The sequence below is a fragment of the Nuphar pumila genome, chromosome 8, assembly GCF_984573655.1.
Source record: "Nuphar pumila chromosome 8, dmNupPumi1.hap1.1, whole genome shotgun sequence".
NCBI lineage: Eukaryota > Viridiplantae > Streptophyta > Magnoliopsida > Nymphaeales > Nymphaeaceae > Nuphar > Nuphar pumila.
In genome coordinates, this window is record NC_143256.1 from 115,610,368 (window position 1) to 115,754,546 (window position 144,179).

Below are 144,179 nucleotides of genomic sequence, written 5' to 3' on the forward strand. Positions count from 1 at the left end.
AAATTATTATTGTTGTGATATTTGATTATGCTAAGTTTATATGCTATGGCATGTTATACTTTATTTGCATTGGAAAATATGTATGTTTATGTACTTGTATGCTTTCCATGCCTAGTTGTAGGGTGTTTTCTTACTAGAGTTGTTGCTAATGTCCCTACATTTTAATATTTCAGGTAACGAATAAGCTAGAAGGCGATGACAAGAGACTCAGGGTGGCGTCAAAAGGGTCACATTCCTTTAGGCTTGTTGGAGGGATTAAATAATTTTATTTACTTTATCATTTTTCTTTAGTCCCATAAATTGAGATATTTGAAAGATTAATATTTGATTTACTGTAATTCAATTATTCTAGTCTTTCAAGTGTGTGTTGGTAATTGTAGCCCATCCAAGGTTTGAACCGAATAAAAAAAGAGTTTCCGTTGTATTCTTAAAAATCATATAAAGGGACTTAAAAAAAATCCCTAAAATTTTGGGTTTCAAAAATTGAAGCATTACATTTATGAATATCTGGTTTCTAATTTGCAGTTTGTGAGTGAAGGGTTGAGATTCATCCAAAGCATGTTGCCTAAGATAAAAAACTCATTTTTGTAATGAGGTTTTAGGCTGAAAATATTTCGTTCTCAGTTTGGAAGGAGGATATCATAGGATAATGGCAGGTGCTGACGACAATTCATGGGGGTGGCTCACTCATAATGACAAATGATTGTATCATTAAGAAATGCCAACATCACCTCTAGAAAAGGGGTTAACTCCTAACAACAATTTAAGGATAATGACAACAATTTAAGAAAATAATGATGACAATCAATATGTCGTTAGTAACATGAAGCTTGTTTTTGTTATAATTTTTTTTTCGATGTCGAATTGAATTGATTTTTAGCTTGTTGGAAAACTGAGAATATCCTCTTTAATTCTTCTTTTGGTCAACAAACCAAAAATAAGTCATTTTAAAAGCCAGCAATTAGATTGAAATCAACCTTGTTTTGGATTAAGCCGAAAGCATAGACTTTTGAGTGTGGAAAACATCTTGGTCAAAAATAGTGTGTCTATACCTTCGAATCTAGGGATAAACTTTGAGATGCATGTCTCAATCATACACAAACTCCTCATATGAGCAAGTCTCTTTCTTAATGAGCTCTATTCCGTCTTTGAGATATATAAGCACAAATCCATTTGAATTAGTTTTGGATCTAAGAAAATTTGTATCCTATCCAAAATTCCTATAAATATGGGTTAAACACTATAGCCTGAATCATTTGAAAATTCTGTCTAAGTGCTAGCTTTAGAGAGAATGAGTCATCGACCTTGCCCTCACTTTGTCCCTCTCTCGATCTGTAAACTACCGTACCCTACGCAGAGGTGCTGGTGACTGAGAAAAGCTAGCCATTTCGAGCTTGAAAGACAAGCAGACCTAGAGTCCGAAAAAGGTAATTTTCATATCAATTTGTTTGTTTATTCTTTTATTTTTAGTTTTTGTATTTATCTTCTTTTATTATTTCTTACGTAAATACTCATACACGTTTGATCTCAATTGCACATCACTTTGCGAAGAGTTGGAATCCCGAATCCGAACTTTTTCTATAGTGAGCTTCGAGTTGCTAAGGTCGAACCTATTTTTTCTTTACCTTCTCGTGGAGAAGGACTACCAATGCTTGAAACAAGTGTACGAATTTGAAAAAGGTTTTGCACAATCAAGGTGAGTAATATTTCTTTTATCACAAAATTTTTGTTAACATGATGACAAGGAATGGATCGGATGAACTGAACTTTTTGGGAAGATAGGTGGTAATCGAAACCGGTAGAACTAACCTCATGTGCAGTACAAGAAGAGCTCTTGAAGGAAGGGCCGGTCCAGATGAATGCCCCTACAACGTTTTGGAAATTTTGTATAGAATTCATGAAGTGCATATTTGTAAAGTTTTTTGTCGCATGAATTTTTTTAGCCAGAATCGGGGTTAGTAAATTTCTAAAGGCTGGGATTGCATTTTGGACACACTATGACATGTTGACACGATTCTGATATGCATGAACATTATTTTAATACTTTTAATTGTTTTTAATATTTCAACACAAAATACATTTAAATATATTAAAGTACTAAAAATAGTTGTTTGTTGATTACAAATAGATAATACACATCCTTATTCAGGGATGGCAGTGGACCTGGGCGGGCAGTGGCGTAGCTAGGATTCATGTGAAGGGGGGGCCAAACAGGGGCTTAGCAAAAAAAAAAAAGTTTGTGTGATAGTGGGGGGTTCGGGGGCAGCGGCCCCGAATTTTTTTTTTTTGAGATAAAATAAAAAATGGCTACAATTATTGAAAAAAATCTATTTCATATGGACGAATCAAACTATTTGCTGCAGTCAGGGCTGGGCTAGGACTGGGCTGGGCTACAAAAATGGATAAAAATCTATTTCATATGGAATCAGGGCTGGGCTACGACTGGGCTTTCAAAAAAAAAAAAATTTAAGCTGTTTCGGGAGGCAGGACTGGGCTACAGCCCAGTCCTGCCCAGCTACGCCTTTGTGGGCGGGGCCTCCATGCTTTTTCAGTTAAAAAAGGGCTAGGCTCTATTTCTTCCTCGTCCACTGCCATCCTTAAAGGTATTTTAGTTATTTTACTAACAGGGATCAGAGACTAGAACAGGACAAGGGCAGGGAAAAGCATAAGTCTATCCCCGCACGGGTTTTGATTTTAACCTTCATCTCCGCCTTCATTCCCGTTCATCCTCAATCCAAATGAGTCGAAGTGGGGCGAGGCTCCATTTTTCCTTGGTCAGCTGCCATCCCTATCCTTATATCTTATTTTTCAAAAAAAAAACTCACATATCAAACTCAAGTTGCGTGTCAAGTCATACCTGTGTATTTGTTACATGTCTTATTTTATTTTATATTTATTTATTATTGATTTTGTATAGTACATGAAAAAAAAACCCTCATCAGAGATCACATTGGATGGCCTAGGTTGGTAAAACTCTTTCCTCATTGGAAATGGTTTTGTATATTTCAAGAACAATGCCATGTGACATACTAAATTTACACCACCAGTTTCAATTAGGCAGCATGCTAACTACTGTCAACCAATGTTATCAATTGGATTACTCAGATTCGGTAATAATTGGATTTGATTTTGGATTTTAATGCTGGATCCGATGGATATCCGAATTGATTGTTTGTGGAAATCTGAATTCAGTACTTACCATTTGCATTTGAATCTGAATCCGACCCAGAATCCAAAAAACCAGTAATCTATTTTGTCCTCTGAACCGTTTACATCCCTGATACATGTGACCTGATTTAGGCCAGTAGTTTTCCATATCCCATACCTACTCTTCAAACTAAGCAGGCCAAAACTCTAGAGTGAGCATGCCAGTGGCCATAACAGGCTGGGTCTGACCTCCCCAACTCCTTTTCACCTGAGGGTTTGTTTGAGTTTGTGCAATTTGATTCTTTCATAACAAACAAGGGGATTTTTTGTTTTGATGGAATTGGATTCCAAGAGAGTGATTCTAAAAGAAGCAACCAAACATATCCTAAGTGTGCTTGGATTTGTGAAAATTTTGCAAAATTGGAATCCAATTCCATCAAAATTCTTTTTCCTTGTTTGTTGTGAAAAAATCAAATTGCACAAACACAAACAACCCCTCAGGTGAAAAGGAAATCTCATGTTCAACCGCCGTTCAAATCATTTTGATTCAAAATCACGACAACCCATGAGATTTGACCTAGGATTTTAAATTCTGATTTCGAATTAGAGTGCAAGTTGAGGGGCGGAAGGTAACCTTGGAGAAAATGACCAAACACATACAACAAAATGTAGTTGTAAAAATGAACCCAAATGAAAACTTAACATGTTAACACCGTGTTAACACCATGTAAACATGCCCTCCATTCTTTTCTTTTCTTTTCTTCTTTTCATGAGGAAAAACCATTATCATGGTTCGCGTTATAGGCGAGAGGTGCCACATTGACTGCATTGTTGTTTTGGTGTCTGCGGTGTAAAACTCTCTCTACCTAATAGGGATAGTTTTTTTATTGGCTTTGGTCTTTTTTTTTAAAGGTAAGCTGGGTTTAGGTAGACCCGGATAAGTTATACAACTATACCATTGGGTTTTGAACCTGCAACATCCCAACACAAGGTGATGTGCACTAGTTGCTCTTACCAGACAAACGGAGCCCCATTGGTTTTATTGGCTTTGGTCTTCTAGTAAAGGACACACCCTAAGTATTGAACTCACAATGTCCTTCTACTTGAACACCTTAAGCCGACCTACCTAGCCAAGTCTGCCGAGCCTTAGTCCTCTAATTCGTTGTATGAATTTAAGGGAAATTCAATAAGTTAGGTCACCCTCTTTATTGTCTTTAGTCCTCGACTACTTTTTCCGGCAGTTAAGGCCAGCCCTAAGCCCTAAGCCCCTAACCGATGCATTAACAATATAATGCCAAAAAATGTCAGAAAAAAATAGCGATAATTTAGTTAAAAATAATTAAAAAAATTAACATCAGGCCAATCAAAAGGTACGTTACCAAGATCAAGGGCTATCAAAACCTCCCCAGGATGACCTGTACTTTTTCATTAATCCCTAAAAGACCGAACTTAGAGTTCACCCTAGGGATGTCAATAGATCGGATTTTGCCTGATATATGAAAATAGATCGGACTTAGATCAAGGGCTACCAATTCCGATATAGTAAGATTTGGTGAGCCAAAAAAATTATCAGAAAATAATCGAATGTGAATATGGTTTTGATTTGTTGCTATAGATTCTGACAAATATTCAGATCTGATGAATATCCGAATTTGATTACATGTAAAAACTGGATATGGTTAGAGCTTTTCACCATCTTAATCCAAATCCAAATTCAAATTCATTTAGCAAACATCCTTAGCCAGGGGGAAACAGGAATGTAGAGTGGAGTGGGCACAAATGCATAGTAATCTTTGTGGCAAATGTGTGTGTGAATTCAAATTTGGTAGAGAAGCATCATATTAATAATATGATTGAGATTCAATTTGAGGTTTCACATCCGAATCCAAATATGGACAGAAACCTATCTGGTTAGCTATCTTATGCTAACCCGATCCAAATCCACAACTATCCTTTTTCCATTTCAATCTGAATGTGAATTCCAATTTGATTGGGCCAGATTCAATAAATGGTACATCCAAACTGAATATGTCACTTTTACATCTGTATGTGTGTAGATTGGTAGCGTAGGCTTGTAAACGAGCTGGGTTTGGCTTGATCCGGTGGTGACTTCAATTTTCAATAAGTGGATCTAATTTTGCATGTGGATCTTACTCTGAACACATGATAGAGTTATGGATCTAGATGTAATTCAACCCCCACTGACACTGGATTTGCAAAAAAAAATGGGTCTAGTTTTTCATTGAATATGTAAAATGGGTTGGATCAAGCTGAGTTCTAAACATATTTATCTCCCAGTCTCTAACTAAGATTTGAGTAAATCTCACACTACTCAATCTGAATCTGACCCATTTGATAAGTGAGCCCGATTTTAATAGACATCTATCCAAATTTCTTCACACTTTGGGTTTAATGGGCTCTGGATTGGGCTTGGGGATACATTTTGGATCAGGATGGGCACTGCCTGCCTTGCCCCAAACCCGCCCATTGGGGATTTTTGGGTCAGGCACGTGCCCACGCTGGCCTCTACTTGGCTCCGCCCCTGCCGTTAGCCGAACCCGGTATTAACCACGTCCCATCCGAATCCGAACCGTTTACATCTCTGCTTCACCCCAGTGCACCGGACCTCAAAAAAAAAAAAATAAAAGTATAAAAATATAAAACAAAAAGAAAAGAGCGGAAAATCCATCCGTGCTTTCTCTGTGGACCGGGATTCTGCGTCAGACCCAAGGCGTGAAAGAGGCTGTTCCGAACTCTCATAACGAAGCATGGGGCCCGCCCTCCCTTAAAATCAATCTCTCTCTCTCTCTCTACATTCTGCACTCCGAGCGTGGGGCGATGGCGTTACCGGTTGCAGGGGTCATTGTGCCGATTGGACTTGTCTTCTTCTTCTCCGGACTCGTCGCCAACCTCATCCAGGTACTCCCCATCTCGAAAATACAAGTTTTTTTCCTTCGAATTTGGTGGTTCGGAGGGAATTCAATGGTTTTGTTGCAATATGTTTTTGTTAGTGGTTGGGTTTTGGGGCTGTGATCGAGTTTTCTCAGTTGGGGTTCGCGGTTTTCTGGGGGATTTGGTGGGCGATTCGAGTGATTGGTGTGTTTTTTCTTGTGTGGGTTGAAGGTCGTTCTGTTCGTGTTGGTTCGCCCCGTTTCAAAGAGTTTGTTCAGGAGGTGCAACAGGTTCGTCGTGGAGCTCATGTGGCTGGAATTCATTTGGCTCGTCGATTGGTGGGCGGGTCTTAAGGTTCTCTCTCTCTCTCTATATATATATATCAATCTCTCTCTCTCTCTATATATATATATATCAATCTTTATCGTTGGTATTGTTGCTATCTCTGTAACCATTCAGTTTTAGTAAGAGTCCCTGCGTTACACAGACTGATTACAATCTGTTGTGCTTGATTATTGTGAGGTCTCTGATTGAGCTATGATCCTGTGTGTCAAATCTGAGAATGCAGTCTGGTTCCAGTTCAGTAAATCTGATTCCAGAAGACCACTATTGATTTCAGGATGGGAGTGCAGGTCTGGTTCTTAAATATTTGATAGGGATAGCAGGAAAGCGATGCACGAATATTCACTTGTTAGGAGTAGGATGTCGATGAATTTTATCTCCTCATTAAATCTTATAACCTGACAGATGATCGCCAGATTTATTTGTTACTTTGTAAATATCCTCTTCTCATGTCAATTATGCTTAGGGTCTGCAGCTGGTACTGAGTCATGTGAAAACATGGGCACACACATGGCCTGCTGCAACTTTCTTTTGGATAAGAAAGTTACCATACTGCTTGAACAGGGTAAAAGCTGGGGAGATTTGGCCATGGCCAAGAATGAGCTCTCTAGATGCATATCACAGTAGATGATATTTAAATTCTCCTCCCATGTTCATCTTGTTGGTCACACTTGTTTTCGAGGACCACCAATTCTTAAACTCGGTGTTTGACCTGTCTACATATCATTTATGTTAACAGGTTAGTACTTAAACTTGCAAAACTATATACCTATGGTTCTTAAGCGCCACTCAGATCCTAGTGAGTGCAGGTGACATGTCTGACTGGATGGCACCAGCACCAGTTATGCTGGTAGACGGCTTTGGATACATCCCAACCATATTTTATGCACCTTTTGTCTATGTTCAGTAAACTTGATATTTTATGGCCATTGCAGTCTAAAAAATGATGAGGAATTGTCCAACATCACTAAACGCCTTTTGTTTCTAGCATATCTGATGCTAGTAACTCGTAATATGCTTGAGCCTATAAGATGGTAACTAAGTTGCTTGATAGGACTCTCATAATGTCATCCATATTGTCTGATCTGCTTGACAATCTTCTGATTATTGGTTCACTCTTTGGATACCACATGTTTAGTACCATGACATATGGATGGCATTATTATTTAAAAGACTATCAGGGCATCCTAGTTGCTTGATCTAATGCATGACTTATGGTGAATGGATCACGATAAACACATCCATTTTGTTTATTCTGCTTGACAATCTTTTGAATGATGGCGTTGTACTCATTGAGCATGCATGCATGTGTCTGCACATGAGAACTTAAAATATCTTCTTTTTTTGGGAAATCCTGAAGCAATATCTACTATTTTTGAAGAAAATTTAGATTACATAAAAAAGGAAAAATATAATCATTGGTGTTTTTAATAATGCAAAAAACAGAAAGCATAAAACTATAATAAACAAATCAGAAAAACTATTTAGTGTCGATCAAAGACACTGTTAATTTTAGCCTGAGAATGCATGCCATCCATTGGGATTTACGCCTTGCAAGAATTCAAGAAGGAGAATAGAGATAGGAAAGAATGAGAGAGAATTAGTGATAGCAGTTTCTTGAAACCAGCCACAATAAGCATTAGGGCTGGAGGTCTTCTATTAACCCTTATATATTACAAACATTGGCCAAAATGCCTCTTTACATAGGCACTTGATACAACAATGACTCTTTTAACTTGAAGGACCATTATAACCTTATACTAAGTACTAACAACAATTAATACAACAATGTCTCTTTTAACTTGAAAGACCATTATACTAACAACACTAAATCATTACAATTGCACTAACCATCAGAAAATAATTTATATGTACATAACATAACCAAACTAGACATACAAAATACATAACACAAAATATATTGGACCTACTCTTAATGTGCCCCCTCAAACTGTACATGGCTAGGCATCATGGACAATTTGTGCTTCAATAATCAATGTCTAAAGACAGACAAGGGCTTGATGAAGATATTGACCACTTGATCTTTTCCTTGAATAAATTCGTATTTCTTGATCTTCATCCTTTTCCCTGATAAAGCATTGATCTAACTTGGCGTACTTCATCTTTCCATGTTGAAAGGGATTTGTAGCTATAGCAACAACACTTCGATTGTCACAGTAAAGGAGTGATCTTCCTAGGTAGAGAAGTAAGCAGGTGCTTAATCAAACTTTTGTTGTAACTTCAGCCATGGGCCCAGTACTCAGTCTCCGTGCTCAAGTGACTACAATCCTTTGCCTCTTGCTTGACCGTGAGACTAGATGTGGCTTCGGGTACACTACGTACCCCGTCATTGACCTCCTTGTATTTAGATTTCCTTTCCAATCAACATCTGAATATGCCATTATTGTAATTGGAGCTTTGTCTCACAATGTCTTAGTTTTCTATATACCAACCCATCTCCAAGATTTTCTTTGCAACTTCCAAGTGACTCGTGTTTCAATTCTGTATGAATTGAGATATCTAATTAACCGAACACACCAGACCTGACCCTGATTTTCGGGTATGGTATTGAGTTCGGACCCGGGTCTAATCGGCATAGTTGGCAAACCCGGCGAGTTGACTCGGGAATCGCCCGAGTCAACCCGGATCAGACCACAACTGGGTCACCAATTTAGGACCTATGTGTCTTTTGTCATGCATTTCATGGTTTTAATGCATAATGCTTATAAAAGGATAATTTTTGTAAAGAACCATCTATTTTTAAATCATAATATCAACAATTATGTATAGTTGAATACTTATATAGCTTAGCCATTGATGTCATGTACTAAATTTAGTGATTATACTGTTTGGAGTTTGATTTTTTCCATGTCTTAACACTAAAAAATTCATGTCCTAACTCGTCCGAGTTACCGAGTCAACCTGCTGACTCGCGAGTCAAGGTTTAGGCAATCCGGATCTGAGTCACGAGTTTGCCAACTATTCTAATTGGACCCACCATAAGAGAAACCATACCCGGACTCGATAAGAACTACATGAGGCAGACTCGGGCCATACCCGGTAAAACAGTATTTTTTAGCATTTTTACATTGAAAAATTGCGGGTCTTAATCGGAACTCGGGTCGGGCTGGGTCTGGTATAAAATTTCACAAAATATACATGGGTCTTCTTATTTATCACCATACCTAGACCCTATAGGGTTTGGTATGGGTCGGGTCCGGGTAAACCCGACCCGTTTGTTAAATTGTATCTCTTGGTATATATATATATATATATATAAATATATATTTCCCAACATGTAACCCGTAAGGGTATTTCAATATTTTCCCCTTTTGCGCATATTCACATTAGTGAATATGATTGTACTTTATTTTTTTATTTTTTCCTTTCTTTTTCTTTTCCTTTTCTTTTCTTTTCTTCTTTTTCTTTTTTCTTGTTGACTTAAGTCAACCTTGGAGGGGGTCCAACGATTAGATTTCTAACCGTTGGAGGGGCTCCAACGTCTAGTGGGAGCCCCTCCAAGGATCCCTCTGGTATAAATGGGGGTGAACCCCCCTCATAAATGTATTCAATGCTTGAAGCATTGTTCTCCAATTGTTCAATAAGATTCTTTATATTTTTGCATTTGTGTTCTTCATTTGTACCTTGAGTACATTTTGTTTTAAGTGTTCTTGTGCCTTTGTGCGCATATCCCTTTGTGGAGTTGGAGCTTGTTTTGCACACTATCTCCTTTTTGAGATATTTTCACATGGTATAAAAGCAAGGTTAGTGATAAAGGATCATGGGATTCTTCATTTTTTGAGTGCCTTGAAAAACGTGCCTTCGGTATTTTGAAGATTGAAGTGGTGGATCTTGCTTCTCCAATATTTTAGAAGAATCTTACGTCAAGTAAGATTTGAAAAACCTTTTGTGGTACGTATTTGTTCTCCACTCTCCTCTCTCTAATGGGTGAAAAAAAGTCGCATTTTTCACTTGGTTTTAAATTAAATGGCTCCAACTATCATGTTTGGGTTGGGAATATGGAGTCTCACATTAAAGGGAAAGGGCTTTGGGGATACGTCAAAAGAACCATTCCCGAACCCGAACCTAAGATCACCATTATGGAGAGAGGAGAAATCAAGGTTCTTGATGGTGAAGAGAGAGAAAAAGCCTTTGAAGAATACAACAAAAAGCATGAAGAATGAGAGATGAAGAACTACAAAATTCTTTCGTGGTTCTTTTCTTCCGTTGAAACAAAAATAAATGCCAATATCTTGAAATTCAAGAAAGTGTTTCAAGTATGGGAGTATCTTGAAAGAATGTATACTTCAAGAGACTTGTCTCAAAAATATTATCTCCAAAAGAAGGCTTTAACTCTTCAACAAGGTGAAATGATCGTTAGAGAATACTTTGCCGAGTTATTCACGGTTTGGGATGAACTTGCTCTCCAAGAACCTAAATGGAGTGGAGAGGCAATTGAGTTAAGAGCCAAACAATTAGAAGATGATCACTTCTTTAACTTTTTAAATGGGCTTAGACCCGAATTCAAACAAACTAGGTCCTCTCTTTTGTCTTCGTTTTCCTCTTATCCATTGGAAGATGTGCTTACCAAACTAAGTGGAGAAGAAACTAGATTGGAGATGAATAAAACCAATCAAAGTGTGTTAGCAGTTCCTTCGAAGGATGAGGATGAGGGTGCTTATGCCGTCTCAAGACTGGGAATAATGTCAAAACATATAAACCCCCTCACTTCAAGAAAGGTCAAGGAAGAATAGAAAATGGTGGGCATTATGGAAGAAGAGACTATAGCAAGATCATATGCCACTTTTGCAAAGAACCGGGACACATTAAACCGGTATGTCCTAAATGAAAAAAGATGGTGGCTATGTCTACAACTTTCTCACCAATCAAGGAGGAAGGACCTTCAACCTCCAACCATGGCACTTTATCTCTAAATTAAATCATGGAAGCTCTTCAACCTCTCCTCAAGGGATCCGTCTCTGGAGCCGCCATGACCACCTTCTCTTCTCCCGGTAAGACTCTTTGGCTCTTAGACTCGGGTGCATCCTTTCATATGACTCCAAATGTTTTTGCTCTTTTTAAATACACAAAGAGTTTTTCCCCTTTTTTTGTTTGTACCGCGGATGGGGCTTCTCTTGAAATAAAAGGAATTGGAGATATAGTTGGATTTATGATGTCTCTTTTAAATCGTTGTAATTTCAAAAAGATTTTTATATATAAAACATGTGAAAACCAGACATCAAATAATAAAAACCGGTTCTCACTAGTGGATGAGACCGGGTCGAACTCAGGGAACGGGAATATTTCGTATTCAAACACACAAATCTAAACTAACATTTATTGCCGAATTATTGAAATGTAAAAATGTTCAAGAAAAGTAAAAACAACTAACTATTACAACAAATGAATACCCTTCGCAGAGGGTGTAAAGTGCAATATTTACAAACCCAATTAAATTCCTAATTCTAAACTAAAAAGTAAAAAGAAGCTTTATTCTTCGTACTTCGTGTCACGTAATCGCTTCCGCTCTAGTCTTGTGCTATCCTGCACAATTCAAATGAACACGAGCAGTACAAGAGATCAAAATAGAAATTGTACTAAACAGCTTATTTAAATGCTAAAAATATTATGACTAAGCACTTTTACGAACTAAATTTAAAATCAAAACTAACTAGCAACTAACTCAATTAACTAACAAGACAATAAACTAACTATCAAAACAAAACAAGAAATCAATGAAGGAAACATGAATTGACTATAATAAAAGAACAAGAAATCAAGAATTTGAAAAACAACATTAACTCCAAGAATTAAAGAAAACAGGAAATTTAATGCATTAAAAAGGAAACTAACTGAAATGTAAAAACATGAATTTAAAGAATGAAACAAACAGAAAATTAGAATGAAAACAAGTGGAAAATTCAGTATTACAAAAACAGAAAATGACTTGAATAAAAAAAAAATCAGGAAATACGAAACTGGAAATGAAAAAATGAAAAACAGGGAATTGGAAATGGAAGAAACAGGAATTGAGCTAAAAAAACGGGAAAATGACAAGTAAAGATGAAAATTCAGATGCAAACGAATCCAAAGCAAATGCCTACAGAAAATTAAATGTAAAACAAACAAATGAACACAGAACAACAAAATCAATTAAATGAAAGAGAGTAAACATGAACACCATTAAGAAAAACAACAAATACATCAAATAGACAAAAACAAAAACTCAACGAATGTGAAACATTAGAATAACAGAACATGAAACAGGAAATTAGCAGAATATACAAACCGATGAATGCAAAACTAAAAAAAAAAAAAATTATGAAAACAGTAAACACGATATCAAATACTGCAAAAGAGGGAAATCAATGAATGCAAAAGAAACATTTAACTAACAGACATGAATTAATTTTTGAAATGAAAACAAACAAGATATTTGCTGAAAATAAAAAAATACAGGAAAACTAAAAAAAAATAGGAAATTAACTGATCAAATGTTATAGACAGAGACAGAAAATGAAGAACAAAACAGAAAAAAAAAACAGGAAATCACTTAACAAACAGGAAATTTCACAATACAGAGTTTAATCTATTTATTTTCCTTTTCCTTTTCGTTTTACAGTTTTTTTTTATTTTCATTTTACAGAAACAACAAGAACATAAAGAAGAAGCTGGAGAACAAGAAGAAGCTGAAGAAGAAGAAGAAATCAAAAGAAGAAGAAGAAGAAATCGGAAGAAGAAGAGGAAGAAGAAGAAGAAGAAGAAGATCTGAGATGCAGATTTACCGTGAAATGAAGAGAATTGGGGAAGAAGTGGCGACCTCCACCGTGCTGTCACCGGACTGAAGCTCCACCACCACCGGCTGCCGGATATTGACAGAGAAAGAGGGAGAAAGGGAAGGTAGGTCAAGAAGGAGCACCGTCGATGGTGGATGAGAGTGAGAAGAGAGGGAAGAGAGGGAAAGAGGGGAAAGAGGGAGGCTTCAGCCGTATGGGGGAGGCGCCTCTTTTTTCTTTGTTTTGGGGTTTTTAAAAACTTTCAAACCGGCTGGAACCGGTTTGAAACTGACTTTTTCAGTTTGAAAAAATGCAAACCGGTTCAAGCCGGTTTGCTTATTATTTTTTTTTAGTTTTTTTTCAAAGAACTCAAACCGTGTAAAACGGTTTGTTATTTTATATATATTTTTTCAGTTTTTTTTAAAATAAAAAACTATGTAAACCATTTTATTATAAAGTTTTCAAAAGTTAAAAACAAAACTTATTTATAAAGAAACTAAAAAACTATTCTAACTATTTACATTTGTATTTTTTCTTTTTTTCTAAAAAAAACAAACATTTAAAATGATTTTATTATCAATATAAAACTATTTTCTCTATTTTTTTTTTTTAATTTTAATTTTAATTGAAAACTAAAACTAAACTACTATGACTATAACAAAAACTAAAATATGTATAGAAATGTAAAATAAAACTATTTTTCGTGCATTTTCTATTTTTAAATCATTTTAGCACATTTAGTCGAAAACTAACATAAAATTTGGTTTTTGAAACATTATTTTATAAAATCATGCATATTTTAATGTTAATTAACCCTGAATTATATGCATGATCAAATACCCCCATGCTTATGTTTTGCTAGTTCTCGAGCAAACTAGAAAAATGCAAGAAATCAAACTATCACCTAACTCACTTTCGTAGGAATCACGATTGCATTTAGCTCATGCAACAAGCCCTTTCAACCCCTGGGTTACCCCAGTGGACGAGTAAGGTCTCGTGAGGGTTTGCAGTGATGCTACTCACAAACATCTCTGTCATGTATGCATAATATTACACATCCTCACAATCAGTAGGTAATCAAAGACTTTATTTTCACAAATATTTCCTGTTATTTCAAAATCAAAACATAATTAGAGTCTTTTATATACCACCACAGAAAAGAATTTCTTTCACTTTTCTAAATATCACAATTATTTATGTTTTATTCTTAGAAAATCCAATAAAAACATATTATTATTTACTTATCCTCACTCATATGTTTTCTACACAGGTTTTCTCAATCACACTTCTAAGCATTGAACTTTTCTTTCTTTTTCAGCTCTTTTCTTCTTTTTCTTTTCACGCTTTTTCTTTTTGCGCACTTATTCTTCTCTTATAGCTTGCGTGTGGTCTGCTTTTATGCCTTGTGCAATGTCAATATCTTCTATACTTTTTCATTGCATACCAAAATATATCAACTAAGACATAAAAGTGACTTCCTTCATTCACCCTTATAACATGAGAGTCAAACATTTCAACTTGTATCTGTTCTCAATTACTTAGGATCACGAAGTTTTCCACTCTCCTTTTCGAAAATGGAATTAAAAGTTTCAACTTACATCTAAGTTCCATCTACTAAGGATTGTGGAATTATCCAAACAACCTAACGCATGCTATTTTTTTTTCTTTTGAGCTCATTTTTTACGCTTTTGTTCATTTGTTTAGTTTTTCAAAAATAGAACTGTGCATATTCATATCTATGATTCAAAATAAATTCTAACATGTATCTATCATCATTTCTTCGAAATCCGCATAAACAACCATAATTTTTAGATCTATGTCAGAAAAATTTTTCGTGGGACTTAAAAATCCTCTAAAAACATCAGATTTGAAATAACATTCATATAAGTTCAAACTCTTTCTTTAAAAATCTACTTTTCATGAGAAATGTGTAAACATGTGCAAGAACGTAAACAGAAATGTCAAGGTGTGCAAACTACACCCTCCCCCATGCTTGAATGACACTGTCCCAGTGGCACTCCCCCATGCTTATATGAAACTACGTGAATGCACATGAGAGAAATAAATGAGGGAAAATAGTAGAATAACCTGACATGAATTAAAAATGCATGTTCTATGAAGGTAATGAATGCAATGTATACATGACAAAACATGAAACTCATGAATGAAACAAAAAGAACATGAAAAACTCATGAAGAAAACTAAAAAGTAAAAACAAAATAAAATCTATAAATTCTAAGCAAATCTAATAATATACAAGATATGGGTTGCCTCCCATAAAGCGCTAAGTTTCACGTCCCCAGCCAGACGGATCCCTGGAAAAACCTTCATCGTCCATGAGATCAATGGACATGAAGTCAGACTCAACCAGGCTCTATGAAGAAAAGAGTGTCATCTGTGACACTACGCACTGTGTTTCCATCCCGTCTACCTCTAACTGTAAGATCATAACTCTCTCGACGTGAAGAACAAAGATTAGTCTCATCTGAGAGACTGGTCAAGAAATGAGAGTCCAGGACCGACCGACTATCAATGAATGCAACTTCAGACAAGTGGTGAATATGATCATGCTTGACTTGGTCAAGCACCTTCTGCATTTGTACCTCTTGCTTACTAAAAATTGGTGATCCTAAAGGCTGAGAAAATGGGGCTCTATATGATGATAATGCATGCTGTGGGTCAGGCCCCTTTTTCTGAGGTATCATGGAGATCGACTCGTCAGTAGAAATGATATGAGGCTCATGAGTCGATTCCCGAGTGGAGTGACACGCCTTCCCATACTGAAGGGATGTAACAGATTTGACTTGCTCATGATGTGAATCAGTGGGTTGCAAGTCAAATGACATGGAATCCTCTCCCTTTGAGACAACAGACTGACTATGAAGGTTCCCCTGGCTTTGCCTACTCAATGTCTAAGCTAACTGTCCCATTTGAATCTCTAGCTTGGCTATTGACTGCGTATGGGAACAAAGAGTGGCCTTGATATCAGAAAAGACTTCTAACATCTTCTCTTGAAATGATGAACTTGGAATGGGCTCCTGAGGAGAAGGTAGACAATACTGGGGATGAACCTGTGGAAATATAGGATGCGAGTAACCTTGTGAAGGGTTACTGGGTCTATACTGTGTCTGGGAGGGCTGATGGAATGGGGAAATAAACTGGTTTCGCCAACCTGGGTTATATGAGGATGTAAATGAATCGGGCATGGGTTTAACGAAACCTTGGGCAGCATTCACCTGCTCCTGAACGAATTCAGGATATAATGGCGCTGCCGGACAATCTGAAACACAATGTGCAGGGCTAGCACATAGCTCGCACGCTCTTTCTACTGGACTTCTCGAAGAATTGGCTAGGAATTGATCTAACTTCCTAGTCAACTGATCAACCTTGGTACGCAATTCTAACTCGGACCCAACTTCGGAAATCCCAACTTTCCTAGGACCACTAGACACAGGTGTAGTCCTATCGAGCCGTGAAGACAAGGTATGATGCATCGTGTTTTCACTCAAGGTCTCAAATAAAGACCACGCCTCGTCCTCACTCTTGAGCATAAAAGTGCCCCCACAAGACGAATCAACCATTTGACGATGCTTCTCAGTAAGCCCGTCATAAAAATACTGCACCAACTGCCAACGAGGCACCTGGTGATGGGGACACTTGCGGAGAAGATCTTTCAATCTCTCCCAAGACTCGTGAAATTGTTCTCTCTCAATTTGAGAAAAACTGGTTATAGCTTTACGAAACTGGTTCGTCTTACCAATTGAAAAATATTTTTTTAAAAATTCTTTTTGCATTCCTTCCCAAGTAGTAATATGAACCGTCTCAAGAGATTTTAGTCAGTGCTTGGCTTTATCTTTGAGAGAGAACGGAAACAAAGTCAATCGCATAGCATCATCTCCAAAGTTATTGATTCGCATAGTCGAGCAAATCTCAAGGAATTCGTCGAGATGACGATATGGGTCCTCATTGCTAAGGCCATAAAACGAAGGTAACATTTGAATCACACTGGCCTTAATCTCAAAATGGCTCGCTCGTACATCAGGTCTCGTGATGCAGGAGGCGGGAGCATACGTATTTGGCATGAAGTACTCCCTCAAAGGACGGATCAATTGATGATCATCAGCCATTGCGTACACCTTTGAGTAGACCGGTGTAGCACACGTCCTAACTTTGGGTTTTCTACCTAACTAACGCACTAAGCGGCCAAACCACGCAAACCACAAAGCGAGTAAACTTAAAAACAACAAAAACTAAACAAACACCACGCAGTTACACATAACAGAGATTATGCATAAGAAATATGAAATCTATGTGTACGGTACCAATCGTACACAGTCACCTCTAAGGGGTCCTAGTAGGTGGGCTGTGCAGAAAAGTAAGCTCATCTCTAAGATATGCACATACGTGGTTCTAAACCTAAATGCAACACAAACACTAGGCAATAAAGTGAATACTAATATTATGCCGTTCCCCGGCAACGGCGCCAAAAATTTGATGTCTTCTTTTAAATCGTTGTAATTTCAAAAAGATTTTTATATATAAAACATGTGAAAACCAGACATCAAATAATAAAAAACGGTTCTCACTAGTGGATGAGACCGGGTTGAACTCAGGGAACGGGAATATTTCGTATTCAAACACACAAATCTAAACTAACCTTTATTGCCGAATTATTGAAATGTAAAAATGTTCAAGAAAAGTAAAAACAACTAACTATTACAACAAATGAATACCCTTCGCAGAGGGTGTAAAGTGCAATATTTACAAACTCAATTAAATTCCTAATTCTAAACTAAAAAGTAAAAAGAAGCTTTATTCTTCGTACTTCGTGTCACGTAATCGCTTCCGCTCCAGTCTTGTGCTATCCTGCACAATTCAAATGAACACGAGCAGTACAAGAGATCAAAATAGAAATTGTACTAAACAGCTTATTTAAATGCTAAAAATATTATGACTAAGCACTTTTACGAACTAAATTTAAAATCAAAACTAACTAGCAACTAACTCAATTAACTAACAAGACAATAAACTAACTATCAAAACAAAACAAGAAATCAATGAAGGAAACATGAATTGACTATAATAAAAGAACAAGAAATCAAGAATTTGAAAAACAACATTAACTCCAAGAATTAAAGAAAACAGGAAATTTAATGCATTAAAAAGGAAACTAACTGAAATGTAAAAACATGAATTTAAAGAATGAAACAAACAGAAAATTAGAATGAAAACAAGTGGAAAATTCAGTATTACAAAAACAGAAAATGACTTGAATAAAAAAAAAATCAGGAAATACGAAACTGGAAATGAAAAAATGAAAAACAGGGAATTGGAAATGGAAGAAACAGGAATTGAGCTAAAAAAACGGGAAAATGACAAGTAAAGATGAAAATTCAGATGCAAACGAATCCAAAGCAAATGCCTACAGAAAATTAAATGTAAAACAAACAAATGAACACAGAACAACAAAATCAATTAAATGAAAGAGAGTAAACATGAACACCATTAAGAAAAACAACAAATACATCAAATAGACAAAAACAAAAACTCAACGAATGTGAAACATTAGAATAACAGAACATGAAACAGGAAATTAGCAGAATATACAAACCGATGAATGCAAAACTAAAAAAAAAAAAAATTATGAAAACAGTAAACACGATATCAAATACTGCAAAAGAGGGAAATCAATGAATGCAAAAGAAACATTTAACTAACAGACATGAATTAATTTTTGAAATGAAAACAAACAAGATATTTGCTGAAAATAAAAAAATACAGGAAAACTAAAAAAAAATAGGAAATTAACTGATCAAATGTTATAGACAGAGACAGAAAATGAAGAACAAAACAGAAAAAAAAAAACAGGAAATCACTTAACAAACAGGAAATTTCACAATACAGAGTTTAATCTATTTATTTTCCTTTTCGTTTTACAATTTTTTTTTTATTTTCATTTTACAGAAACAGCAAGAACATAAAGAAGAAGCTGGAGAAGAAGAAGCGCAAGAAGAAGAAGAAATCGGAAGAAGAAGTGGAAGAAGAAGAAGAAGAAGAAGAAGAAATAAGAAGAAGAAGAAGAAGAAGAAGAAGAAGAAGAAGAAGAAGAAGAAGAAGATCTGAGATGCAAATTTACCGTGAAATGAAGAGAATTGGGGAAGAAGTGGCGACCTCCACCGTGCTGTCACCGGACTGAAGCTCCACCACCACCGGCTGCCGGATATTGACAGAGAAAGAGGGAGAAAGGGAAGGTAGGTCAAGAAGGAGCACCGACGATGGTGGATGAGAGTGAGAAGAGAGGGAAGAGAGGGAAAGAGGGGAAAGAGGGAGGCTTCAGCCGTATGGGGGAGGCGCCTCTTTTTTCTTTGTTTTGGGGTTTTTAAAAACTTTCAAACCGGCTGGAACCGGTTTGAAACTGACTTTTTCAGTTTGAAAAAATGCAAACCGGTTCAAGCCGGTTTGCTTATTATTTTTTTTAGTTTTTTTTCAAAGAACTCAAACCGTGTAAAACGGTTTGTTATTTTATATATTTTTTTTTCAGTTTTTTTTAAAATCAAAAACTATGTAAACCATTTTATTATAAAGTTTTCAAAAGTTAAAAACAAAACTTATTTATAAAGAAACTAAAAAACTATTCTAACTATTTACATTTGTATTTTTTCTTTTTTTCTAAAAAAAACAAACATTTAAAATGATTTTATTATCAATATAAAACTATTTTCTCTATTTTTTTATTTTTTTTAATTTTAATTTTAATTGAAAACTAAAACTAAACTACTATGACTATAACAAAAACTAAAATATGTATAGAAATGTAAAATAAAACTATTTTTCGTGCATTTTCTATTTTTAAATCATTTTAGCACATTTACTCGAAAACTAACATAAAATTGGGTTTTTGAAACATTATTTTATAAAATCATGCATATTTTAATGTTAATTAACCCTGAATTATATGCATGATCAATTTACTTCCTCAAGCATAAACATGAGGTTTTTGTACTTTTAAGGTTTTTCATATGATGATACAAAATCAATTCAATAGTAAATTACAAATATGTAGAACCGACTCTGGAGGAGAATACCTTTCAAATGAGTTCAAAACTTACATTGAAAATAATGGAATCGTTCATCAAAGGTCTTACCCCAAAACACCTCAACAAAATGGACTAGCCAAATGAAAATATAGACATATAATAGAAACTACAAGGACCTTACTCATTTCTTAAAAAATTCCAAAAAGATTTTGGGCCGAAGCAACTCTTACATCGGTTTATCTCATAAATCGACTTTCTTCAAAAAATTTAAATCAAATATCCCCTTTTGAAACCTTGTACAAAAAGGAACCATGACTACAATAGACTAAGAATTTTTTGTTGTAAATGTTTTGTCCTCACCGATAAGAATGATAAACTATCTCCAAAAGCTATCCCTTGTGCATTTTTGGGATATTCCGAAACACAAAAATGATTTAGGTATTACGATATTAAAAATGACAAACTATATGTCTCAAGAAATGTAACCTTTTTAGAAAACATGTGTGGTTTTGAAGAACATAAAACTCATGAAGATAATGCCGATTACTCTTTTTTGTTTGAGTTATTGTCTAGGAACGAAGACTTGTTTAGCGATGATGAATTAAATGAGGATGAGGACTTAAGTGAAAGTATTTCACAACTCATCCAACATGTAGAAGAAATAACAGTTGAACCAATTACCTATACAAATAGATATAAAAGTACTTTTAGAAGTGCAATAGAGAAGTATAGGGACCTTAGTGAATCTTCCAACCACTTTCGAAGAACAGAGAGACCTAGGAAAAATCCTTCTAGATTTATATCCTATGAATCTTTCTCCCCAAAACATAGGGCATGTCTTAGTGTCATTCACTCATATCAAGAGCCTAGGAACTTTGAAGTAGCTAATGAAATAATAGAATGGAAGGACGTCATGGATAATGAACTTAGAGTCCTCAACAAAGCTAAAACTTGGATCTTTCAATATCTTCCAAAAGGAAAGAAATCAATAGGATGTAGATGAGTTTTAAAGTCAAAACCAAGAGTGATGGCACTCTTGATAGATATAAAGTCCGCCTTGTCGCAAAAGGATATAGCCAAGAATAAAGAATTGATTACGAAGAAACCTTTGCTCCCGTTGCTCGGATGGTCACTGTAAGATGTTTGATCACCATTGCATCTATTAAAAAATGGAACATTTACCAAATGGATATTAAAAATGCTTTTTTAAATGACGATCTTAATGAAGAAGTTTACATGGATTCTCCTCTTGGCATGGACGTACCAAAGGGAAAAGTCCGTCGGTTGCAAAAAGCACTCTGTGGTTTAAAACAAGCTTCTAAGGCTTTGTATGATCGATTTAATGAAGTTATGATTCAAGAAGGTTTTGCTTCATGCTATACTGACACTGCTCTGTTTGTCAAAAGGTCTAATGCAGGAATTGTGATTTTATTATTGTATGTTGATGACATGTTGATAACAGGTAGCGACATAAAGGGCATCAAAAGTATTAAAACTACTTTAAAAGAAAGGTTTGAAATGTCAGATTTGGGGTATTTGACATACTTTCTTGGTATAGAGGTAGCCTACTCTAATAGAGGCTATTTCTTGTCTCAAACTAAACTTGCGTGTGAGATTCTTGACAGATCAGGTATTTCTGACGATAAAATCTGTGAGACTCCTGAATTTGTGGGATCAAAGATGAAGATTAATGATGGGATTCCTTTGGAGTATCCTACTCCGTACCAACAACTTATGGGATCTCTGATGTATCTTAGCATCACAAGGCCAGACATCTCGCATGCTATGCACACTTCAAGCCAATTCCAGCATACTCCTACCTCTGTCTATATGGGCGCAATTCTCCGAATTGTCAGATACATAAGGGGAACCTTAAATAAGGGAGTCTTTCTTTCCTCATCCTCTGAGTTAAACTTGATTGCATATACTGACTCTGAATTGAGGAGGTGACCCAAATAATCGTCACTTCACTACAGGTTATTGTATTTTTTCTAGGTGAATCTTTGATCTCATGGAGATGCAAGAAACAACAAATGTGTCTCTATCATCCACAGAAGCATAATATCGAGCCATGGCTTCTACAACCATGAAAATTGTGTGGATTCATCAACTGCTTCAAGACATGGGGATTCAGGTTCAAGGACCTACCAAGTTGTGTTGTGATAATAAAAGTGCAATCAACATTGCTAAAAATCACACGTTTCATGAACGTACACAGCATATTGAGATGGACTGCCACTACGTTAGAGAAGCATATTTGCAAGGAATTATAGATCTTCCCTACGTGACCTCAGAGTATCAGTTGACAGATTTATTCACCAAGGCGCTTTGCTCTACAAGATTCAATTTTCTTCTTGACAAACTTTCAGTCATTGCGCTCTAAGTTTGAGGGAGGGTGTTAAATTGTATCTCTATTTTTGTGTACATATATTTATATATATATATATATATAAATATATTTCCCAACATGTAATCCGTAAGGGTATTTCGGTATTTTCCCCTTTTGCGCATATTCACATTAGTGAATATGATTGTACTTTATTTTTTATTTTTTCCTTTCTTTTTCTTTTTCTTTTCTTTTCTTTTCTTCTTTTCCTTTTTTCTTGTTGACTTAAGTCAACCTTGGAGGGGGTCTAACACTAGAGGTTGGACCCCTCCAACGGTTAGATTTCTAACCGTTGGAGGGGCTCCAACGTCTAGTGGGAGCCCCTCCAAGGGTCCCTCTTGTGTATAAATGGGGGTGAACCCCCCTCATAAATGTATTCAATGCTTGAAGCATTGTTCTCCAATTGTTCAATAAGATTCTTTATATTTTTGCATTTATGTTCTTCATTTGTACCTTGAGTACATTTTGTTCTAAGTGTTCTTGTGCCTTTGTGCACATATCTCTTTGTGGAGTTGGAGCTTGGTTTGCACACTATCTCCTTTTTGAGATATTTTCACACCGGTGACACCCCTAGTAATATACCTGAGTTTCAAGATTGAAAGATCTATAGCCTTTGTGTTATTCATCCTAGCCAATGAACCTGCATACTTTCACCTTTGGAGAAAATTTGTTGTGTAGGGATCTATCCACATCAACAAAGCACTTGGAGCCAAAACTCACAACAAAGAGTAGTTTGGATGTTTACCAAAAAGTGTATAATAAAGTGGCTTGCCCTTCTGAAACTGACAAAGGCATTCTATTTATGAGATAACTTCTGTTTGGAATGCCTTTGTTCAAAGATCCTTAATCCAGAGTCCAGACATAAATATCATGGTTGAAGCTGTTTCTATCCTCTGTGTATGTTTTTTCCAGCCACATCATTTTGAGCTGGTGTCCTAGGGAAAGACAACTCATGCACAATTTCATTGTCACATAGGTAATCAATTAAGTCACTGGGGTGTATTCTTCACCACCATCATTGCGAAGAGCTAATGTTTTTCGAGAAATTTGTGTTTCAATGTAGGATTTAAACTTTTTGAAAGTAGGTAAAGCTTGATCTTTCCCTTTTAAGAAAAAGATCCAAGTGTGCCTACTGTAATCATCCACAAAAGTAGCATCAAGATTTAGACATTGACATCAATGGGTTGGATCCCAAAAAAGAATGCACAAGCTTAAATGGGAAATGTAGGTCGTTTATTAGAATTGACAAAAGAGAGTTCATGACTCTTACTTGCACGACGTTAAAGACAAGAAATGATAAACTGCATTGGACTTACTCCTTAAGGGAATAACCACTATACAGGATACACTATCCAACAAAGCAGAGTTTCAATGACTTAACCTACAATCCCAAAAATAAACTTTTCTTTTCGATACTTCTATTTTAGACATGAAAGTAAGACAGATTGACGACACATCAAGAGACTTGGGCCGAGGTTCATGAACTAGGTGGAAATCTCTACACCGTCTCCTTCAACAAGCATTAGCTTCGTGTGAAGTGTTGAAATGTAATATATATATATATATATATATATATATATATATATATATATATATATATATATATAATTCTTGTAATACCCACTAGGGGTAAACAATCTTTCTCTTATTTCACGCATATTCCTTTTGAATATGCTCTTTTCTTTTTTGTATTTCTTTATTTCTCTTCTTTTTATTTTTTATTTTTTTGTCTTTTAGGCTTTTAGCCATAGAGGCTCCTACATCATATAGATGTTGGGCCCCTCCAACAGTTAATAATATGACCGTTGGAGGGGTTCCAACGTCTATATGAGGGAGCCCCTCCAAGGGTCCTCATATAAATAGGGGATTCCCCCCTTTGTAAATGTAAGCTTTTGCAAAGCTCTCTCACTTATTGAATAAAAGTTCTCTTTATTTTATGCCTTTGTGCATTTGTATTCTTTTGTGAGTGTTCATCTTGTGCCTTTGTACACACATTTCATATTGAGAATTTAGTGCCTTTGTGCAAATAGCCTTTTTGAAGACATTTTCATATGGTATCAGAGTTTGGTCTTTAGAAGAATAGCTTGTGTATTGCGTCATCACGGTGGTCGCCTAAAAAATTATGCCCATTCTTCATTCTTGTATTTTGGCATGAAAAGCTCTTGCAATCTACTTATTGTGAGACACACTACATCAAGTAAGCTTAAAAAAGACCCGTTGTGGTAAGTTTTCCAATTAAGAAGACTCTTTTTCTCATAAAAGTCTCTCAATGGGGGAAAATGATTCTCATTTTTCCCTCGGATTCAAACTCAATGGGTCAAACTATTATGTTTAGGCTGGTAATATGGAAGCTCATATCAAAGGAAAAGGGCTTTGGGGCTACGCCAAAGGTACGATTCCAGAACCTGAACAAAAGATTACTATAGTTGAAAAAGGGAAAATTAAGGTTCTTGATGGAGAAGAAAGGGAGAAAACTTTTGAAGAATATAACAAAAAACATTTACAATGAGAAATGAAGAACTACAAAATCCTTTGATGGATTTTTTCTACTGTGAAGACTAAAATTAATGCCAATATTTTGAAATTCAAAAAGGCATTTCAAGTTTGGGAATATCTTGGGAGGATGTATACCTTGAGAGATTTATCCCACAAATATTATCTTCGAAAAAGGGCATTGAATCTTCAACAAGGGTTAATGTCTATTAGAGAATACTTTGCCGAATTATCATCCATTTGGGATGAACTTGCCCTTCGTGAACAAAAAAGGAGTGGAGAAGACATTGAGCTACGAAACAAGCAATTAGAAGAAGATCACTCCTTCAATTTTTTGAATGAACTTATACCCGAATTCGAGCAAACTAGATCTTCTCTTCTATCTTCTTTTACCTTTCCACCACTAGAAGATGTTCTTACTAAGCTAAGTGGAGAAGAAACTAGATTGAGAATGAACAAATCCAATCACAATGTGTTGACCGTGCCTTCAACCAAAGATGAAGATGAAGGAGCTTATGTCGTTTCTAGATCGGGGAATAATTTGAAAACCTATAAACCCCCTCACTTTAATAAATTTCAAAATTAAAATCAAGGAGCAAGAGAAGATGGTGGTCAAAATGGTGGCCAAAATGGAAGTTACCAAGGAAGAGATTATGATAAAATCATTTGTCATTTTTGCAAAAAACCGAGATATATTAAACCAGTTTGTCCAAAATGGAAGAAGAAGGTGGCTATGTCTACAACATTTCAACCACATAAGGAGGGGGATTCATCTACTTTTAACAATGGAGCGTTATCTCTAAGTCAAATTATGGAGGCACTTCAACCTCTTCTCAAGAGATCCATTTTCAGAGTCGCCATGTCAACCTACTTTGCTCCCGGTAAGACTTCTTTCCTTTTAGATTCATGTGCCTCTTTTCATATGACTTCAAATATTTTTGCTCTTTCCGAATGCAAAAAAAATATATCTCCTTTTGTTTCAACCGCAGATGGCGCTTCTCTTGAAATCAAAGGGATTGCAAATTTTGAAAATCAAGGAATTTTTGTTCTCAAAATTATTTTTATACCAAAATTAAATTTAAATTTGCTTTCGATCTCTCAACTCTCGGACCATGGGTGTGATGTCAAATTCTCATTAAATAAATGTTGGATACAGGATCGCCGGTTCAGAAAGTTGATTCGGGAAGACTCTAGGAAGGGAGATCTATACTACATGAAATTTCTTTAAATTTCAAAACACTCTTTTTATAACATTGCCCAACATAAAGATATAAATGTTTGACATAAACGTCTTGGGCATCCCAACATTATCAAGCTCTCTTATTTACATTTTGTTAAAATTTTTTGTAAAAGATATTTCACTAGTAATGATTGTATTCTTTGAAAACTGAGAAGCTTGCCTTTTGATCAAAGATCTATGTTCACAACCAAACCTTTTGAACTTGTGCATTTGGATGTGTGGGGACCGACACCTGCTATATCTAAAGGAGGATTATCTTATTATGTCATTTTTGTTGTCGACTACTCTAGATATTGTTAGATATACTTTCTTAAGCATAAACATGAGGTGTTTGCATTATTCAAGACATACCACATGATGATTAAAATTCAATTTAATGGTAACCTAAAGATTCTTAGAATCGACTCCGGAGGTGAATATCTTTCAAATGAATTTAAAATTATCTTGAATTCAATGAAATTGTTCATAAAAAATCGTGTCCTAAAATACCTCAACAAAATGGTTTAGCCGAAAGAGAACATAGACACATAGTTGAAACCACTAGCACCTTCATTATTTCTCAAAAAATTCCTAAAAGATTTTGGACCGAGGTGGCTCTTGCATCCGTTTATCTTATAAATCGTCTTCCTTCAAAAAATTTAAATAAAATCTCACCTTTTGAAATTGTATATAAAAAAGAACCCGACTACAATAGATTAAGAGTTTTTGGATGCAAATGTTTTGTTCTTACCGATAAAAATGATAAACTTTCACCAAAAGTTATTCCTTATGCATTTCTTAGATATTCCGAAACACAAAAAGGTTTTACATGTTATGATGTCAAAAATGATAAATTATATGTTTCTAGAAATGTAACCTTTTTAGAAAGTGTTAGTGGTTTTGAAGAATATGAACCTCATGGAGATAATATGGATTATTCTTTTTTTGTTTGAATTGTTATCAAGAAATGATGATGTATCTAGTGATGGTGAAATGATATATGATGCTCCTAGTAATGATGAAAATATACAAGAGCGCAATGATTCTTATTTTTAAACTCTTGAACAACATACCGAAATGAGAACATCCAATGAATCTATTACCTATACCCATAGAGATATAAACACTTTTAGAAGTACAATTAAAAAGTATAGTGAATCTAGTGAACCTATTTCCACAAATAATCTAAATCATCGTAGGACCGAAAGAGCTAGAAGAATTCCTTCTAGATTTATATCCTGCGAATCTTTTTCACCTAAACATAGAGCATGCCTTAGTGCTATTTATTCATATATGGAACCTAAATTTTTTGAAGAAGCCAAGAAAATTGTAGAATGTAGGGATGCAATGGAAAGTGAACTTAAAGCTCTTAGAAAAGCCAAAACTTGGGAATTTCAAGATCTACCTAAAGGTAAGAAGACAATAAGAATGTAGGTGGGTTTTTAAGGTCAAGACTAAGAGTGACAAGTCTCTTGAAAGATATAAAGCTTGTCTCGTTGCCAAAGGGTATAGTAAAAAATATGGAATAGATTATGATGAAACTTTTGCTTTCGTTACGCGTATGGTCACTGTTAGGTGTCTTATTACTATCACCTCCATTAAAAAATGGAACATATATCAAATGGACGTTAAAAATATATTTTTAAATAGAGACCTAAATGAAGAAGTCTATATGGATGTTCCTAAAAGAAAAGTTTTTCGTCTACGAAAAGCTCTCTATAGTTTGAAACAAGCTCTCAAGGCTTGGTATGATCGGTTTAATAATTTAATAATAGAAAATTGTTTTACTTCATGTTATACTAACACTGCCTTATTTGTCAAGAAATCTAATGCAAGAATTGTAATCTTGTTATTATATGTTGATGATATGCTAATCACAAGTGATGATACTAAAGGGATTAAGAGTATCAGGTCCACATTGACAAAAAATATTTGAAATATCAGACTTAGGTTTTCTGATATATTTTTTAGGCATTGAAGTTGCCTACTCTCACATGAGTTATTTTTTGTCTCAAACTAAACTTGTTCTTGAGATTATTGACAGGTCAGGAATTATAGATGATAAAATTTGTGAGATTCCTGAAGTAGTAGGAACAAAGATGAAAATTGATAATGGGGTTCCTCTAGAAGATCTCACCCCTTACAGGCAACTTGTTGGATCTTTGATGTATCTTAGCATCATTAGATCTGATATCTCTCATGTTGTACATGTTGCAAGTCAATTTCAGCACGCTTCTACATCCGTTCATATGAGTGTCATCCTTCGAATTATCAGATATACAAATGAGTTCATAAACAAGGGAGTATTTCTATCCTCATCTTCTGAATTAAATTTAATTGCTTATATTGACTTTGATTGGGGAGGTGATCCAAATAACCGTTACTCAACCACTGGTTTTTGTGTGTTCTTAAGTAAATCATTAATTTTTTGGAGATGCAGGAAACAATAAAAATTGTCTCTGTCATCTATTGAGGCCGAATACCGATCTATGACAACTATGATCATGAAGATTGTTTGAATTCGTCGGTTGCTGAAAGATATATGAGTTCATGTTTAAGGACCCACGAAGCTGTGTTGCGATAATAAGAGTGCAATATATATTGCCAAGAACCACACTTTTCATGATGAGCGCATGAAGCATATCGAGATGGACTGCCACTATGTTAGAGAAAAATATTTGAAGAAAGTCATAGATCTACCTTATGTAACATCATAATATCAACTGGAAAACTTTTTTACTAAGACACTCTGTTCTCCTAAATTCAATTTTCTTCTTGGCAAACTTTCGGTCATTACACCGTAAGTTTGAGGGGGGATGTTAAAATGTAATATATATATATATAATTCTTGTAATACCCACTAGGGGTAAAACATTCTTTTCTTTATTTCATGCATATTCTTTTGAATAAGCTCTTTTCTTTTTTGTATTTCTTTATTTCTCCTTTTTTATTTTTTGTATTTTAGCAATATGAATGCTTTGAACCTCACCGAGGACATGGCGTTGGATAGAAATGATTGGAGGAAAAGGATTCATGTGGAAGACCCAAAATGAATTTCTTTTTTGGTTCATATCGCTGACCCCAATTGTTTTGGGATGAAGGCGTAGTTGTTGTTGTTTGTTGTTGTATTTTAGCAATAGAGGGGCCCACATCATATAGATGTTGGGCCCCTCCAACGGTTAATAATATGACCGTTGGAGGGGCTCCCTTGTCTATACGAGGGAGCCCCTCCAAGGGTCCTCATGTGTATATAAATAGGGGAGTCCTCATGTGTATATAAATAGGGGATTCCCCCCTTTGTAAATGTAAGCTTTTGTAAAGCTCTCTCACTTATTCAATAAAAGTTCTTTTTATTTTATGCCTGTGTGCATTTGTATTCTTTTGTGAGTGTTCATCTTGTGCCTTTGTGCACACATTTCATATTGAGAATCTAGTGCCTTTGTGCACAGTCTTTTTTAAGACATTTTCAAATGATAAACTGCATTGTACTCCTTAAGGAAACAAGTGTAAAGAAGCGGCTTTGAATATATTGGGTTCAATAATGAACCAATACACATGCACATGAAGTGCGAATATACCCACTAAAGGGAAAACACAAGCACATAATGTGCTAACACATAAACCCACAAAGGGGCAAAAATGCCTATAAGGCATAAGTTAATATCATTGAAGAAAATAAGGGTGTAACACCCATTACATGGAGCAAAAGCTCCTTATTGGAGTAGTAAATACAAAGGGGAGAGCCCCTATTTCTACACTCTCAAAGGGACCACCTTGGGGGCTCCCAAAGGAGACGTTGGAGAGCCCCCAACGTCTCTATTGGGAGGCCCCCAATATGGTACGAAAAACAAAAAATAAAAAACAGAAAATAAAAGAAATATTACAATGCATATTCCAATTGGAATATGCGTAAAATGATAAATTACAAGAATACCCTTGAGGGTATTTTAGGAAGAGAAAATATATATATTTATATATATATAAATATATATATATATATATACATTTAAGGATTATATTTCAACATACATATATGTGTACGAGTACACATTTTAACAACCCCCCTCAATCTTTGCGGAAAAACAAAAAGATTGAAAAAAGTCGCAAGACTCCAAGAGGCTTCGGTAAGGATGCTATTGAATCTTGAAAATGCCTTCCTCCAATTGCCTTCTAATGGTGAACACATTTCCCGATCCATCCAGGGTACTTCTTTTTATCCTATCTCCAAGATCTTGTGGAATAATAACAAAGAACAAGTAAAAAATATCTTTGCACTTTACTCAAATGTAACATTCCTAAAAAGGTGCAAAATTATAACTTATGCATAGAAATTTGAAGCATATGATAGGATAACTACTTTAGCATGAAAAGAAAATTTAGAAAACCAAGGTTTCAAAATCATATATCATGTTAAATAGTGAGCGGAAACGAATTGCAAAAATGCATAATGCATTCATAAGGTCCAACATTGGACAAACACAACCCCATAATGAGGAATAACAAAATGGTCCACTAAGGGACACCACAATAAGCCTACGAAGAGGCATAAGCTACATATGCTTTATTAAATGAGGGCCTAAAAGGCCATAATGAGCATATGCATATACTATCATAAAATGAATTAACACTTAAAGAGATCATTAATGAACATGCTCCAAACATACTTTAGTCAAAACGAACACGGATATAAATGTCCTAAGGCATGACGAATATGAACTTCAATAAGAGAGGCTTTATAAATGTATATTTAACACACATAGATCAACAATAGAGTTTTTCACATCTTTAGGGAGAAGATCTTGAAATGAAGTGCCAAATGAAAAAGGGCAAAGCCTCCAAGCGAAAGCACGGAAGCACGCACATACACAAGAGGCCACAAAGGGGCAAAATAAACCACAAAAGTGGTCAAGCACAAAAAGAGGAAAAAAATATATCTCACTTCATAGAATGCTTCACAAGAAGCTTGGAAAATACATGGGGTTGTACCCCTTATTTATACACAACAAGGGACCCAAGGAGGGGCTCCCATAGAGTCGTTGGAGCCCCTCCAACGGTCATATTTATGACCGTTGGAGGGGTCCAACGACTCTATGTGGACCCCTCTCAAATGATTAAAAAGAAAAACTAAAAAAAATAAAAAAGGAAAAAGAATAAAGGAAAAAGAAAGAAAAGAAAAAGCATATCAATGATATGCGTGTACATGTGAAATGACAGAAATACCCCTGTCACAACAACAACAACAACAACTACGCCTTCATCCCAAAACAATTGGGGTCAGCGATATGAACCAAAAAAGAAATTCATTTTGGGTCTTCCACATGAATCCTTTTCCTCCAATCATTTCTATCCAACGCCATGTCCTCGGTGAGGTTCAAAGCATTCATATCCTTTCCTATCATCTCCATCCAAGTCTTCCTAGGCCTACCCCGACCTCTTTTAACTAATATATTTTCCCATTTCTCCAACCTTCTAACTGGAGCATCATTAGGCCTTCGCCGAATATGTCCAAACCACCGTAAACGATTCTCTCGCATCTTATTTTCAATGGGTGCAACACCTACCTTCTTACGTATCTCTTCGTTCCGAATCTTATCTTTTATTGTATTTCCACACATCCATCTAAGCATCCGCATCTCAGCTACACTCATTTTTTGAATATGATGTCTCTTGGCAGCCCAACATTCCGTACCATATAGTAAAGCGGGTCTAATAGTCGTCCTATAAAACTTTCCCTTCAACCGCAATGGCATTCTACGATCGCACAGCACTCCAGTAGCACTTTTCCATTTCATCCACCCAACCTTTATCCTATGATTTACATCTCCATCAATTTCTCCATACTTTTGAATGATGGATCCCAAATATTTGAAATAATCATTCACCGGTATATCTTGCTCACCAAGCTTCACTACACTCCCATCACTACTTCGTTGCTTACTAAACCGACATTCCATATATTCAGTCTTACTCTTACTCAACTTAAAACCTCTAGCTTCCAATGTCTGTCTCCATAATTCTAACTTAGCATTAACCCCAGCTCTAGACTCATCAATCAAAACAATATCATCAGCAAACAACATACACCACGGTACATTTTCTTGAATTGATCTCGTAAGCTCATCCATCACTATTGCAAATAGGAAAGGGCTTAAGGCAGATCCTTGATGTAACCCAACCGTTATCGGGAAATTGGTTGTCACCCCTCCACAAGTGCGGACATTGGTTACTACTCCTTCATACATATCTTTAATTATACTAATGTACTTGAGAGAAACACCTTTCTTCATCATTGTCCACCAGAGAACGTCCCTAGGTACTCTATCGTATGCCTTCTCTAAATCAATAAAAACCATATGCAAATCTTTGTTCCTCTCTCTATATCTTTCAATAAGTTGTCTAAGAAGATGTATAGCTTCCATAGTTGATCTTCCAAGCATAAAACCAAATTGATTCTCCGATATCATGACAACCTTCCTCAACCTAGACTCAATCACCCTCTCCCAAAGTTTCATAGTATGACTCATGAGTTTTATACCACGATAGTTTGTGCAATCTTGTATATCACCCTTATTCTTATATAAAGGCACCAAAGTACTCTTCCTCCACTCATTAGGCATCTTATTTGTTCGCCAAAACAAGTTAAAAAGATTTGTCAACCATTCTAAACCTTTCTCTCCCAAGCATTTCCAAGCCTCGATAGGTATACCATCTGGGCCAACTGCCCTTCTTGATTTCATTTTCTTCAAAGCCTCTGCAATTTCTTTCTTTTGAATCTTGCGCATGAAGTCACGATTTATCTCATGAAAAGGAATGTAGAAGTCTCCAAGATCTTGAGCATGACTATCATTAAATAGCTTATCAAAATAATCTTTCCATCTCTCCTTAATCTCCTCATCTTTGACTAAAACCCTTTGCGTTTCATCTTTGATACATCTAACCATACCCAAATCCTTCGATTTCCTATCTCTCATCTTTGCAAGCCTATAAATATCCTTCTCGCCTTCTTTGGTATCCAACTTGTCATAAACCTCCTTATATACCTTAGCCCTCGCGTTTCGAACAACTTTTTTAGCTTCCTTCTTTGCTATCATATACTTCTCCAAATTCTCATTATCACGACTCTTACTTAGATTTCTATAACACTCTCTTTTAACCTTAATAGCTAATTTGACATCCTCGTTCCACCATGATGTATCCTTACCTAGTGGTGCACCGCCTTTAGACTCACCCAATACCTCCTTAGCTACTTTTCTCATAACACCCGCTATCTTAGTCCACATTGATTCTGAATCCTCCTCGAGACACCAATCAACTTCCTTAACTACCTGCTCTACAAACATTCCTTGTTTAGCTCCTTTCAGTGCCTACCACTTAATTCTAGGATCTATCCTATGTCTATCCCTTTTGCGGCATTGTCTAATTCTAAGATCTAAAATTAAGACTCTATGTTGTGTAGCTACACTTTCTCCTGGTATAACCTTACAATCGATGCAACAACCCCTATCTCTCTTTCTAAGTAGGAAAAAATCTATCTGACTCGTATTAACCCCACTTTTAAATGTTACTAGGTGAGACTCCCTCTTCCTAAACCAAGTGTTTGCTAAGATCATATCATAGGACAAACAAAAATCTAAAATCCTTTCTCCACTTTCATTTCTTTCTCCTATACCATAGCCTCCATGGATATTCTCAAATCCATCCCTACTAATGCCTACATGTCCATTAAGGTCACCGCCGATGAAAAGCTTTTCTCCATAAGATGTCTCTTGTACTACTCCATCTAAATCTTCCCAAAATTGATGCTTAATGGAATCATCTAAACCTACTTGAGGTGCATAAACACTAATAATATTAATAATATCCGTACCTAATACTAATTTAATAAGTAAAATTCTATCACCCTTCCTACGGACCTCAACTACATTATCTATAAACTGACGACTCATAACAATCCCTACTCCATTCCTATTCCTATTTATTCCTGTATACCAAATCTTATATCCCCAAGGTTCTATCACTTTAGCTTTCTCACCTACCCATTTGGTCTCTTGAAGACATAAAATATCAATCTTTCTCCTACACATAACATCTACTAACTCTACCAACTTACCAGTTAAAGACCCTATGTTCCAAGTGGCTAACCTAATTTTATGGTCTTGGACTAACTTCTTTACCCCCACCCGTCCAACAAAGTGAGGGAACCCTTGCCTATTTGACACCACACCCGGGCGCCGGTGTGACACGTCGCTTCTGGGCGACGACCTAGCAACCCTTGCACATTTATCACTGCCTCCGGGCCTAGAGAGTACAGCGCGTCGCTCAGTAGGGAACGCCCCAACGAAATTCTCATATTGGTTCATTTTCATAGGATATGACAAAGTTTTTATGCTGGCTGTCACAGGCCTACCGCAACCCTCCTCCTTTATCCGGGCTTGGGACCGGCAGTGTATAACTACACAGGCGGAGTTAGAAATACCCCTGTCGGGTTTTACAATATATATATATATATATTTATATATATAGATAGACACGTAGACATATATATATCATATATATGTATATGTGTCGTAATCTATATATATATATATATATATAAATATACATCATATTTTAACACCCCCCCTCAAACACATGGTGAAATCACCGAGAGTTTGCTAAGGAGGAAGTAGAAGCGAGGCGAAGGCAGGGCTTTGGTGAAGAAGTCCGCCAACTGATATTCGGTAGGAACCAGTGTTGTTAAAAACGTGCCTCAAGGCGCAAAAAGCGCGCCTCACCTTGAGGCGCACTTAAAAAGCGCAACAACCTCAAAGCGTACGCCTCATGCGCCTTGAGGCGTACGCCTTGAGGCGAGGCGCGCCTCAAACTGAGGCGCGCATTAAGAAATCGGATGGCTCGAACCCGAGATCGACCCGGATCCGGGTCCGTATTCTCGAAAGATCGAGAACCTGTCTTTAAAAAAGACAGACGCTTCGGGGCGAGGGAAAGCCCTCTCCCCTTCTCTCTCCACTCCGTCCCCTCTCGTCCCCCGCCACTGCTCGCCGCTGGCCACCGCTCGCCGCCGGCCACCACTCGCCGCCGGCCACCACTCTTCCACCTTCTTCTTTCCTTTGCTGAGAAGCCACCACTCGCCGCCGGCCACCACTCACCGCCGGCCACCACTCTTCCACCTTCTTCTTTCCTCTGCTGAGAAGCCATCGGCGACCCACCGGCCACCACTCGCCGCCGGCCACCACTCGCCATCGGCCAGCGACTCACTGCCACCGCCACCGCCACCGCCGTCCATTCCGGCGACCTCTGCGCATTCCGGTGACAGGTAAGATCTGTGTGTTTTTCCCCAGCTTCTTCTTTTGTCATTTGTTCTTTGTGAAACCGTGTAACCTACGTTTATGGGGAACCCGGCTCCACTCATCCCTATATCATCCTCTGTGGTCATAACTCCCTCTGGGATCTCATTGGTACTAAGTTATTTTGATCAATCTGGCCCTATCGATGGGTTCAACACGGTTGATTTAATAGAAATCAATCTTTTGATAGTGTTCTTTAACAAAAAAAAACATGATTTTCAATTTATTTTGACAGTGTTCTTTAACAAAAAAACCATGTTTTTATTAATGGTTATTGATTTTTGAATCAGCAAAAAAGTCTTGCACATAAGTCGGATTCTATCTATTCAAATGCCGATCTTCACTAAATGGATGATGTAGATCACATACACAAGGTCCAATTTGATGAAAATAACTTGCATCAGTGAGGTCCTAATGACAGGAATGGCGATATGGATGACTGGAACCTAAATGTGGTTATGGGTGCCATGCAAAACACTATTGTTGCTTCACTAAATGGAGGAAAAGAGGGATTGAAAGTGTGTTGTTATAGCCTAGCCACGAGCAGGCTGATGCCATGAAGGCCCTCAGAATGATGAAACCACGAGCAGGCCGATGCCATCGGCTTTTTGGATGTTAAAGAAAAAAAGAATCTGTGTATGTTTTTGTCTGTGAATTAGTATAAGTCTGAATTCTCTCTTCATGATATGCATTTTCAGTTTGTAGCTAAAAATTTAGAAGTTTGTTTCTTTGATTATTGTATGACAAGCAATATACTTCTGCCATACTTCTTGTTATGAATTGGATGTCTCTGAACTTCCATGTGACAGATAATATTAGGGCCTTAGGGGATTTGAAGTTAAGTCGATTTTTCATCTGCTTAGCTTTTTGCTTTGTTTTACTGTTCCCATCTTCTTCTTCTTTCTTTTTTTCTTAAGAGATTATTTTACTCTTCCCATCACTCTTTGGTTCTCTACTATGAAAGGTTATCATGTCAACTATTTAGACCACTATTTTGCCATGCTGTCACTCGTGTTTTTCTTGTCACCTTTTAGCCTTGTTTGTATTTATGTATTAGTTTAGTAACTACGGATTCAAAATATTTTGGATGTTATTCCTTGCCTCTTCAAATATAGAAATACTCTAGTCTCTGGACATGCACAAGTAGCCATATTTTTTATTGAATGAATGCTCATATTTATGCAATTAGATACTTATATAGATCAAGTTGTTGCATTAATGCTACTTTTACATGTTAATCTCATGTTTTTTTCGTATTTATTTGAGATTTTTTATTTCGTGTTGGTTGGTGCTTCATCAATAAAGCATTTCTTATTTATTTATAATTTTAGATCATTTTTATAGTTTTTTTTAAGTTAAATTTTTTTTTTGAGGCTTACGCTTTGCGCCTCGAGGCTTACGCCTCGCCTCGGATTTTGGTGGAGCGCCTCGCTACGCCTCAATGCTTTTAACAACACTGGTAGGAACATATGGGAGTTGAATGGTGCCGCGTAGGAACTCATCTCGAACATAATGACAGTCCATCTCAATATGCTTCGTTCGTTCATGAAAGGTGTGATTGCTAGCAATATAGATGGAGCTCTTGTTGTCACAACACAACTTTGAAGGAGTTGAGAATGAGGCACCCATATCTTTAAGTAAGCTTCTTAACCATATAATCTCAGTTGTGGTAGTGGCCATCGCACGATATTCTGCTTCGGTAGACGAGAGAGAAACTTTACGCTGCTTCTTACACCTCCAGGAGATAAGTGACTCCCCAAGAAACACACAATAACCTGTGGTAGAAATACGATCATTGGGGTTACCCCCCCAATCAGAGTCAGTATACGCAAGTAAAGTGAGAGGTGAAGAAGAGGAGAAGAATACTCCCTTAGTTATGAAATTTTTTAAGTATCTGATGATCCTCATTATTGCTGCCATGTGAATAGTAGTAGGAGCAGTCTGAAATTGGCTTGCACTATGAACTGCATGTGAAATGTCAGGCCTGATGATAGATAAATATGTTAAGGATCCAATTAATTGACGATAAGGCGTGGGATCTGCTAAAGGAGTGCCATCATTGGCTCTCATCTTGGCATTGATCACTTCTGGAGTCTCCACCCTTTTGTCATCTGTCAACCCAGACTTAGCAATAATGTCAGAGGCAAGCTTCATTTGAGATAGGACATACCCCTTGGGGGAGTATGCAACTTCAATTCCTAAGAAATACCTTAGAAATCCCAGATCAGACATATCAAATTTTTTCTTAAGAATGTTTTTAATAAGATCAATACCTTTCTTATCATTACCTGTGATAATCATGTCATCAACATATAATAACAAAATTGTTATGTATTCATTAGAAGATTTAACAAACAAAGCAGTATCTGTGTAACATGAGGAGAAACCATTATCAAGAACTACTTTGCTAAAAAGATCATACCAAACTTTTGGTGCTTGTTTTAAACCATAGAGAGCTTTGTTTAATTTTAGAATATTACCTTTCCCAATTTCAAGACCCGACGGAGGGTCCATAAGAACTTCTTCACAAAGAGTTCCATTTAAAAACGCATTTTTAACATCAAGTTGATATATCGGCCATTGTTTGATGGATGCTAAAGCAATTAGGGTTCGAACACTAGTCATTCTGGCTACAGGAGCAAATGTTTCTTCATAATCAATCCCATATTCTTGGGCGTAGCCTTTTGCAACCAAACGAGCTTTGTATCTTTCAAGAGACCCATCACATTTGGTTTTGACCTTATATACCCATCTACACCCAATTGCTTTTTTCCCTAAAGGTTGAGGAATAATGCTCCAGGTTTGGGCCTTGTTAAGAGCCTCTAATTCGATTTTCATAGCTTCAATCCAATGTGGGTGATCTTTGGCTTCCTTGAATGAGGTAGGTTCATAATACGAATGTATTAACATGAGACAGGCCCTATAATTCGGCGAAAAAGATTCATAAGACACAAATTTTTGTGGTGGCCTACTAGTACGAGAAGATCTCCTAGGTGGATTGTTATCAATAGATTCTTCTAAAGAGAGGTCTTGAGAGTATCTGTCAATAGCAGGTTGATGTTCATTTCCAATACGCCGGGTATATACATTTATATCATTTTGGGAAGTATTCTCATGTTGTGGTATATCATTATAATGTGAAATTCCATCACAACTAGTATCACAAGTAATTGTCTCAGGAGACTCAATCCTAGGAGCTAAGTCGAATAGAAAAGAATAATCGATGTCTTCCTTAGATGTGTGGATATCAAAACCATTTTGATCTTCAATAAAGTTTATATTTCTCGACAGATATAATTTATTGTTTTGAATATCATAGCATCTATAGCCTTTTTTGATTCTCACCATAGCCAATGAACACACATTCAATAGCTTTATGTGACAACTTATCTTGTCCTAGATTAAGTACAAAACATTTGCATCCAAAGATTCTTAGTCTATTAAAATCAGGAGTAATTTTAAAAAGTTTTTCAAATGGTGAAACATTTTTTAAAGAAGAAGAGGGCATACGATTCACAAGATATGTTGCGGTAAGAAGAGCTTCGGCCCAAAAGTTTTTAGGAACATTTTTAGACACAAGAAGAGTTCTTGTGGTTTCGATTAAATGTCTATGTTTTTTTTCTGCAAGACCATTTTGTTGCGGAGTTTTAGGACAAGATCGTTGGTGCAAAATTCCATTTGTCTTAAAATAATTTTGAAAATCTTTAGACATGTACTCTCCTCCTGAGTCGGACCTAAAAGTGGCTATATTGTGTTGGAATTGATTTTGAACAAGAGCGTGAAACTCTTTAAAATTAATGAAGACATCGGATTTATTCTTGATAATGTAAACCCATGTATATCTAGTAAAATCATCAATAAAAGAAACATAATAAGAGAAGCCCCCTTTGGACATAACGGGTGCCGGTCCCCATACATCGGAATGCACAAGTTCAAAAGGCCTTTTTGACACAAAATTGCTATGAGAATATGGAAGAGAGTGAATTTTCCCAAGAATACAATCATTGCATGTAAATGTATTTGTATTACAAAATTTTTCCAAAAACGGAAAAAGGTACAACTTGGAAATACTAGGGTGTCCAAGTCTCTTATGCCAAGTCTCAATATCTTTGGATTGAACGTGATTACAAAATGATTTGGATGGCAAAGACAAAAAATCCATATAGTAAAGGTCCCCTTTTCTATGGCCTCGCCCAATCTGCTTCCCGGACCGGAGATCCTGCACATAGCAATGGGTTGGTGAAAATGAGACATTACATTCAAAATCGGTAATTTGAGAGACGGAAAAAAGATTTAGATTAAGTTTTGGAATAATTCGGATTTTGGGAACAAAAAATTCTTTGTTTTGGTCATGAGTTTTCTCAAGGTTTCCAATACCTTCAACATTTAAAGATGTTCCATCAGCGGTGGAAACATATGATTTAAATTTATTGAGACTTGGTTTTGATAAAAGTGATGCATTTGGAGTCATATGGAAAGAGGCACCCGAGTCAAGAATCCAAGAGGTCATACCTGGAAAAGAGGAGATGGCGGCACCGGAAGTGGAAGGTGAGGATGATGATGTAGAGGCGTTCACCTTTATAAATTGTTGAAGAGTTTCGGTTAGATGAACGATGGACTCCTTTATGTCACCATCCTTCTTTGAATCTTCATTGATGATTGGTGGAGTTTCCCCCACGGAAGCCACCTTCTTCTTGAATCTAGGGCAATCGGGACGAATATGGCCCGGTTCATTACAATTATGACAAATAATTTTTCTTCCTCCACCACCATTATTCTTCCAAAAATGTAGTGGTTTATATGTTCTTACATTGTTGCCGGGTCTAGACACGGCATGCACTTCATCAACATCTCTTTTCAAGGCTAAACGGGTTTCTTCTTGACATAAATCGGCCAAGATATCGCTTAGAGGAGTAGAGGCCCTATGAAGTAGAGATCCTCTAAGTTGTTCAAATTCGGGACGAAGCCCATGAATAAATTGAAAGAACCTCTCTTTTTCCATTTGCTCTTGTCTCATAGCAATAGCGCTTCCTTCCTATTGTGGTTCGAGAAGGACAAGTTCATCCCACAAAGAGGATAAGGCACTATAGTAGTCCCTAATGCTCATATCACCTTGCTTGGTAGCTCTTACCTTCTCTTGTAGAAAAAAATGCCTAGCAAGGTCTCTTTGAGTGTACATGCCTTTCATAAAAAACCATGCTTCATTAGCCTTTTTGAATTTTGCAAGGTTCGCACAAATCTTCAATTCGACATTGTTCATGAACCATGCCAAGATTTTAGCATGTTCACTTTCCAATCTTCCATTTTAGAAGAATAATCAAGAATAGCCTTTTCCTTTTCTTCTTCATTCAAAGCTTTTTCCTCACTTCCTTCAAATTTAGTTAACTTTAATTGTGGTTCCGGAATGGTTCCACATACGTAACCCCAAAGCTTTTTACCTTTGAGATTATTCTCCATAGCGGCGGCCCACATGCGGTAATTGGTCCCATCCAATTTGAATGAGAGATCGATTTTTGCATCTTTGTTGGCCATTTATAGAAAACAAATTAATAAGACAAGAGAGAGGAGAGGTATTACTTGTCAAAGGAGGATCCGATGAAGCCTTCTTAACCAAGGCTCTGATACCATGAAATGAAGTGCCAAATGAAAAAGGACAAAGTCTCCAAGCGAAAGCACGCACATACACAAGAGGCCACAAAGGGGCAAAATAAACCACAAAAGTGGTCAAGCACAAAAAGAGGAAAAAAATATATCTCACTTCATAGAATGCTTCACAAGAAGCTTGGAAAATACATGGGGCTGTGCCCCTTATTTATACACAGCAAGGGACCCAAGGAGGGGCTCCCATAGAGTCGTTGGAGCCCCTCTAACGGTCATATTTATGACCGTTGGAGGGGTCCAACGACTCTATGTGGACCCCTCTCAAATGATTAAAAAGAAAAACTAAAAAAAATGAAAAAGAATAAAGGAAAAAAAAGAAAAGAAAAAGCATATCAATGATATGCGTGTACAGGTGAAATGACAAAAATACCCCTGTCGGGTTTTACAAAATATATATATATATATTTATATATAGATAGACACGTAGACATATATATATCATATATATGTATATGTGTCGTAATCTATATATATATATATATAAATATACATCATATTTTAACAGATCTATGTCAATCAAATGTCATATATAAGAAGCATGATTTGACTAAGTATATTAAAACATCCACCCAAGATTCAAGAATGAATATCATTTGAGACAAAAGACTCATTTTGCATATCAAATACAAAAAATGGCCGAAAAACTGTAAGCACTTAATATATATATTAAATGCTAAAAAATCAATTTGATTTAAAAACATATCATAGATATGATTCACTTGTATCTAAAAACACAAGTTATGAATGAAATTTTGCAATTTTCAATAGTAGTTCATTCACTACAAGCGACTACCTCATTAATCCTCCAAAACCCATAAATCAAGTGTATAAGCTACTAGATCAAGAACATAAATATAATGCCATTAAAGGCCAAAGACACACACAAAGGTGTGTAAAGGAACCTCTTGTCTACATGTAATAATACTTGAAATGAGTGTATCAACGACAAGAACAAGAGAATACACGCCAACATGGACCAAAAGCATCTCTTGTCTACGTAAAAATACACTCAAGATCAAGTATGTTCAGTTACTAGAACAAGAGTATCAAGCCAACCATGGGCTAAAAAACAATACAACTCTTGTCTACATAAAATGACACTTGAAATGAGTGAAAGAAGCCAACCATGGGCATATATTTCAGCGACTAGAACAAGGACACAAATGCCAACATGGACTAAAATCACACACCATGGTGTGAATCAACGTGTCTTGTCTACATATAATAACACTCAAGACAAGTGTGTTCAGCTACTAGACCAAGAGAACAAAAGCCAACAAAGGGCTACCAACACACAAAGGTGTAATAAAATTTTTGTCTACATATGATGACACTTAGATATGAGTTATAAAAGGAGAAGACTTTTGAGGCAATAAAACTTGTAATGACAAACATACAAATAAAACCTTGAATCAATAGAACAATATTTTTCAAAAAAGAATACCCATATTTTGGAATAAACTATGTAAAAGTATATTCAATAAGATACTAAAACCGATAGAACAATATTCTAGAGAATAAATGTGTGAACATACGTACACCAATAACACATGAAACACTTGTGCACAAAAGCACGAAATCACAAATGTGCAAATGCACACATAAGTTTCATAAACAATAAAAGGTTGGGCAATAATCCCTAAAACCTTTATTTTAATATACCTTAAAACATTTAAGGTTTCAAAACACCATATTTCCATCACATATATAAATAAGAGCATCCATAAGATCAATGGTCAAAATCAAACGAGTGACACTCATAATTAGAGATCATATACCAAATCATTCTAGAGTCCCAAGGTGCCCATAACTCACCTCAACCACCATCTATAATATGGCAAGTGGACAATCTAAAATGACATAACACAAGGTGCCCATAATTCACCTTAACAATTATCTCTAATATAACAATAGGGCCATAAAAAAGGATTGATGCATCATATACCTTGTGATGGATAGAAGATAAATGCCATAAAAGGGCAATGAACTCTTAGGGAAAACATTTTCCAAATATGTGATTTTACAAAGAGGGCCGACTCAAAGGTCCAACATAATTAATCACAACAATATGCCATATAACAATAATGTTGCATATATACGAAATTATGTTCAATCATGATCATTATAAAAAGACTTAATAAACACAACATGAAATATTTAAGCTATGTCATGTGTGAGAAAGGAATTGGAATAATCCAAGAAACAAATCAAGCCTTTATAATTTGCAATTATATGTATACCAAAATGTAAAATGGCAATAATCTTAAATGTGCAAATTTAGGACATGTACCAAGATATTGCGGAAGCATTTATAATGATAAAAGAAACAATCTTACAAGTCCATTAAGGGATAAAAACAAACACAAGCTCTAAATAAGGCAATAAAAACATCTCTTTATTGAAAAGAGAGTACCATGTGAAAATGTCTATGAATAGACAATACGCATACAAGCATAAATATTTTATAAAAGAAGTGTACGAAGACACTCTCACAATCACTTGAACAAAATACGCAAAAAGCGTAATAAAGGCAAACATGCAATAATGCATGTATTTAATAAAAAAGAACAAATGCTTGAGTCTCTCAAGCTTTAATTATGCAATTATATGCTTTATAAATGCAATTTAAGACAAAGAAGACCATATTATGGCCAATGTAGGCATCCTTAGAGATACAATCAAGAGGTTTTGAAACCTTATGTGAAAAATACAAACAAACATGTTTATAAAGTTGCATCATTAGAAGAAAAATAAAAAATTAATGAAATCTTTTATACCAAAGGATGCAATAGATACAATATGCATTCTATATAGTGTGAGAAGATTTTTAAAAGATTTTTCTTAATGAACACAATGGTTCATACAACATATTTATCACAAATAATTTTTCAAAATTCTTTAAATAAACCAAAACCATTGAGAGACTTTTAGGAGTTCATAAATATTTATCATTAACAAGAACTACTTAGGGTTCATAAAAAAGTAAACTACAAAGATTTAAATGTGAGAAATTCTCATACAAGAATTATATCAAAAATTTAGCAAAGATCATTAACTTATACAAAAATTATATAAGTTATCACAAAAAAATGCACTAAAAACCATACACAAGAGTTTTTAAGCAAAGATCATTAATTTAGCAAGAAATTATATAAAAAGTTAACTTATAGGTTAATCACGAAATTCTTATGAAAAAATCATAAATCTCACATAATTGAAAAGCAATTTTGCAAAACATAAATTACTATTATATGTGATGAGGAATCGATAAATATATAACCAAGAATTATAATAAACAAATTTACCAAATTCAAAAGGAGATATTTTAAAATATACGAACACGCGAAATGTGAAAAGAAATGATTCAACTATCAAAAACACTAAATGTGCAAGAAAAATAGTTTCATAATGCATAATATGTTAAGAAAAGAGATACATACCGAAAACTTCTAAAAATGAGAGGAACAATGAATACTTCACCATTTCTTGAGCACCACGCTTTCCGTTGCACCAAGAGACAACCCCATCGTAACCTTGCTCTGATACCATGTAAAGAAGCGGCTTTGAATATATTGGGTTCAATAATGAACCAATACACATGCACATGAAGTGCGAATATACCCACTAAAGGGAAAACACAAGCACATAATGTGCTAACACATAAACCCACAAAGGGACAAAAATGCCTATAAGGCATAAGTTAATATCATTGAAGAAAATAAGGGTGTAACACCCATTACATGGAGCAAAAGCTCCTTATTGGAGTAGTAAATACAAAGGGGAGAGCCCCTATTTATACACTCTCAAGGGAACCACCTTGGGGGCTCCCAAAGGAGACGTTCGAGAGCCCTCAACGGTCACATTTGTGACCGTTGGGGGCTCCCAACGTCTCTATTGGGAGGCCCCCAATATGGTACGAAAAACAAAAAATAAAAAACAGAAAATAAAAGAAATATTACAATGCATATTCCAATTGGAATATGCGTAAAATGACAAATTACAAGAATACCCTTGAGGGTATTTTAGGAAGAGAAAATATATATATTTATATATATATATATAAATAGAGATACGTATACATATATATGTATACGTATCTTTATATATATATGTACATTTAAGGATTATATTTCAACATACATATATGTGTACGAGTACACATATTTTAACAACAAGATGCGGTTTTCAAATGATAAACTGCATTGGACTTACTCCTTAAGGAAACAAGATGCGGTATCCAACAAAGCAGAGTTTCAATGACTTAACCTACAATGCCAAAAATAAACTTTTCTTTTCGATACTGCTATTTTAGACATGAAAGTAAGACAGATTGACGACACATCAAGAGACTTGGGTCGAGCTTCATGAACTAGGTGGAAATCTCTACACCGTCTCCTTCAACAAGCATTAGCTTTGTGTGAAGATCCTTCATAGCAACAGAAAATAAAGAAAAAGAGATCTATGAGCTGGCTTGATCTACTAATTGAGAAACAAAAATTAGATTACGCCAAGAGGAACAAGAAAGGTGTTAGGAAGGTGAGCAATACTAGAACTGGTAGTAACTAGGGCTGTCCCAACATGAATTATGGTGTGGTTCATGCTATGGTGCCATCTTCAGTGACTATATGTCCTACTCCATGATATGGAATGATGTGAGTCATTTTCCCTGGATCACCAGTCACATGTCTTGCCGTTCTTGAGTCAATAAACAAGGCATTGGATATGTTGGGAGGCTATTCATGATGAGAAGATCGCTTCTGGTCATAAATCCCTAGTATATTTATGCCATGACCTTGGCAAAGGCCAAGTTGCGAGAAAAAAGTCAAAATCTCAAAATCTTGAGAGCTCACCTCTGAGGGTGCATAAGAGCTAGCCTGAGAGGTCACTAGATAAGGTGCCTAAGAAGCACATAGTGAGATGTATAGGTTCTTGGTTGAGTAGGGGTGTATGAAAGAGAATGCATGAATGCTGGCTGTTGTGAAAATCCTAGCTGCTGATACTGTGCAGAGGCCTGCCTGCTAGGTGTCTTGGAGGGAGCTGATGATAAAGTAGTCTGTGGATAAAAGGTAGGATCAAAATGATACTAACAATGAACATTGATATGACTTTTTTCTTTCACAAATTGACGTGTAGGGACATTCTGCAGTTTCATGGAAGGTGTGGGCAGTATACCAGGTCTGCATCACCTATTGACTATTGTTGTCTATGTCTTCCTCTGCTACCTGCCCCGTGACCTTCATAGCTAGTACCTAATGAGGCTGTCGTAATCATGACCTCATGCTGTAGCTGAAAATGACTCTTACGAGGTCCACTATTGATATCGAATGTAGCTTCATAATAAAAAAGTACGGTGCACAACTCATTGAATGATGGTTTTGGAATTCGACTAGCATAGATAGCAATAAACATGTCATACTCTGACCTGGGACATGGAACAGTCTGCATACAAATGTCATCTGCTATAGGATGGCATGTTGCTGCTAGCTAATTCACAACAGACTTAATGAGATTTAGATACTCCAAAATGCTTGAATTCCTTCTCTTTAACTTATTGAATTCTGTCTTCAGGTGGTAAAGCTTTTGAGTTTTTTATTAAAAATTTATGATACGATACGGTGTTACTTTGGGCCCGATCCGTACGGGTAACGATACGATACTTACAACCTTGGATGATACTCAATGATTGACTTTATCTAATTCATTTTTGTTTGAAATTTTAAAAAAAATAGTTAAGTAAAATTTTAAGCATTAAAAAAACACTTTTTTTGTTTATGTAAACACATTATTATGAATCTTGTGACTTATTGGCTTAGATTCATTATTTAATATGCATATTGTTTCATAGTTTGCATTTTTCTTGTGAGATTGCCAACATAATTGTTTTGATATGTAATATTATAATTTTATCTTATGTAATTCATCATTGTTTGATGATGTCTTATGCAACTCATAGAGACATAAATACTTCATATGTGATTTTGTGAAATTCATCATTGTTTCATGTTATGTTTTTTTTAGATTTTTTTCTGATTTTTTTTGAAAATTTTATTAAAATTTTACGATTTTTTATGATACGATACAATACGTATCTAACTTTGGGCCCGACCGGTATGGGTTACAATACTATACTTACAACCTTGCATACAACTACAATACTATATAACATTTGTAATTGACTTTAAATGACAAAAGAGCCCTTTGATGTGATGTTTCATTTTTCTCTGACTGCATTGCCAGTCTTAATTACTTGTTCATGAAACTAAGTTAACCATCAGCACTGGTGAAGTTGGTAAAGTTTTACATGAAAAATGGACACAAAAATTATTGGATGCCTATAGATGACATGGAAAAAAAGAGAGGAAAGAATGTAAAACCATAATACCTTATACTAGTTTTAACTCCATATGATAATATTTTTGTTTTAAAAAAACTCAAAATAAAAAGGTCTGTTCTTGAAAAATCATGATTTTGATGTAAGAATTAAGATCTTAAAAAACTAAGAACCGTGGTTATCAATTTAGTGGAATCACAGGGAAGTGTGAAAGAAAACACAAGACAAATGAGGGGGAAATACAAGAGGAAACAAGGGGGAAGCATGGGGCAAGAATTTCTTGTTGTGTTTCGGAAGTGATGCATCTTATGCTTCTAAAGCAAACTTCTGGTTAACATGCTTCCCACCTTTATATGTCACTTCTGGTAACTCAAGTCTGAACTTACAGATATATCTTATGAAGCTTACTTTGGTAGAAAACATGCATTAGATGAGGTATCTTTCATGTTTAGATGTATTTTTGGAGCGATAAAAAATCAATGGCTCATTTGCACTAAAACTTGATGATAAAAAAAATAAAATTTTCTAGTTAAAATTGATTTTATCCAAACTATGGTTTTTGGTAAATAAGCAATGATAAACATCTCTTAAAGTTTAGATTAATCAAAAAATAACTGCAGCTATGTTTCTTTGAAGTGTTTAAGATGGTTCTAGGTTGTATGGCATTTTGTTGTCAAGTATGCTTTGAGTTTTTCTGTGTAAGACTGGATCACTTATATTTTGTAGTTCTACTGGTTTAAGCATCACTTATTTTCTGTTTTGATTTAATGTTTATAATCTGATATTTTGGATGCAGATTCATGTATATGCAGATTCTAAAACATTCAAGTCTATGGGTGAGAATCAGTTCATTAATTAGATGTTGGATTTGCTTAGTTTTTTTTTTATTGTTTACCATGTCCAAACAGCCTGATTCCTTTGTCTATTGAAGCATTAACAGGTCAAGAACATGCCCTTGTTATATGCAACCACAGAAGTGACATTGATTGGCTTGTCGGGTGGGTTTTAGCTCAGGTACTCCTTTTACATTGTTGTGATAATGTGCATGTGTAGGGGCTTTGGTACTTTCTTGTTACAATTGCTTTTTATTGCTTATTCCAGCGGTCAGGCTGTCTTGGTAGTGCTCTTGCTGTCATGAAGAAGTCGTCAAAGTTCCTTCCAGTGAGTATTGCCTTTGGTATATTGAATTTTTGTGTTTTATTTAGATAAGATATTATCATCATAATCAAGAAGCCCAGCAGATGGTTTATTGTTTTTTATATTGAAAATCTCTAATGTGATTGATCTTTTGTCATAATTGGGGAACATTGGGATGCAAGTGTCCTACCAGTAAGATCATAATATTAAACAAGCCAACAGGGTGCATATTGATGAAGTTGAAATAAATATGGAACTCTTGTCACTGGTTTGTAATAGAATGATGATAAATTTGTAGTTGAAATAATCATATAATACTGTTTTTTAGCTTCACTTTGTGATTAATTGAAGCTAGAATATGGTTTCATGTAGCGGTTTCGGTGAATGTTGGAAATGGTTTTGTTTAGTTTCTGAAGTGTAAATACTAAAGACTGTTGGTACTGAGATATAAGAAGCATTAGCTGCAGTTTTATTTGGACTGAGAACGGCACCCTAAGGTCAATATAATCCTTCAGAGCCTACCAATGGATACTGAGAGGGATATAAATACTGATGCTTTTGTTGGCAATTTACCTCCCACCGAAATTGTGTTGTCTGCTAACATTTGGTTAGGTCTGCTGTTTAAGGCAATGGAAAGGCATGTCAAGCCAAGATAAAAAAGGCCTTGGCACGCAATTTGTAGCTCAAACTATGGCTTCTATGTCAAGGTGGCACTCTACTGCTGAGTTATATTCCTTTCTTGCCTCCAAAGAGAATCACATGGTGAGCAAAACTATTTTGAGATACTTTTCTATTAGGATAATGTTCACAAAATGCATCCATAGCTTATCATATAATAACATCCATTGTAGGGACCATCTTATGGACAATGAATTGCGAGGAGCAGATACACTGCCATAGGAAGCAAAAAGGTTAGCAGACTTCTGGTCTATCAAGAGTTCCCAACTATGCCTATATTAAGGCCTTGCACATCTTAAGGCCCTTGGAACATTTTGGGTTCAAGTGGGATTCTAGTATTCATACTAGATATAATACAAACCCATCATCAACCAAGTCTTTTTTTGTTTTGCATGAAAATGTTTTCCTCAACATGTAGGAAGAAGGGAATATTATGAAAATGCACCTGTTTCGCTTCATGCATACTTCATGTTGGTGATCGAAACTTGGTGAATCAAAAACTTTGGTTAACTGTGTGATGGGCAACTATTGCCTAAATGTGTGTGGTTCTGATGGAATTTGCTTTAGTTGCTCGTGAAATGCCACTTTTACAATACAAACATCATTTAGGAAGAAGGGAATATTATAAAAATGCACCTGTGTCGTTTTGTGCATACTACGGGTCCCTACATGTTGGTGATCGACTTTGGTGAATCAAAAGCTTCAGTTAACTCTATGATGGGCGACCATTGCCTAAATGTACTTTTGGAAAGGAAATGTAGGTCTGACAGTTTGATCATGAGATGCCTTTTGCTACACAAGCAGTACTTTTAGTTTTATATGCATAGAGAAAATCACGTGGGACAAAGATAAAATAAAAGGTATGGGCATGGCCAAGCTATCTTTGCTTCCAGATCAGAAATCCAAATATCTGTCTTCAGCAGTGTAATTGTCAACTAATCTCTTAGTATATTCACTTTTAGGAGGTAGCGTTCCTGGTGGAAGCTTGCAGTTCAAGTTGTTGGTGGTAACATATTTAGGATAATCTAAAAGGGATGTTTCTTGTTCAGTAGATAAAATCAAATCTATTTCCGTGTGAATTGTTAGTATTTTAAGTGAAATTAGTGCAAACACATGAAATATTGAACAGTGCAGAAATGCACAAGTCTTACAGATCTCATGTTTAACAGAAGTTACAGAACCCTTCTCTATACAGTAAAAAAGCTTTAAGTTTCATTCATTTTCAAGCGAGCCTTTGTAATCTCTGTTGTTCTTCCTAGAATTAATTACCAAGAAAGTTTGATTTATGTTGGACCCACAGTAGCTGTGGGGCATATACTTATACACGTAAGATGCTTGTATGAACTGTTACAAACATTGAAATTATGAGAGATGCAGTAATACACAAACTAGCACACAGTTTTGGCCTTCTGCTCTCTCTCTCTCTCTCTCTCTGTGCTTGCATACTGAGGTGCTAAGGAAACCCTTTAAGTGCATTCACATTATGAGATTTTTTTCTATTTTCTGGATTTGTTTTCAGTCCTCCCTCTTATTACGTCTTCTTCATGTTTTAAGGAAAATTTGGGGCCATTAGACTGTTAAGAGTATCATTCAAAGTTGAATTCACTGTTCTCTCCTTTGGAGCCTGTAATCAAATGATTAATGCCAACAGGGTTTGTGCTATTTAAGAAAGCACACTACAAAATCTGGAAGTTGTGTCACAGCGATATAGACAGTTGCTTTTGCATGCCATTGTGAGATATTGTTGTAATAGTCACTGCCCGCAAAAGTTTCCCAGGGATGGATTGAAACTGCAAAATAACTAGGTCCTCTAGAATAATTAAGACCAAAAGAGTATGGATTATGAAAGCCACTTTAGGGCACATTAAGTAAGATATTTTGAGAATAATACCAGTTATTTAGATCAATGTTGTCTGTATCGTTACTTTTTAGAAAAACGATGTGATACGTGCCTGTATTATACGATACACCTTCAGCGCACTTTAAAAACGCCTGAATCATAATTTTTTCTTTTTGGGTTTTAAAGACCTCTTGAGGGCTGATTCCCTCATTTTTATAGAGGCCATTAGAGAGGTATCCACACACCCTAGGAGTCGTGAGAGCAATTTGGAGGTTGATTCGTGCGCAAAAGATAGGGCTTTTGGAATTTCATGAAGAGTGCATTGCCACCATTTTTCCACTCAAAGAAGTGGGTTAAGGTAAAAGAACTCTATTTTCGCTTTTCATTGAGTTTTTTGAGGGGAAGATGACATCAAATGATCCAGCATGACAATGGGGCACTCGAATAATGAGTGAAAACCGATTTTATGGTTGCATTTTGTGCATTTCATCATTGTTTCGTGTGTTATGATTTTAGAATTTTTGCTATTTTTCTGATTTTTTTTAGAATTTTTTTTTCAAAATGTACAATTTGTTACGATATGATATAATACATATCTTATTTTGGGCCCGACTGATACGGGTTACTATACGATACTTACAACCTTGATCTAGATTATGGATGTTCAGGGTCTCTGAATTAATACATATTGATGCATTCTTCTAGTTTGCTCCACAATCCATATTTCCTTGGCATTTTGGGTGTGAAGCTTCTTACATGTAGCTAGTTGGAGGCATTTTATTTAATATTGTGCATAAAATTGTAAAATTTAAACTTTACAGGTCATTGGATGGTCCATGTGGTTTTCTGAATACTTGTTCCTTGAGAGAAGTTGGGCGAAGGATGAGAACACATTAAAGGTATATAACTGTCACTTGTAATGGATATGAAGGAAATGATGTTTGTGAGTTGCAGTGCAATACCATTATAGTTACGTTTTATGATTTGATGTTGCAGTTCGGCCTACAGCGGCTAAAGGACTTTCCTCGGCCTTTTTGGTTGGCACTTTTTGTTGAAGGAACACGATTTACACATGCAAAGCTTTTAGCAGCCCAGGAGTATGCAGAAACAACTGGATTGCCGGTTCCTAGAAATGTTTTGATTCCTCGAACGAAGGTAAAGTTCTTTTAGGAATGGTATTCAGCGTTAGATGGTTGCACTGCCGTTCTTTATTTCTGATGAAGTTTCTTTAGTATTGTTTTTACATTTTCAGACATTTGATAAGAATGACCCAAACTTTTTTTTATCCCATTTGTTTGTGGGATCTTCCTTAAATTTTGCCTAATCTCTTTTCAATATCACTCACAGTATTCTTATTGTCATTGCAAGGAGCCCAAACAAATTTGTTTTCCGTGATTGCTACATCTTATAGTTTTGTCCTATTAATTGGTGGTTTAGTTTTCAAAGAGCACATTATGACGATATGGACTTTGTGTTAGAAAGTGTTGCAGTTCTATTTATGTTTCAATCTCATTTGCCTCTATGACTATAACAAATGTATTGCATATTTGCATGTTGTAATTGTTTCTTTGGTTCTGATCTTGTGCACCTGCACACTTGGATGCAGGGATTTGTTTCAGCTGTAGCCACCATGCGTTCATTTGTTCCAGCCATCTATGATGTAACTGTTGCTATTCCAAAAAATCAGCCATCTCCTACGATGCTAAATATTCTAAGGGGCAAATCTTCTGTGGTAAACATTATGGGACAGCTTAAACTGCTCACTTATCTTATCTGTTTTCTTTTAAAAATGTCAGGTTGTTCTCTTTTGAAGGCCTATTGTGTACGTATTCTGTTTGTTGGAAGGACGTTGATGTGTAATAAGTTGATTAGTGCTGTGTCAGTAGTATTTCTAACATAATTTCTTGTCAATATAAATGTTGCAATCAGTGTTGTGAAGGGGGAAGCAAGGGTTGTGAATATCTCGCTCCCCCCTTGTCAATATAAATGTTGCAATCAGTGTTTTGAAAAGCTCAATCTGTCAATAGTATTTCTAACATAACTTATTCTTTCTTCTTCTTCACGCCTCACACCTCAGGCTGGCCCCTTGAGGAGCAGAGGGCCTCACCTCAAGGCAAGGCGCGTTTTAATAACACTGGTTGCAATCTTTGTATCAAGGGACATGCTTGTTACTTTGATATTGTGAGTATTAAAATTTATGTTAAAAATTCTGGACTCCTAGAATATCTAGTAATGGCTGATGTTAAGCTGTTGATATCTCCTTACCTTCTCAAGTGGATCTCTTGCTTTATGACAACAGAAATAAAATTTGGTGAGCATTTGAGAGGAGTTTACAGGAGCTTTTCAACATACATAATGGCACCCTAATATTTAAAAACTTTTATCAGAGTTCCACATCTCTCTCTTTCTCCGTGTGTGTGTGTGTGTGTGTGTGTGTGTGTGTGTGTGCATGTGTGTATCCATGTGCATGTGCATATAAGTGTGTGTGCATGCGTATGTGCAGATATGTATGTGCATGCCTAGGTGTGTCTGTGCATGTGCATGATGTAAGTCTGGGTGGTATTTGTTAAGTTGTACATGTGTATATATTAGAGTTGCCAGTCGAGGAAGCAGGAAGCGAGGCTGTAAAACCCACAATTTAAAAAAAAAAAAATGGACCCAAGTCGGATCCGGACCTGACCCGGACCTGGACCAAGACCCGTTTGGGTTAAAGCACGAAGGGGCAAGGGTTCTTTTAAACCCTCTTCTCCTCCCGTGTGCCGCACTCTCCCTTTACGAAAAAAAAGGGGAAACCATTTGAGGGTTTCCCGAAATGCACCTCCCCCGTGTTTTAAAAACACGTAAGGGGAGAGGAGGCCCTCACCTCGCAGCCCCTCTCCTCCTCCTTCGCTTTCTCTCTCGTCCCCCCTCTTTGTTGCATCTCCGATGAGCCCCTGCTCGCGAGCCTTCCCCGACAGCCACCGTCGTCGACGATCCAGCAAGTAAGCATCAAGCCCTCCCTCTCTCTCGTTTTGGTTCGCTGGGAGGCCGGCGGCCCTCTGCCGCGCTTTCCCCTCTCTCTCAGTCTGTTGGGAGGCCAGTGGCCTCCCCCCCCTCCCCTCTCTCTCTTCCTCTTTGGCTACCGAAGAGCCGGTAGGAGGCCGACGACCCCCTGCCGTGCTCTCTCCCATCTCCCCTTCCGTGTCGGCGACCTCCCTCTGCCACCGATCCTCGCAGCATCGTCGAAGCCACGATGCCTCGGCCGACCACGTTGTTTCCCCCCCTCTGCCTCGACTCTCACCTGCTTCCCTCTCTACAACAATTTTCGACAGGCCCTGACGACGATTGCTGCCATCGCCCAGTTCGGCAGCCCCTTGTGAGACCTCCGAAACCCGACCTCCCTCCTGTCTGACGATCATCACCGCCCCCCTTGTTTCGCTTCTGATTTTAGGCTGCTAAAGCCCCAATGTCGTAGTCATTCAGGTAACCCTTTGGATCCTCCTCTTTCTCACACTCTGTTTCTCCCTGCTCCCTCTATATGCAGGGGAGGGATCAGGCTCCCTCCCTGTTTCCCCTGTATGCTGGGGAGGGGCCGAGCCCCCTCCCTGCACTCTCTGTTGGCAGGGGAGGGGCCGAGCCCCATCCCTGCGCCCTCTGTTGGCAAGAAAGGGGTCAAGCCCTCTCCTATTTCCGGCAGGGGCGATGCCCCTGCCTGTTTGTTCTTCGTCGCCCCTGCCTTTGCCTCTTGCCAACCAGCGGGGTCTTCGCTTGTTTGCTAGGAGTGGTTAGTGCATGTCTCGTGTTGGGACGTTGCAAGTTCGAACCCCAAATGGTATGGTCGTATAGCTGGTAAGGGTTTCCTTAACCCCAACCTTCGGGTTAGCCGGGCAGGTCTGGGCTGGCCAGGTTGCCGAGCCCACACATGCCGCCGCCAACTTCCACTGCGGGGGATCGACCCCAACTCGGTCAACGCTCCCTATATTTTAGTAAGCACTTTTTATTGTTTGCAATTCGCACGACGGATCCCACTCGTGCTCCACGGCTTGAGCTTCGCATCATCTACACTCGTAGGTGCTCACATCGACACAACCTCCCGAGGTAGGGAAAAGTAGCACGAGGACTCTGGATGAATTAAATAAAGTAGATGAATCTTGAGATAAGAATAACTGATATTTTCATGCATGCGTAGATATAGATGAATATGACTGATGATAGCCTGTTCTTTACTTGTATTAATTAGCTAACTATGCTAGTTAACTAGACACAATGTTGTTTACATCTTGTGTTGTCTCTTTTTTTCAGTTTAGATGTTCTTTGCATATGTTGCTTAGATTTAATTTCTCGCAATTACAAATGCTATTACTGCTTTCAATGAAATAAATTGCTTATCTTGTGATGTCCTACTTTATTTATTCTACATTGTCTATTTGTGCACCTATTAGTTTGTTATGAAACTGACCCATTTCATGGGCAAGTGACAAGTAGGACTTTACTGACGGTCGATGGCGCGATGCAACATGGCTCGAGAACACCCTCTTTCTGCTGACATTCTGGCTATTTTCTGTAAGTAAGATTGGTTTGTAAGCTAACATGCCCATAATTATCAACTTGTTTTCCTCTCTAAAAGAAAATTGCTTCCGCTTACGATTTGAAAGATCAAAATTCTAAACTTTGAAAGTTTTTCTCTAAATGTTTTCAAAATTACAAGCTGAAATTTTGGGGCGTTACAACTTGGTATCAAAGCCAGGTTAAGAAATAGGTGAATCTTGACCGTCGAGCATCCCATCGCGATGCAAGTCTTTTGTGTTTGATTTGCATGCTTAAACTAAAAATAAAATCTTTGTTTTGTCCGTCTGCTTGACCAAATGGTAGTCATAACAAGAAGTGACAGACCGTGTCTATTTCACCATGACAGATTAGGTAAAAAATTAGCGAATAAACACTCTGATAGTCTTGGGTTAGGACTTGTTGTTTTTCAGTACGGATTTTGTCAAGCAAAAGTTTATCAATGAAATCACGTATAAATTTTGTGCCCCCAAGATTCTCATGTTTGTGATTCTTACATTAGCATTTAGGTGAATGACACCTCACGCCTACAAATGATTAGTTTTGACTTATTAGGTGGATGCCATATCGCGCCCACAACTGATTAGATTTTTCTTATTAGGTGAATGATATATCACACCTATATAGTTTCATTGCGAATGATCATATTATGATTGTCTGAGTTAGTATATCATACCTGTATAGCATGATTGAAGAGTATTATGAATGTAGGTATATGCGTATGTTTCACGTTGAATATAATCGAATGTGATTTGATGTAAAAATTGTGAATGCTTATGAAGATGATGCAGTGATCTGAATGTCTTAGAGATATATAAACTTGAATTCTACGTGCATAACTTGAACTATGTAAGAGTTACATATGTTGAAGTTTAGTTGCTTCGTGTTATGATATTGGCATGTTTACGTGTGCAGAGAACTCATGCTTTGTTTACGCATGCTTCGAGGTTCTATTTTCGAAATGCAATGTTCCTGGGGGCAATGGTGGTAATGATATGATGCCTTGGATAATATGCTTCTGTATGATTGAGATGCCACGTGATCTGAAATTATGAAAGCATGCGATAAATGTTTAAAGTTCAATAGTGAACCATGATTCATGAAACTTTGTTGGTTAAATGTGTGATTTTGTAATTTGAGTGCCATGTGAAGTGATACGATGCATATTGCTGGTATATATGCTTGTACCCATATTGGTGGCTACTGACCCTACGAGCGTTTAATTGTTTTGAGCAGTCGATTGTATTAATGCATGTATCACTGAGTATGGTATTTGTTGATGACCTGATCTCCAAAGGATTATCTGTGAGGGTATGTATGATCAAGATCAGGTAACCCAGCTAGAGTGGTAGATCTCTGTGAGGAAATACCCTGTCAAAGAGCGGGTAGCCGCAAGAACGGTGAACTCCTGTGAGGAAGTGTAATTGTCTAAAATCAGGTATATCATCTAGGGCAGTAATTGTCCAAGATCAGGTACATTTCTCAGACTAGGTGATCCGGCGGGGGACTTGTGAATTTTGATTAAATAAAGTGTTATGGTGAGTTGTGATGATCTTTTGATATTGATTGATATAGCGAATTATGAATATATAGTTCTGGCTTTTTGTTGAGGACCTTGTCCGCAAAGGATTCTCTGTGAGGGTATATATGATCAAGATCAGATAATCCGGCTAGAGCGGTAGATCTCTGTGAGGAAGTACACTGTCCAAGAGCGGGTATCTGTAAAGACGGTAAATTCTTGTAAGGAAGTGTATTGTCCAAGACCAGGTAAACCATCTAGGGTAGAAATTTCTTGTGAGGTCGTATATTTCCCAGACCAGGTGATCCGTTGTGGATCTTGTGAATTTTGATTACGTAAAAAGTTATGGTGAGTTGTGATGACCTTCTAAGGTTGATTGAGATAGCTAGTTATGAATTTATAGATTTTACTTTCTGTTGAAGAACGATTAGAGAATCAGATCCTTATTGATCTTAGATCTTGATATGAGGTTATGCTTGGGTCTTCTGAAGAAAGATGGGTTCATTCTGAAAATGATACCTTAAGCGAATTCATGATAGTTGGCTGCACACGGCCTTGAGATATGAGAATAAGTTAAGGTTATTTCAGACAAAGAGATTGTTAGAAATAGCAAGAACAACAAACGATAACCTGATTATGATAGAATATAGAGACCGCATTAAAGAAACAAAAGTTTATTAAAGAAATTACGCATATATTTTGTTAAACTGAAACCTTTCTCAGGAACTCGTTATGAGTTGTCTTGATCGATTTAAAAGCATATGTGTTTGGGATCACACACACATCTTGTGCATCTTTGTCAATACTGATTAACTCAGACTACGATCTCTTCGGAGAGCCATTCAATGAAATTTCACAGACGAAATTCTTTTAAGAAGGATATGATGTAAAACCCACGAAATTTAAAAAAAAAATTGGACCCAAGTCGGATCCGACCCGGACTCGTTAGGGTTAAAGCACAAAGGGGCAAGGGTTCTTTTAAACCCTCTTCTCCTCCTGTGTGCCACACTCTCCCTTTATGAAAAAAAACGGGAAACCCTTTGAGGGTTTCCCGAAGTGCATCCCCAATGTTTTAAAAACACACAAGGAGAGAGGACGCCCTCACCTCGCAACCCCTCTCCTCCTCCGCTTTCTCTCTTGTCCCCCCCTCTATTGCATCTCCGATGAGCCTCTACGCGCGAGCCTTCCCCAACAGCCACTGTCGTCGACGATCCAGTAGGTAAGCATCGCGCCCTCCCTCTCTCTCATTTTCGTTCGCCAGGAGGCCGGCGGCCCCCTGCCACGCTTTCCCCTCTCTCGGTCTGTTGGGAGGCCAGTGGCGAGAGAGAGAGAGAGAGAGAGAGAGAGAGAGAGAGAGAGAGAGAGAGAGAGAGAGAGAGACTTCTTTGGTGAAATCGGCAGCCTTCACTTTTCTGTACAACTGCACTAATACTTCATTAAGATAAATAGGGTTAGAGTATTTTTACATGAACAAAACTGTCCTGTGTTAGTAAAACAAATTACATTAGAGTATAGAACATACACGATCCATATGGATCTCCTACTGGATCCATATCTGATCCATATTCTAATATCTTTTGTGCATGTTTAATAAACCAAAATTTGCCCCTATTTGTTACCCTAATTGGCATTCTTGTGTAATTAAGGTTAATAACAGAATAGTGACAAATAATATTGTGGCACGCTGATTGGGCTCATTCATTCAGTGATATCCCCTCCGGTGAATGGGTGGGTTTGAGATATTTTGCTAATGGGTAAAATGGGGTGGGTGCCGGATGCGGGTACCTGGGGCTAATAAGCTCGCACACAATACCAAACACATTGGTGAAGAACTTAACTTAAATTTTTAATTAAATATATATATATATATATATTGGAATTCCTGATCTGCATGCCCTAGCTTTAAATTCGATATTAGAACTCCGGTTTCTGCATTGCTCCAATCTGAATAGATCACCTGTTTTAAACTCGATATGAAAATTTTGTAACCTCAAACTCTTAAAGACAACCTGCAGTTTAAATATTTGGTTCTACATCTAATCACCTCTTACTGAACTACTGGTTCTGAGTTCTGCTATACTTTCGTCAAGGATCAATACAACGTGACGAAAATACAACTTTTTGACTAAAAGATCACTTCCAATCACAAGTAGATGATTCATGTTTGATATAAAGAAAGGCTGTTTACTGAAATTGTTGCATGCAATCAGATTCTATGAATTTCTTTTCAAATGTGATAGTTGTGGAAACTACTTGCTACACAAAATGAAATCTGCCTGAGAGTTGACTGCTTCCTATAGAAGAGCTGTCAGACATTAAAGAAATGTCATTTATTGAAATTGTTTGTTGCATGCAGTCAAATTATGTGAATTGTTGTTCCTTGGTCCACTATGAATTCAAAATGAATGATAGGGTGTTGGTAGTTGCGAAAATCAGTTATTGCACAAGATGAAATTGGTTTGAGATTTAACTGCTTACTATAGAAAAGTTGCGAGTATATCACATGGTTTGCATAAAGCATCTTTGTTATGAAATTGTGCTCCTACTTCACTTGTGAGACATATGCAAAGGTGAACATGTTTATCTTTGCCATATTCTTGGCTTATTCAAGTCCATAAGCAAGCCAATTCCATTGTTGCTTTATGTACGTTTCATACTTTGTTTTCATTATATAGTGCAATCTGCTTTGGAAAAGTATTCTGAATATAGGTTATGAAAATTTCTGAAACTGCATATTTAGACTATGCACGGAGTGATCACTGAATTGATTCAACTTCTTACAAACACCTTAATACAAAGGAGTGATTGTTTGGGCCCTACTCATATATAGTGTTAAGTTCAAGATCCAGTGAAAATAGAATTATGCTTGATGAAATGAATGTTGGTATGTAGCGTTACACTTTTATGTAATTAACTTGGAAGGGTAATGTGCCTACAATTCTCAAAGAAAGAACTTATAACCGAGAATGCAGGTCGGTTTGGTGTTGGCACAAGAGTTGCCAAGCCAGGGATTAGAGGGTTCCACGGGGGCCCTCGAGTTTATAATGAGACTACACAAGTAAATTGAAATATAATAATTGTTGTCTGACTGATTTAAAGGTATCGGGGCATCCGTACTTGACTGATTTAAAGGCACTGGAGCACTCTGAGTGGGTGTTTGGGAAATCTTGCCTAATGGGCAATATGGGTCGAGTACCTGATGCGGGTACTTGGGTTGATGAGCTTTTACTCAATGTCAATAACATTGGTGAGAAACTTAAATTTAAATTTTGTAAGCCTGATTGGTTTAAAGGTGTTAAAAGATGGTGTATTATATATATATATTTATCTCATATATATATACATGTATCTATATATATATATAAATATATGAATATATATTTCAAACCCGATAAGGGTATTTATGTAAATTCATATGGTTTTACGCATATTCTCATTTGAGAATATGTTGTAATTTATTTGCTTTTTATTTCTTTTTGGTTCTTACTTTTTTGTCTTTTCTTTTTTGTCCTTTTTGATAAGATGTAACATGGGGGCCCCCAATACACACATTGGAGCTCCCTCCTACGGTTACATTTATAACCGTTGGAGGGGCTCCAACATGTGTATTGGAGCCCCCCCATGACTCCATGTTCTTATAAATAGGGGTGAACCCCCTTTAGGATTCTCATTCTTTTGTAAAGCCCCTCTTGGGATCTTATATATTGAAGTTCATATTTTTTCATGCTTTTGTGTATGTGTATCCGTGCCTTTGTGCACTTGTGAGTGTTCTCCTTTGTGCCTTTGTGCACTCGTTATTTTTCTTGTATTGTGTTGCTACACAAGGTCTCTTTTTATAGAGATTTTCACAAAAGGTACCGGGGCAGTCGTGTTTGACTGATTTAAAGGTACCGGAGCACTCTGAGTGGGTTTGTGCAATCAAATAGACAAAAATTGGCTTGTATACCTTTGTAAGATAATGAAGGTTGAAGATCTACTACTAAGGTAGTAGTAAATTAATTTTGGGAGAACACCTCAGAATTTTGGAAAAAATAAATAAATAAAAGATTAACTCACTCAGATTCAGGCTTACCTTGGAGATGGTAAGTGGTACGAAACTTTGGGGACATGTGTTTCTTGTTTCGAGCGACAATGACTCGTTGGTCCCCAGTCCTCGGAGTTGGAGAGGACCCAGACTATCAAATTTTGTCCTAGGCAATAGTTTTGCGTTCTTCTGCAGAAGTTAGGGATGCATCCTGTTTTGGTTTTGGGCCTTTGGGAGGTTCTCTCGGTCACTGGCCGCTTCCTTAGGATTTACAGTTTCAGTTAGAATATTCGGGTTAATAAAACACCAATGAATAATAAACCCCCGAATGTTCTTTTCTGTTACGGTTGCCTTGACCCACATGTACCCGCGAGATAATTAAAGATAAACATTTGAATTAGATCATCTTAAGTATCACATCTGAGTAGGTAGTGACAGAATTACAATTGTACACATAAATAATTATTTTTGACATGTGGGCATTTACTTTTAGCATGCAATGAAATCTGTGGTTATGAGATGTTTAAATTCTGCTAATGTTGTTACCTGGTAGTTAGTATTCATAAATCGTTACTGTCATAGTGTAGATTCTTTACTTGTTTTTTGTATATGTTGAAAATCACACACGACACCCACATCACATACTTGACACATGATATACCTTCAAGAAAAATTATAGTATTACCTACTTAGACAGTTGTAATCTAATTTCTATAAATTTACCATTTTTCATATGAAGAATAGAATGTCATGAGTGACTGCGGGATGAGGCTTCGATCGAGATATTGATTTATTGTGTTCTCAGGACATCTCAGATTAAATTTTAATTTATTATTATTCAGGTTATTTGGAACTCTGATGTTATAAATCTATTTGGAATAAATTTAATGTTGTTGCTTGATTACTTTTGTAATGCGCCTGAATGCTTAACCCAATCAAATGATTGTTTCCGCTGTTATAAAAAAAAATCTCTAAAAATCTGGGTTAAATTTTGGGGCGTTACATAAGAAGCTAGGGGGAAGCAAAATAAAAATAAAAATACAAAAAAAATAAACAAAGGGGGACACACGCTTCTCAATTTTTCTGTGCGCTTCTCAACACATTTTAGAAGCATGACATTTCGTGCTTCCGAAACGTGCTTCGGGGAAGCGCGCTTCCCCCACTCTCTATGGCGCTTTCGGTAACTTTGGTATATATATGTTTCATTTTTAATGATGTAATAGGTAAATACCCGTTTTCAGTTCTTATAATAGGTTGTGCTCATTAGGGACACATTAGTACTTTTACTTTATTCTTTTCTTTTATCCTTTTCTATTTTTATAGGGACTATTTAGTCAAATACCAAATAGAGTTGTTGGGTTCTTTTTTGACTAGTCAAAATAGAGTTGGCGAAGCATATTCTTGATTATCGTTTTCTTTTTAGCCTGTATATGCTTTGTGTATGATGAGCTTTTGCGTTAGTTTTAGTACAGTGGTATTTAGATGCTCACCATCTATGTCACAGGGACTCGGCAAAACAGATGCCGCACCCGCGTCGATGCAACGCGGGTGCGCGTGCGGGTGCGGCACCGGGTGCGGTCAACACGACCCTGGGTGCGGTCAACGCACCCATGGTCATTTTTGTCCACGATTTGGGCGTAAAAAAAATTCCCCGATGAAAAGGAGGATTAGGGCAAAAAAATTTTTTTGCCCTAATCTCTCCTCTCTCTCCTCCTGAGCTCGAGCTCTCTCCCATCGCCGCCCCAGCTCCGCCTCTCGGCTCCTCCTCTCCTTTCGCAGGTATGTACCCTCTCTCACTCTCTTCTTGGGTCGGCAGGGGAGGGGCCGAGCACCCCCCCCCCCCCCCTCTCTCAGTCTCTTGTTGGGTTGGCAGGGGAGGGGCTGAGCCCGCCCTGCTCCCTCATTTTTCGGCATAGGAGGTTTTTTTTTGGGTCGACATGGGAGGGGACGAGCCCCTCCTCCATCTGTTTTATTTTTTGGGTCGACAGGGGAGGGGCTCGGCCCCTCCCCCATCTGTTTTATTTTTTGGGTTGACAGGGGAGGGGCCGAGCCCCTCCCCCATCTATTTTTTTTTTGGGTCGACAGGGGAGGGGCCGAGCCCCTCCCCCATCTGTTTTTTTTTTGGGTCGGCAGGGTAGGGGCTGAGCCCCTCCCCCCCCCCTGCTCCCTCTGTTTTCAGCAGGGGAGGGGCTGAGCCCCCCCTTCTCCCTGTGTTTTCGAATTGATTTGAAAATTGTAATGTATTTTTTTTTTTCAGGATAAAAATGACGGATAAAGGGAAATGACTTGCGTCATCCTCATCCCATCACGTGAGTTCTGCTGCTAGTTTTGATGATAGTTGCAGTGGGATTGATGATGTGGGGCCACTATGGGTACATGTAGATAAACTTGCAAAAACTGGAGAAGGAGGTGGTGGAAACAAGAGATTTCGATGCAAGCTCTGTGAAAAAGATTTTGTTGGGTCTTACACAAGAGTGAAGGCTCATTTGTTGAAGATACCAGAACATGACATTTCAGCTTGCAGAAAAGTTGATGAGGCAATGCGAAGACAATACAAGAAAATACAAGAAGAATATGAGAAGAGAAAGGCAATGGCCGATTCTTCTGTAGTCAGTGTGCCATTTGCAAGCCACCAAGAAGATGCTGAAAAAAAAAAGAAAAGTCAATGTAGGAGGTAGAGGAACGATACAGGCAGCATTTAATACATATGGAAGAGAAGAATTGGATAGAAAAGTTGGGAGGTATTTTTATTCTAGTTCACTCCCATTTATTGCGGCTAGAAATTCTTATTGGAAGGATTTAGTAACATCCTTGGCAAATTGTAATTTGAGTGGTTATGTGCCTCCAAGTTCAGAAAAAATGCGAACCACACTTCTTGCAGAAGAGAGGGCAAATATGGAGAGGTTGCTAGAAATTAAAAAATATTCATGGGAGCAAAATGGAGTTTCCATTGTGTCTGATGGATGAACAAATATTCAAAGGCGTTCATTAATCAATTTCATTGCTTGTTCGCTTAGTGGTCCAATATTCTTGAAAGCAGTTGATGCATCTGGGGAATATAAAAATGCAAAGTATTTGAAGGGATTGTTTATAGAAGTGATAAAAGAAGTGGGTGATCAGAAAGTGGTACAAATCATTACAGACAACGCTCCAGTTTGTAAAAGTGCAGCGTTGAGTTTGGAGAGTGAGTACTCTCATATTTTTTGGACTCCCTGTGTAGCACACAGCTTAAATCTAGCCCTAAAGAGCATATGCAACCCCAAAGAAGAAGAAAATTCACAAGTATATGCTTTATGTTCATGGATTGAAGATTTAGAAAGAAATGTCAAAAGCATTAGGAATTTTGTTGTTAACCACCATCGTGCTAATGCTATATTTAATAGGCATTCTGATTTGAAATTGTTGAAGGTCGTTGAAACACGTTTTGCGTCCATCATTGTGATGATGAAGATGATTAAAAGAGTGAAGAATGTTTTGATTAACATGGTGACTGATGAAAATTGGACATTCTATCGTGTTGATGATGATATGAAGACTCAAGAAATTAAGAAATTCATTCTTGATGATGAGTTTTGGGACAGAGTGGTATACTTCCTTCAATTTACGCAACCTATTTGGGAAATGTTAAGAGAACTTGATAAGGATGAGCCCATGCTTCACAGAGTTTATGAAATGTGGGATAATATGATTGAAAAAATACAAGCTATAGTTTTCATGCATGAAGAAAAAAATCCTGCATTTGATTATTCAGATTTTTTTAATCATATTCATTCAATTCAATTTTAGTCAGAAGATGGGATAAGAGCAACACTCCTTTGCATTGCATGACACATTATCTTAATCCAAAATATTATGCAAATAAGTGGCGGGCTGGTGGTATTGGTCGTGTCCCTCCAAATTTAGACTCAGAGCTATCAAGACATAGAAATATGTGTATGACAAGACTTTTTCCAAAAGCATATCTTCTACATCAAGTCACACAAGAGTTTGGAAAATTTTCATCTTCGAGATTATATGCACCGGCATTATTCGCCAGAGAAGAAGATAATATAGATCCTATCACATGGTGGTCAACATTTGGATCCGAAACACCTCTTCTGCAACGTCTTGCATTAAGATTGCTATCGCAGCCTGCTAGTTCATCTTGTTGTGAAAGAAATTAGAGCACATATTCTCAAATCCACAACATGAAGAGAAACAAACGCACCAGCAAGCGTGCAGAAGATTTAGTATATGTTCATTCAAATCTTCGATTACTTTCGCGAAGCAATGATGAATACATGTACTAATTTGCTCTCTTAGTTATTTGATTATTTCTTAGTTTTCATTTAAATATACTTGTATTGTATTTATCATTTTCAAATTGGGTTTATAATGCAGACAAGGAACATCCAAATTTTGGGATGTAAACCCAGAATAGTGTGACTTCGAGGGAGAACATGAATTCAACGTAACAAACATGGATTTAGCTGAGCCCAGTATTCCTTCTAATGATGCATTTGATGATGAAGAAGAAAATTATTAGCATCCATTACTTCATCAGGATATACTTTGGTATGTAATTTAGTTCTTTTATGCAATACTTATTTGATTGATATTTAGGTCGATTTATGTAATTGCTTTACTTATTTGATTGATAATTTGATATTTAGGTTGATATACTGCATGCATGATGAATCATATTATGAGTTTATGACAATGTTTACTGTTAAATGTTAAACTGTTAAAACTTCAAAATTATATATATATAATTTTTTTTTTACATTTTTGCCCCTGCCGTACCCCCGCACCGGGGTTTTTTGGAAGTGCCGCATCCCCGCACCCGCACCCGCACCCATGTGACATAGCTCACCATTATGTTTTCTCTCTGTGTAGGTACATGTACACATAAAACGACATCTAATGCAAGAATTGCCGCAAACAGATGATGGAATTGCACAATGGTGTAGGGATAGATTTGTGGCCAAGGTATGTGAATTTTATTTTTTGTAACTACCTGATGCTTCCTATCACAATTGAGAACTGTATAAGATACTGTCTACGTTTGTCATAATTATTTCGGGTGCTGGAAAGGTCTAGTTTTTTGTTACTAATAATCATGTTTAAGAACTCACTCTAAAGTTTTCTTTTTTCCCCTTTGCTCTGTTATACAGGATGCTTTATTGGACAAACATCTAATTGAGAATGCTTTTGGTGATCAACTCCAGGAGATTGGCCGGCCGCTGAAATCTATGCTGGTAATTGTCATCTTAATTACTTTTTACTTGTTGATAGATAGGACAATTTGTAGATTTCTTCTTATCTAATATTTTGAAAAGATTAAAATTCACTTAAAAGATTGTTTCCTTTTGAACTTTTCACACTTGCATAGACCTTGACTGGGAAAGGGCGTTGTGTAAATTTGATCAATTTATGAATCTAGGAAGTGTGGAAGTGTATCTAGGTAGCTTGTCCAGCACATTGACGCATATGCCTGCTGGACTTCACTTGTTTCAAGGCCAAAGTTCATCCAACAAACCTGACTTGAAGAAACTAAAGGATGTAGAATCCCTAATTTTAGAAGCTTTATGCTTTTCATTCACAACGATGATTTTCAAATGGTATGAGGAGTCAATAGACTTTTCTGCATATATGCTAGTCCGCCATGTGCATATTTCTGAAAACTGGCTAAGATGTTTGTTGATCTGAATATGCTCCCACCTCCGTCGCTCACTTCATTCAGTCATTTTTGGACTAACTTTTGTGGATCTGCTTCTAGTATTACTTTGGATTCGTGATTGATGTGCAACTTGTTTACATTGTTGAGGCTTTGATTTTTGTTAAAACCCCTGAATAAAGTCAGGTGTTCAATAAATGCACAACTGGTGAAGAATCTTGTTCATGTGTTTTGACTGTTAATTGCTGATGCAAATTTCATTCGTGTGTCCGGGCTCTTGCATGGGTCTGGTTAGTATTGCTTGGGACTCACTATCCATGTGACATTGACTTGGTTAGTTGCTTATATACCTGCTCCACTTGTACTGGACTGTTGACTCAATGATTAATTTATGATCAACCATTGTAATTTGCATTGTACAGGTGACTTTCAACTCAATATTTCCTATGTCTTGGCTTTTCTTTTAGTCGATGCTTATATTACACACATCATGTTCGCATAGATATTTACTCTGTTAATTGGTCAAGATTGAACTTATACTGTGACCTTGTAGGTGGTTCTCTTTTGGTTATCTCTTCTGTTGTTCGGTATTTTCAAAATCTTCAAATGGTCATCCATTCTGTCCAGTTGGACGGGAATCATATGCACGACCGCTGTCGTGCTTCTAGTTGCGCTCTTAATGCACATCTTCATTCTATTCTCTCAATCTGAGCGCTCTACACCTGCAAAAGTATCACCTTCAAGGTCTACTAGCAACGGCGGTGTGCCCAACACAGACTAGACAGGAGAAATAGCTTTAGCCCAGATGATGCAAGTGTAAACTATATATCCATCTCTAATCTTATTTAAAAATAGGAAGGTTATAGGTTTTTGCTTTCCTACAATAACCCTATAAAATTTTTTGGGAGTTTCTTCAAAGTGTGGCACGTTGTGGGATTTCCAATGAATATATCGCTGTTGATGTCTGTTGTCAGGTGAATGTATGAAATGCTTTGAGCTCTCTCTCTCTCTCTCTCTCTCTATATATATATATATATATATATATATATATATATATATATATATATAGTGAGTGGTAACTGCTTAATCCATGGCTGCCTAATCCATTGCACAAACAATGCGAAAACAGGTTTTAGCGCTTTTGGAGTGCCGCTAAAAAGAATTGTTTTAATACCTGTGGTGCCCCTGCTGGGGTATTTCACGACGTTTTGAAGCATTGCTAAAGGTCCTAGTTAAGGTCTCAGCCGAACTAGGACCTTTTGCTTCAAACGTGCTGCTAAAAGGCGTTTTTAAGCAAAAAAAATCCGCTGAACGTCCATCACGCTTGTGCGATGGATGCTCAGTGTGCATGTGTTTTGTTTAGGCGGTTATGAATTAAGTAGCTATCACGTTTCGTATGATTAATCTTATCAGATTACAAAATATGCAGCGTTGAAAATTTTGCAGAGAGAGATTCTTTAAAAATTCTCGCACCATGTCCAATTCAAAATCAGGTTTGCTGAAACTTGAATCGACGAACTGACCTACACCTCTGCACCTGTTTTTTATGCATAAGGTCAGTTAACTTTCTTAATGAAAGGCAATTATATGTATCTCAACTAGAGGTGTCAACGTGTTGGGTTTACCCCAACCAAACTCTATAGGGTCCGGGTATGGTGATAAATAAGAAGACCCGATTAAGACCTGGTCCAGCCACAAAGGTCCGATTAATACGTGGACCTAGGTATAGTTTGTGAAATTTTATACCTGAACGGAGTTCTGATTAAGACCTGCAAATTTTCAATGTAAAAGTGATAAAAAATATGGTTTTGCCGGGTATGGTCCCGGTTTGGTTGGTGTAGTTCTTATTGGGTCTGGGTATGGTTTTTCTTATAGTGGACCCAGGTCTGGACCTGATACCATACTCAAAAACCAGGTCCAAGTCTGGCTCCACCTGGGTCCAAACCAAACCAGACCCGTTGACACCCCTAATCTCAACCAGCCTTTTGATATAGACTAAAAAATTCCATAATTAAATGAAATAAATAAAAATCAGGTAGCGATAATACTATACATTTCAAATTTATACCCATCTTCTACCCTGAATTCCAAATGCAGACTCATGTTTTTCAAAAATCCACATTTCCACTAAGTAACCAAACCCTTGACCTCTGTTTTGATAAGCAAACTAGGGGACAACCCCCATATGATTCGAACCTATGACCCCTTTGTTATGATAGTGCGGCCTTAATCATCCAGCTAGCTCACTCTGCTAAATTCTGGAAATTATTTCTTAACTGTGGGTTGACAAAGTTAAAGTTTTCTTTCAGTAAAATAGCAATTATGTAATTCTAGTAGTTATTTCTTAACCACGAATTAACCAAAACAAGGTTACTATATTTCCCTTCTGGTGAAATAGCCATTGATAAAGGCCGGGATGCTAATGGATTGGATTTACCTGATATCTGACCTGAATCTGAATCTTTTAATGGGCTGGAGGATGGCATTTATAAGACAAGGCTATAAGGCAGCTGGCATAAATTTGTTGGGGATTTTTTCATTGGGGGTGGTGAGTCTGGCAATTCCAAGGTCAACTTTGCTTATATCTAGAGGTGTCAACAGAACAGACCCGACCCGAACCAAACCCTATAGGGTCCGGGTATGAGATAAATAATAAGACCCAGTTCTGAACCCTAAAGTCTGATTAATACATGGACCCGGGTATAGTTTGTGAAATTTTATACCAGACCCAGACCCGACCTGAGTTCCAATTAAGGCCCACATTTTTTTAATGTAAAAATGATAAAAAAATATGGTTTTACTGGGTATGGTCCGGGTCTGGTTCATGTAGTCCTTATTGGGTTCGAGTATAGTTTTTATTATAGTGGACCCGATTAGACCCCGGTCCGGACCCAATACCATACCCAAAAACCAGGTCCAAGTCTGGCACCGCCTGGATCTGAACCAAACCTGACCCGTTGACACCCCTATTTATATCCACTCCAAATAGATTGACAATTTAAAGTTAGAAAAAAGTTCCTAATTAGAGCTTTTTTGGTTGCTTCCATGTTGGCTGCCAGCTAAACTTTACAAATCATCACCGGATCAGGAATTCCTTTTTTCTGGATAGCCAAGGAAAAACCATCTCAATCACCGAGTTCATTGTTGTAAAACCCCAACTCTCTCTCTCTTATTAGTGAATATGGCCAGCTTTGCCCTCACAATAAGGGACGTGCATCTATGGGTTTTGAACTCGTGACATCTTGTCAACTTGTTAAAGTTCATGAGTCACCCCTGCCAGATGAGCAGAGCCCTTGATCAAGAAAGTTGACAGTTGCTTACAACTGTGAAGTTTGATAGCGGATGGGGATTGCAAATGGATCAGGGTTGGGTTGCATCTTGATTCTGAATCCAATGACTTGTTCTCAAATATGGGCATTAAAATTAAGATCCATAGCTGTGTTTTCCTTGGATTGGCTAATATACAATATGAAAACTTAAGATAATACATAAAAACTTTTAAAAAATTGTAAATTTTGAAATGTGTAATAGGCCGATTATATTAATAACTGAGCTCGGCCTGATTTACTGTTTGGGCATGGCTCTATCCAGGTTTAATTGGGTTTTAGGCTTCGTAACCACAAATTTTCATGCAAATTTTAGTATGAGACACTAATACAAACAAAATTTTAGTTTGTTATCTTTCTAAAAAAAGTTTTAGTTTGTTATCATATATCAGTGGATTCTGACTAGGGATGTAAGCTGTTTGAGCTCAAGCTGGATATGAATCTTATTAGTTGGGTTCGGTAACCAAAACCAGATTCAAATGCTAATTCGACTCGCTCAGTTTTAGTAATTTTAGAACTGAGTCCTAATCAGAATCTGAGTTCAACTCAAAATCTAACAAGATCCAACCCAATTGCAAGTAAATGCAGATACTTTAATCGGATTTGGATATAGTAGAGCGCCTATATATCCAATCTGAATCCAACTCTGAGTCTGATTAAGTTGCATCCAATTACATAAGACCAGTGTCCGATCCATTTACATCCCTAATTCTGGCCATATCTGACAACTATATAACCAAGGACTAGGGATGCGTACTGGTCCAATATGGGTCGGATCATGCTGGAGAGTCTACTCTAAATTGAATGAGTCATTTGCTTGCAAAGACCAAAAAGCCTTATGCATGGATTCTTATCCAATACGTGCATGCTGAGCCAGCAGTGCATCAGAGTTTTTGCAAAGTGGGTCTAGTGGTAGATCTATACCAACTGTGGCCTCATAACCGTCCTAGAACTGGCAAAAGAAAAACAATCTCAAGGGTCTACCAACACACACACACACACACACACACACACACACACATATATATATATATATATATATAGAGAGAGAGAGAGAGAGAGAGAGCTGCTCACATGTTAGTTGCTAAATGATACATGCTAAATGGTTTTTTTGCCCTTCCCGTGTTTTTTTCGCAGTTTTGACCCCATAAATGTGGTTGGCATGATTGATTTATGAGGAATCCACACCTGGATCATGGGTTTTTCGATAAAAAAAAAATGATATTTGGAGCCTAAACAATTTACAAAGATTTTAGACTGTTGATTTGTCGAACCTTATAAAAACTCACCCATGTATCGAAATCGAATGCTTCAAGAGCTGAACCCTAAAAAATCAAGTACATAGATCACATATGTACGGTCAGAATTTATAAATAAAATAAAAAAGTCTAAAAAACCCATTTAGCACCTAACCTGTGAGCAGCTACCAATCACTATATATATATATACCCCAAATGCAGGAAAGGCGAATTCAGCCCTTATGTTCATTAAAACCCTAAGAATGTTTTTATTGGGGAAAAGGTGTTTTGGCTCGACTCATTTACCATTAAAATGTGTTCAAGCTCAAACTTGGGGCTAGATCATGTCTAGGTGAGCCAAGCCTGATCTCAACATGGTTAGTTTTACATTATTTTTAATTTTTCTCTATATTTTTTATTTCAACTCAATATTTATTTATGTGCATAAATATACAACAAAAAGTTTTTCTGTTTTGTGATTTTTATAAAAAATAATGCTTATATTTAGTTAAAGTTAGTTATTGTATAAATGTCATTACATAAAAATTTATCTCAATAGTTCAATAAATACAAAAAAAAATGTAATTGGAGAACATTTTGCTTTTTTTTTCAAGTCTTAAAGAATAAGCAAAGATTTTGTATTCATTGTTTTAGTTGCTGAAATGTGTTTCACTTTCTCAACATAACAACCATGGAAATTTATTTTTCTCGCATGGTGCAGGAGGAAACATGCACTATACGCAAACTGACTATCACATTGATGAAAATTGAGATGGTCATGAAGTCTAAATATGTTCATAGAATGGTCATCTTTTTACAAAGTTTTTTGTTGTGGAATCAGTGTTTTTTATATGTAATTCAAGTGTCAGACCACAAATATTTACTGATATGCATGACTAAGCACTTATGAACATGCATTATAATTACTTTCTCTACCAAAAGTTGCATAAAACAAAAGCGTGATAAGATTGACATACATTAAACTCACTTAAATCCATTGTATTCACATATTATGTGCATTTAACTATTTAGTATTTATAAATAGAAGTTAAAATCAAGTTAATGTGAGTTAGACACCTATTATATATCAAGTTATATATTTAAACATATATAATTAACATAATGCCATGTTTTTAATTTTTTTGTCTATTGTTTGCATTACTTTTGTTTACATAATTTATACTACTATAAACAATTTAATGCAACAAACTATTTTATAAGTTTTCAAGTCCGCTCTTTGCACTCAATTTTGAAAATGAAACTCACGAATTAATTTTTTTATTCATTATATATTGTATTGCAAAATTAAATATATTATGAAAACCTAGTTTAATAGTAAAAATTAAAACATAAAAAAGGATCACAATATTTGTATTTATTTTTATATAGTTGTCATATCTTTTTAACTAAATTTTATGTATAAGGATCTGCACATTGTATCTTCTATTTTATGTAGTTTTCTATCTCCCTCTTTTTTAACTTTTTATCAAACTCCTTTGACCCACAAACTTTATTTTATTTTTTTCTATTTATTGAGCTTTAAATTTGCCAAATACAAACAAGTTTATCAAGAACATATATGATAAAACTTCTTTGCTTGAATGTCAAATGTGTATTAACCAAATAAAGACAAGTTTATTAAGGAAATTTAAAATTATATAGGTATTTATTTCGTTAACAAACATTTGTTGAGTAAGCAAACAAGTTTTATCATATATTTTCTTAATAAACTTGTATTTATTTGGTCTTTATCATTTATAAACTTGTTACTTAATTTACACACTCATATAATCTAAAAAAAAAACTTTAAAAGCAATAAGTCACCCAATGAACTCACTTATTTTGTAGTAGTAAAATATGCTAGTATTTTTGTTTATTTTTATATAATTGATATATCTTTTTAAATAAGTTTATACCCACTTAAATTGGTTGTATTAACAAATTATATCTATTTAACTATTAAATATTTATAAATAACAATTAAAAAGTAGTTAGATGTGTATTAAACGCCTATTATATATCAAACTATATGTTTAGACATATATAATAAACATAATATTGTGGTTGCAATATTTTATTGTCTAATTACTCAATATTGTGTTACTTTTATTTGCATAATTTTATATTATTATAAGTAATTTAAAGTAACAAACTTTTTTACAAAATAAAATAAACCTAAGAGCAATTTCTTTTATAAATTACACTCTTATAGTATCATATGATATCGTTATTGAATAAAAAAAGTAAAAAATATAAAATTTCATAAATACTTATAAAGTTAGCAAGTGAGCTCATCAAATGGCATTGCTTTTAAAGATTTTTTTAGATTTTATGCATAGAGCTGCTCCATCAAGGCACAAGGTGTAGATTCTCTGCCACCGCCACCACATCAAAGACGAGCATGTCGAGAATCTTCATGACAAATTATTATTTAAACTTGCAAAAAAAAGTCAATAACTACCAAGAAAGCTTCAAAAAATAAGTAATAAAGAGTTAAAATAGTAACTTATATAGATATTGAAAAACCTTAACATGCTACTTGACAAACAGTTCCAGAAGTGAGTTTCAGAATTAGGACAACTTTAGTGTTCCTAAAGTATAAGCTTTTATTAATCATTAGGTTCTCAATAATCATGTGTCTTAGATAATGATGTAAAACTGATATGTGCAAAATAACTAAAAGTGTGTTGTATTCTTCACCTTTTATATGCTTTCTAGGATGTTAATTTGTTAAATTTTATTTTCTTTCTTCTCATACCTTAATGCTTATGTGTCCTATTTTATTTCTTAAAAAAGTAGACAACGAATCAATTCAAGTTCATTGAACTTCGTGATTGAAACCTTCACCTTCGAGGCTTGTACTTGCTTAAACTCGCACACAGAAAATTGGCTTCTTAGGGTTTTGGATGTGTGGTATGCACCCTCTTGTATAACAACTAGTTAGCTCTTGGTTAAGAGTGCATCAACTTTGAAGGTTTTTCACTTTCAAAAAGTGTGTGGCAGTTGAGGGGTTGGAGGGTGGCATTTATAGGGCAAGGCTATATGGCAGTTGGCATAGATTTGTTGGGGATTGTTTGTTAGGGATAGTCAACCTGAAAATTCCAAGGTCACCTTTATTCATACCCACTCCAAATAGATTGGCAATTCCAAAGTTGCTTAAGATAAAAGCTTGATAACATTGAGATACATTAAACTCACTTAAATCCATTGTACTATTATATTATGTCCAATTAACTATTTAATATTTATAGATAACAATTAAAATCAAAGTAAATGTGAGTTAAAGACCTATTATATGTCAAGTTATATATTCAGTATATACAGTTAACTTAATGCTATGGTTGAATTTTTTTGTCTAATTATTTAATTTTGTATTACTTTTGTTTATATAATTTATACTATTATAAACCATTTAGTGCAACAAACTAATTTATAAAATTTCAAGTTGTCTCTTTGCACTCAATTCCACTAAATAGTTTGTTTATTAATTCTATATTATATTGCAAAATTAAATAAATTATATTATAAAAAATATTTAATAAAAATTTGAAACAAACAAAACGAATAAACCAAGATGATAATAATTTTTATTTACTTTTGTATAATTGACATGTCTTTTAAGCAAGTTTTATGTAGGAGGATTTGCACATTATGGCTTCTATTTTATGTATTTTCTATCCACCTCTTTTTTAACTTTTTTATCAAACTCTTTTGGCTAATAAACTTTATTTTGATTTTCTCTTCATGGAGCTTCAAATTTGCAACATGAAGGATACAGTCCAAATAAAAACAAGTTTATTAAGAACATATATCATAAAACTTATTTAATTGCTCCCCAAATGTGTATTAACTAAATAAAGACAAATTTATTAAGGAAATATAAAATTATATTTGTCTTTATTTGGTTAACACACACTTAGCGAGCAAGCAAACAAGTTTTATCATATATTTTCTTAACAAACATTTTTTTGTTTGGTATTTATCATTTATGAAATTGACACTTGTATAATTTAAACACTCATATAATCTAAAAATTTGTTTCTTTAAAAGCAATATGTCATCCGATGAACTCACTTATCTTGTAGCAGTAGAATATTTAAATATTTTTATTTTATATAATTAATATATATTTTAAATAAGTTTATAACTACTTAATTGGTCATATTATGTAGCTTGATTTTCTCTCTTCTTTCTGTACATATTTTTTCTCCTTTAATGGATTTTTTTTTTCAAGCAAAGGATATCGATGTTTCTTGGCCAAGCTCTTGGAGACAAAGGATCATTGCTTGCTTCACACGATGGTAGGTATGATCCTTGAGTCCATGCATACGGTTCTTTATCTCTTGAGCATTGAACTGCTGCTAGTGTTAGCATTGAACTTTTTCCATGGATGTGATTGCACTATTGGTTAACATGATATGATCATTATAGTGTGAAAAGTTATTGTGTTAGTAACAATGAAGGAACCTAAAATAAGGTCCAAAAGTTGTAGTTCCGCAATATGACACTCTCATGGTATTGAAATTGCTTCATGGTGCACCAAAATGCGTACGGTGACTGTATTTTCTTTCCTAAGTGTGTTTCAAGTTGAAACCGGTTAGGGCAACGAGTTGATGGTTTTTAACTTGATCTCAACCTGACATGACTCCATAAAGTTTTCCTAATAGAATCAATGGTCATAGTTCGATAGGACCCAAATCAAATCTAGTATCTCTAACCCAGATCAACAACTGAAAGAGGAGGGGGAAATTCGCTTGATAATGACATAATTGGTATCAACCAAATTGCATCTATGCATTTAATAGTACATCCAGATCTTGAGCTGAATTGGTGTCAAACAAAATGAGTTGATTGTATCCAAAGGCATAAAAAAAGAATCTGGAGGTACTGAACAAATTACATTGCCAAAGATATCTCCTAAATTGAAGGGTTCAGCTAGTGAAATTAAGAAATGTAAATCTGGTGGAAATCTTGTCATATCAAGAGTATAACTATTAAAAGCTTATTTTAAGGGAACCATAATACACAAATAGTGTGTTTGTGAGAGAAAGAGGGAGAGCATTGTGGATATAGGGATATTCTAAGGGACCTACTGGCCTTAGAATTACCAACCATTTAAATAGTTGAGTTCATTTTTTTTTTATAATCCAAGGGACCTACAGGCCTTGGAATTACAAAGTTTCCTCTTAAATCTCTATTTTCTTCTGCTTTACTAATTTTCACTCTTCCACACACTTGGTCTCCCATGGAAATCTGTATTCATGGTTTACAGGAAGCAAGACCATAATGATGATGATTTTTTTAAAAATGCTTACTATTTTTACTAACATGCTTATTTTTTTTAACTATTTAAAATAGTAAAGATGCTATACTTCAGTTGAAAAATAGTCAATTGAGTGCTAAATTTAATGGTTTACATCAGATCACAATCATGGTACCTTTGCTAACCTCTTAAATACTGGTTATTTTCTTGTGTAGTATGTTATTGATGAGTCTATTCAACTAGATTGCTTTTAATTTTGTCAAACCATTTCGAACTACAGTCTTTCTAGCTGATATATAAAATTTCAGGCTGCATGTTTGTCTGCTTTGATGGCAAGAAAGTTTTGTTAGAAATCTCTTTATAATAGGTGGGACCAAAGCTTGGAGGTGCACAACAATGACATTTTGTTAAAAGTGATGGTTGCCCCACCGAGGTTGAACCTAGGTGTAGTAGGGTTGAACACAACCAAACTCGTACCTAACATGCAATTCCAGTCACTCCTAGCACTGAGTAGATTGGCCACCATGATACGACTATTCTGAACAACTTCGATGAGAAAGTGAAAAAATGGAGAGAGTGGGAACGAAGATAGCATAAATAAGAAAAGGAGGACTGCATAAGCTTGTTATGTCCATGGCATGAGGCACTTGGGGTTTATATATGCCTTGGCACAATGGTACGAAGGATCATTTTTATGGGCCCATAAAAACCAAACAGGTAGCATGCACTCGTTAATGCTCAAATGGGTAGCACACACACATTTAAGGCCTCAAACAACCATTCAAATGGGCCTCATGCACCCATTCGCCTTCCCAACATGCTAAAGACATTGAGGCTTGCCAGTAAGTCTAGATGTCACTGCCCAGAAGGTCAAAAATGAACTCTAACTGCCCTGGTCAACCTAAAAAATGGTTTGGAAAATTTAAAAGTTAATTGTTTTAAGATATTTCATGAGGTACAAAATTGTCAAAAAAGAGTGATAAAAAGATTTGTCAAAGTCAAATCATGACCAGACCGAACTGAACTAGACTAAGTAGACTGAACCAAATTCAAATCCAAATCCAAGTCTAAGTCTAAGTTCAATTAACAAGTCCCTTGAGGGCCTTTCCCTCTAAGTCAATTCTACACATTTTAAACCGAATGTGTTTTTAAAAAATATTTAATATGAGATTAAACATATTTCGTAAAGTAGATTTTCTCTCCAAAATCTATTTTCCAAAAAACTAGGCAAAGAGACTGTTATTTTGGCCAAAGACATTGGTTTAAAAGGCTATAAATTTTGATCCGAATAATAACAATCCTCCATATGGGCCAAAATTGTAATAGGAAAAATATGCATTTGTTCATCAAAATCATATGCATAAATGAAGGTACATTTTGTTTTTGAACATTCACTAAGTGTGAACAAGATTCACAGTCTAATAAACTAAGTAGTTAAGCTTTGAACTTAGTCCTTATCATAGACTTCCTAGGCTCATTCACGAATACACATTTCTTTTAGGTAACCATATGTGTCATCGATATATAAAAGTTACATATATTTAAGGTTCTACGTAGTATCCCACTTTGTGAGTACTCTAGAGGCAACCTGAATCTCACTAAAGGCAACTCACACCTTCACACTCATATAGGTGAGTTTGTCAAAAGTAAAAACATGTTTTAACCACTTTAGCCAATTTGGCATGTAGATCTCATTAAAAATCATGAGACTTATCCTCGTATCATAGGTTTTTGAGCACTTGCATCAGAATGAGACATGAAGATACTCTCTATCTTCATATATATTTTAGTACTCATCTAATTACCCTAATGATTTGTTTTTTCATTAAACCAAGAACTCAATTCATTCAAGTCATTTGGTTGGGTTTCCATCAATGATAATTGCTTTAGTAGGTTTTAAACACATTCCATCATATGTATTTTTAATATTTTTTTTGTGAAAGGCTTTTCGTATGTGGATCAACAAAATTTTGATAAGATTTCACATATTCTACTAAAATTACTCTTTGCTTGAGTAAATTATTTATAGTATTGTGTTTTAGACTGAAATATCTAGATTTCTTGTTGTATATATTGTTTCATACTTTATATATAATAGCTTGGCTATTACAATTAATCGCTATAGAGGGAAAGGGTCAGCTACCCAATAAAATCTCAATCAAGAGATTTTTTAGTCATTCAGCTTTCATACTAACAGATGCTAGTGTTATGAGCTCAACCTCCATAGTTGATTAGGTTATGATGATTTGCTTCTTAGATGCCTAGGATATTGCCTCACATCCAAGGGTAAAGACTTATCTGCTTATAGATATGAAATCATTTTTATTCTAATTCCAATTTGAATCGCTATACCTATCAAGGTTAGTGGGTTTACTCATATAGAATAACCCATAATTCAATGTCCTTTTAAGGTATTTTGGGACTCTTAAGATTGCATCTCAATACTCATGTCATGGATTGCTAGTATATCTACTTAATTTGCTTATGTAAAATGTTATGTTTGGTCTAATTCCATTCATAGCATACATAAGACTACCAATAATAATAGCATACTCAAGTTGATAAATTCCTCATCTAATGTAATTAAATAATTTAATCTTGAGATCAAATAGAATGTCAATGACTTTGCAATCAAAATAATCAAAATTTTAAGCAAATTTTCAATATAAATAATGATCATGTCTAACAAATTTGATTCCAAGAATCACATCAGCAAGCCTTATATCTTTCATATTAAAATTAAATGACAAAAATTTCTTAGTGTAATTTATGCATTCTATACTATTGCTCAGTATCAACATGTCATCTACATATAAGACAATTATGATAATGTTTTCATGATCAACCTTGGTATAAATGCATTTTTCAAATTCAAGGCTGTTAAAAACATAACTAAAATCACTTGATCTAATTTTTCATGTCATTGTTTTGGAGCTTCTTTCAATCCTTATAAAGACTCAAGCAGTTTACAAACTTTGTTTTCTTGACCAAGAACTACAAAACCTTTAGGTTGCTTCATGTAAATCTCTTCTTCTAAATTGTCATTTAGAAAAGTAGTTTTAATATCCATTTGTTAAATTTCAAACTTGAAATTTGAAGTAATTAAACCCGAGTGCAATAAGGTTGATCACAACCTCGCTTTTGGAATACAACTAATCTTGCACCTGACGTGTAATTCAAGTCACTCCTAGTGCTAAGTAGACTGGCCACCATAACACAACTACCCTAAATATATTTGAAGAGAAAGCAGAGAAATAGAAAGAGTGGAAAGAGAGATAACATAAAGCAAAAGAGGAGGAGAGCATAAGCTTGTTATGTCCGTGACCTAAGGCACCTAGGGTTTATATAGGCATCAGAAGAATGGTCTGGATGACTATTTGCATGGGCCCATAAAGACCAAATGGGTAGCGTGCACTCGTTAATGCTGAAACAGGTAGTATGCACCCATTTAAGGCCTCATGCAGTCACTCGCCTTCCCAACATGCCAAAGACATTAGAGCTAGCCATTAAGGCTAGGTGTCACTGGCCATATAGGGGTAGTATGGTTATTTTTCATAAATAAATTATCAAATCTAACTTTTTTTCTCCTACCCCTTCTATAGAGAGATCAAGCAACTCACCTTTAGTGGATAGTGAAACAAGAAATAGATTAATCCTATTTACCATGTGTTTTTTTACCATGTTGTGCTAGGCAATTAGACGATGACTTTAAATGTTTGCAAAAATTTTGAAAGGTTTATGGAAATCTTGAAGTTTTGCATGAGGTGATGCAAAATTCCATTTTAGCGTGAGAATTCTGCAAGCATTAAAAGTGAAATTTTGTTTCTTAAAACCTTTTGTGCGCAACCCAAAACTATTTTTGCATAACCTAGGGTTCTTGTAGTCCTCAAAACTCTTCTTCCCTGACAAAATCTTCAGTGATTATTTTTGACAAATATTTTTGGTTAAACACATATCGATGATACTTTATTGGTGACTATTTCAGCCAATCCTTTAAGATTTTTTGGTAAAGTCATTTTTCATAGGTGAACTAGTTTTTTTTTTTAACTTTCGATAAGGTCATTTTTTACACATTAGTTAAAGAATGGATGAAAAAACTTATTGTTTTTTATTATTTAATTCCTGATTAAAGAATTGTTGTGCCACTTAGTATTTCATCCACAATCACTAGAACTGTTTGTATATGAGAGAGAGAGAGAGAGAGAGAGATGATGAAACATTAACATGAGTTAGTTACTTTGCATAGTTTTAAGTTATCTTTACATGTATATTATCTATTATAATATGTTGTTTTCATTTGTTTCTCACATTTGCATGTGAGGGTCCGTTTGTCACTTTATTTTATTAAGCATTGGTATGCATCTATCCTCGATTTGGTTATACTTGAAAACACCATTTGTTTGTCACTTTGTTTCTCACATTTGCATATGAGTGTCGAGTTTTTTTGTTGCGTTGTCAAAAGTTTAAATATTGTTTGTCATGCATTTTTCATAGACTATTATGCATTTTTGTTATCGTAGGAATTTATTATTTTGAGTAATGCAATATGACACCAAAGAAGATAAAAAACACATTCTATAATACACTTGCCAATGAAGAGTAAAAGTATTTCAAACACACAACCCGAAGTACATGATGATCCTTACGCAATGGGTCATGCTTTGTGGACAAAAAATTGCTTGTCAGATGTAATGCATAAAAAAGATACCCTCGCCAAGCTGGACTATAGAAATCTTCGCTCAACCCAGAAGTTTTTAGCACTTTCAGCAAAACAACAACTAGCAGTTTTAGAATGACTCATAGATGCGGCTAAAACTGCAAAAAAGGCTGATGAGATTGCGACCAAAATATTGTCTCCCTTCCTAAAAGCATCAAAGGAGGGAGAGGGGGACCCATTAGTGAAGAAGTTTGAACCATTGGCTCATCCTGAGGTTATTGGTAACCTCAATCTCTGGTTAGATCAAGTTGGAAATGCAACCACCTGTAGTGGAAAAGGTGATATAAAAAATAGAAGATAAACATCATGTAAAAAGGTGGAGGAGCTACCTCAATAAAGGGAGGATGCAAGGGCAGGTTGGAGAGTGGAGAAGAGTAAAGACCGGAAAGTGGAAGAGTATGAGAGTCCAAAAGTTAAGGCAGTTAAGGAGGGTCTATAAGGAGTGGAGGAGAGTGAATCTGGGCTAGAGAGTGCACAAAAGGTTCCTCTTCCCTAGGGATCTGAGATAGTGCATACTCCAAGGATGAGGTCACTACAACCAACAAGGTCCAATGCTCGTCTAGATATAGCATCCCACATGCATTGATTCTACTGGTTTCAAGCATACTTGTGGTTTTGAACACTGGCAAAGAACATGAAGTATTTTTTAAATTCTTGCAGATCACATTATGAAATACCAGTCACAGTCTCCTAAAGTCTGTTGTTTAGTTTTGGAATTTGTCAATAAATATATTTCAGTTTGAAAGCATTGAGATGACCATTACATTAGAAGACGTATCATAAATAATTGAATTTAAGTTCCAAGGAAGCCAGTGATTGGACGTTAGTCCAAAGATTTCAAGTACTTAGATCAAGTTCTTTTAAAAACATAGGAGGTTGCATTCGAAGATGATAGGCTCAAGTTAAAATGGTTGAGATGCCACTATGACCTTACCATTTCAGGAGGGATATTTGGTTGTGGCAATGAAGGGTCTCGTGAGGAGGGATATTTGGTTGTATAACATAAATGAAGTTGAGCATCAACTAACCAGTCAAGTGGTCCAACAATTTGGTTTTGTCCAACAACCACCCTATCACCCTAGTGTAGTAAGTAAAATCGTCCATGGCATATTCAAGGAATAGAAGAAGGATGACCCGACATTGTTTAAATTCAAATTTAAAGATTAGGACGATGGCAGAGAAGATATCAACAACTTATTCATGAAGAAGAAAGTTTGAGCAAGGAGTCTTAACCACACAAGGAAAAGTGTTACTGGCTCAGATATAAAGGTGACTCCTTTAAGGGAAGAAGTTCACATGCTAAGAAAGTTGTTTATAGCAAAGGGCACTATGCTATAAAGTCAAGCTAGCCTTATTAAAAACATGGATAAGGTCAACAAGGAGTTACTATCACGCCTTAAGAAATATGAGCAGTGATTGTATATTTTTAAATTATTTTATAAAATAGAAACAACATTAAACTTTGTTATATATATTATTATAAATAAAGTTGTAATTTAATTGTTGTTTAACATTGTTTAACTAGTTTGAATTGTATATGTATGTGTTTGATGTGTATTTGAAATGAAGATTGAATTATGTATATAACAGGTGGCACTTTGTTGAATTAAAGTTTAAAATGTGCTTGAAATTAATATTGAATTGTATATATAACAAGTGATTGTGTTGAAATGAAGTTTGAAATGTGTTTGAATTGAATATTGAACTTTGTATATAACATGAGACACTTCATTGAAATGAAGTTTGAAATGTGTTTGAATTGAAGATTGAATTGTATAGACACTTTGTTGAATTGAAATTTGAAATGTGTCTGAATTGAAAAATGAATTGTATATATAATAAGTGATCGTGTTATGTAGAAGTTTGAAATGAAGATTGAATTATATATATAACAGGTGACTGTGTTAAAATGAAGTTTGAATTTTGTATATAATAGGAAAATTCTTAGTTTGAAATAAATTTTAAAGTGTAGATTGAATTGCATAATAACAAGAAAATTCTTAGTTTAAAATGTATTCGAATTGAAGATTGAATTGTATAATTTTTCTCAAATTATATGAATTTTCTATGCAAATTTTTACGTATACATATGAGTTTCTTTCAAAATAAGTGAATTTTCTACTTATATGCAAAATTTTGCAAAATGATGAGAAATTTGCAAGTATATAGAACAAATTGCACATATACAAAACTTGTGATTTTTTTCTAAATTTATGAATTTCCAACTTAATATGCAAATTTGCACGTATATATACAATTTTAGTACTTATATGCAAAATTTTATCAAATATGCAATATTTTACCTTTAAATTTCACTGTTATAGAAAATATATGCATGTTTAACAATTTAGCAATATATACAAACAAAATTGAAATTTACAAATAAAATTCATCCTTAAACAAATCAGAACAATTACAAATTCTATCAACCTAACATGCAAATTTGGAATAAAGTTTTTAAATACAACCATGAATAAATTTTACCAATAAAAACATTACTTTCAAGACTCACAAAAAAATACGGGGTGTAATAAATGGTCTTTGGTAATATACGTTCTGCTTGCATTTACTCCATATGGTGGCGTTGAGGTTGGTGATATGATATTGCTAGCCTTTCTTGTGTCACCTCTATACATAATACCTTTTGTGAGACACCTAAGATATACATAATAGACAAAAGACATTAAAGCAGTTGATTAAAAATATTATATCAATTATAAATAAGCATTTTATTAAAAAATACTAGTTAAATACTTTCCCAAAGTATGAGAAGTTAGAAGATAGAGAATGGTTAGCATGATCGAAAATCCTAAAAAATGCAGAACTGAAATAAGAACTTATCATAGAAAAAGCTTGAATCGACGTCAACTATCAAGTATTACAAGCCTTAGAATGAAGAGATCCAAGAGGGCAGTTGTAACGACCCCAACTCATACCCCTTGAAAATGAGGATTTTTTTTTTAAAATTAATTGCAAAAATCTTTCCAAAACCCGAGGTCTTTACAATTTCACTCACAATTGGATAAAACAACCAACCACAAGAGACCTTACATTTATCATACATACCAAACCAAACAAAACTTTTATTGAATAATTAATGATAGTCTCGAGACAATTGCATAAAAAATTCAGAGTGCATAGACAATTGAAAGTAAAGGAAAAGTAAAGAAAAACATATCTAAGTTGTCCATCTGTAAAGTTGTCTAGCAAACGTGTAGCACCCATAGATCTCTTAGAAGCGAGTTACTTCATTGATCCCCTAAGGCAGTGAAAAACAATAAAAGTAGGGTGTCAGAAATCCAAAGAATTCTGCGTATGAATCTCTCTAATGAATCAAATGAGCATAAAGAATACAAATACAAATTCATGCAATAACTTAGAGAAATGCAATTATGACAAACACATAATTCAATTAAGCATTTATGCAATATGAAACAATTATTAAGCATGAGGAAATATTTAATAAATAATATAGATTACCAACTAAACAATATAACCATTTAACATGTATTAGAAAACAAGATCATGCATCCACCAACATGTAACAATTAAGGGAACAGGTAAATATGCATGATCTAATGCATAACAGAAATATGCATAATTTCAGTGCAATACATGAGTAAATTATTATCTTTCCTTATAGTTTTACTTTTATATGTATATCCCTATTAAATGCACACAATTTAAGTTCCTCTTTTTAATTATCGTTGCCCGCAAATGTACCAAACGGGTAAAATTTTGTGAGGTCAAGTAGGGTTCAAATGGTAACTTAGCACACAAGTTGTATTTTATTACTGGGTTCCAAACTTAGCCCTCGATCGAATCACCTTCAAAACATTAGACCTCCACATATAATGTCGGGACACTAAGGACATTCACATCTAATAGTGTCACTTTCTTAGTATATCAAAATAACAGTTGTGTCTACACACCACCCCCAGGTAAAGTGACAGACTCTCCCTAAACCCGTGGTCAGACGAAAGAACCTCAATATCAGGTTAGGGGTAATCAATAAAGCACACAAAGTTTTTGTATCCTCGTGGTCCCCCAAAACCCAGACTCTAAGATTCTTATTCTTTCGATTGGAGATCTTAGAATATATATTATACTATTTTTTATTTTTATTTGATTATTATTATCTTATTTCTTTAATTTACAATTTAATATGCAAATAAAAGCAAAAGCTTGCATATTCTTTTATGAGAACTATCACGAAACCACCGCCCGTGAAAAAGCATAGAATAGTGCAATACAGTATAATAATACTAATGTGATTTTTGCGATGCATGTAAATTAAATAAAGGAGTAAACTAAAACTCGAGGCCCACTGGGCTCACGATGATTCATTTTGATCATCGATACACAATATGCAAAAACCATAACATGCCATATATGAAATAGATCACATGCTTTCTAAATACCCATTCATATATGTGAATTTCAACTATGCACAAGAAACAAAAATATTTAGAAGCATTTTATATTCAGTTCATATGATAGTGACACGTGCACGCTTTCATGTAATGCACACATTCAGGTCAATTGTATGCTTTCATTCATTACGCATAAACATGTCAATTGCATATTTTCATTATATGCATATTCAAGTCAATGCATGTTTTCTTTGAGTGTACATATTCATAGAGGGAAGTCAGTGGATATCGAATCCTATTCGACATTTTTCCATACGCGCCTTAAGTAATGTATCATAGAGGGCAAAGAAGATGCAGGAGTTCTTGGATCTGCAACAGGGTGAGATGTCCCTAGCAGACTACATCACTAAGTTCCACAATTTGGAACGATATTGTCCGAACGTGTACACATCGAACGAAGATCGGGCAATGAAGTTTGCTCGAGGCTTGAAGATGGGCCTGAGGAACCGTCTATACACTCGAGGGCCCAAGAACCTAGAGGAGGCTATTCAGGTGGTGACTCTCCTTGATGACGACTGGAAGGAGGGACAAAGGTCGCAGAAGAACAAAATCGGGGTTCAAAAGCCCGAATTCAAGAAGAAGTTTGGTGGGAGGTGATTCCACCCTCAGAACAAGAAGCCACGACACGAGAATGACACCAAACCCAGGCCAGGACAGAATCAAAGGTGTCAGAAGTGTAATCGCTTTCACCCCGGACAACAATGCCCCCGGGAGACAGGAGGGTGTCTTTACTGTGGAAAAATGGGACACTATATCAAGGAGTGTCGGAAGAAGCAAGCCGATGATGCACGACGTGGTACTGGAGGACAACAACCTCAACAACACCATGCACCACCACCACAGCCTCAGGCGGCTCCACAACGCGTAGCAGGACGCGTGTATGCCACCACAGCTGACCAACTGGAGACGGGGAACCTTGTGCAAGGTACCGTGCTTGTTTCGGGCCAAGCTGCCCTTGTCTTATTTGATTGTAGAGCTTCACATTCCTTTATATCTGTAAATTTTGCAAAACAACTTAGTAATCCCACTGAATCATTAAACCATGAATTAGTGGTATACAACCCCATAGGGCTTAATGAAATCTGTGTGAACTATATGCCAGAAGTAGAGATCATATTAGGGAATCACAACCTACCTGCTAATTTAGTATTACTCAATATGACCAAGTATGATGTCATATTAGGTATGGACTGGTTGTTTGAACATTACGCCAGGATTCTCTGTAGAGAAGGAAAGGTTGTCCTGTCTCGACCTAACATGCCAGAGGTTGTATTTCGTCTAGCAAGACCAGGTATTCAAAAAAAGGTTGTTTCGACCCTCAAGGCCCAAAAGTATCTCCGTCGGGGAGATATGGCTTTCTTAGTCAGTATGATCGGAGGAGAAGGAAAGCTGACTCCGATTGAAGAGCTGAAAATCATCTGCGATTTTGCTGATGTATTCCCAGAAGAACTTCCTGGACTTCCTCCTCAGCGGGAAGTCGAGTTTGGGATTGAACTGATGCCAGGTACAAAGTCAATATCAAGAGCACCTTATCGGATGGCACCAACAGAGTTGGAAGAACTGAAGAAGCAGTTGCAAGAACTGATGGAGCGTGGTTTTGTACGACCAAGCACGTCTCCATGGAGAGCACTGGTCTTGTTCGTGAAAAAGAAGGACGGGTCTATGAGACTATGCATAGACTATAGAATGTTGAACCAAGCAACTGTGAAGAACAAATATCCTCTACCCCGTATTGAGGATCTATTTGATCAACTGAAAAGAGCAAAAGTCTTTTCTAAGATTGATTTGAGGTCAGGTTATCACCAGTTGAGAATAAAAGATGAAGATATCCCAAAATCAGCGTTTCGAACCAGATATGGGCATTTTGAGTTTGTGGTAATGCCATTTGGACTCACTAATGCCCCAGCCGCATTCATGGACCTGATGAATCGGGTATTCAGGCCATACTTAGACTCCTTTGTCATCATCTTCATCGATGATATATTGATATATTCAGAAAATGCGGAGGAACACAAAGAACATTTGAAAATTGTCTTAGAAACCCTCCGGACACATCGATTATATGCCAAGTTTTCGAAATGCGAGTTCTGGCTTGAAGAAGTCATGTTCATTGGACATGTGATCTCGAAAGATGGAGTTTCAGTAGATCCTGCCAAAGTTGAAGCTGTGATGAATTGGTCACAACCAAAGAATGTCAGCGAAATTCGAAACTTTCTAGGATTAGCTGGCTACTATAGGCGATTTATCCAAGACTTCTCCCGAACCGCTATGCCAATGACCAAACTTCTACGAAAAGGGGTAAAGTTTGAATGGAATGAGAAAAGTGAAGAAAGCTTTCAAACTCTTAAAGCTAAACTTACCACAGCTCCAGTGTTAGCCTTACCGTCTGGAAGCGGTGATTCGTGGTGTACACGGACGCTTCTGGTACTGGACTGGGGTGTGTACTGATGCAGCATGGCAAAGTCATTGCCTATGCATCACGACAACTGAAGATTCATGAGAGGAATTACCCCACTCACGACCTGGAGTTGCGGCCGTAGTTTTTGCTTTGAAGGTTTGGAGACATTATTTATATGGGGAGCAGTTCGAAGTCTTCACTGATCACAAGAGCTTGAAGTATCTATTTTCTCAGAAGGAACTTAATATGCGACAAAGAAGGTGGCTCAAGTTCATCAAGGACTACGAATTTACAATCTCGTACCATCCAGGGAAACCAAATGTGGTTGCTGGTGCCCTTAGTCGTAAGGCTGGGGGAAATCTTTCTAGCCTGGTAAATCTTGGATGGAAGATGATTTCTGAGTTCACAGAATGGAGACCTTTCTCCGATGATCAAGGCGTACTTAGATTGTCTAGCATGACTGTACGATCGAAACTACGAGAGCGGATCATGATTAAGCAAAAAGAAGACTCGCAGTACGGGAAGATGGAGGCATTGGCATTGCAAGAAGACACGGCTTTCCAGCGCAAGGAGGATGGAAGTATATGGTTTAAGGATCGACTATGGGTACCGAGTGATCCAGAGACCAGAGAAGAGTTATTAGCAGAGGCACATAAGAGCAAGTATACCATTCACCGGGGCAATTCCAAGATGTTCAAAGATCTTCAATACAGGTACTGGTGGAATGGTATGAAGCGCGATGTTGCAAGGTAACCAATTCACGAGAAAAATTTATGTGTTCTAATTAGGTTGTTCTTTCTATGATATAAGATCGGAATTATGCTAATTTTTGCTATCATTCTAGATACGTCGCAAAGTGCTTGACATGTCAACAAATCAAAATCGAGCATCAAAGGCCAGGAGGAACGATGCAGCTGATGGAAATTCCTCAATGGAAATGGGAACATATCACGATGGATTTCGTGTTGGGGTTACCACGAACCCGAAAGAACCATGACTCTATTTGGGTAGTGGTTGACCGACTTACTAAGTCAGCACACTTCCTACCGATGAAAAAGGGTCAGTCACTGGAGAGCCTGACTGATCTGTATATCCAGGAGATAGTGCGACTACATGGGGTGCCAGTCTCGATTATTTCTGATAGAGACCCTCGGTTTACCTCACGACTGTGGGGGCAGTTACAAAAGGCATTAGGGACTAAGTTGAAGTTCAACACTGCCTTTCATCCACAAACCGACGGACAGTCAGAAAGGACCATACAGACACTGGAAGACATGCTTCGTGCCTGTATGTTGGATTGGAAAGGCGAATGGGACACTCACGTGGTACTAGCAAAATTCGCTTACAATAATAGCTACCATGCGAGTATTGGCATGGCGCCCTTCGAAGCACTGTATGGGCGGCCTTGTAGGTCACCAGTATATTGGGATGAAGTTGGCGAAAGAATAGTTGAGTCGCCAATGGTACTTCAACATTATACTGAACAAATACAGAAGATACGAGATCGACTTAGAGCAGCACAGAGTCGACAAAAAAGTTATGTGGATTAGAGACGTAGAGAGCTTAGTTTCGAAGTGGGAGATGCAGTGTTTGTCAAGGTATCGCCGACCAAGACCGTTTTCAGATTTGGAAAGAAGGGAAAGTTGAGTCCTAGGTACGTCGGACCTTTCCCGATATTAGAGCGGATCGGTGAAACGGCTTATCGAGTTGAGCTACCATCTCAACTTGCCAAGATTCATAATGTATTTCACGTATCGATGTTGAGAAAATACATTCAAGATCCATCACACGTGATTCAGTTTGAGGACATCAGTGTGCAAGAAGATCTGACCGTAGAAGAGAGACTGATTGAAATCGTAGATCGCAATGAGCGGGTGATACGAAATAAGGTGAGATGGAGACATCATGGCTTAGAAGAATGCACGTGGGAACCGGAAGCAGCAATGAAGGACAAATACCCACAATTGTTTGATTGATATGTATTACAAATTTCGCGGACGAAATTTCTTTTTAGAGGGGAAGGATGTAAAACCCGTGAAATTTATGCAATTCTAAATGAATAAAAGGGAGCAGTTATGTGAAATAGTAAGACTTTAAGTTGGACAATACAAATTTTTTTATGACTTGTGGCTTCTAGAACGAAACCTGTAACAAACTCTCAAAGGTGGTATTTGGATCCGGATCTTGGCAAGATCCGATAATCCGACCCGGTTCACGGGACCCAATGATAAATTAAATGGTTTCGGGATAATAGTGTGAGATCCGAAACACATTTAAGGTAAGAGAGGGCAAGTTTAGAACCAACAAGTGAAAAAATCCACCTGAAAATGGAAGAAATCCATCAACAAGGAAAAACGTCCAAATATGACATAAATAAAATTTTCTTGCAAAAGTAAACATTAAGTGATGGTGTGGTGTAGTGGTAGGACACACATTTGTGTGGAGCCACAACCCGAGTTCAAAACCCCGGGGTGCTCACGTAGAAATGAAAAACATTGTTTTTTTTCATAAAATCCAGAATAAGACTAAAAGAGTTAAATACACTTTAATTCACACACTTTGCAACGAAAATTAATGTAGCACAAGTGGTGGGGCTCATTACCCTGTAAGTTGATGACCTCGGTTCAAAACCCCTTGTGCATGGATTTTTCATTTTTGCACCAAAAGGGGATGATGAAAAAAAAATAAATAAATAATAAATAAACTCTACCTCATAACCACCTCCCACCAAAAACGTACTGGAGTGGTTTTGGCTCCTCTCTTTTTTTCAAGAAACAAGAAAAAAAAAATCCCACCAAATGGGGGAGGGTACCACAAAAGAAAAAAAAAGATGGGAAGTTGAAGATACATTTGCCAATGTGAGGGAGGGGCAAAGTTGGGACTTCCAGGCACCCACTAAAAAGGTGGGCTGGAAGTTGGGTTTTTGAAAACCAAAACTCCCTTAGGTAGGGAGAGAAGGAATTAAAGGTGAAGGAAGAGAAAGAGTTTCAGATTTCTCTCTCTCTCTCTCTCTCTCTCTCTCTCTCTCTCCACCCATCTTCTCTTCCACCGTGGTGGTCGGCCATTGTAGCTGGACGTGTCGACCTCCCCTGTTGATCATGTGGACTCCATCGTGGAAGTGGTGTGCGACTCCAACGAAGGAAGAAAGTGGTGCAGCTGTGCCGTCGTGAGATTCCAACTAGAGGTAAGGAGCGTTATCTTTGTATGTAGGGTTCGGGGTCCTGTAGCAAAACCATGTTGCAGCACCATTGTAATCAAGTAAATAGCACCATCTACATGTGCGGGCGTTGGGGTTTCGGGGTCCATTCATGTATGGATTTCCACCTTTCTTTTTTTTTGTGTGTTACCGAACGTTCAGCCATTGGCTACGTCATGGTGGACGCAAGGCCACCATGACGTTTCTTCCAGCATATACCTCTTCCAGTGCTGGACTGTGAACACCCCTACAATGTACATGGTGACTGTATGAGGTGTGTTCCACTTAAAAAAAAATGATGAGATCGTTGGATTTTTAGTGGAGGTTTTGGCTTTGATGACCTTGTAAAAAGATTACTACTAAATCTGTCCTACCGTGCCATGGCCAGAATTAAGATAGGATATATGTAGTAACTAGAGTTTTATTTGATTCTTGGATGCATTATTGATTTATTTGTCTGATTTAAAGCTAATGTGTGTGTTAGTTGGTATGATACATGTTGCTAACATATGTTATAACGTTAGGCCTGCTCTTTCACGCATGTAGCTTTATGTGAATATAGGTCAATTCCAGCTGATATATATATTAATCCAATGAACTGTATGATATTGGATGTTGTTCTCATGATTGGTACCATGACTAACAGCCATGACTTAAGGTTAACATAATGGGTAATTTCTGATTTTGGAAAATTAATTAACAGCCATGACTTAAGGTTAACACAATATGTAGTTTCTTATTCCTTTTCCTGAATTACTATTCATGCCTAATCAGAATGCAATTGAAGAAAATCTGCAAACAGGGAGTAGGCACTTGGTACCATTCGCTACCCTGAAATGTTATTACTTAGCACTGTTTACATTTTTTTTTCTCTGTCGTTGGGTTATTATAAAAGATGTGGTACCCTGCATTTAAAAACGTACCTGAAACGAAATGAAGTAAATTTAGCAACCTGGGCATTTTGGCTTTTTCGTATGTCTGCTGATATTGTAAAAAGGGGTTCGATTATTTTCAAAAAGAGATTTTTGTCTCATAAGGTGAGACTGCCAAGCACCTGCAAGGGAAGTCGGTGGATATCGAATCCTATTCGACATTTTTCCATACGCGCCTTAAGTAATGTATCATAGATAGAAATTTCTTTTTCTTTTTGGTGTTTATGCATCCATGTATCTATGTTTTAGATCTCAGGGGATACCTTGGAACGTTTGTATTTATGCTTCCAGGATGCTGCATTTTTTTTTTGTTTCAGCTTATCTATATCTTAAAATGTATGAGCTTATACATCAATGAACTTGCGTTTATTCATCATAGATCTGTCTTTTCGCAGAATGGGTGCGTTTTTAGTTTTAATAGATTTACGTTTATGCATTTTAACTTATACTAGAATGCCACCACGTTTTGCATTAATGTGCATGCATGTTGTATTTTCATGCACTTCACGGTGGTGGTATGGCTGCCTATTAATACAAATCATCATGTGCCTAAGATATTGTTTTTATGCACTTGGGATACTTGTATTTTTGCATCTTAATATCAATCAGCGTGTCACGGGCTAGGAATGGCGTCACTTAGTGGTGGCGGTTACAAGACCACGCGGCGAGCAGACTTATTACAGCCGATGTGACACATAATATATATATATATATATATATATATATATATATATATATATATAGTTAAAGTAGGCAAAACATAACATGTGGATGGCACGACTCACGAAATGTGAGTGCATCCACCCTCGCTCAAGACTTAAATATGAAAATGGGCTTTGAGTCGAGCAGAGTTCTGGAAATTTCACTTCTTGGAGGTGCTTATGGCACCTTGTCTATAAAATGCTTGCAATATAGGGAAACCCCAAGCCCGGTTTAGGATTTTGAAAATCCTTGTGGTACGAGGGCTCGTATAAGGACATAATTGGTAAAATAAAACTGTATGCCTAATCATGAGGTTTGTTGGGTTCTGGGTATACCTGAGAGACAGTATATGTTACCGGACCCCTCGTGGTGCGATGGATCGTACATGGTTATACAGAAATTGTGAAATGAAACATAAGACATAAAACCTTCGAGATTCTGGGTACACTTGAAAGACGGTGTATGTTACCGGATTCTCCAGACTCTGGGTACACCTGAAAGATGGTGTATGTTACTGGACCCATGGTCTACCTTGGAGAGGGTAGGTGGTACAAGCTTCGTGAACATTCTTGTTTTCGTGAGAGCTAGGCGTCTCACCGGGTCCCCAGTCCACGAAGTTAGGGGACCAGGACTACCAATGCGTCCTAGGTGGTAGATCCAAGTCTTCTGCAGAAGTACAGGGTGCATCCTAATTCTTGTTCTAGCCACTGGGGAGTTCTCTCTCGGTCACAGACCGTCCCCTTTGGATATCCGTACGGCTAGTCATACGAGTTATTAAATAATAGACCCCCGTATGGTCTCGGTCCGCTACGAAGTCTATGCCTGTGCGTACCCACAGGGTAAGAGTAAGATAAACATTAAATAATTTAAGTTAAATAAAATACTTATGCTTGAAGAATCGTGAACTGTTGATATAATTTGTAGAATCTACAACTTATGCTAATGTGAATAAATGTATCTTTAGTTCAGTTATCTTTTGCACTGTATCATGAATTAGAAAGCATAATCATTTTCTTAGAATGATATAAATTTCCATGCTAGTTATATCTATAGTTGTTGCACATATTTGTACACATGACACTGAGCACCATATATAAATATAATGCTTCTTACGCAGACAGGGGAGTCTGACCCTTCTGCTTTAAATGTTTTTCAGGTAGTAATTAAATCGGAGCATCGTTGGCGTCGCGTATGGAAGTAGTCAAGAAATCTCAGTTTTTCAGTGTTTACTGTTCGAACTCTGATTAGTAGATTTACATTTCTGTTATGGGATGTAATTAATGACATTAATGTTTCAATTAATGAATGGTATGTTTAATACTTCTCTGTTTTACCCTGTAATGCACCCGACTTGTGTTTTTCGCACTTCCGCTATTTAAAAAAAAAATTTACTCTAAAATTTTTACTATAAAAAGTCGTGGCGTTACAACATATTCATGTAAATGCATATTTCCATCAAGTGTGCATGTTCAAGTCAATTACATGATCTCAATAAATTAGCATATACATATCAGCGCATGCTCTCATTAACTTTACATATACACAACAATACATGTTCTCATCAAATTGCATATGTATATCAAAACATGTTCGTACTTAATTGCATATTTTGATCACGTGTACACATAATCGTCGATGCACTGTTTTACTTTGGAATAAACGCATACATCACTGCATATTTTTATCAATGTTACATGACTATAAGTGCACCGTTTCTCTTTGAAATGAACATACACACCTTAATGCACATACTGTTAATGAACTATTTCTCATTGAAATGAACATCCATGCATATTCTTTTTATCAAGTGCATTTGTACTTGTCAATGCATTGTTCCCCTTTTGAACAGACATACATATCAATACATACACAACACATTGATAAAAAAATTTGTAAAACAAGAATCCAACACCCCCCCCCCCCCACACACACACACACACACACACATATATATATATATATATATATATATATATATATATATTATACTTGACCCAACCGACAGTCACTCAGCCCAGCTGACCCAGTCGGCTGGGGCTGACTGCCCCAAGGACTCAGCCAATTGCAGGTTGGCTGGGCCCAGCAGTAACAACCACTATTATTTTTTTTTTTACTTGGGCCAGCTCAGCCGAACCATTCGACTGAGCCCTGTGGCTCGGCAGGCCCTTGCTAGACCGACTGGACTCAGTTTAGTCGAGTTGGGCAGACCTGTCGGCACAGGGACAAGTCTGGTCAGACCGTGAGGTCTAAAAAAAACTCCCTGGGTCCTCAAAGTACCCAAATTTTCATTTTTTTTTTTGCTATAAAACTAAACATAAACTAAGCACATTCATGTGAATGGAAAGCATTTATTAAAACATAGTTAAATTTGCTCATGCATGCATTTACACATTTATGACCTAAATATGTATGCTTAAACATGATTACATTCATGTATGATCATAGGCAAATCTAAACATATGAGTGTCTAAAAATCTCACCGGAATATTAAATCTATGTGTGAATACTTATTCAACAAAGCTTATGTATACGAAGTTTTCAATGAGCATGCCATTACATACACGTTTTCTATAAAAAATACATGCATACACCATGGCTTTCATATGCTTTTTCATGCATCAACAATATTAATATGTAAACACATAAAAAACTATTTCTTGCCATGAAATAAATTCCGTTTTAATCTAAAAATAGCTATGTACAAAAATTTTAGTTTTGAAAGGATAAAAAAAAACACATACATGGAAGATGATCCATGGATTCTCTTTCGTGTATTTTAGAGTGACCTCATAGATCTAATCTTCTACCATGGTTTACACCAAGGTATAGCATGATAATCGAATCGGTAATCGATTTCTCACTTATTTCAAAAGAGGAGACTCATACCTTTGTAAAAATTGAAAAATAATGAGAAACAATGGTAGAAAAAGGAGCTGGATGGGTGGAGAAGAAGGTCCTTCTTCTTCTTCATCCTTCCTCTCTCTCTCTCTCTCTCTCTCTCTCTCTCTCCTCTTTCCCTATTTCTTTCTCTATTCCTTCTTTCTTTCTTTTTTCTTTATATATAGAGTGGGAGAGGGGGGTGATGCCCCCCCTCTCCAGCCCTCTTTAGATGGCAGGAGAAGGGAGTTTCCAAAATTGAAACCCTCCCATTTTCATTTTTTTTGAAACTCTTCAAAAGTTTACTTTTTCACATTTGGTATTTTTTTAACTTTTCAATTCTTTTAAAACTTTCTCTTAACCTCTCTTAAGTAAGAATAAGGATTTTTTTAAGAAGTCCTACTCAGCCCTAAAACAAAAATCGAAATTAATATTATTTATTTATTAAATTAATTATTAAATATTAATTAATTAAAATTATCTAAAAGCTTTCAAAAATAACCAAATTAACCCAAAAAGCTTCTTAACCTTATTAAACTCTAAATTAAAGCTTTTTATTGAATTTAAATCTAGAAAAATGTTGGGCTTAGATTTGGATCCGGATCCAAAATCCAAACTCATACCCAAAACAAGAATGAATCAAGATCTAGATTAAATCCATATTTAAGTAGGTTTTAAATAAGACCCAAATCCATAATAATTCGGATCATATGCATTGGATCCAACCCGATCCAACTCTAGATCCATTTCGATAAACTGCTCAATTTTTAGAAAAATGCAATTTTCGGACCAACCGTAGCCCGAATCAAGGAAAATAAAATATCATTGCGCTGAAAATTTTGAGACGCATCCAACGATATATTACACTAATATCAAATTTTGGATTTTGCCTGAAAATAACCTAAATTTTGCTTGAATTTAAAGGTCAAAATTAAAACTCTTTCTCACACTTCAATTGGCTCGCCTTGACCTTATCGATGAGACCTGGGTCAAGCCCAAACTCAAATACATCAGTGTAAAAATCGAGCCTCAAACGTTTTTCTCTCAGACTTAACCAATTTTTTGACAAAAATCAAATTTAACTAAGTACGAAAGTACACGATATTACAGGAGTTATCTATAAACTTGTTATATACTTTGTACAGTTTTGATAGGGTTCACATTACCTACATTATAAAGTTGACTTGTTTGGTTAAAAATCTGGTAAAGTTAGTGAGAGGGGGAATGATCAAGATTTGGAAAGATCAACCCCCAGGCTAGCACCCATTGAGAGAAGAGCATTTTTTTGTATACAAATCACAAGTATTGGATTAATGAACAAGGGGTTTGCCTAACCTCAACTTAACTATAAAAAAGATAACATATATATATATATATATATATGAAAAAAAACCCAAACAGTAAAATCACGAGCCAAATATTAAAAAAAATATAGGGTTACATAACAAAACATCTACAACACGAAAACATTGATAATACATCCACAACAACAATCAAACAAAAACACTTCAAGGCTATTAACTGCTCGTATCTATAAAAAAAGAAAAAGTTAAAAAATAACGGTAATCACCAGAATAAAGCAAAAAAATTAACCAGGAAAGTCGATGCTAGAATGTAGTGAAAAACTTTCACATGAATCACTACAAGGGTAGAGAGAAAAGGGTTACCCCTCTTTCCATATATACCCCCCCCTCCCCCCCAAAAAAAAAAATGAGCATAAACGTCTAGATATATATACAGGTAAATTTGTACATTAAAAGAGAATCTCTCATCGATTAAAGTCGACCGTATGCGAAAGTTCATAAATTCTACAAACATTTCATGAATTCCTCATTGAAAGTAGTCTTTCGCGACAACCAACTCAAAACTGTTGATGAAATTCACTCTAATCGCCTATATATACGCATAAATTCACACACAAAAACAAAATTTTGCATCGCTATATGTCGACAACATGCAAAAGTTTATGAATTTTGTAAACTTTTTATAAATTTTGCACAGAAAGGGTTTTTGCAACCACCAATGCAAAACTTTTGACGAAATCGTAAGAGATTTTTGCAAGCAGTCACGATATTCATACTATTTGTGCCGAACCCAATTTTTTTAACCAATATGAAGATGTTAAATGCATTTTGACAATTTCTAAAACTTAGGTGTATTTTTTTTATGTCATTGGTAATTTAGGTGTATCATTTAAAGATTTTCTTTGGATTAATGAGTTTACAAACACATGATACTTATTTTAGCTTATTATACGGATAAACCACATTTGTGACCAAAGACCTAGTCCATATATGAGACTAAAATTATCTGAATCCAAAACGGAATCGACCCTTTTGTAGACCTCCGCTGGAACCAGTGGGTCCAGATTTGGATCTGATTCTTAGTGCTGGTACTGGGTCTGGGTCTGTCTGACCGGACCTACCAAATGGAAAACCTTACCAAGGTCTTATGAGGGTAACGTAAAGCAGACCCGGTCAAGTGTTAATTATTTTTATATATATTATAAATTGAAAAGGTTGGATATCTTATTTGGAAATGGGTTTGGATCGGGGTTTAATATAAAATTTCATAAACCATGTCCGGCTGTGGCTCTATATGCTAATAGGACATCATGGGTCTGGGTAGGAGGGATGTCAATGAATCGGTTTTTTGTCTAATATCTCACCCAATTCAATTCTGTTTAGTTGCATTTGGTAAGCTAAAACTAATCCAATTATACTAGGATGCAGATATGGTTTTGATTTTTTATACCGAATCTGACAAATATCAGGATTTGGTGGATATGCGGATTCGTTTACATGTAAATAAGCGGATCTGGTATGAGTTTTTGATCATCTGAACCCGAATGTGAATTCAAATCCATTTAGCCAGCATCCGATTACACAAATATGGTATTTAACCACATCCGATCCGAAGCCGAACCGTTTACATCCCTAGGTCTGAAACAGATCCTACCGGATCTCATTCTTTACCAAACCTTGATCCTACCGGATCTCTTACGGGTCGAGATCGTCATATACCCGATCCGTTGACAACCCCTTCATAACGTTGCCGAGAGAGCCCCTCTCTGTAGTCGGTCTGCAATTCGAGCGCTCGTGGGGCCGATCAGGGTTCTCGATCTCCCGTCTCCTTCGATCTCTGATATCTCCCTTCATCGATAGAGGTGAGTTTCCTCCCGAAGAATCTTCCCAAGTTTCCCTTTTTCTCGCCATCTTTCTTTCTTTAGCTGTCGATTTCTGAAGTATCCGTTTTGATTTGATGCTTATTGCGAGATATCTCTCGAAATCTCTGGTTCTTTCATTGTTTTTGGTGTGAGATTTGAAAAGAATAATTTGAGTTTTCTTCATTCTTGATGTGACTTTTTGGGTTGCGACATTGTTGGAATGCTGACGCCGATTTCTCCCAATCACTAAAATGTGAAACACTTTAGTCAATTAGGGCTCCTTAATGTCATACGTTCTCAGCATAACCTTATTTGGATCGTTAAATAGTGAGAGTGATCATTTTTTCCCATGAGAACCAGGAACCGCCCTCTGATCAGAGACCTAGTTGTGTGTTGGATTTCCCAGTGGCCCAGTGAAGGCTAGCACTAGGTGATAGAAGAGAACTAAATTGGTTTCTGGACGGTCTGCTTCAGGGGGATTCTTCTATGGAATTATCAAGCTATTTGAGGAGGGCTACCCAGCCATAACTGTTACATTGGATTTCCAAACATGAGAATCCATGTGTTGTTGGGCACATCACTATCTTAGTAGTTTTAATTCAATAACTTACTAAGTAAGTGGGTTATTGGATTCCTGACCCACTATTCTGGATCATTTGATCTAATACCTAGATTCATATTTCAGATCTACTACTTGGATCTAATTTTGGATTCAACATATAGGTTTGATGTGTGAGGCTCAATGACCACACTGGATCGATATCAGGATCCAACATCTCTCACTTGGTCATATAGGGCGAACATCCACATTGTATCATATCAGTGCATTATGTATCACACTCCTTTTAAATAACTATATGGGTTATATCGTGACATCATGAGGTTTTATATACACTAGTTGAATTTTTTCTTCATTATATATCTTTATTAAGAGGTTATTCAGAAACTAGGTTGCCTTTTTATCATGATATAAATTTTTATCATAACCCCTAATGTTTATTTCAAGTATTCACCATTCACTGCCTATTGAGTCATGCAGTCTATAGTTTTAAAGAAAAAGTGAATACATGATAACCTGAGTCTCATATAGTCATGGGGTTCTTGTGTCTCTTTCATAACTATATCATAAGACATCATTATGTTCATATGTACACTAGTGGAGTACTATAAAATTTATTAATTCATAAATTTATGGTTTGCCAAACATAGCAAATATTTTCACTTTTCAAACTTTCACCATACTTTATACTCTCATTATTCATCTGTACTATCAAATGTTGATCACTACTTGATCATTTTAGATCAGTATATCCAGAACCAAATAGTCATAAATGTGGCTGACTAATACCAAATTGACGAAACCAGGGGCCCAACCGATGTTGTGCATCATCGGCTAGAAGGGGCACCAACCGGTGACCTCACCATGGAAGTCGACCACCAGAGAGCCTTTGATCTCTTCCTCAATAAGGTCGGGACACAGAGGTTGCTGAAGGGGTGGACGTAACCCCCCTTTGTCGAGTGGTTGTGTCGGAGATCCTGTCGGTGTCTGGGTTTTCGTCAGGTGATTGCTGTCACTTTGAGGTGGTGGAGCCACCTCCACCAAAAGGGCATCCCTGCCCTCGTCGGATGGTTGGGTGCCAGAACTCGCGGCACAGGCGGTGACAGCGACATCGAGGCAAAAGGAGGCATTGTTGTCAGTCGAGTCTGCCGATGGTGCCAGAACCGCAGTGGCGGTTGCAGAAGAAACAACATGAATGAGAGGTAGGGGAGATCTAGCTGGCCTCCACACGACGCTGATAGAGCAGGGGAGGCAGAAGACCTTTCTCTATCGGGCGGTTGCCAAAAACCTTGGCTGCGGTGGTGACCGTAGAGAAAACTGAGAAAAAAAAGGTGAAAACTAAAAGGGTTAGGGTTTCTCGAAAACTCGTGTATGCCTTTATTCTTTTTTTTTTCTTTATTTTGTTTTTATTGATTGTTTTACATTTAGTCCTTATTTTCTGTAATATTATATTGTAAGACATCTATTATTTTTAGAACAAAGTTTGTTTTCTAAAAATTTCTAAAATAGACCTGTTCTTCGAAAATATCAGAGACAGGGATGCAGTTTGAGGTTTTTCTCAGAATTGCTCTTGAACTTTTTTTTAAAATTATAGAAAACCACCTCAAATTTTTTGTTTAACTCAGAAAGTTCTAAAATTTATTTTTAATGTTCTGGTTTATTGATTTTACTCAAAACTGTTTTGACTTTTTTGATTTTGCAGAAAAGTGCTTCTAGTTTGCGGAATACCTCCTAAAGCGTTATCCAGACAACTTTCGATCTGAATTGGGTCAAGTTGTTTAGGTAGTTTCTATAAACTTGGTTGGATCCAGTAAAACTTTTTGGACCCAATTATGATTTGCTTTGGATCTCTACCCTGGTATGGGAGAGGAATTTTTAGCATGCATATATAATTTTTAGATCTTGAAATATTATGTTTGCATATTATTTTTGATATGCTTTAATATTCTGTTCATGTTTTGGATCATATTATATTTCGATTTAGTATATCTTTTTTTTAATCCAGTTTTATATGGATCAAATGTAATTGGATTAGGATCTATTAGATCAAATGTTTGGGTAAAGATTGGATCTGATCGATATTAGACTAGATGTTTGGATCTAGTAAGGTGACACATACCTTGATTTGATCCAGTAAAATATTTTGGATTTGGTTGAATATGTGTGGATATGGATAGATCAAAATGAGAATAAGTTTAAATTGATTAAGTATATATCAAATTGAATGAGTTTAGATCCAGACAATGCTATTGGATCTTGTTGAACTTAAATAGATCTAAATATATCAACTTATTTAGTTAATAAATTATGGATCCAAGAAACATTATTGACCACACTTGAATGATATAATTTATGAGTGTTTTGAGGTCATTTAGATGTTGAGCAAATAACTCAACTTGGATAAGTATTAAGATGTAGTTTAAAATTGTTTTTTACTCAAAGCTCATAGAATGATATGAACCCAGTTATGGTCAGATACATGTATAATTTTGGATAGTTTCTTAATTGGGTTCTCTTATTGAACAGATCTAGTGTTGGGTCCTTGGGTTCTCTTATTGAACGAATCTAGTGTTGGGTCCGAATGCCTAAATATAGAATATGGATCTAGATTTGATCCAGTTTTTGTGATGGACCCAAAAAAGTATAATACTTAAATATGAGACATTGATCCATATTTGATCTAAAGTTTATGGCATATCTGGATAGTAACAAGACAAATATTGGACCTAATAATATATTTTGTATGGGTTCTTATTTGACTCGGATAGATCCAGATAAGTAGAATGATGAATATGTGATGTGGATCCATTTGCATTTGAAACATATGGCTATGGATATGGATTTGGATTATGGTCAAATCCTGTGTGATCCATGGTTTTATTTAAGCTTGTATGGAGATCCATTTTAATATGGATCGTGTTGGACTTGATAGATAACATTTTAAGTTGAATTTGGATATGGACTCATATAAATCCAATGAATTTGGATATATATATATATATATATATATATATATATATATATATATATATATATTTGAGTGGATCTGATAATAAATCTGAATTTATATGTGTGGTTTGATTAAAGCCTTGGAATTGTCTCATCATGTTTGTCATATCCAAATGGTAATGGGATAACTCCCATTGATATGGATATAGTGCATATCCAAATTGGATTTGGATATGGTGCATAAGGATTTATGCTTTACTTCATGATGAAAAATCAACCTAGTTTGTAAATATCCTCATGATGGTGATATATCATGAATGGAAAGTCCATCTAATATATGTAAAACCTCATGATGTCATGATTTAACGCAATATTGCTTAAATGCAATGCATTGGAATAGTGAGAGCTGAATTATAATTTTACACATGCATGTGAGAATATTTATTTATATATGATGATAAATAATCATTATAAATAATGCTCCCTATGGTATGATTATATGAACACATGAAAAGATATTTTTTATGCTTTAAAAGCTGCATAAAATACAACATGGTGTTAGCCAGTCACATTTATGACTATTTGGATCTATATATACTGATATAAAATGATCAAGTGGTGATCAACATGTGATACATCACATGAATAGTGAGAGTATAAACTATGGTGAAAGTTTGAAAAGTGAGAGCATTTGCTATGTTTGGTAAATCATAGATTCATGAATTAATAAATTTCATAGTACTCCACTAGTATACATGTGGATATGATGATGTCCTATGGTATGGTCATAGAAGAGCCATAAGAACCCCATGATTATGTGAGACCCACGTTATCATGTATTCACTTTTTCTTTAGAACTATGAACTGCATGACTCAATAGGCAGTGAATGGTGAATACTTGAAATAAATTATTGCACATTAAGGGTTACGATAAAAATTTATGACATGATGGAAAAACAACCTAGTTTGTGAATAACCTCATGATAGAGATATATCATGAAGGAGAAATTTAACTAGTGTATGCAAAACCTCATGATGTTATGACAAAACTCATATAATTATGTGAAAGAAATGCGATACATAATGCACCAATTATGATATAATGTGGGTGTTCACCTCATATGGCCAAGTGGGATATGTTGGATCATGGTACTGATTCAGTGTGACCATTGGGCCTCACACATGAAACTCATATGTTAAATCCAGAGTTAGATCCAAATAATGGATATGAAATATGATCTAGGTATTAGATCCAATGATCCAGAGTAGTGAGCTAAGAATTCAATAACCCATTTACGTAGTGGGTCATTGAATTAAAATCACTAAGATAGTTGTGGGTCCCACAACACATTGGATTTTCAGCATGTTTGGGAATTCAATGGGACAATTATAACTGAGTAATGGCTATCCAGGGAAAGATAAGTGTCTCAGCCCTTACCTCTACAGGAACACATAGCGCAATAATTCCATCGAGGAATCCCCCCTGAAGCAGGCCGTTAACCACAATCCAATTTCCTTCTCTTCTATCACCTAGTGCTAGCCTTCATCGGGCACACTACGGTCCGAAATCCAACATCGTGCTGACTCGGTCTGCCGTACTTATGATCGCTTTGCCAACGGTGTAAACCCGTGAAACCACCCCTTGGTTCCATGAAGTCGTCTTGCTTCGGCACGAGCAAGGGGCATAATGCTCTTTCCCTTTCTTATATGCAAGGGGCTGATGGCCGTGAGAGTGGAACTCTGACCACCCCTCTAGCAGCCAAGGCCCCCTCCCACTATGCCAAACCCCTTGGGATAGTGAAAGGTGATATGACTTTTCTAAGAGAGGTTTTTATGCCATCTTGTATGAAGAATTTCTTGGTGAAGTACCAAATTGGGTGAAAAGATCAGGTGCAATATGATTGCACAAATATTTATGCATTAAGCACCTGATCACCCTTCATCTTGGGAACATGGCTGTCAGTTGTGGGGCCCAAAGCCTGATGGAGGGTAATCAGGTGCTTAATGCACAAATTTTGTGCCATGTGATTGCACCCTATCTGGACTCCCAAATTGGAAGCTCCTATTGTGAACAGTATCCTTGGAATCATTATGAGACTTGATCTCTACATGTTTTGTAAGTTGTAAGCCAGAAGCTTTTTATAAGGCTTTTTGAGTATTATGCTGCCTAACTGTCATATATTGGACCAGAACGAGAGCATCTATGGCAGCACAGCTAGAGGGGTCAATTGAAGAAATTGGTTGGTAATTTCATGTTGTAGGAATGCTAGGAAAGAAATTTGCAACTTTGGTTTTCGTGTATTTCTCGTGGAAAATTTGGCCACTAAGTTTAGAAAACTGAAAGTGTAACTTCATCTCCCTTTTTCCAAGATTTTCACTCAGATGATGTTCTTCTGGGATAGTTTAGCAGATCTCTTCAAACTCTTCTTCCTGAAGAAGACATGGTTAGTCAGCTTCTTCTGAGTAGTGTTGACAATATTGTGGCAAAGGGACTCATTATGAGTGCTTAAAATGGTAATGATAAAGATTGTTTCTTTCTCCCAACCAAGAAGCTTCGGTCATAACTGGGGATACTGTGGAGATCACACTGTAGCTCATGCAATTGTACTTCTTGCCCGCTACAACATATTGAATTATTTACTTGAATTTGATTGGAGAAGCCCGTTGGTAGACTGGATCAGGATGTTCATTTAAATGCTTTGGAAGAGATGGTTTGCATACCTGTTTAGGCAAGTAGGCTTGCCTTGCATTTGGTTTTTTATTCCTTTTGATTCATATCCTTCTCTGAGCAACCCAATCTTGATCTTTTGGGATCTTAATTCCTCTTCCTAGTCTTTGTGTTGGCATATTTGGTCGAACCCCCTTTTTCTCACCTATTTATTCTGTGCATGGACCCATACAGTAATACCTGTATGTGGATGCATTTGCCATCCTTTTCTAGATTCCTATATCCGTCTCCTTGAACCCCACTCTTGACTAAAGTTTTCTCTAGCATGAACAACTATTGAACATATTGCTGAAATTTCCTACTCTCTACTATTATATCTCAATATGAACATAGTGAGTTTATGCGTCCAATGATCTTAGTAAACGAAGTTTGGGCTTTTGAAATAAAAAACATTCTAGGTAAAACGTTCTCTTGGGTTTCTTCTTGGCTTCTAGTATTTGTCAACTGATCATGGACTAATCTAATGTTTTTAGTATCATGTGGTTTGATTGTTGGACCAGTTGAAGTTAGCCCTAGATGAATATCTCTCATGAGTGTGGATCAAAGTACTTGCATTTAAGAACCGCTCATGATCATGTTAAAGTGGATCAAGGGAAAGAGGAAGGTTGGCTGTTGCGATGACCAAGATATTTCTGTGCCAAAATCAAAGGGGATATTTCTACTTGTAATGGAATTCCTCATTCTCTAACCTCAGATAGTTGAAAAGTTGATTTAGGAGTTGGAGGAATTGAAAGCAGCTGTGAGCACTCATCTTATAAGTCATACCTGATCTATATTGATGATACTTCTCATACATGGTGTGGAAACTTAGATTTTATAGTTGTGCACATACTGGCATAGGATCTTCACATGCAAGGTTGTAAGTATCATATTGTTACCCGTATCTATCAGGCCCAAAGTAACACTGCATCATATCGTATCATAAATATATCATAAATTTTTAATAAAAAACTTTCCAAAAATCCAAAAAAATCAAGAAAAATCAAGAAAAATCAGAAAAATTAGCAAAAATCTAAAAAAATCATATCACATGAAACAATGATGAATTGCACAAAATACAACCATAAAATCACATATGAATCATTTGTCTCTACGAGCCGTATAAGACATCATCAAACATCAACTAATATAGAATCATAGATAATATTGTATGCATATCTCACAAGAACAATGCAAAATATTAAATATCTTGCAATTAAAAACATGCCACAAGACTCATACATTCATATTACATAAACAAAAATATTATGGCAATAGTTGTACTCGATTTTCAATCGGTTTCTACTCATTACTTGAGTACGTTGTTGTCATGCCGGGTCATCTTATGTCATCTTTGTTGGAGGAGTGTGGAGACTTATTTCTATCTTGATATAAATCTTTAATTTTTACAGATCCAACTTCGGGGTAAGTTGGCCGGAGGGGGTTGTAGGGGGAGCAGTGTGTAATAAAATGGTGGTCTTCAACAAATGCACAAATAACTCACAAACAAGTGTCTATTGGAGACACTACAAGCATGACCCTTGAAAGGGTATAAAGGGAAGAACACTTGAAAAATAAATAATACTATACTTTATTCATGAACAAAATGCTTAAGAAGCATGGTTATTTACATTGAAGGGGTTCACCCCTATATATACAAAAAAATGGGAGAGAGAGGAGAGCTCATTTTGAGCTCTCCAAAAAGAGACGTTGGATTCCAACGTCTCTTAATATAGCTGTTGGACTACAGTCCAACAACATTTATTATTATAGTTGTTGGACTATAGTCCAACAACATTTATTATAGCTGTTGGACTACAGTCCAACAGCTACTTGCACAGTCAAGTTCCAACAGGAACTTGACTGGATCAAAATATCTAGTTTCTATTGAACTAGATGCTAAAAAAGAAAATAAAAAAATAGAAAAATAAAATAATAAAAGAAAATATAATAATATTAAATAATATATATATATATATATATATATATATATATATATATATATATATTGCAGTTTACATTTTAACACTCCCCTTCAAACTTACGGTACAATGAGCGAAAGTTTGTCTAAGAGGAAGTGAAATCTGGGAGCAGCGAGAGGCTTGGTGAAGAAGTCTGCTAATTGATATTCTGATGTAACATATGGCAGATCAATGGTTCCATGTAAGTATTCCTCTCTGACATAGTGTCAGTCCATCTCAATGTGTTTAGTGCGCTCATGGAATGTCCGGTTGCTTGCAATGTAGATCGCATTTTTGTTGTCACAGCACATCTTTGAAGCTTGCGTTGCTTTAGCTCCCATATCCGCTAGCAATCGTCTGAGCCAAACAACCTCCATAGTGGTGGTTGCCATGGCTCTGTATTCAGCTTCGGTGGAGGAAAGAGAGACTTTCTGCTGCTTCTTGCACCTCCACGAAATTAAGGTTTCACCTAGGAACACACAAAAACCAGTAGTTGAGTGTCTATTATTGGGATCACCTCCCCAGTCAGCATCATTATATGCAATTAAATTTAATGAAGATGAAGCAGACAAGAAGAGTCCTCGTGAAAGAGAGGATTTTAAGTATCTAATAATACGCAAAATCGCTCCCATGTGCACGGAGGTGGGAGCATGCTGAAACTGACTGACTGTATGAACCGCATGAGTTATATCTGGCCTAATAATGGAAAGATAAGAAAGAGCTCCAACAAGTTGTCTATAAGGAGTAGGATCATCAAGAAGTTCTCCATCATCAATTTTCATTTTAACATTGACAACTTCTGGAGTGTCTACTTTCTTATCATCTGTAATTCCAGACCTGAAAACGATATCAAGAGCAAATTTAGATTGAGATATCAAATACCCCCGAGGGGAATAAGCAACTTCAATGCCTAAAAAATATCTTAATAAACCTAAGTCAGTCATTTCAAAGTGAGTTTTAAGAAGAGATTTGATATTTGCAACTCCCTGTTTGTCGCCTCCGGTGATGATCATATCGTCCACATACAGAAGAAGAATAATGATGCCTGCATCAGATTTCTTAACAAACAAAGCAGTGTCAGTTAAACAAGGTTGAAAACCAATATCAAGCATAACATGACTAAATCGGTCATACCAGGCTTTTGGAGCCTGTTTAAGACCATAAAGAGCTTTTTCTAGACGAAGAGTTTTACCCTTAGGGATACTAATACCAGGTGGGGCTTCCATGTATACTTCTTCAACGAGATTCCCATTCAGGAAAGCATTTTTGACATCTAATTGAAAGATATGCCATGTTCTAATGGAGGCCAAGGCTATTAAAGTTCTAACAGTGGTCATACGGGCCACAGGAGCAAATGTTTCTTCATAATCGATGCCATACTCTTGGGCATATCCTTTTGCTACTAAACGGGCCTTATATCTTTCCAGGGTCCCATCACTTTTGGTTTTGACTTTGTATACCCACCTACAACCTATAGGTTTCTTACCCGGAGGAATATCTTGTATCGTTCAAGTATTGGCCTTTTCTAGTGCATCCAATTCTATTTTCATGGCTTCTATCCATTCTATATGATTTTTTGCTTGAGAATAGGATGATGGTTCAACATATGATTGTATTAATGTAATGGCGGCCCTATACGTGGGTGAAAAAGATTTATAAGACATAAATTTTTCTGGAGGTTTAGAGATTCTAGACGTTCTTCTAGGTGAGACTTCAGAGTATTTTTGTAATGCACATGAAAGATTTTGCTCTCTACGTCTTGAATATTGTAGACTAACATCCCTATTGATTTGCTCTTCATTATCATTATTTTCAACAACAATAGGACTTTGATCATTGTCAAGGTCACATCCAACATCACATTCATTGGATTTTGAAGTTGGAGCAATTAAAAACGAGTATTCAGTGACATCCTTGGATTTTTCAAATTCAAAGAAGCTTTCTTTTTCCAAAAAAGATACATTTCTTGACACATATAATTTGTCATTTTGAAAATCGAAACACCTGTAGCCTTTTTGATTATCAACATATCCTAAAAAGGCACATGGGATTGCACGAGGAGAGAGTTTATCATTTCTGTTGGTGAAAACAAAACATTTGCATCCAAAGACTCTTAATCTAGAATAATTTGGAGTTAAATTAACAAGCTTTTCTATTGGAGTTGTATTCTTTAATGAGGAAGATGGCATCCTATTAATGAGGTAGGTGGCAGTTAGGACCGCTTCAGCCCAAAAACTTTTTGGAACTTGATTTTCAATTAGCAATGTCCTAGTAGTTTCCATAATGTGACAATGTTTGCGTTCGGCTAGGCCATTCTGTTGTGGAGTGTGTGGACATGATCTTTGATGTGTAATACCATGTAAATTGAGATAGTCTTTGAATTCGTTGGACATAAATTCTCCCACTGAATCAGTGCGAAAAACAGAAATATCATTTTGAAACTTATTTTTAACCATTTTATGAAATATTTGGAAGTTAGCAAAGACATCAGATTTATGTTTAAGAAAATAAATCCAAGTATGTCTAGAAAAGTCATCAACAAAAATGACATAATATGTATAACCACCTTTGGAAATAACTGGTGCGGGGCCCCAAACATCCGAATGTATTAACTCAAGTGGTCGTGAGGAAACAAAAGTTCTACTAAGAAATGGTAACCTTTTCATTTTGCCAAGAATGCAGTCTTTACAAGAAAAATTTTCAGAATTACAAATTTTTCCAAACTTGGAAAATATTGAATTTTAGACATATGAGGATGGCCAAGCCTTTTGTGCCATAAATCCAATTCTAATTTCTGAATATTATAACAAAATGCATTCTTGGGTAATTCCAAAAAGTCCATGTAATAAAGTCCTCCTTCTCTATGGCCTTCCCCAATCAGCTTCCTTAACTGGCGATCCTGTACCCAACAACCATGAGAAGAGAAGGAGATATTACATCCATAATCAGATATTTGCGAGACAGATAAGAGATTCAAATTAAGTTTAGGGATATATCTAACTTCTGGGATAAAAAATCTTTTGGATTTTTGAAGATTTTCAAAACATCTTATTCCTTTTACTTCGAGAGATGTGCCATCGGCTGTAAAAACCTTTGACACACTTGAGTTATTTTTAAGACATTCGGATAGACTATTAACATTTGGGGTCATATGAAAAGAAGCACCAGAATCTAAAAGCCAAGGAAAGTTACCTGGACCGGAGAAAGATGCAACTGCCGCTCCAGTTGAGGCTTCGGTTGAGGAGGATGCCCCTTTGAGAAGAGGTTGAAGGATTTCCATCAATTGAGCCATAGACACAGGTGCATCTTGATCTTTTGACTCAGATTCAACATATGCAACTCTTTTTTCTTCTCTTCTTTTTAACTTTGGACATTGAGGCCTATAGTGCCCCGGTTCATGACAATGATGACAAATAACTTTTCTTTTATCAAAGTCGCCGTTTTGCCTTCCAAAATGAGGCGACTTGTAAGTACGAGTATGATTCCCCGATCTAGATACAGCTAAAACAGAGTCATCATCAACTTTTGGAGTACTTTTTCTAAGTCTATTTTCCTCCATAGTGAGCTCTTCTATAGTATCAACAATAGAAGGAATTTTTCCACGATGTAAAAGGGCCGATTTGGTGGATTCAAACTCCGGCCTTAGACCATTCACAAATTGATAAAAATGTTCCATATCGAGTTGCTTTTGGCGAAGCTCGATGTCTTCGGCACAATGCCATTTGGGCTCAAGAAGAGCCAACTCTTCCCAAAGTTCGGACAACTCATTATAATATTCTCGAATAGTTTTATCTTTTTGAGTCATTGTCCGAACTTTATCTTGTAAATTGCATACATGTGCAATATCTTTAAGGGAATACATGTTTTTGAGGTATTCCCAAGCCTTATCGGCATGCTCAAACTTAGCTAGACTAGAGCATTTTTTAATGTCTATGCTATTGATGAGCCATGACATAATTTTTGCATGCCCTATCCTCCATTCTTTCCATTTCTTTTCATAAGTGGCTAACGCCTTACTCTTCTCTTCTTCCGTTAGAGGAACCTCTTTATCACCCTCTTTCTTGGTAAGAGATAGTTTAGGTTCCAAATCGGAACCATCCACTATACCCCATAAACCTTTTCCCCAAATGTGGTGCTTCATAATCGAAGCCCACATTACATAGTTAGTATCATTTAGCTTCATAGGAATGATGGTGATCTTATCATTGTCATCCATCTTTTACAAGGGTAAGAGAGGAATAAATAGGAGGAGAGAGAGAAAAAAATAAAAAGAAAAGAAAAAGAGTAGACAAAGGAATAAGAGAGGATACAAAACCAATTTTTTTTTGTAGCACAAGTTCGCCTTTCTTCAAACAAATCTTCTCGAGCCAAGAACAAGGTGATGAAACACCTTTTGTAAATGTGGCACGGAAATCGAGGCGGAAGCACTTCAAGATCTAAGGATTTCGTAGCTCTGATACCATGTAATAAAATGGTGGTCTTCAACAAATGCACAAATAACTCACAAACAAGTGTCTATTGGAGACACTAGAAGCATGACCCTTGAAAGGGTATAAAGGGAAGAACACTTGAAAAATAAATAATACTATACTTTATTCATGAACAAAATGCTTAAGAAGCATGGTTATTTACATTGAAGGGGTTCACCCCTATATATACAAAAAAATGGGAGAGAGAGGAGAGCTCATTTTGAGCTCTCCAAAAAGAGACGTTGGATTCCAACGTCTCTTAATATAGCTGTTGGACTACAGTCCAACAACATTTATTATTATAGCTGTTGGACTATAGTCCAACAACATTTATTATAGCTGTTGGACTACAGTCCAACAGCTACTTGCACAGTCAAGTTCCAACAGGAACTTGACTGGATCAAAATATCTAGTTTCTATTGAACTAGATGCTAAAAAAGAAAATAAAAAAATAGAAAAATAAAATAATAAAAGAAAATATAATAATATTAAATTATATATATATATATATATATATATATATATATATATATATATATATATATATATATATATATATATTGCAGTTTACATTTTAACACAGTGCCCCTGAGGCGAAATGTTTTTTGGAGAGTAGCTTTGTCATTTTACTCATAATAAGGCTTTTTTACCTTAACCCATTTTCTTGAGTGAAAAATGGTGAAAATGCACTTTTTTTTACCTCAACCCACTTTTTTGGGTGAAAAATGGTGAAAATGCACTTCTAACGACCTCTAGACAAATGAAGAAGTCGACCCTCAAAAGGTATTTAAAACCCAAAATGAAAAATGTACCTTCCAACCTTTTTAAAGTGCATCAAAGATGTATCGTATAATACACCCTGTATTGTATGATACTGCATGATACTGGGGTGTATCGCACATTATACTCGATACGGGTATGATACACAATCATATTGCGATATGAGTATGTATCGTATTGCAAAACCCAAAAGTAACGATATGTATTGTACTGTATCGTACAACACAGTACGATACAACATTGTTCACATGGACAAATTATCCATTTGATTTCCATTTTTAGTGATCTTGGAATGCACAATGATCATTACCTTATACGGTTTAATTATGTTTGTAATGAAACCAAACGTTCACAAATACAATACCATTAATGAGCTACAAAGAGTGCACAAACACAAAAAACCTCTAATAGGCTAAATACAATAAGCCACAAAGGCTAACATAAAAAACTCACAAAGAGTAAAGAGGGAGAGAACACCAAAAATATAAAAAATAAATTATATTAAAAATGCTTGAGTCAAGCACACAAGAGAGGCAAAATGCCTCTTTAAATATGCCACAACAAGGCTCAAAGAGCTGTTGGGGAGCTTGTAATGCCCAAAAATTTTGAACTTGTAAAATTTTTAGAAGAACTTAAAAGAGACTGAAAATCTTCCTTTTTTCAAAGTTTTGACTTTGTGAATCAGCGAAAACGACTTTTGAAAATAACATGTAGGCAAACCTTGGGCGCATTACTGCGGACAAACTTACATCAACAAATCAACTATTAAAAAAAACCATGTATATAAAAAGAAACTTCACTTTATACAAAAGGGGGATTTTCCGAGGAAACCCGTGTACAAAACATTAAGCCCAAAGGGGCATGTCCTGGATGTGAAAACTAGAATAAACAGTGGAATCCCAAAGCTATCTTGCAATCGCGCCATCGCTTGTCACTCAGTTCTAATCATCATCTGCTCCTATAAAATGGGTCAGATTTGTGAAAAATTGGTAGGTGCACAAGTATTAGCTTCCCACTGCTATATATATATATATATATATATATATATATATATATATATATATATATGAAAACCTCCCAAACCTATCTACTAAGAAATATTTATCAGTTTTTTGGTGTTTTTTTCAAAATTCTGACCTTACAAATGGGTTCAGCATGATTGATTTAATAGAAATCAAGACTTATCATGCATTTTGGATGAAAAAATGGTATTTGGAGCCTAAAAAAATTATAAAATTGTAGGCCGTTGATTTTTGAAACCTTATAAAAACATATTCATGCTTCAGAATCAAATGCTCTAAGAACTGATTCCTATAAAAACAAGGGAATAGATCACATTGTAAGGTCAGAATTTTAAAAAAATCCAATAAATGTTTAGTGGGTAGAATTGGGAGGTTTTCTATTGGATAGGTTTTCATTCCCCTGTATATATAGGGTTAATATTGGCTACTACTGAAGGTGCGAAACTAATGAGTATAAATCACTCTTTTCTTAAAAAAAGAAGGATCCAAAAATCAACAGCCCAAAATGTGTCAAAATTTCATAACTCAAAAGATCACATTTTTACACATCTATGTGGTTAGATTGAGACAAAACAACTTGCACCTACGAATTCTAGATCATTAGAGAGAGAGAGTAATGGGTCCGTTCTAAACCCATTTGGGCTAAATCGCGTGCTAAATGGGTTTTCAGCTTCTTTGGTGCTTTTTATTCACTTTTGGCCCTATAAATGTATTGGGCATGGTCGATTTACTAAGAATCCACACTTGGATAATGTGTTTTCAATGAAAAAATGATGTTTGGAGCCTTGAAAATTTACAAAGATTTTGGACCGTTATTTTCCGAACTTTATGAAAACCCATCCATGCGTTGGAATCAAACACTTCAAGAGCTGATCCCTATAAAATCAAGTACATAGATCACATATGTATGGTTAGAATTTAAAAATGAAATGAAAAAAAACCCAAAAAAACTATTTAACACGTGGTTTGGTTTAGCACCAACCCATTATTCTCTCTCTCTCTCTCTCTCTCTCTCTCTCTCTCTCTCTATATATATATATATATATATATATATATATATATATATATATATATATATATATATATATATATATATATATATATGAGCAGACTTCAAGAAGATACCAACATATATGGCACCATCGTGCTTGTTGCTTGTTTCCTCATTGAAAATTTACAACCTTCTAAACATTTGTTAGAATAAAGGCGATGTCCTCTCTTCTAAACACAAGTCACTTTAGAATCCACGTGAAACTAGTTGGATCCACATCATTTGCAACAAATTGATTGGCGCCATGATTTTAAAAGGTTATAGTTCGTTTGCACCATATACCCTTTTGAGTTTTTTTTTTGAGAGTTTATGAAAGGTTAGCATGCAGTCAGAGAGAAAGAGGTTAATGTCCTACTGTGTTGTAAGCATACGGCCAAATTACAATGCGAGTAACATATTGTTATAGCTAATCTATAAATTATGATGATTGCCTACATTTTCTTTAAGAGATTCTGAGATACAATTATTATAAAAAAAAAACAGATTACCAGGAAAATTGTCACCGTAATGGGCACCATTTTTTTATACTAGTACTGAAATCTGGTGATAATTTTCGACAAATTTTGCTTTTTTGGGAAAACCTCACGAGTACCTGCCATTAAAAAAATTGAAATATACAAAAAATATAAAAATATGACAATAAAATCGCAATAATATTTTCCAAAACAGGTGATGCTGACATCAAGCTCAAGGCCAGTGAGGTCTCGACCCCAGATCCAATCAGGTTCTAACAGTCAAAGTAGAAATCTTTAGGCAACGGTAGAGATTACACATGCTTCCCTCTTAAGTTTCTGATTACACAACTTCCAATATTAAAAATGTTCACATTATTGTGGAAAACAGAACAGAAGAAAACGGGTAAGGATAAGCCAAGAAAAAAATGTGAAAAATAAGGCTTTCTACAAGGTCAAAAGATCACACAAACCCCATGTTCCCTGTACTCCTGAGTGAAACGTGAAAGAACACAACGAACAAAAGATAACAGCAATACACATCTGTGCAAATTGATACAAGCCCCTCCAAAATGAACTGATGCAGATTCATGGTTTGCACTTCTCACCGAAAACCTCAACGAAGCAAACAGGGCAAGCCTGAAGATGGAAACCAGAATCAATCAGAAACAATGATGTAAGATGCGAATGTATAGAGTTAAAGTTTTTTTTTCAGTGAATTAATCGTCTGAACTTGGATGGATATCTCCTGAAATTAACAAGTCGATAAAACCAACCTTGTTGATGCTCAGCCATCTGGAAACGCAGCTCGCATGGTAGACATGCTTGCAAGGCAGCGTCATGCACTTATCACCTCTTCTATAGTTCATTTGGCAGATCACACAACTGCAAACCAAGAGCTAAAAAGTTTTCATACAGAAAAGCATTTGAAAATGGCAATAAAATTTTGCCAAAAATACAGAAAGCTCGCAGCTAATAGACTAAAAGTTTAAAATTGTTGGGATCGTTCAACCATATGCTGATTTCAGAAACTTGGACACAGTCGGTTAACTGGGTTAGTCCAGATTGACATATAAAGCTGCAAAAGTATATAGGTTAAGGAGTCCATGAATATCAACATAGCTGTCGTTTATTGTTGAAAACTGGGCATGTTAAATTTGTATAAACTGCTCCTTAATGGCATTGACTGCTTCCATTTTAAACAGCTATTTTACATACAACAACTCCCATAATCCCATCCAGAAGATAATGATATTTCTCCATGTCTCATAGGATTATGATCCATGGATCATGATGTAAAAAAAAGCGAACATGGTCTAAAATAAAGCACATTGAGCGAACTGGAAGCATAACAGTGAAAATCTATTCTTCGAACAGAAGATATGATGAGAAAAATTGAAACAGTATCTACACAACTACCATTTAATCACAATGTCAAGAAAATTTTAAGAAAATATGGTTGTACCATTCTCGTGTCTTTTTTCTTGAGAAAAAGCTGCATTTATATTTTGAAATTGGAAGTGAAGAAATCAGCTCTTGTGGCAGACCTCTATTATGAGTACCAACTGCCTCGCCTAGATCTAATAATTCCTGCATTGTTCAATCAAAGCATTGACATGAGTTCAAGAATCAGATCATAATGGACAATCAAGAACAGGATAAATGGATGAAGCCAACTTAACTATCAGCTATGTCACAGGGACTCTCCAACTAGGTGCTGCACCCGCATCGCACCCGATGCGGTCAACCTGACCCTGGGTGCAGTCAACACACCTATATATATATATATATATTTGCCGCACCCCCGCACTCAATCCAGTAGAATATGTACTTTATAGCCATGTTAACAAAATTCACTGTCAATAAAGTTTAATTTTTTTAAGCAAAAAGTCAAAAAAGTTTTCAGATTACAATCTATGACAAAATAGATTTTTTTTCCTCTTTTTCTTTTCCGCATTCATAGCCAAGCTGGGGGCAATTCAAACCCAAGACCCCTCAGCTAGATACTGCAAGTCTACTGTCCAGCTATCTTATTTGACCACGGCAATAAAGTTTTAAAATATGAAAATGAAAAGTCAGCGAGTCAATCACAGTATCAGCCTTTTTATAATCAAAGGATAAAAAAAGTTGAGAATTAAGGTTCTTGTTAGGAGTGGAAATCAGGCTGGGTAGTGTGGTACTGGACCTGTGACAGGTCAGGCTTAGACCCAAGGTTTGGGCCCAAGAATGATTACTTTTGGACCTGGGTGTTTTTTCCCCTTATGAATAGGGTTGAGTAAAACCAAAACACATATATCAGGCCTTATTTTGGGTCAAACCTAGTCACGAGAGATCCTAGGGCCAAGCCCGAAAAGATCAAATCCTGGCCCCCCTTTTTTTCCCAGGCAAGTCGACCAATAGTGGTCTCACCCAAAGCCAGGCCCAAGTCTAATTCATAGCCACAGTTCTAGGAAAAAGCTACCAGGCAATGGTCACTATGAATTTTCTATGACATCCTAATTTATTGTTAGGACTGGGAGTGCCCTTGATGCAGCTAATAGATGCTCCATGATTCTCCAGTTAATAAAGAAGCATGAAAGATTTCTTGAGAAGAATAGCCACTTATCTCAGGTACGAAGAAAATCACATACAACTTTACATGAACTCCCAACAATTTCTTATACACCAGGAACAAGTACAAAACAAAAAAGAAAAGAAAAAAGGTAGCTATTCATTTTCCAATTGATGCCTCTTCTCAATCCCCAAACTGATCTAAATAATAGAACACATTTGAAAATCTTGTACTGATATGTGAAAAAATAGTTGAAACATATACTCAATCAAACAAGAAATTGCTTGGAGACAGGCATATGAGTGCTCTCTTTAAAGCAACAGTTGCACCTCTAGGATCGAATCATTGGTGCAATTAGGGGTGGGCATCGGGTCGGGTTGGCCCAGCCCAAACCCCTTTAAAGCTCGGCCCATTGGGTTTTAAGTGTGGCCCGACCCGGAGATGGCCTTGCCAATTTATTAATGGGCTGGGTTTTGGCCTGGTTCTTAATGGGCTCGGGTTTGAAGAGCAGCCCATGACCCAGCCCATTGGCCCAATGTTTAGCGGGTCAATTCAACCCAGCCCAAATTCATTTGTACATTATTGTCGAATGTAGCAACTCTAATTCTTAAATAAACCAATAGTCCCATGCACCCAGCCAATTATCTTTTTATCACAAAATTAATACAACTAAATAGGTAAATAGTAATAATCAATAACTTCCCATGTACCCAACTAATTATGTTTCTAGTTTCCATAAAATGAATGTAACTAATTAAGTAATGGTAATGGTTACCAAATTACTATCTAGCCAGCTAATTTCTTTATTTTTCATATTACTAAGAAATTAATTATGTAGCTTAGGCCCATCGGGTTGGCCTGTGAGCCGACCCGGGCATGGCCCATGTATATAACGGGCTGGGTTTCGGCCTGGTGGCTTACAAGTCAAGGCCTAAAACCTTGACCCAAACCCAGCCCATGGTGGGCCAGGTCGGCTTGGCCCACTGGAGCGCTCGGCCTATTGCCCACCCCGAGGCGCAATAGGGTTAACAACAACTTTGCTTCCAAAATACAACCAAGTCATGCCTTCTCGCGTTAAACACGACCCCAACTTGCACTATGGAGGTTGCCTACTATGACACGATCACCTTTGAGTAGCTTTGGATAGGAAAGGTGGGGAATGAGATATAAGAGAAATGAGAGAAGAATGAAAATCACAAAGGATTCTAGGTAGATGTAAGCTTAGGTGAATAATTGTCTTAACGGTCATAAATAAATGTATAACGGTTACGAATAAAAATTCAACGATCACAAATATATATATATATATATATATATATATATATATATATATATATATATATATATATATATAATCATATCCTAATGGCTAATGGTTGATTGTGAGATAATAGCCAATCTCAATTAAGTGTCAATGGCCAGGAAGCGGTTAACTCATTTAAGAGCCTAATAGTCACTAATCAATATTTCTACCAATTAATTTACAAAGTCAAATTCAAATCAAGTACGACTATAAACTTAGCCTAGTTAAGTGGCTTGGTCAAGTCAAACATGATATAAGCTCAGTAAATACATAATTTTGAGACATAAGTTCAACAATCTCCCACTTGGATCAAAACTCTGAAAAAAATAAAGCTACTCATGAAGCTCATGTGCATAAATGAAGGTACCTTTTGGGTTTGAACCTTCACTTAGTGTTTTGGATGTCGAGAGGCAGTGTTGCTCGCCGAGCGTGAAATGAAATAATACAAATACAATAGAATGCCACTAACTTTTCTATCTCTCGATTCAAGCCTTGGTTAAATATTATCACTAACTTCATTATCATCATTTTCACAATCATCAATCTCAACATTTGACTCAGGCAACAAGTCAAACAAAAAAGCATACTCAAATTCTTTTTAGATTTTTCAAGATCAAATCATTTTTTTTTCAAGAAAAGTAACATTCCTAGACACATAAAATTTATTATTTTTTAAATCACAACACCGATAGCCTTTTTGGTTATAGGCATAAAAAAAGAATTTACAAAATATAAAAAATAAAGGAAACAAAAAATATACAAACACACAAGTACCCCTAGTGTGCACAATCTATAGAATGAAAAGACAAATACTCCTATTGGGTATTACCTATTACAATGATATATATATATATATATATATATATATATATATATATATATATATCACCGGAGATGTCAAGCCGAATGAGACTCGTGTTGATCTCCCATGGCAAGAGGCCACTAGAGGACCTCATGGCGACCGCCCGGCTGTCTAGCGATAGCCTCGAGGCCTCTTGGAGGCACCATGAGGACCGGAATCCCTGCTTGATGTCCAATGCTTGGTGTCATTCAACATCTCCTCCACCATGACCGATGGCTACTCAAGTGACTTTGAGGCATAAGGGAAAGTCGAAATCGCAGACAATGTCCCTTATGTTGAGCGAGGATCTTGGCTTCTCGCGACATACCACAACGACAGCTCGGGCATTTTCCAATGTGAATGCCAAAGATTGGTTGTGATCCAACATCTAGAGGAAGCTGGCCATGCAACCCATCTGCCTCTCCACCTTCTGCTCATCTGACCCATGAACTATTTTCGGCGCCATCAAGTCCTCTAGCCACCTCTCAAACGACATGTTTGCAGCGGTTGCAGGCCTGGTCGTTTCCTACTGGGTTAGGACGCCTTTTTCGTCATTCAAAACGCTCATGAGAAAATCTAAGAGACCAAAACCCTAGTATTGCCCTAAGTGGTTTTGTTCTTTGGTGACCCCGATGCTTTGTGTTTTAGCATCGTTAAAACCCAAACAACAGCAAAGCCTCTTCCTCCCCCCCTCCCTTTTTTAGTGGGAAAATTGGGGCCCGAGGAGGGGAGCAAGGGAAGAGGTTGATTCTCATTTTCTTTTTGTGCTAACAGGCACACACGCTCAAGTGTGTGCATGGCCATGTGGGGTTCCGTGCAATGTAGAGATTGAGTATGTGTATATTTTTGTAGGACAAAACTATTGCTTTAAAATTATTGAAAAAATAGTTAAGTCACACCTTTTTGTGTTAAACACAACCCTAACTTGCACTATGGAGGCTGTCTACCACGGTACGATCACCTTTGAGTAGCTTTAGATAGGAAAGGTGGTCGTGAATGTATAACAATTACGAATAAAAGTTCAATGGTCACAAATATATATATATATATATATATATATATAATGGTCATATCCTAATGGCTAGTGGTTAATTGTAAGATAACGGTCAATCTCGTTAAGTGCCAATGGTCAGGTAATGGTTAATTCATTTAAGAGCCTAGCGATCACTAATCAATATTTCTATCAATTAATTTAGAAAGTCAAAGTCAAATCAAGTATGACCATAAGCTTAGCCTTGCTAGGTGGCTTGGTCAAGTCAAACATGATATAAGCTTGGTAAATACATAATTTTGAGACACAATTCCAACATGATATTGCTTAGTATGTTGAATATGTTGACACTTGACTCTTGAAATCGTAAGAGCTTATTCTTTCAGCCAATATGTTTCCTGTTGCTTTATATTTCACTTCAAATCTGGATAATTCTATTCCATTTACCCTCCCACTCCATCACTTCCAGAGTTGACAATTTTTTTACTAAAGGAAAACTTAGAATGAATAGATGTCTTATTTTTGTTTCCTACGAAAAATCCAACCATATATAATAAAATTGATGAACCGAGATAAAATTATGGTAAGTTTAAATACAAATTCAATTGGAGTTGGCTGCAAATTACAAATATTGTGAGCAGATCCGTGTTTTACATAAAGCACAAGGCAGTTGTTTTCACCGGAATGATAACTATCCCAAAAATTTGAATATTATCATTAGTAGAAAAGAAATCAAATGATTCCTTTGAAGCAATCCCAATGACTTTTTTGCTAGGAGCTAAAAGATGGTATCAAATATTTTTAAACTTTTTTCTTTATTTATTGCTAGACAAACACAGGATTTGAATCAGGATCCATTTGATTAAGGCAGCTAGCCTATAACCATCTGGCAAATTGAACATGAAAATCTGCATGTGGATAAAAGAAACTGGGGCAAGTTTTTCTTTTGACATTTTTTTTTATTTTGAAACCTTATAAAAGCTAACACAATAAAACAAATACAGACCTACTTCCAATGCACGAATTCATATCTTAAACATAGTAGTTTCAGCTTTTTCTGGCAAATTATCATTGATGACCAAATCACAGAAAGAGTTTTATCAAGGGAATGAAAGAGTGCACATCCTAAGTGTATTGCAGCATTAATATATTCTTTCTGTTATACATAACAAGATTTAGATCCTAAACATTTATTTTTTAAATCTTTACACATTCTCAGGCCATATTTGAGTCACGACTAAAATTTCCAGTTGAAGAGAAAAGAAAATCAGCAGAATATTTGAATTTCCAATGAGCACAAATCAAGAGTCACCAGGATTTTCTAGCTAAACTGGAGCTGCATTAGGAAATCCTTCTGTGCAGTTTTAGGAAAGATTGAAGGTGCGACACAAGTAGGTCTTTGGATGCAGAACTCTGTGAAACAGTACCATCTAAATGCAACTATAATAGTTTATAAAAAGTTTCACTCTACAATCTACCACAAAAAGCTGCACTACCATAATCATAGAATCCATGTCGATATAACAATAAGTAATACATCAAATGCTATCCAGGAAATAGAATAATCTAATTAACACACCTCATATGTCATGTTATCAAGATCAATATTGTCTCCCCATATCACCTGCTATCCTCAAAAACCAAAGAGCATAAAATGATTAGAAGACACTAAACAAAGTTCTTGGTAAGATTTAAAGTGTAACAAATTAGACCTTCAAAATGTACATCTTCAAATGTCACCATAAGGCTAGAATATTCACAAACCATATTGCTTCCTATCCTAAGGACTTAAGCCTGATATTATGCTGAAATGTACAACAATCCCAAAGCTTATGAAATATTATTAATAATGCACGAGCATGTCAACTCCACATCTTTTAAAAAGGTTGATCAAATAAAAATCACCAAATTACACATCCAGCAGCAAGCATTCAACCACAAAGGAAATGAGGATGGGGGTATGGTCAACAAATACAAGCAAGCCACAAGGAACAAATCTCATCTCACAATCACATTGACAAACAAAACATCTGAGGATCAACAAAAAGACAGGACAAATGTTCACGTATCTACTAATATTCCTTGCCTAAAGCAAGCCCTCAAGGATAAAGTGAAAGCCTGAACAACTTGAAGTCAAGCATCCATTCATTTCCCACCTATCTTACCTAGAGATCTCAGATGCCAACAATGATGGGGGAAGAAAATAATAATCCTAAATCATGAACATGACATATTAGCGAGACCCATCAAGTACAGACCATGTAGCCTCCTAATCAGGACCTCATGCATTCATGCATTAACTCCCCCTCTAAGCACAAGTAGTGAGCTGCACCCTTTACTCCAATGGAATTCTCAAGTTCTATATAAGCCTCTTAGTGATAAAAATTCTCATCATCCAAAGCATCGATTTATTGAAACAAAACTAGCAAAAACTTAAATAATTGTCTCTACACTCACAATCTAGAGATGTTATGCCCAAGACAGTGATTTTAGTAATGCAGTGACTCCTTCAGGTATTGCATCAATATGCAGTTTTAATGGCAATCTTTGCAAGCACATAACTACAAATCTTATAAAGGAAAAAAAAAGTGAACAATGAAGAAAAGCCTTCTGCTTAAGTCTCTGTTGGTAGGAGGCATTTGGAGAGTTTTGGAGAGAGTTGATCTTTGGAGAAAAGAAAGAACTCCAAAATGGAAATATTTGCAAAACATCATGATATTTTCAGTATTTCAAGGTCATCCAATAATTAACAAAAAATACCGTATCTTGACATTTTCTTGAGGTTTAAAAAAATGTCTTTTATATATTTTAAGTATTTGTTGTCTGTTTTTTGTTTCTTTTATATTTTAAAAACTTTTCTAATTGTTCCTTTATATTTTTGCAAGAAAATTACTATATAACCTATTATTTATTATCTTGTTTATTATTCTCTACATTTTGTCAAATTTTAGAACTTCCAATATTTTTCCTAAAAAAACAACGCTTCGAAAAAAAACTTCCAAGAAAAATCTTGCCAAGAATGGTCTTGGTGAATATATATATATATATATATATATATATATATATATATATATATATATATATATATATATATATATATATATATATATATATATATATAAAGTCTGGTGCACACCTGTGTGCGGTGTCAATGAGTCGAAACTCATAGGCATGAGTTGTTTCAACTCAATCTGACACCATAGATGTGATCATAATCACTTAGAATTGTTGTTTAAGAATTTGTATTTAGGTTGATATTCATATTTTATTGCTTTAGATTAAGAAATTTGCATATACATAATCATGTACACACAGGTCCATGATTGGGTATGCTAGGACCCAATCCCATTTTCGCCCTCACATGCAAAGAATTTACCATGTATAATTTCCACGTAAAGGAATGTCAAGGCCTTCTTCTCATCATCCATATTGCAATCCACTCACAATATCAAACAGCTGAAAAAATAGGCATAAAAACTGCAGCATCTAAAATCGCAGTACTTTAGTCAGGGAATTGCTAAAGAATTTAGAGTGTGAGCCTCTGTGCACCAAAATGTTAGCTTTATGTGGGCTGCATGCCTAAATATCCATGAACATGACTATTGGATTTATATTCTCAACTAAAACCGAACAGTTCCACTTGAAAAAGGGAATATATCTATTCCAGAAAATGCATCTGTCTCTGTCATGCTCCATTCCTGTCAAATCTAGTCTACACACTCATATTTGTGGTACCAAGCACATATTCAAGTTGAACTACTCAATTATTCTAGCATCATACGGAGTTTGACTTGTCAGCTGTCACAATATTGGAAATGGAACATTTCGTGACAACCTGGCTTTTTTGCCACCCTCTAGATAGGACTCTTACTGGCAGATAGTACCAGACGATCAGCACAAAGAGGCTTGGCAATTCCATATTGTAATATCTACCACCACAATAACAAAGGGAGAGTCATCGACTCTAAATCTAGAACATGGAGTCCTTGCAAACCAGAAAACTGTAAGAGAACATGATATTGCTCAGCAAAGGAAAAGTGACATGGAACAACAAAGAAAGTTAATGTAAAAAGGAAAATAACACTTCAAAGAAATCATAGGAAAGATAAAGGTGCTGGACTTTAGAAAAAGAACCAAGGTACCAATAGCCTTCATGTTTTTGAAGAATGAAAGACAGTTAACTATGTTGATCAGTCTCCAAATGGCACACATAAAAGGTTATGCCCACTCAAACAAATAAGGGAACGAAAAGTAGCATATACATGACAAATCATGACCTACTAGACAACACAAAATCATTAATAAAAATGAAGGAAAAAGCATGTCAAGCAACCATAACACAGTGATTTATAGAGAGAAGAATAATCGTGAATGTAACTTAATTAGCAAAAGTTCAACAAACCCAACATTGATTAATTTAAATTCAAACATCACAGATCTGACAAAAATGGCCAGCTGTAAAACAAGTTAGAAAAACATTATTGAGATTCTCCATGCACCACAATTTGTAAACAATTATCACTCAGAGGGAGAAATATCAGAGAGAGAGAGAGAATTGCACAATAAAACAAATGAAGAAATAGGTAGGCTGTAAAATCCTTGAAGTTTTAAACGAAAAGTCCCTAACTGATTTTAGAAAATAAACTCAATAATACATTTTGTGCTAAAGGACAAAACTTTTCACTATATAATCCATACCTAAAAAATGAAAGTAAAATTTTTTTAAGTGCCCATACACCACAAATAGTGTCATAACACTTGGCACACTGTGTCTAGCATCTCCAAAATGTTACACTGAACTTTGAAAATAGTCATGTCCAAGCCAGGTCAGGATGTATCAGTGTCAGTGTCAGACATGGATGGACACCAATCTGAAGATTCTGAACAACCTCTAACCTCTAGGAGCATCCAGGTAACTTAGTCCATAAGACCAAAATGTCATGAATAGGAAAACTCATTTTAAAATATCTACATATCATAAGGCCGTTTCCACAATTTGTGAAGAATAAAGCAAGTAAAAAATGTAGATACAATAGCCGAAAGATTTGGCAAAGAGAGCAAAATAATTCTCCAAAGCAGCAAAGTGTATATATCCGTGATTTGAATGTGGCACATATGAATGATCCATTTCACATGAAGATAGATGTACAGTTATAAAAGGACGCTGATTTAGGCACCTGGGAACTGCTTGCAGCATGCTGTGTCCAATTGCCTGCAACAATCAATATCCAAATTAATGAACATCTAACTTTCAGTCAAATCCCAAATTTCCCAATTAATTTTAGGAAACAATTCCAAAAGTACACTTAATTGCAAAATCTAGAAACAACGGAACCACAAAAAGTCAAGGAAAATATCACCCTGCCAAGACTAACATCTCTTGTTAACTATGTCATATTTTGTGAATCATAAAAAAGAAAAACTGTCAGATGAAGGCAATGCTACAGACTCAATTTATAAAGATACAAATCTCCTCATAACTGATTGCAAGGTCAACTTTAAGTTCAAGATAAACCAGCATGTAACTTTTTCAGAAATCATGCTCATAGTGGTTTGCCAAATATCACAATAGTAACTGCATCTGCTGGAATTCAAAAACAAGGAAGCAAATTTGACCCAAAAAGATCTTGGGTGAATGTGTAGTGACATTTTATGTAGGATATTTACTGTAGCAAATATATTCAGAACTAGGATGGCTCAGCAGTCTTGGCCAAAATTCACAAAGGCCACATATTTTTTGTGAATACAATCGAAACTGCCAGGTGGAGAATTTTTTTGCATGCAAATTATTCATGAACATGATCAATCAGAGACAAGGTCTTTTTTTTTCTTTTGGTGATAATGAGCCTAGGGAATGCTTCTTGATTAGAAACAAGCTTAAATGTATGTATGGAAAACTCAAGTTAAGGTTTTTAATTGTTACTACCAATTGATAATTTAGATCGCATTAAGAACAGCATCATTCCAGAATTAAAAATTGCACAGAAATCCCATATTTGCAAGGAAAAGCAAAGACAATAAAACAAAAAGAGAACTATATTACAAGATAGGCATATAGGTAGGATAGGAGAAACTGTTTCATGATATGAAACAGCCAATAAGAAGAAACCAATCCTTAGAAGCTCTATATTCCCGAAACTCATGCACACCAGAACATTAGATGGCATGAGGGTTGAAATCATCTGGGCAGCAACAAACATCAAAGTTGCTTCTTGCATTTGCCTCAAACTTCAAACAACTAGAGAGAAATGGGGAAAAACATCAACCGTTGGTTTATGTCTTACATTCTTCAATATGAGTAGGACCATTCACGGAAGTCGATCCAGCGCTACCATTTCCATGCATAATAAGTGCCAGCGTCTCATCATAGTCTGCCATGGAATAACTTTCCCAAGTTCTTTGGTCTCCATCATTTCTCACATCATTAGTACCATAGACATAACTATGACTGTAATACAGACTGTTGGTAGGACCAGGTAATCCTTGCTTGTTCACATTCATATACGATGACCAGTATGAACTTTCCTGCATATCACAAATACAAAAAACCATTAATACACACAAATAGCTGGATCCAAATTCTCACCTCTCCTGAGAAAGTGAGAAAATTAGACACATTTTACCTTTCATGGAAAAACCAATTCCATGGGATTGGAACATTGTTTCAACTTGTGATATACGATCCACCCACACAGTAAAAAACAACCAAACAAAATTGAAAAGACCATTCCCAAATAGTAATACCTCAGTTCAGCCTTTCCTCAAATTTTAGGGTTTATATACTTTACGTGATTCACAGAAAGGATGGGTGGTTCATGGAATTGAAAACCGATTCCGTGGAGCAAAATTTTATTTCGACCCATTACGCCCAAACTCAACAAGAAAAATAGGGACCTCATATTCTCAGCTGCTAACTGAGAATGACCCTTTCTCACTTTGTGGAATGAGAATTCCATTTCTTATCCATCTTACATTGCAAATTCCCAATTCGACGAGACAGGCTTTAACTTCACCAACCAAAAAACAACAAAAAGAAAGATTCTCAAAGGCTTGGAGCAGGCTTTCAATTCACGAAGCAAACATGCTAAGACTTAATAACCTAAACAGAAAACAAACTGTAGTCAAATGCTAAATAAGCCAATAAAAGCAGCCAAGCAGTCCAAACTATTCAAAATGTCAAAACAATGACATCAAAAAATTTAGAGGGAACATTCCATAGAACCAAAACGCTGAAGTCAACATTGACACCATAAATATAATAACATCGAAGAATACCAACCAATGAATGAAATCTACCAACCTCATCATGCGAACTCTCCTCGAGCCTGAGATCTGAGTGAGCGTAAGAAAGGCCCTCGAACAGATCCATGAAGCTCTCCGTCACAGTGTAAGGAAACCCCGTGTTTATGTAGTGAACCTCCAGCTGCCTGGGCCCGTTCATTTTGAATCTTCGACACTCCTTCCTCGATTTATACAATCCGGAAGCAGAGAGCAACGAGAACCCTGAAGAATCGCAAAAATTAAATGAAGAGGAAGACTTTGCAAGAATAAATGACGCAAAATTCAATGAGACAGAGGATAACGGAATCCTTGAACGACGCCTCCATCCACTCTCAACGGAGCCTACCGGTTTCCGTTGCTGTTGAACCTACCCCGTGAAATATCACGGAGGGAAAGAGAACGGTAGAAACTAGAAACGATGCGGTTTCCGTGTTTCACGGCACCGTTAAACCTCCCCATCAAACATCTTCTCCTTTACAGAGAGACTGAGAGGGAGGGAGAGGAGGAATAAACAAAGCAAGGAATTAATGTAGACCTAAGAGAGGAGAAATTAGCGCTAAACTTCATACAAACGCAGCGATTGAGGGATCCTCAACATTTTCGGTTTTCCCTCGAGAAAACGTCATCTCTGTCTCGTTTCCTTCGACATTTCACGATCTCCTTTATTGCTCTCTGCTATGGCCGAATTTTGACCGTCCGAAGACCGAATGTTGACAGAGGGAGAGCGAGGGAGCGGATTCAATTTCAGACAGGAAACAGAGGAGGGAAAACTAGTCTTCAACTTCAGAGAACGCAATGATCTACGAAGGCGTTTCCCTCTTTAATGGATCGTTCTCTTTTCCCTTTTGTCCTTTTCATTCAGGACAATCTCTGAAACTCAATCGCTGGAAAAGCGAGGCACCGGTTTCCGGCAGATCGTCGCCAGAAAAAACAGCGGCATTGCTCCTTTAGTTTTCTTCAACGCAGAAAGAGAGAAGCGAGACTCTTGTTCTGAGAGATTTCTTTCATCAGAGAGAGAGCCTCGTTCTAGACAAGCTTCCTGCGTACAGATAGATAGAGGAAAGAGGGAATGTCGTTCCTAGAGAGCATTTCAGCGCAGAGGGAGAGAACAGGGAGACTAGTTCCTAGAAGTTCCATTCAAACACACGCAGATGGAGAGGAAAAACAGTTTCATTCCTAGAGATTCAAACACAGTGAGAGAGAAGAAGAAGAGAGACGCCTTCTCGGAGATTTCTTAACGCAGAGAGAGAGAGAGAGAAGCAGAAAAGTCTCGCTCTCGCACGTTCCTACGATCACACACAGAGAAAGAGACGAAGGAAGGATCGAGGGGGAGATCTGCGATCTCCATAGAACGCACAGATTCCTGAAAATGAGGTTGAATACGAGACCGAAATCGCCTAAAGACCTCAAAGGAAGCCCCAACATCTCCGGATCACGTTTTTTCCTGCGAAAAAAACGTCCCCTGGCACTCATTTTCCCGGAATTTCTAAGGATTCCGGCCAACCTTTCGCCGGTGGCCAAATTACCGGTATCTAACAGATTTCGCTACCGGAGAGACGAAGAGTGAGCTGGCTTATTACCTCAGTTTGACGTGCTCATTGCTCTCTTCCCTGTCGATTTCATTCGCTTCCTCCGCAACTTCTCCCGCATAGAGAGAGAGAGAGAGAGAGAGAGAGAGAGCAAAATATTTAAGCCTGCATTTCGATTGCCAGCCTTTCTTATTAAGCCGCTCAGTTTTCTCCCTCTCTCTCTCTCTCAGCGCATACGAGAGACAGAGCAACCGGCGGCAACTGCAAAAGTGGCTTAAAAAATAGAAAAAGCTAAATGACGATACCAACCTTGGTTTAGAGCCGATCGCGACGGTTTGCGGTCAGAAGTGAAGCAGGTTTACAAACTCTGGATTTGAAGAAAACAAATTCCATTGAATTCGTTTTCCCCTTTTGATGGTAATTCTGACCCTTGGCTTCGGCAGCAGTTAGGGCCCGTTGGTATGTCATGCAACAAGGAGCCAGGGGAGTTTCTGCCGAATAACCCGAAACCTCACAACTTTTAGGTGGAGCCCACATGCAACAAGGTCACACCTTTTCAGGGCCAAAATCAATGCGACCCCTCCATGTCATGTTGTCATCGGCCCTGAATCGTTAGGCCACCGGCCTATAGGGGTGTCAAGGGTTCCTGTTTACCCAGATTTTAGACTCGGACCAAACCCTAAAGAGTCCGGGTATCACAAATAAAAAGACCTGAGTCGGGACCCAAAGGTCTGATTAATACATGGAACCTAGTACAATTTTGAAATTTTATACCCAACCCGAGTTTCAATCAAGGGCGTAATTTTTCAATGTAAAAATGATAAAAAAAATATTATTTTACCGAGTATGGTCCGGTCCAGTTTATGTAGTTCTTACGGGGTTCATGTATGGTTTCTCTTATAGTAGACACGATTAGACTCAGGTTTGAACCCGATACCATGCCCAAAAATCTGATTCAAGTCTGGTCCCACCTGGGTCTAAACCAAAATTGACCCGCTGACACCCCTATCAGCCTATACTAATATTCAAGTAAATCGTTTTGTATTGCTAAAAAACAATAAAAAAATATTATGTATCAATCATAACATAACATGTGTTAAATCATTTAAACAATATTAAAATAATAATTAATTAATTATTTTTTAGTAGTTTTTGCATTTATTAAAAAATAGTTTATTCAAAAGTGTATTGATTTTCGCTGATACGATGTGTATGGACCGATACAGGCCAATACGCACCGATACTGATAACATGTCCCTCCATCTGGTAAGGTTTTCGGTCGGTAGTAAAGCAACAATAGCCCCTGATGCCCCAACATGACTGAATCATAAGCCTTTAACTTGACCTCCGTTAACCACATGAATAACCACCATGGTAGTGAGTCCTTAATGAAGTGTTTGACCTACACACAACATAGAAAATCATAATGGATGTTCCTCGAGCACATAGCCAAGTACTTAATAGTGGCCCCCATGTTCATGAATTAGGCAATTTCAAGAGTTATTTGACATGGGACTATCCATATGACATGTTTCTACATATATCAGATGATAATATTTAAAAAAAAATTGTTACTTCTCAAATTCTTAATAACAAAAATATGCATAATGAAACATAATAAACTTTGTGCAACACATGTATAATTAAACATTCATATATAATGGTAAGTATGTCTTTTAGCTATGCGACATGAGATTATCAACATATATGCAATTTGAAGTAAACACCAAGTTATGGTCATTATGCATCTAAGTTCAATCATAGATCTATATTCAGATTTATTGTATTCAGACTAGAGATCCAACTCTAACAATAATCAAATTCATAATAAGTCATAATTAATCACTAACTTTATGGGTACATCAAACTTCCATCAAGATGATGAACGTCTTCAAATCAGGCTCAGACCCCTTCCCTCTAGTCTCCTCAAAGATCCTCTATAATAAAGAAAATTGTGTTGTCATGGAAAAGCTACCAACCACCGAGAGGATGTTTGAAGCGTCGGAGGTGAAATGGATGTAGGAGAGAACCTCTGACTGGAGGGATCCTAGAAGATGGTTTTCCAGCGCCTACCAAAGAAATCAGAGGTGGGTGATCAAAGATCCGCCTCTCTAGCACCACCAATATCAGAGGGTCGATCGAGTACCTCCCGCTAGTTGTCGTAGCTGGACTCTGCCTCTCCTAGTAGCCAATCTCCAGCATTCAAGCTAGAGAAATGCTTGATCGACCTCCTGCCGGTGATGCAACATACAAGGGTGTTGCGGCTCCGCAGATCTCCAGGACAAAACAAATGAAAACAAAGAAAGGGTCAGCACCACTGGAGAAAATTCACTGACAATAAGGCGGTTGCCACCCGACCATCCATGCAACGAATACAAAAAGAAATCTCTCTTGTGATCCAGATAAATTTGTCTCCCTCTGTGTCATTCTTTTTATGTGTGTCGCCAAAGGGAGAACTAGAAGCCGAGAGGTGTGGTGCCTCAAGTAACTGATGGAACCATGATTGTTGTAAGGGACTTCATCTGTGATTCCATCTTTCGCAATGCGACGGAGATGATGCTGGAGAACCCGAAGCACCCATACAACAATGATAGGTTTAGGTCGTCTTAGCACATTTGTGAGACCCCCCGGTTGTTGCTGACAGTTAGGCGATGGCCTTGAAGCACTCTGGCAACATCTTCCTCAGGAAGATCCACACGAGCATCGTCCAGCCAGATTGCTCTGGTGGCGAATCAGAGAAAAAAAGAGAGGCATCAGTGATTGTTGAGCATTGTTTCATGACTTATAAGTCTCCACATCACTTTATCAATGTCTATAGATCTGATACCACTGATGGAACCCTGAGTGGGGTCCTAAATAAGATTTAGGAGTGGTTAAGGATGGTGGGGCATGTGCGTCGAAAAGAGGGGTTGTACCTCCAACCTTATGAAGCCCACATGCTCTGTCATTGAGCTATCCCAACCTCCTTTCCTATATGGTGAATCTCATAATCCCATGTAGAGAGCTCTCACATTTTTTTGTATTTTTCTCTTCTACGTAGCAGAGGAGATTCACCACTTTTATGGAAAAGCATACCCCACTCTTCAATAACCACCCTCATTAACTGCACACTAAGAGTCCACTACTTTGGTGGTCATTGAATTTCATAGGGAGACCCAATGACCATATTTGGATCCAATATCCGGATCTAATACACGCCCCATCAGTGTCTGCTTGTTATGCTACGGTGAGCCTAGACCGAACTTAGGTTTGACCCATCCATTAAGAGCGATCAATTGACCTAACTCTGACCCATTGATGGGTTGGTTCATTTGTTTCCCACCTTATGCTAATTAAATAAGTAGATGTTGATGTAGTGAATCCAAAATAAAGACTAGATCTAGGTTTATTTCAACAACATGATGAAACATATATTGAAATGGAACATGTTTGATTGATTTAAAAGCTATATCAGGTTAGGACATAAATTATTACTTTCTTTCTTTTGTTTAAGGCCAAATATGATTATCTTGAATTTTCTTTTGTGGTTCTTGATTATACCATTCAAATTTAAATCATGAAATGATCCACAATATATAAGTTCGAATTGGACTAAACATCAAGGCTTTAAAATCAAAATGACACTAATGCGTGTTGAGATCCTAGTGTTTCTTTATTTGACATGTTAAGAATCTAAAAGACCTTGATTTTATGCTTGAAAGTGCATGACATGATTGAAACCTAAAATGTTTTATTTAATCATATCAATTATTATATAGGTGAAAGCAATATTGTTTTCACTTGGAATGCTTTCAAAATGAGCCAATTGCTTGATAACATGATGGCGTAGTTTTAACATATTTTGAATATTGTATAACTTGCAATTATATGTTTGGACAAAAATTAAATTTTGATATATAAATCCAAGGTTGATATATTTATGTAGTGAATCACTTTATGAAATTAGAGCATAACTTTGAATATGCATGTCGGGAAATAAATATTTTAAGGTTTTCATTGTATACATGAAAAGTGAGAGTAGAATTATAATTGAAATGCTCCCTGGATGAATAATTTTGATGAGAACATGATTGAACATTTTTCACATGCTCTGAATGCTTAATGCATGACTTTTATTTATAATTTTGAATAACAAAATATAATGATTGGATCTAGATACATGGATCCACAGATGATATGATCCCATAGTTATCAAGTTATAATTCACTTTGAGAAAGTAAGAGTAAATAACTTTGATCATGTTTAAGAAAGAACATGTTTATACTTTTCATAATGCATATGAAAAGTGAGGGCATTTGACATATTTTAAGAATTAATTAAATATGTTTGGTTTGAGATATTTGAAGCTTATGGATGTAAATTGTATGCAATGTGATCAAATTTTTAATTTAAGTCCAGATAAGGGTCCACCAGTATTAATTTTAAGCATGAATATGCTTGAAAATTACTATCAATATAGATGTTGAAATTCATAACTTGCATCAATGAGTTGATGAATAATTTAACAATGAATAAACTCGTGAAGTTGAATTAATTAGCAGTATGACAAACAACCTACTGCTAGTGAGCAATATGAGCAATTTAAAAATAAACTAATTATTAGATAGTCAGCCCATGAATGGTCATAAAAGTATCATGCATTTATCCTAAGAAAGATATGTTGATAAGGTTGGTGGCTATGATGGTCTTACCTAATGCTCATGTGGTTAGTGGTGGTTGGCCACCTCTACTAACCATGTGATGAAATCGTTTTTACTGCACAAAATACAAGAAAAATGTGACATTGCAATGCATAAAAAAGTGAGCTAAATTATATTATGTACATGTACGTAGATATTTATCACAATTATTTGTATGCATGCATAAAGGGATTTTTTTAAGGCTTTAGAAGCTTTATGCATGGAATGCAATATAGTCATTTAATAATCATATTTATGACTATTTGGATTTGGCTATATTGATTCAATATGATAAGGTGGTGGTTAACCTGATGAGTGTCTAATCATGTTGCATTTGATAATGATGCACATGGATAATGTGAGTATAGTCTACGGTGAATTCTTAAAAAGTGAGAGCATTAATCATGTTTGGCAAATAATTTTTTATGAATTCATGGGATGTTAAATTTTTATAAGTTAATGAGATGCTAAAAATTCTTAGTACTCCACTAGTGTGCATGAAAAAATTGTACAAGATTATTAGGACATGATGATGTCTTATGACATGGTCATGAAAGAGAAATATGAACCCCATGACTATCTAAGAAAATGAGACCCTCATTATGATGAATGTACAAAATAAAATTGTCATGCATGGTTTGCTCATGAGCCATAGACTAAATCTAGTGGAGGTGGAACTATAAATAAATTTTGCACATGATATTGCACATTAAAGGTTATAATTAAATTTTTTGACATGATGTGAAACCCATATAGTTGTGTGAAATGAGTGCATGAAAAGATCATGATGAAAAATCAATATAGTATATGGATACCCTAATGATAGAGATATATCATGAAAAGAAACTTCAACTAGTGTATATAAAACCTCATGATGTTATGGCTAAACATATATCATATGTGAAAAAGAATCATAGTTTATATGATGATAGAAATTACACATGACTATGTGAGAAATATCTCATCGCATGTAAAAAAAATATTATACTTAGATATTGATATAACCCTTGAAATTATGCAAGGTCACTTGGTGGATGTTTTGTTATATATGATACCTGATGCACCAAGTGGGAGATGTTGGATCTAAATATGATCATTGGGTATCACTGTGAAATCTAATGACCACCAAAGTAGTGGACACTTGGTGGGGGCGGTTATTGGAGAGTGGGGCATGCTTCTCCATAAAAAGTGGTGAATTCCCTTTGTTATATAGTTTTCTTCCAGCTAATCAAGAAGTACGCCACCCTCCTTCTTTTTCTGAAACCCATTGAGAGGGCCCAAGCTTTATCTACGACCTCTATCTCAGGTATGGGTCTCACTTCTACATGGTTATTTGATGGAGGTGCCTCGAATCGTATGACTGGCAATGGCTGACTCTCTTTTACATGCCACTGCTCATCTTTCTAGTAACCCCTCTATCTTCACAATTGATGGATCTTGATTAGATCTTGCTTGTGTTGGTTTTATTCATTCGTCTCATAAATCTTCGGATTTCTTTTTATCTAACATCAAAAAAATATAAAAATATGTGAGAGCCCTCTACAGGGGATTGTGAGATTCAACACATAAGATAAGGGGGTTGGGATAACTCGATGGTAGAGCATGTGGTCTTCACAAGGTTAGAGGTTTAGCCCCTTCTTTCGGCATGCATGCCCCACCATCCCTAATTTTGGGTTCGTCATTTGACCAAATCCAAATCTGATCGGTCCAATTTGGCAGAGCAAGTAGAATATGAATAATAATCATATTCGAATTCAGTATGCAGTTTTTCATTTGATATTGAATCAAAATATGAAGCAAATGCAAATACAATGGATAATGAAACCCAATCATATCTATAATACTCCTAATTAGTTCATCGAATTAAGATTCAATATTTACCTTTTCTCCATCCTAACTCCAAATTTGATTAAGCTATATCTGATTAGTTTAGACCCAATAATGCTAAGATCTGAACCGAATCTTACCAGTATGAGAGTTGGGCATTGGCAAAATGAATGACAAACACCTTCAAATGTCTCGAAGAACTTTCCTACACCCATTGTCACAAAACTCGACATTTTTTATTTTTTTGCAAAAAAGTTTGTTGAGAAATTAAATTTTTTATTGAAAATTTATGATGAATATAAGATTAAAAAATTAAAAATATTATAAAAAAATATTATGAGATAAATAAAATAAAATTAGTGTAAATATTGATATAATAATCATACAATTTTGTCATTTTGAAAGTATCAGGTTTTATTTTTGAAAAATGACCATATTGTACGAAAAAATAACATGTTTTTTAAAATGCCCCACAATTTATCAAATCCATTGAATGGATAATATCACACACTTTTAATTTTTTTGTCTCTTTTACCCCCATAGGTGGGAATTTTTTATTTCTCACGTCATAATGCTACACCCACGAAACTCCTCAACAAAATTGCATCTGAGGTTATGAAATTCTTTGTGAAATTTCAAACAATTTGTGAAACTTATGATGAGTTTCTCAATGAATGTTGCAAAAATAATTTATAGTGTTGCAGAATTCGTATCTTGCAAAATTCAGAACAATTAATGCACTAGTATTGCAAAATTCCTTTTTGTTGTGAAATTCCCTATGAATAGTATAAAAACAAAGCTAGGATTTCACAGAAAATAGGTTTTTTGTGGTGTCCAACCAGTAAAAAATTATGGCGATTTTCTCACGGCCAAGCATCGACGGTGCTTCATCTGCAAAAAATCAACAATGAGTTTTTTTGGTAAGAGCATCTTAATGGTATGGGTGAGATAAAAAATGAAATTTGTAGCCAGTATTCGATCACATGGTACGAGTGAGATATCCAGCATTCTTGAGGCTATTCGCTCTAACGAACTGTGATAGCTGGATAGATGTGTTTTCTCTCAATCAACACAAAGTCGATGTAACTCACAGTCATTATTCGATCATGTGGTATGGCTGAGATACTCTGTTTTCTCTCAATCAAAGTCACAATGAGAACCAGCATTCTTATGAAAGAATAAAATAAATGTAATGTTAGGAACAATGTGATGTTTGCTAGAAGAGTGAGCTCAATTGCTGGTAGCTGAAATAGATGCACATTATCTCCAAGATTTTCATCATTTCATTCTTGTATATCTCTTTGACTCCTACTTAATGTTTAACTATGCATCCTCAAACTTGTTTAACTTCACAAACATTAATAATTTGTGTAAATTTATTAGAAACTAAGTAAATGTTGCCCCTATATAACATTGACTGAATATCATCATCGTCCAAGAGATATATTCATATATCTCGACCATCTAATTTTGGAGTGCACTTATACCGAAGGACCATTAACTCTTACATATATCCAATTTTATGAGACATTAATGCTACAAATTTCTTATAGCTGCCGCTTTTAGAGACCATTATATATCTCCAAAGGGGTTGCTCAGTGATACGATAATTTACGAATACCATTTCAACATCCATCATAATTGCTTATACCAGCCACACAACATATCACTCATTTAACAACTTTGAAAACCAACAGCCCACAATAAATCATAATACCCCAAACAACCAACCCTTATTCAAAACTTGTGCATAGTCAACCCTAGCCCCAATCAAACAAAGATAAATATTGATAAAACTACTGAATATTGACAAGCAATAGACAAAAATAAGTAACTATATGCGTATTTATATGGGATGAAAATCCAAAAAAATTGATAAAACTAATAAGAAATGTTCTACACAATGAAAAAACTGAAAAACACTTGATGAACCGTTGTCAATGAGATGAGAGTTTTTTGCAAAGTTGCTACTCGTCGGAATATTTGTCTAAATGTCGTCAGAATGTCACTGAAAGGATTAGGGACCATCAGTTGGGAACCAAAAGAACACTAGGTATTGCGAAAATAGGGAATCCAGAAGAAAAAAAGGGATTATAAAATGAAGCATCATTTACATCTCATAAAACTTCGCATGAAAAAGTAATTTTGCAATACGAGTATGATTCTAATAAGAAATTTTGCAATACTGAACTATCACAATTTTATGTAATTTTGCAATACTTCATGCAACACTCGTATACAATTTCTCAATTATCAAACTTTCATAAATTTTATTATTTTCACATGTGAACATTGTGAAACTCATGACGAGTTTTGCAAATTATTTGGATTTTCATTTTTTTTTTGGAATTTTGCAAACTCATATGTAATTTTGTTGAGGGGTTTCGTGGGCGTATTATTTTTGCATGATGACGTGCGAAAATAAAAAATTCGCACCTGTGAGGGGGCAAAAACGATAAGAAAAAATTAAGAACTTGTGATATTGTCCATTAAAAGAATTTGGTAAATTGTGGGGCATTTCCAAAAATGCATTATTTTTATCGTACAACACTGTTAGTGAGGGAACTCAACTCTTCAACAAACCAAGTTCAAAACACTGAAAGAGAATGGGGTGGGGGGAGTCTTGCTGACTTAAACCTATTTATCTAAAAAATGTGCCATACGAATAAAAGAACTTTGATGCCATTATATGATACCTTTGCATGAAGGTGGATAACTAGAATATATAAACCAGTCAAATATGTATATTGGTTTGAATAGGAACTATTGGATCTAAAGATCATACGGTTTCTGTGTAACCCTAACTCACTCATCTTTTTCCTTCTTTTTTTTTTCTCTCCCTCCACCTTTACCACCCTCCCAACTCTGGCCACCAGCCCCATCAGTCGCCGAACAACCTCCCTCCACCCTGCCCTTTGCTGGTTTGAACAACCTCCCCTTTTCCCTCCCTCCACCTCCCGCTGCCCCTCTACCCCGCCGGACAACCTCATAGAGAAGATAAGTGGGTTAGGGTTATACAGAAGCCAATCGACAATCTGAAGATCGGATTGGTTCAAACCAGCAAACACAGTTTGCTTGTTTACATATTGTAGTCATCGGTAAGATGGTCATCAAGTCGATCTACTTGAACTTAAGTTGAGCTTGGGCTTCCTAACTAAACTTTTTTTAGAAAGAAAGCTTCTCGAATAGATTGACTCACTTAAATACCCACTGCTTCTCCAAATTCAATTAGGTAACCACAGAGCCGGACCTGTAAAGAGGCCAATGAGGCTTCGGCCTTAGGGCCCCTGGGCCCAAAAAATTTTTAGGGGCCCATTTTTAAGGCCCGAGCTCCCCCCATTTGTTTAGAAAAGGAACAATCAATTCTTTTTAGGAATCAATTCCTTTTCCAATTTACTAGTCCCTATAATGGATCCGAGCTAAAATGTCCAGATATTAAAAGAACCTACTTTTTTTGGCGATAGTGTACGACACACTGTGTTGTATGATATGTATAGATGCAATGCAATGATCTATATGTTACGGTATCATAATATATGATCATAAATCTTGTCATTTTTATGACAATTTTTACCACATTGCTTCAAAGTAATTTGTTCTTCATTTTCTTTTTCACCTACAATCTCTAGCATCACGTCTCCTTGATATTTTATTGGACCAAATTTTCATCTTTCTTCTCTTGATGGTTTCCGGCTCCTGTATGTTGGGCATATTGTTTCTCAAATTAGACCTTCCTTACATGCTGTGTTTCTTTTCTAATGTTCTCTTGTTTTAGAACTTCCTTTGTCCTTTGAGGAGTTTGCACCACTAACCACTCTCATTTCTCCATTTATTTTTTCCCTACCCTCACCATCTTTCTTGATTTCTCGTGTTCTTTTAGTCAATTTTCCACCATTAGGTTCTATTGGTCTGTGCCCATTTGCGTGCTTACATGGCTTTTTACTTGCTACTGATCTTTTTTTTTTCTTTTTTTCTTGAAAAAGGCAATTCTTCTGGTTAATTTTGCCACCACCATGCACTTTTTTCTTCATGTCTTACAGTTCTTATAAATTTAAGGGAAATTGTCAATAAAAAATTACCATTTTACTCTTTGGAATGTGCTGTGTATGATCATGGTGCTACCGTGTTGCCATAAGGGTGGTTCCCATCTGTGGTGGAATTGAAAAGAGTCTCCATTTGATCTTCTGAGAAACCAAATGGGTTGGTGCTGAAACCAAATATTAGTTTGTTTTTTCCATATTCAGAGGATTTGTGCATGAAATCTCCCTCTTTGACCATTGTGGGGAGTTTCGCATTCACTCCCGGAGTTTCCCATTTTCCAGTGTCATGGATAAAGCTAAGAAACTAGCAAGTGACATGAGGTTTGAACCTAAATTTTGAGAAAAATGCATAACCCGAAGAAAGAAACAGTTTGATGAAAGTGGCAGTGACGATGTAATACTATCAAGTGAAGAATCTTTTAGAGTAGAATATTTTCTGTTTATAATTGATCAAGCTCGATCTTTCCTTCAACTCCGATTTGAACAATTTAAACAATATGAAGAGACTTGGATTTTTGTTAAACTTAGAGAAGTTGAAGACTGAAGTCGATCCCTTAAATAGCTTAAAGAAGTATTGTGAGAAGCTTGATAAATTTTTAAGTCATGATGGACATTCAAATATTGATGGTTATGATTTATCTACAGAGTTGATGACCCTGAGGTGTTATTTAACCACTGAAAGAACGACAATTGATGTACTACGTTATTTGGCGAAACTGAATGGTTTATTCTCAAATGCTTATATTGCTTATAAGATTTTGCTAACAATACTAGTTACCGTTGCATCATCGGAAAGAAGTTTTTCAAAATTGAAGTTAATCAAGAATTATATTGGATCAATTATGTCTCAAGACAGATTGAATGGATTGGCTATGTTGTCAATTGAGAAAGAAATGGTTGAACAACTTGATTATACTGATTTGATAAATATTTTTGCATCTAAAACAGCTAGACGAGTAGTGTTTAAGTAGTTTATATAAATATTTTAGACATTATTATTTGATATAATATAAATATTTAGAATATCATATTTGTTTAGTAAAAATATAAATCTTATCATTATTTGAACTCAGGTTGTGTCTTATTCTCTTGACTTTCTTGTTTCACTGTAATTTCTAATTTCTAATTTTTGTTAATTAATTATTATTAATTATTGTTAGTTAATTTCTATTAATTGATGTTATTGCTAGTTAAATATAAAAATAATATAAATATTTGTATTAGTTAATCTCTGTTAATTAATGTTGAACAACTTGATTAAACTGATTTGATAACTATTTTTGCCTCTAAAACAATCAGACGAGTATTGTTTAGGTAGTTTATATAAATATTTTATACATTTTTATTTAATATAATATAAATATTTAGAATATTATATTTGTTTAATGTGAATGCAAATTTTATTGTTATTTTGATTCTTTAAAAAAAATTTGGAGGCGCTGCCCCCCGAACTCCTATTATTAATAGGGGGCCCATTTTTTCCCTCCGCCTCAGGCCCCATAAAACACAGGTACGGCTCTGGGTAACCATCAATGGGACTTCAACCATAACATAATAGACAGATTTAAGATGTACTTTGGCTTTGAAAATATTGCGACTTATCATATATTTTCAAAATATAATGCATTTCCAAAAAAATATGGTTTTTCCAAATATCTCTCATTTTGGAAATATTGTTTTTATCTTAATATTAATGCAAAAATCACATTTTGATTTTTTTCACAATAGATTTCTTTTATAACTATATTTTTATCAAAATATTTTAAAAATCAAAAGTTTTTCTTATCTATCACGAGATTTTCCTCACTGAAAATTTTCCAGAGAACGCCAATTATGCCATGTATAGCTAGCACCTCAAAGGCGTATCCAGGCTCGGACCCACCGGACCCTTCTCAAATCCGACCCATTGAGGTTCCTAGCCTCAAACCAATTTGTGGTGTGTCAATTTTTGAGAATCTATAGGGGCAATTTTGTCATTCAGTTTATTTGTGAGGAGGTTGGTGAGATTCGGTTACCAGAAGACAAAATGATGGTACACGTAATCATATCGACGAAAGAGCAAGACCACAATAAGACCTCAAAATGCCAAGAATACCCCTCCAATTAATCAGAGTTATTCAAGCCACTTTGACAGACATTCCAGCTTTTCACCGATCCATGATACGATACGATGGTACACTATTGTTTGTATAGATCTAACCACCAAATGTTAGATTTGACTTTACAAATGTGTTCATCAGGATTTTTTTACCATGTTAGTAAGGTTAATCATTTTTAATATATCGTTAGATTCAACTTTCAAAGTAATTAAAAAATCAATAGTTGGCGCATTTATAAAGATAAGAATGTTTTAAAAACAATCCACAACATCATCTTAGAGTAAACTTTAATGCATGAAAATAATAGTTTTTAGATTGAAAAACCAATCCATGTAAATCAAGAGTGTACCACCATAAGTTATAATGGTCCCAAGAAATTGCTCTCATGAAATTTAATATTGTATGAAGTTAAATAAACATTCAACACACTTAATTAACTACTAAGTTTACAGAGTATCATGTCATGCCCGACATTGTTCTGAGTGCCAAGTTAAGTCAACACAATACAGGATAGACATACAACCTAACTTTCAACTTATCTAGAAACTTCATCTCAAGGTCAAAGTCAAACCAACTTATACCCAATATAATCCATGCCCCATTACAACCCGGCTCAATCAAGTTGCCCCTAGGACCAGGTTGATCCAAGTCCACCTTCCTTGCTTTGAACCAGCAGAGTTTGGTTGTCGTGCAGCCAATCTCAAGCTAGATCAGGCCAAATGTAATCCGAAAATATCATATGACATTTTCACAGTATTGTGCAAATATCATAATATTTTGTCACCCATTTAAACAAACAAAACAAATATTATGGTACTTGAAGGAAGAGTCACTAGAATATGAAAACTATAAATATGGGGATTTTCAACACTTTTTTTTTTGCAAACTCAACCATGTGTATGTGCTTGGCATGGTAAATTTTCTAGGAATCAACCATTGGATGGTGTATTTTTGATGAAAAAAATGTGATTTTGAATGCTTGAATATTTTTGAAGATTACACGTCATTGATTTTAAAGCCTTAAAAATCTCGTTTATACATAAAAAATCGGATGATTCAAGAGTGAGTTCTTATAAAACCAAGCATGTAGATCACATCTATATGGTTAGATTCAAGAGAAAAGAACAAAAAGTACATGAAAATTGTAGTTCACACATTAGTTCTTGTATTTTCAATTCTCATATTCTAGTGACTCCTTGAAGGAAAGAGTGATTAGGTATGTTTTTTATTGGCAAAACATAACAAAAATAAATTTGTATATTTTTACATTTCTTTTACTTTTTATTTTCTTTTACTTATATTTTTAAAATACTTAAGCTACTTATTGTTCTAAATGTTTATTTCATTTTTCGATATTTTTACATGCAAAAATGCGAGAGACTGTAAAAATTGAGCTTCTCGTGAGAATTTGAGAGTGTTTCGTTGCCAGTTTAAACTTTTTGCAGCAATAGCACAAGCCATGCCCTTGGCTGTGAAGAGAGTAGAGTACTTTGAACCATAGTCACAAACTAATATATCGGCAAATTATCGTTTGCCATTCTTATTGCATATAGGCTATATGTAACCTATATGCTATTAGTTTATTGACAATCAAATACAAGCACTGCATAAGTTATAATCTTAAATTATTATTCATCAATCACAGTCTTCAATTATAATAATTTGGAAGTAAATGAACATTAAAAATTAAAAGAAAGTCTTATATTTTTTAAAAATAATAACTTTTCTTGCACACTTGCCTTTGTACGCTCACTCACACACACACACACACACACACACACACACACACACACACACACATATATATATATAT

General features: G+C 36.0%; 2 protein-coding genes across 6 annotated transcripts; one reads left to right on the forward strand and one right to left on the reverse strand.

The window, feature by feature from the left end:
- Positions 1-5,854: 5,854 nt before the first annotated feature.
- Positions 5,855-68,000, forward strand: LOC149830324 (1-acyl-sn-glycerol-3-phosphate acyltransferase PLS1-like). 4 transcript variants are annotated; one of them, XM_090016444.1, is made up of 11 exons: positions 5,855-6,066; positions 6,271-6,393; positions 48,425-48,464; positions 48,560-48,642; positions 48,730-48,789; positions 52,105-52,182; positions 52,280-52,438; positions 52,890-53,015; positions 66,247-66,339; positions 66,525-66,608; positions 67,210-67,467. In XM_090016444.1, exons 1-11 carry the CDS (start codon positions 5,986-5,988, stop codon positions 67,222-67,224), a joined length of 942 nt encoding a protein of 313 aa, XP_089872570.1. In that variant the 5' UTR covers positions 5,855-5,985; the 3' UTR covers positions 67,225-67,467. The 4 variants fall into 4 exon arrangements, with proteins under 4 accessions (XP_089872570.1, XP_089872569.1, XP_089872567.1 ...); XM_090016443.1 differs by having other exon boundaries at positions 67,214-67,467; XM_090016441.1 differs by lacking the exon at positions 67,210-67,467 and adding an exon at positions 67,581-68,000 and having other exon boundaries at positions 5,866-6,066.
- A 47,576-nt stretch (positions 68,001-115,576) lies between these two features.
- Positions 115,577-129,837, reverse strand: LOC149830325 (E3 ubiquitin-protein ligase BIG BROTHER-like). Of its 2 annotated transcripts, XM_090015786.1 has the most exons (8): positions 129,773-129,837; positions 128,212-128,414; positions 127,196-127,436; positions 126,089-126,123; positions 122,491-122,535; positions 116,691-116,815; positions 116,002-116,110; positions 115,577-115,864 (listed from the first exon to the last, which is right to left on the reverse strand). In XM_090015786.1, the coding sequence occupies exons 2-8, from the start codon at positions 128,350-128,352 to the stop codon at positions 115,814-115,816; spliced, it is 747 nt and encodes a 248-aa protein (XP_089871912.1). In that variant the 5' UTR covers positions 128,353-128,414; positions 129,773-129,837; the 3' UTR covers positions 115,577-115,813. The 2 variants fall into 2 exon arrangements, with proteins under 2 accessions (XP_089871912.1, XP_089871913.1); XM_090015787.1 differs by lacking the exon at positions 115,577-115,864 and having other exon boundaries at positions 116,036-116,124.
- Positions 129,838-144,179: the final 14,342 nt, after the last annotated feature.

Excerpts from the sequence above, each read along its gene's own strand:
- LOC149830325 (XM_090015786.1), bottom strand. The coding sequence starts at position 128,352 with ATGAACGGGCCCAGGCAGCTGGAGGTTCACTACATAAACACGGGGTTT. Across the intron at positions 126,124-127,195 it reads TCCTACTCATATTGAAGAAT|GCAATTGGACACAGCATGCT; the intron begins GTAAGACATAAA and ends TGATTGTTGCAG. Across the intron at positions 122,536-126,088 it reads ATGCTGCAAGCAGTTCCCAG|GTGATATGGGGAGACAATAT; the intron begins GTGCCTAAATCA and ends TGAGGATAGCAG.
- LOC149830324 (XM_090016441.1), top strand. The coding sequence starts at position 5,986 with ATGGCGTTACCGGTTGCAGGGGTCATTGTGCCGATTGGACTTGTCTTC. Across the intron at positions 6,067-6,270 it reads TCGTCGCCAACCTCATCCAG|GTCGTTCTGTTCGTGTTGGT; the intron begins GTACTCCCCATC and ends TGTGGGTTGAAG. Across the intron at positions 66,340-66,524 it reads GGGATAGATTTGTGGCCAAG|GATGCTTTATTGGACAAACA; the intron begins GTATGTGAATTT and ends TCTGTTATACAG.